Below are 128,730 nucleotides of genomic sequence, written 5' to 3' on the forward strand. Positions count from 1 at the left end.
GAACTAGACTCCCAGCTAAGCAGGGAGCCAAAGGCAGATGCTTAACCCACTGAGCCACTCAGCACCCCCTGGACTTCCAAGATTAAACTGCTTCAAAATGGATTCTGCTCTACTGTGAAGAATGAGTTAACCAGCTGCCAGTGGATTTCTCCTGAATCTTTTCTGAACTTTTTAAGATCCTCCCTAGAGAAAATTTATAAAGGGGAAAAAGTGGAGAAATACTCTCATTCCAAAGGATGTGTAGGGGAAATTATTAATTTTGTCAAAAAACAGTGCCTTGGACATAGAAGACGTTCAGTGAAGCCTGCTGTGTAGAGAATGTATCTCTCCAGAACTCATATGTTGAAAACATAATGCCCAAAATGACATTACTGGGAGATGGGGTCTTTGGGAGATGTTTAGGTCATGAGGGTCAAGCCCTCATGGGTGAGATTAGGGTCTTCATAAGAGACACCTCACAGAGATCTCTCACCTCTTCCACCACATGAGGCTACAGGGAGAAGATGGTCATCTGTGACCCAGGAAGTGGGACCCTCTAAGAGACACTGAATTTGCCAGTGCCTTGATCTTAGACTTCCCAGCCTCCAGAACTATGAGAAATAAACATCTTTTGTTTAAAGCACCCGGTCTATGGTGTTTTGTTATAGCAGTCCAAACTAAGATAAAGCTTATCTTTTATACCTACAAATAACACAAATATTAACAATAATAAGAAAAAAAAGGCACATTGTGGCCAATCACATGTAATGAACATCATCTCTCCTTTACAGAGCCAAGAGCTTAATTAGGTTTAGACAACTCAGTAAAGTATGATTAAAACAAACATCAGCAAGATGTCTAAATGCTCAAGTCCTCTGCCTGTTACCTTTCTGCTAAAACAAAAGAAAGACCCTGGGCAGGTTTTGGTTGCCACTGAGCACCAGAGGGCCAAGTCCCAAATTAGAAAGCTTTGGGGTTTAATTGTGGATGTGTGGAATTACATACAAGCTCTCTTTGATCATTCCAAAGGATGTTTCCCTGGAAGGTTGCAAATACATCTCGGTCTACCAACTAAGGCATACAAAAAAATATGCTTTTAGTGTTTTTTTTTTTTTTTTTTTTTTTTTGCTTTTAGTGTTTTTAAATGTGTCTAAATTTTCAAATTTCTGTTTCAGATCCAGTTTTGACTATTGTTATGGGCTCAGCTGAGTGCCCTCCAATTCCTATGTCGAAGTCCTAACACCCAGCACCTCCAAATGTGACTTTATTCAGAGACAGAATTTTTAAACAGGTGATTAAGGGAAAATGAGCTCACTGGGGGTGGGCCCTAATCCAATATGACTGGTGTGCTTGTGAGAAGAGGAGATTAGGACATAGACAATACACACCAAAGGGCAGTCATTTGGAGATACAGTGGAGAAGACAGCTCTCTGCAAGCCAAGGAGAGAGGCCTTTGAAGAATTGAACACCTTGATCCTGGACTTCTGGCCTCCAGAACTTTAAGAGAATAAAATTTATGTTGTCTAAACCACCCAGCTTTTGATATTTTGTTTACACCAGCCCAAGCAGAAAACCTACAATTCAGAAGTTTGAGGAACCTACCCCTGCACTTTATCCTAAAGTTCTGTTTCAGCCTGAGGGACTTGTGTGATGCTATTGTGACAGGGAAGGAAACTCATGGCACTCACCCCACTGGGTCATTGAGACATCCCACAGCTGCTCCCAGGGCTGCCTACATAATTTGCAGGCACAGTGCAAAATGAAGATATAGGGCCTTTTGTTCAAAAGCATGGACAAAGCGTTGTTAAAGGCACTAAAATAAAGAGCTCGTTTCCTCCATGATCTTTCTTTTGCTGTGTCATGGCTGCTGCTTTCTATTTGCATTTAATGTCATTCTAAGTAAATAAAAATTTAAAAATGTAATTATGAGCATGAATTTTGCCATTTATCTTTGTATGGTGCAATGCCAGTTTTAAATTATTCGCACATGGACTCCACAGCTGGTACGTGCATATGTGCCCTATTCTTATCAGAACAGTGGAAATCCTGCACAGAACCAGCTCAGTTGTCTTTACTTTACCTGGTGATACACCCACGTTCCACCAACCCTTCACCCTCAGCTTACTGACAAGTAAGGAACTTGAAATGACCAGGAGCAATGTGCTTTCTTTCCCTTCCCTTCTAAGTCACCGCTTATAAGGCTTTGCTAACAAAGGGAGGTAACATGAGTGAGAAAGGATATGACAGCATTCTGGGCTGTTCACAAGATGCCACTGCCTTCTGTCTGTGCTTAAAGCAAGCTCTGGTCCGTAGGGAAGGTGTGCTTTTGTTGACTCAGGCATAGATGTCACGTGCTCAGCAGGTTTGCTGAACCCCACGCATGGGGTGTCCACTTGAACTCTGTGCTCACCAGACAGGGTAAGCGGTATAAAAAAATGAGGAGGCCAGGAATGGTGGACACGCATCTTGGGCCATTTCCTCTGCTCATGCACATCCACTGTCCCATCCACTTTACTGGCAAAACACAAATTCACAAAATAAAATTGAAGAAATATCAGATAGTAACGTTAGAGCATTAAATTCATCTTGGGGCCCTTCTAAGGGTGGAGCCTTTGGGGGCAGGGTCTTCCGTGGGTGAGACCTTCTGGGGGAGGGGTCTCCCATCGGTGGGGCTTTTGGGGAGTCTTCTGAGTGCTGGGCCTTCTGGGATGGGGCCCTTCTGGGGGTGGGGTCTTCTGGGACTGGGGTTGGGGGGCCTGGAGGAGAGCAGTTCCTCTGCTGGCCAGGCTGTACTCAACTGCAAAGCTGGCCCTGCCTCTCCCTCCGCTCTTTCCCCAGGGACTTTCAGGCTTTGGAGACTAAAGTTAAAACTAAATATGTCTAATTGGTTTATAGCTGTGGTTGGATAGCATTTTTTCAATATTAATTGACTGGTTTTTCTCAGTATTTGTCGAACCTCTCCCAACTCAAGGCTTTCTCATAAAAAGCAATGCAAGGCTGGCCTTCCAATTGGGTCAAGCTGTTTGGTGATTCTCTGAAAAAACCCACCCTCCCTGCACTGCTCAGGAGAGTACTGCTGCATCTTAGGAAAAATATAAATAACACATCAAATGTATTTATTTATTATATTTATGTGTATACATTGAATTCTATGTTTACATATATACCTATAAAATAAAAATATTATTTGAGATGCTGTTTTGCCCTCTAGTTTGGTAAGATGGAACACGTTTCGTTCAAAATATTTTCCTTAACTCCATAACAATTTAACATCGTTTTAGTTAATCCTCACAACATCTCCACCTTTCAGATGTTAGGATTAAGGTTCAGTGAAATCCAACCACTGTGCCTGAGGTCATACACCCAGTGTGTGGCCGCCTGCCACAGTCTAGCAGCCCAAATTGCCACCACGTGGTTGGGAGGGGGTGAGTGTCTTTGGCCAGGCAGACAAAGCTGAAAGATGAAAAGAAGGAAGTCATGATTAGTCTTTCTTTTTGGCCCAAAAAAGAGGATTTAGAAAGAGTCCTGTTGCCCAAAGGAGGAGGCACCCCCATTGGTCTTGGCTGGGCAGGAATCTAAGAGCAGAAGATATGTTCCATCATCAGGGAGAATTGGCTTCTCCTTCATACAAATGTCATAGGCACCCTCTCACCTGATAAATTTCTGTCCACTAGTCATTCCCCTACTCCTGCCCCATGATTACGCTCTCAGGAAATGGCTGATAAATACATTCAACCTACAGAATCATAGCAAATGAAGTAACATATTGGTCCATCCTAGGAGCTTTTGATTATTATGAAGGGCCAAGTCATCCTAGGGCAAATTCACACATTTCAAGAACCAGTAAAATGACTCCAAGCGTAACATAAGAGCTAGTGATCATTATTGGTCCAGAAATATTTCTGGGAGTCCTTCTTAACATCCCTCCATCATTCCTTCTTATCTCCAAGTGAACGGTACTTTGGTTTTCTGAAAGAAATATGGATGACACAGTAAACTGTCTGTGACCCCTGCAGCTTAATTCATCCCTGAACAACAATTAATACTGATGGTTTGAACGATGGATACTTTCCTGGGTAGGGAAAAGAGCTGAAGCAGAATGTATGAGGCAGCCCTTTCTCCCTGGATATAAATAATTAAAGCGAGTAGCCACCCTTCATGTACAGCCACTGTGCTTTAGGTATTGCCGATTATCCCTAAATGAGAGTGAGATGGGAGGGGAAGCAGATGACAGTCAAAAAACTATGGGCCTTAACTGCCCATTAAGAGTCTACCTGACATTAGACTGAGTTTGAGTCCTGATTCCATCATATACTAGCTGTATGAACTTGGAAAACTGAACTCACCTCTTGAAGCATCAGCTTTGCCACCTTAGAGTGAGAACAGTGAGTAACACTGACCTCACAGGGCTTGTTTTGAGAATTAAATTAGATATTGTCCATTTAGCATAGTTCCTGGCATATAGAAGGCATACATAAAAGTTGATTATAATTTTTATGGACCTCCAATTTTTAGCCTTCTATAAAGAACCAAATGATATCTCTGAAAAATACCAACTACTTAACTTTGTTACGGAAAAGTGGTCTCTATGTTGACCTGATTAGAATAAGGTGGAAAATCCTTCTTGTTTAAACCTTGTTGAAAATTTTCTAAACTCCGTCAACTCTTCTGCTTTGGTAATTAGAACAAATGTTAGAGACTAATGTTTTGATAATTGAGTTGCTTGTCGTAACCAAGGGCATTTCAACATTAATGTTTATAAAAAATTACTGCAAATGAAGATACATGGTGACAGGTTGTGCTAACTTTGATGGAAGCCCTGATAATGAGTGTTTCTTCTTGTGATTCCCTATTTTTTTCTCCTGCAGATTATATTCTATTTAGGTGATGTTGGAGTTGGAGTGCAGATTACATTCTATTTATGTGATGGCTCAGGTATGTTGCGTGGTTTTTTTTGGTGCTTGGCCTTTCACAGACAATCTCGTAAGAACCATCACTGTCACTGTAAGAAAACTAGGGGACAGATGTGGCTTGACACTAAGCCTACAAGATATCAGCTCAACAATCTCCATAAAACTCAATCCTGAAAGTCTAATGGATACTTTCATTTTTGTCAGTGCCATCTACAGGTATATGAATTTAGGAACACTGAGAAGGTCCCTCTTCTAGCAGGGAACATCTCTCTGCATTTCATAGAATACCTCAGTTTCCACCACAGAGCAATCCATTCTTTTGTGTAAAGTCTTAACTGCCCGGGGCTGTTTCTCCTTTATTTTTTTTTAATTTTTAAAAACATTTTATTTATTTATTCATGAGAGACACAGAGAGAGGCAGAGACACAGGCAGAGGGAGAAGCAGGCTCCATGCAGGGAGCCCGATGCGGGACTCCATCCCAGGTCTCCAGGATCACGCCCTGGGCTGAAGACACTTAACCGCTGAGCCACCCAGGCATCCCTGTTTCTCCTTTAAATGTGAGTAAACTCAGATCCCTTTCTTTTACAGGAGAACAGTGGAGTGGGGGATTGGGCGTGCTTCAAGAGGGAGAATGTCCCCAAGGGGACAGAAAAAGGACACAAATATACAAAATCCTGTTTTCTAAGAACGTAAAAAGCTAATATTTTTTTCTTTGCTCTAAATAGCTCACAATGTTCATGTGTTGAAGGCAATTGATTGAAACCCTGGGAAGAAAAGGTAGGTTGAAGCACTAATCAGAGTTGTTTGTGCTGCTTTGCAGGGATCTGGCTGCACTAAATTATTTCAAGGAAATATTAATTATCTAAGCTACGCAGAATAAGCCATTTATTGACTTCCTTTTCAACGGCCCTTAATCCTTCTCCTGAATTCTTACATGCCTCCTTAGCTGGCACAGAGTACACTCCCATCATTACAATCACTGTCTGCTACTCTCACCTTCATCATAAGCACCTGATAAAACCCTGCCTTGGGAAAACCCAACCCTCTGTCTACTCCATGTCTGCCCCTGGCAGCTGAACATAGTTGGAGAAAAATGCAATCATACCGGCAGGTTTCATATTAAATTCTCAACCACAAATCCAAGTATGTTTCTCTAACTCACTGTGACTCTACTCTCCTCATGAAATATTTTGACTATTTCACATCTTCTTTCCTCAAACTCCTAACCCAGGGATTCTCAACTCTGGCCACACTTTTGAATCACCTGGAAGCCTTTAAAACACAGTAGTGGGGATCCCTGGGTGGCGCAGCGGTTTGGCGCCTGCCTTTGGCCCAGGGCGCGATCCTGGAGACCCGGGATCGAATCCCACGTTGGGCTCCCAGTGCATGGAGCCTGCTTCTCCCTCTGCCTGTGTCTGTCTCTGTCTCTCTCTCTCTCTCTCTCTCTGTGTGACTATCATATATATATATATATATATATATATATATATATATATAAAACACAGCAGTGCCCAGGCCCACCTCCAGAGAATCTGATTTAATTGGGTAGAACAGGGCCTGGATATGAGTGTGCTTTTAAAATTCTCCAGGTGATTCTGATGTACAACCATTTTGTTCAGAGTGAGAACTGAACCCTTCCTCAGATACAGCTGATGCCCCTACTGATGACTTCATTGAGAAAAGCAAACTGGAGGGTACCTGGTGGCTCAGTGCTTGTGTGTCTGATTCTTGGTTTCAGCTTAAGTCATGAGCTCAGGGTCAAGGAGTTGAGCGCTGAATCCTGTCAGTCTCTGCACTCAGTGGGGAGTCTGCTTAAGGTTCTCTCTCTCCCTCTCCCCTACCCCCCACACCCGTGCTCTCTCTCCCTTTAGAATAAATATACCTTAAAAAGAAAGAAAATTAAATCAGTAAGGAAAGAAGATCCACGGACTCCCCCTAAATTTATCTGCATGAACCCTTTATTCCAATCCCATCTGAGTGAGGACAAGCCCTTCCATCTGTACACTCGTATCTATTGCCATTCAAGCAACCAAGGACCTTGTTTTAGGAACTGTTTCTTCTCTGTCCAGCATCTCTCTTATACCCTCCCTACTGAATCATCCCACAAGCATTCAAACATCTCCTGATCTTCAGAAATCTCTTCCCAACCTCAAACCCATATCTGGCACTTCCCTTTTCTCTCCTCCCTTTTGTAGCAAAACTCCTCAAAATTTGTCTTGACTCAATACCCTCATTTCTTCTCCCATTTTCTTTAACTCCAATCATATTTTCATCCCCCTTTTGCCAAACTAAGTGGTTACTTCTCAGCCCTCATTGTACTAGATCTCTCAGCAGCATTCAACACAGTTACTCCCTCCTTGAAATACTTTCTTAGCCTCTAAAACTCATTGTCTCAGGTCTTCAACTTCATTTCCCTTATCTCTAAATATGAATATACTCCAGGATCCATCCTCAGACCTTTTCTCTATACTCAGTCCTTGGTGACTATCCATTTTCTACCATCTATCAGCTGATAACTTCTCCCCTCTACCTCCAGTCCAGACCTGGATCTTGAACTTTCTTCCACTGTCTGCTTTCCACATCCACCTAGATATGTTAAAGTGAACATGTTCAAAACCAAGCTCTTATTCTTCTCCAACCCTGCTGCTCTTACAGTAGCTCAAAGAGAAAACTATACAGTTATTATTGATTCATCCCTTTCTCTCACTGCCCACATTTAATTCTTTGGTAAATGCTGTGGATTCTACCTTCAAAATATATTCTAAATCTGACCAGTTCTCATCACTTCAGTTATTTCCACTCTGGTCCAAAGCACCATCTTTTATAGCCTGACTTATTGTAACAGTATCCTATCTAGTCTTCTGGATTCCATCTTTGCTCTGTTTTAGTTTACTTTCTACTCAGAGTTAAAGCAATCCATTTAAGACACAAGTCAGATTTTGTTATTTCTCTGCTCTAAGATCTCCAGTGGCTCCCTACTTCACTCAATATAAAATCCAGTCTTACAAAATTTAACACTCAGCTTCCTTCACAATTCATCTACCACTTCACTCAGCTCTCTCTGGCTCAGCTCACTAGCTTCTTTAGTGTTTATAGAAGATAGCTAGTGTGAGCCTCCCATGGGGGGTTTGCACTTGTTTCCTCTTTTTTTTTTTTTTTTTAAGATTTTATTTATTTATTCATGAGAGAGAGAGAGAGAGAGAGAGAGAGAGAGGCAGAGACACAGGCAGAGGGAGAAGCAGGCTCCATGCAGGGAGCCTGACACGGGACTCTATCCCAGGTCTCCAGGATCACACCCTGAGCTGAAGGCAGCACTAAACCTCTGAGCCACCTGGGCTGCCCTTGTTTCCTCTTCTTAAATGAACCTGTCCTGCTCTCTGAATCTACTCAAGGATCTACCAATGTCTTCTTATCAGAATAACTTCCCCTGACCATATATGCAACCAGCACCAGTACCACCACCAACAAAACCAACATAATTTCTGTCCCTCTACTTTTTACCCCTTATCAACAACTGACATCTTGCATATTTATTTTTTTTGTCTATTTTCTCTCCTCTACTTGAATGCAGATGCTATAAAAACAGTATTTGTGTTTTTTTCCTGATTTATTCTCAGTGCTCAGAAGAGAATTTGACATGTAATAGGTACTCAGTACATATTTGTTGAATGAATGAATGAATTAATCAATCAATGGAAATGTCAGGGTATCTCAAACCTAAGAAAGATTTTCCCCAAGAGTTTTCTATAGCACTACCATATTTCATTCTCTGCATCTCTATATTAACTAGTAGATAAATTCAGCATGTAAAATCATTTTGAGCAAGGTTGGGTCCTTAAGCTTCTATGTCAGATACGATTCCAAATGTCACACTGTGCCATGCACATTTGCCTCCAACCTTCTCCCCCATATGTTGGTCATGATTCAGCAGCTGTGGCTCTCCCCTCCCCCAATCTCAGTTCCAGGAGATTCTCCTTGGCTCTGGCTCCTCTTTGTGGGTAATGAAGGCAATGTGGGGAGAAGCAGCAGCTGCCCTGACTCACCTCTGCTTCTCCATTCATAGTGACCCAGCAACACAGCCTGTGCAGTATGGGGCTGGTCAGGTCAGTCTCTGCCACCTTAGCACTTTTGTTCCCTTGCAGCAACTTGTCCATTTGCAAAATCAAAAACTGTAAAAGTACCAACAGGCGGCAATACACCATATTTTATGGATTCTAAGATGCCCCGCCTCCCATTTTCTTTCACATCTCCAACATCATGAATTGTCTTATAGTTGGTGCTGAGAGGGTGAAAGTCCCTATAAAGTCACCACAGCAGGACACCTGGGTGGCTGCCTTCTGCTCAGGGCATGATTCCAGGATCCGGGATTGAGTCCCACATCGGGCTCCATGCATGGAGCCTGCTGCTCCCTCTGCCTGTGTCTCTGCCTCTCTCTCTGTGTCTGTCATGAATAAATAAATAAATATTTTAAAAAATAAAGTCACCACAGCCTGAGCCTGTACCACCTTGGTTACAATTCCTAGGGCATGCCTGACCATCTATATCCTTTGGCATGCCAGGCCACAGGCCTTTTTAGGACCATTTGAAGAAGGAAAATAAAAAGGTTATTATATGAAAATCTTGGATAATGTAAAAAAATAAATACAAAACCCCACCAGCATCAAACCATGCAGAATGGAGAGGTGGCAACTTGGATGACCTCAGAGTACTTTTATAAGAAACGTGGCATGCAAATTAATCTTGAGAAAGAAGAACAAAGCTGGAGGTATCACTATATCAGATTTCAATATATACTACAGAGCTATAGTTATCAAAACAGTAGGATGTTGGCAGAAAAATAGAGACATAAATCAATGGAAACAGAACATAGAGCCCAGAAATACATCCACAGTCAATTAATGGTCAATATGGTCAATTAATCTTTGACAAAGGAGGCAATAATATGTAATGGGAAAAACGCAGTCTTTTCAAAAACAGTGTTGGGAGAACTGGACAGCTACATGCAAAAGAATGAAACTAGACCACATTCTTTCACCATACACATAAAGAAGTTCAACATTGATTAAAGATCTAAATGTGAGGGGTGCCTGAGTGGCTCAGTGGTTGAGCGTCTGCCTTCGGCTCAGAGCATGATCCCAGGATCCAGGATCAAGTCCCACATTGGGCTCCTTGCAGGGAGCCTGCTTCTCCCTCTGCCTGTGTCTCTGCCTCTCTCTCCGTGTGTCTTTAATGAATAAATAAATAAACTCTTTAAAAAAAAAAAAAAAGATCCAAATGTGAGATCTGAGGGGTGGCAGGCTCAGTCCATACAGCATGCAACTCCTGATCTTGGGTTGTGAGTCCAAGTCCCACATTGGGCAAAGAGCTTACTTAAGAAAATAAATGTGAGACCTGAAACCATAAAACTCCTAAAAGAGAACAAGCAGTAATCTCTTGGAGATTGGCTTTAGCAACATATTTTTGGGTATGTCTGCTCAGTGAAGGACAACAAAAGCAAAATAAACCATTGGGACTACATTAAAATTAAAAACAAACAAACAAACAAAACTTTTGCACAGTAAAGGAAACCAACAACAAAACCAAAAAGGAACCTACAGAATGGGAGAAGATAGTAGTGAATGATAAATCTCATAAAAGATTAATAGTCAAAATATGTAAAGAACACCAAAAAAAAAAAAAAAAAAAGAAATCCTACAAACAATCCAATTGAAAAACTGGGCAGAGGACCTAAATAGACATTTTTCCAAAAAAATACATGCAGATGCCCAACACACACATGAAAAGATGCTCAACATCACTATCATCAGGAAAATAAAATCAGAACCACAATGAGATTTATCATCTTATACCCATCAGAATGGCTAGTATTAAAAAGACAAGAAAGAACAAGTGTTGGCCAGGAGGAAAAGAAAAAGGAACCCTTCTGCACTGTTACTGGGAATGTAAACTGGTGCAACCACTGTGGAAAACAGTATGGAGGTTCCTAAGAAAACTAAACATAGAATTACCATACGCTTCAGTAATTCTACTACTTGGTATTTATTCAAAGGAAATACAAACACTGATTCAAAAAGATATATACACTCCTAGGTTTATTGCAGCATTATTTACAATAGCCAAGATATGGAAGCAATCCAAGTGTCCATTGATGGATGAATGGGTAAAGATATGGTATATGTATGCAATGGAATATGGCCCAGCTATAAAAATGAATGAGATCTTGCTGTTTGTGACAATATGGTAGACCTAAAGGATATTATGCTAAGTGAAATAAGTCAGATAGAGAAAGGCAAATACCATATGATTTCATTTCTATGTGGAATCTAAAAAATGAAACAAATGAACAAACAAACAACAAAAAAACCAGAAACAGACTCTTGAATACAACGAACAAACTTGTGGTCGTTGGAGGGGAAGTGGATGGGAGGATGGGTGAAATAGGTGAAGGGTATTAAGTGGTACAAATTTCCTGTTATAAAATAAAATAATTTCCTGTTCTCATCGGGAGATGGAAAATAAAGCATTGGGAATATAGTCGATACTATTGTATACGTTTGTATGACAAGAGGTGATGATACGCTTAATTGTGGCGAGCACTGAGTAATAGAATTGTCAAATCACTATATTCTACACCTGAAACTAATTTAACATTGAATGTCAGCTATATGTCAATAATAAAAATTTTTTAAGTGTAGCATGACAGAAGTTCTGTGGATTGGAGGAACATATTGTGGGAAAAATCTGGGCATTGAAAACTCTCAGTTAGAAAGTAAATAAGAATAGTGAGATCCTGAATGTGAAGCTCTGGAAAAACATGAACCAGCTATCTTAACTTTTATTTTTATGTATGCACTAAGGCGATACATGATAAAAAAAAATCTGTCTAAATACTTATCAAAGAGCTTTTTCAATACATTTAAATTGAAATATTAATGAAAAGAAAACATTGTATCATAGTTTGAAAGGTAGCATTTTTTTTCCTTTCTTCTTAAAACATACCAGTAAATGAGGCCAAGACTCAATGAAATATGGCTTTAGCCCCAATTATGTAAAAGCATGAATCCCTGGCTTATCAAAACCTAAGGAATCTACTGCACAAATGGATTGCTCTTACTACTCTGGAGCCTTTTGTGCAGACTATAAACCAAAAGCTGAATATTAATAGAAAATTATTTAATTACATTACTTATAGTTATGTAAAGTTATATTACTTGGAAGATGTAAAGGACTCAAAGTTAAAAGATCTCAGTATAATACGGCTTCTATAATTATCCTCACAGATAACATTACTTATAAAAGTTAATGATGTAGAATCATGATGGTAGCATCAAGTAGGAGGTTGCCAAGCAGATGGGAATGTTCTTTGGTTTTTGTTTTCCAATTGTTTTCTTCCCTTTCCTTGTTTCCTTCCACAAGGAGAATCAGCCACCTGTCTTTAAAAGTCTGAAATATTTTTACTTTTCTTGGTTGGAAACACTTGCTTAAACAAAGTAACACTTGGTTGCTAAACACTTCATTCTAAACTGACATAGACATCTAATTTTTGTTTGGCAAGTTTTTGGATAACAATTTGATTTCCCAGTCTGTTTCTTTTGTAACCATATAATCCTCTCCCCAATGTTGCGTGCTGTGTGAGCTACAAGCACTTGTGAGCTCAATAAACACAAAGGCTCTATGGTTTCTTTGGGATTAGCACCATGCAAATGCAAATTTGGGACAATGGAAGACTGTGTCCATCCTTGTAACTGTTAATTGCTCTATTTTGTGCTTCCTCTGGGTAGCAAAGCAAGCCATTGTTTTTAAAATACACACTCACTTTAGCTGCTTTTTCATTGGCTACCTGGAGAGAGAAGGAATTCTTGCCTATAGATTTCACTGTCTAGATCCCATTCAATTATATTTTTTATAGATCACATTAGCTCTTACAGAAGTGTTACAGAATTCCCAACTGCAGAATTTGAACTTGAGCTTTGGAGTTTTACTTTGCATCTTCAATCTATGCATCATTGACCTTTTGAAGTCTGATTACCTTGTATATAATCTCTTCAAAATCTTTTGCTGGTTAGCACAGTTGATGATATGCTGGAAACCAGCTCATTTCTGTGGCATAATTCTTCCAACGGAGTTGAAATGCTTTGCAAACAATTTCACAATACATCAGCCAATCCATATAGAAAGCAATGTCATGTGAATCCCTTCCTTTTTATATATTGTCTTTCAGTAGTTATCATGAATTCATGCCCCTACATGGGCTCTGCTTCGGGAGGAGGAAACAGGGGCTTGAGAGGGGAGGGCAAGAGCAGAAGCTGGCCACCTGCTGTTAGAACTGACCTTAGTTGGTGGTCCCAGCATCTTCATCCTTTATGCATGCTCAGAAATAGCAACATGCCTTTTCCTTTTATGTAATCATTATTTAGTTAATACCCAGTAGGATTTGTAAGCCCTTCACATCTCTGTGGATTTATTTTATTTCAGAGTGCAAGTGACTTTATGGCCCAATTACCATCATTATGAATTATTGCACTATTTGTGGGAGGGAGATAGGAGCAAGAGGACCGAACCTATGCATCGCCATCAAGAGAATGAGCGCCACACACTCCTGGCCAAGGAAGACGGGTGGATGATACCTTTCTGTTCTATTGTTTATCCGAGAACTGAAGCCTGGGTGATTGTGCTATATTTTATTAGACGAGAGTATCAAACGTATGAGTAAAGATGTTGCAACAGTGGTGGTAGAGTAATGAATATTTGGGATGTAACGAATATTTTGAGTTTGAAAGGTGTCAAACGTCAAAGACGAGGGGAATGACTAAGACCAGATCCTGCCACCCTCAAATTACCGGGGTATTGAAGCAAGACTGAGTTAGCATCTGACCCCAGAAATGGACCGGCGAGGCCGGCTCCTTATTAGAGCAAGATTCCCGGAAGCCAGAGAGCCCTTGTGCTTAGAGAAGCTCGGGGCGCAGCCGGCTGTGGCCCGCCGCCAGGAGCATCCGCCGCAGCAGCGGCCGCCGCGCGCGACCCTCGGGCCCGCCGCCTACCTGGAGTCTCCGCAGCGCCTGGTTCAGAACCACCGGGGCGGACAGCTCCCCGGCGCCAGGCGCCGCCTGCCGGGGGGACGGCGCGCGGGGTTCGCGCTGGGCGAGCCGGCTCGGGCGGCAGGAAGAACTGGCCGGGTCCCCTCCCCCGCCGCCCCCCTCCGGCACCCACGCGGGTCCTCCCTTCCCCCTGCGCGTAGCGGTCCCGGGCACACGTCCCCGCAGGCGAGGGAGCCGCCGGCCGCCCTCCCCCTCCCCCTCCCCCTCCCCGCCGCCGCCGCCGCCCCTCGCCCCGCCCCGCGCCGGCCCCGCCCCCGCCCCCGCCCCCGCCCCCGCCCCGCGCCGGCCCCGCCCCGCCCCGGCTCCCCATTGGCCCGCGGGCCGGAGGTGCGAGGAGGCGGGGCCCGCCTGGCGGCTCGCGCCCGGGAAGGTCGGCCGGGGAGCGCCGGGTGCCGCGGGAGGGCGCGCGGGGACGCGGCGGGCGCCGAGGAGACGCAGCGGCGGCGGCGGCGGCGGCGGCAGCGGCGGCGGCAGCGGCGGCAGCGGCGGCAGCGGCGGCGGCGCCTGGGCCCGGCCGCAGCCCGTGTGCCTCCCGCCCGCGCGCCCCTCGTCCCGCCGCGGCCCGCAGCCTGCGGCGCCCCAGCTCCGAGGGCGCTTCCCCGGGCGCCGGGCCCGAGGCGGCCAAGACGGCGGGCCGGCCGGGCGCGGGGCGGCGGGCGCTGTGCTGCGGGCTGCGCTGGTGGGGGGCGGCGGGCCGCGGCGCGGGCCCGGGGCCCGGCGCGTGCGGCTGGGAGGCGCTGTGGGGGGCGGGCGCGCGGGCGGCGGCCGGGGCGATGGCCGAGGGCGGCGGGGGCGCGCGGAGGAGGGCGCCGGCGCTGCTCGAGGCGGCCCGCGCGCGCTACGAGAGCCTGCACATCTCGGACGACGTGTTCGGCGAGTCGGGCCCGGACAGCGGCGGGAACCCCTTCTACAGCACGTCGGCCGCCTCGCGCTCCTCCTCGGCCGCCTCGTCGGACGACGAACACGAGCGCCCCGGGCCGCCGCCGCCCGCCGCCGCCGCCGCCGCCGCCCCGGAGCCGGAGGAGGACGAGGCTGGCGCGGGCTGGACCGCCGCGCTGCGGGACCGCCCGCCCCCGCGCTTCGAGGACACGGGCGGTGAGGCGCGGCGGGGGCGGGGGCGGGGGCGGGCGGGGGCGGGCGGGGGCGGCCCGGGGACTCCCGACGCCTCCCGACGCCCGGGCGGCTGCTCCGCGGCAGCTGTGCGTGTCGGGGCGCCTCGGGGCCAGCGCGGCGGGGCTGGGGGGCCGGAGTGCAGCTGCCTGCGTAGGGCCCCGAGCTCCCGCGGCGCGCAGGACGCCCCGCCGCCGGCCAGCACCTGGAGGGGCGCCTCCCCTCACTTGCGGGGAGCGTCCGAGCCCCTAACACCTGTGGGGTCGCGCTTGAGGGCTGCGTTTGAGTTGGGCTTTACTCGTTGGAGGGACTCTGAAGACCTGACGCTGCGTGTGTGTGTGTGTGTGTGTGTGGTCACTTTGTACTGACGGCCCCAGAGCAGCCTTACCCAGGTGCCAGGGGCGGGACCGGTGCCAGTTGGAGGGAGGCGCGGTGAGAGCCTCGGGAGAGGCCCCAGGACGTCCTCACTGGCTTGTGTTTTCTCCAGTTATCCTGAAAAACTTTGTCCCTGCCTTTCAGGATCACTTGCTAAGAGCAGAGAAGAGTGAAACGACAAGTTTAGCAGCGTTAAGGTGTACGTATGCTCTTGGGCCAGAACACACCTCCATTTGTGTTCTGCCGACCACCGTCGTCTTGGTCAAGCCCCTGATACCTGGAGGTCGCAGGAGTGCTGGCAGCTGGGGCTGCTTGAGGTCCTCTTTTACTGCCTCCTTTTTCGAGAGTTGGTTTTAAAACATCTCACCCTGCAGAAGCTCTGTGGCCTCTGCCCTCTGGGAGAGGTAGAGACCAACCAGCTGTTCCCACCCGTCCCGGGATGCCTTCGTGCCTTGCTCAGCAGCCTTCTGTGGCAGAGCCTTGTTTCTGCACACCATTTTTGTGTGGAAGGGTGTGCAACCGGTGGTGTTGAGGACCAGGGAGTGGCCAGACCCGGCATGATGCGGCTTTTCTTGGGGCTCTGCCTGAGGATTGTTCAACCAGTCAGGAATACAGTGCATAGGAGGACGGACCCAAGGGACCCCTGGCCAGTGCCTGGGCTTGGATCTGGACATCATTGCTGCAGCCTGCTGCTAGGCTGGTTGGGTTGGCTGGACTCTCAGCAGGGAGTGGTGTGCAAACCTCCAGCAGGCAGGCTGCAGTGTGGACGCACTGAGCTTTGCAGGGTCCCAGTTAACTGTGCAGTGTTTTGGAATGGGTAAATTTAACAAAATGTTCTCGTTTAGGCTTTGGTTAAGAGTTTGGGCGTGTTCAAAGTCATGTCACTCTGCATAATCCTTTGAAACCCCCTACATTTTCCAGAATGTCCTAAGGGCTTGCAGCCCCAGACGCCTGTTTTCCGTTAAATTAGCTCTTTAAGAATTGTATGTACCCAGAGCTCTGGTTTGGCAGACTTGATGCTGTGAGTGCTGTGATCCAGTTTTTTGATCTTGGAACTTGAGACACATGTCCTCTTGTTTCCCTAACATCTCCAGGGGAAAACAGGGGAATTGTGTTAGGTTAGGCCTGGTTATGAAGAAGATCCGTGAGTGTGTGGGTGTGGAAAGGATGAACACACCTAAATAAATTTTAAAGCAATATCATGTTTCTTAGTAACCTATACTATAGAGAAATTCTGCATCAGAGCAATTTAATCTAGCTACTGCAGCACTTAAATGGTCCTGAAGTGCAGGATCATGTGTCATTTAGTATTAGGTTCAAACTCTGCTTCGTTTGGATGTTCACTGAACTCACACCTAGACCTGAGAATCCCAGGCAAGCGTTTTAACCAAAGACATTAGTGGTTATTTGATGGTATTTATACCCAATTTTGTTTTCCGGTTTTGTGTGGAAGCTTGCTTTTAAAATCCAGCCCTAATGAAGAATTTCCTTTCCTCCTTGAAACAGTCTTTCCCTGAGGGAAATTTGGAGTGGTGGTGGTGGAGGGGTGAGGTTGATGGTTTATTAAGCATGAGTTCAGATTGCCTGAAACAATATGATATGATTTATGGGAGCTGAAAATAGGCACTGGGCAGAGAAAACCCTTGTGCCTAGTGGCAGGGGGCGGGGGGGGGGGCGTGGAGATGGACATGTTTATTAGAGGCTGAGAGCTGCACCCTGGTCGCTCTGAGAGCAAAGAGGTTCAGGCTCTGAGGTTTATCAAAGTATAGAATCTAACTCTACTTTCTTTTTTTTTTTTTTTAATTTTTATTTATTTATTTATGATAGTCACAGAGAGAGAGAGAGAGAGAGAGAGAGGCAGAGACACAGGCAGAGGGAGAAGCAGGCTCCATGCGCCGGGAGCCCGACATGGGATTCGATCCAGGGTCTCCAGGATCGCGCCCTGGGCCAAAGGCAGGCGCCAAACCGCTGCGCCACCCAGGGATCCCTAACCCTACTTTCAAGGAATGCAGTTTGGGCCTTTCTTCCATCTTTGATCTTGGTTTGTTAACAGATCTCACTGGGCTGGTAGGGTAGGATAGGGAGGCAAGCCAGGAGGGTGGTGTTTTGATCTGTAATCAGCCCTCATAAGAAAATTTGTGGCATAAATGGCTGTTGCTGCTAGAATCAGGTGAGGAAAGCAAAGGGTTTTAGACTTAGGGAACAGGCTTGCTTACCTTCTGCTGTAAAATCGTGTTTATGTATGTAAATAGGGACGTGTGTGAACGTGTATGTGTGCAACTGTGTCTTATATGTAAATACATATTGCTGGTTTGGGCCAGTTAGGGTTTTTTCGGTTTTTGTTTTTAATTAGAAAGAGATTACAACTGCTGTCTGGGAACCCTCTGGTGGCCTAGAGTCCCTGTGCATGAGAGAGGCGTGGGCACCGGGCACCATTGAATTTTGATTTACATTTGCAGTGTACCCAGTAGGGAGACACTTGGTGCCCAGCTGAGGGGAGGAGGGGAAGGGAGGCAGAGGCATTTCTGGGGTTAAAGTGGAGACTCCGCTAGCTGCTCTTCAGAGTGTTCTAGGCTTCCCAGACTCTTCTGTTTTTTTCCACGTATTTAGCTTCCTGGATCAGGTGCTCCAGAAGTGCAGCCAGCAATTATGGGTGGAAAGGTCCCCTCCCTCCTCCCCCCCCCACCCCCTCCTCCCCAGGTTCTGATTGTGCCTGGAGATACGTGTCCCCTTGAGATGATTTAAATACAAAGACCAGGTTTTGGGAGCTGGCTGCAGGCTCTTAACCCCTGTGTGAGTGGAGGGTCAGCCTGGGAGTTGGAAATGCTTACTGGGAGCGCAAGGCCCTGAGAACCCTCTGCAAATCAGACTTGCAGTTATCTCTCTAAAATATCCCCCTCAAGCTGTCAGCCTGGCCTGCCCACTGTGCAAATAACCGACACAGCATGTGAGCTCACTCTTTGGAGACAGCATGAAATTCAGGCCCGGCTGCCTTTTGGGCTTCTGCCCTTTTGGTTTCTTATTCTGAGCAGTCTTGTGATTCCTTCTCTCTGAGGAGGCGAAGGAACAGACAGATTCACAGATGCTCTGGGGCTCCTGTGTGTGCGGCTTTGTGGGTCCTTTGTCGTGGCTGGCTGGGATCTGAGCTGTTTGCTTTTTATATTAGAGGTTGGACTTCATAGGAGCGTTTTTGCCATGTACCATGTCAGCAGCCTTCTGTAATCATTCAGTAGGGAGGTATGACCTTGAGAAGCTGGTGAGGACCACAGGGCTTTGAAAATTAACATTGTTAAATGTTTTATCCTAGGGTTTGTTGTTGGCTTGTTTGGCTTAAAATCTTTTTTTCTAACAAGTAAGAGGAGGAAAATCTCTCTCTTGAACCAGAATTAAACGGAGCCTTTCATAATGGATTTATGAGCTCAGGTACCTGGGCCCCTGTCAGTGGTGTCCAGGAGCAGCTGCTCCCACGTTCAGGTCTGTACCACATTCTGTGGCTCCGGGAGGAACTCTGAGTCTGGGTGAGCTACCAGGTACATCTTATGAGTGCTCCATAATAACCAAACATGTGCCACCACCAGGGAGAATTCAGAGAAGGAGCTGCCTGGAGAGAGGTTCTCTTCGGTAGTGGGGATGACACTGATCATCACCGGCAGTCCCCCTGATGCTTTTTCATCATCACCCTGAACCTTCCCAAGTACTCAGAGAACAAGCATCACCTCTGCTTCACAGAGAAACACAGATGGGGTGTTGTAGGCAGGGTCTGGGGCGATGAGATTACCTGGTGGAATGCTAGCCTTCTAACTAGGTAGACTTGAGCATTCAGGGATGGTTGTAGCTTTTTATTTTTTTCTTTGCAGCTTCTAAAGCCTTGTTCAGTCAGAAGTATTTACTTTCATATTTTTACACAGAATTGCTTTTAACCTTTTTTGGGTGGGGGCGATACGCAGTTCTGTGAGGTTTAATGCCTGTATGGATTTGTGTAACCAATCTCCACAGTCAGATAGGGGACAGAAAATCTGAAATTTATCTATTTAATCCCTGCTATGCCTCAGCCATTGTGATGAGAGTTTAGAGTGTTTCTGCAGGTAGCAGGGCATTGAATACATTGGCAGTCTGGGGGTTTTGTGAAGTCAGGTACTCAGTTTTAAAGTTCAAAACTCACCTTTACTTTTAAGAACTATGATTATATATTTATTAACCATATATGTACATCTTAAGGGGGGGAACGATAAAATTTTAAGAAATCCCATTATTTCTCATTACCTTAGATGATCATAGTTAAACATATTGAGTGTATCCTTCATCTATCTTAAGTTACATCTTATTGGGCAATCTGCTTTTTACTTCTAATTAATATATCGTAAATGTTCTCCATTTAAATTTTAGAATGTCAGTTTTAATGAGTCTGTAATATTACACAGTTCCCTCTGGGTGGGCATTGAATTCATTGACCCCTCCCCCTCTTATTTATTATGTGATGATAAATATTCTTGAGGCTTAAGTTTGTGTGCACATCCTTATTAGCACATTCCTTAGCACAAAATGATCAAAACAGAATTGAATTAAGGACATGTAAGGTTTTTGATATCTGGTGAAACAGCCTCCCCGAGATGCACCTACCACACTCCTGCCTGCAGTATACCAGAAAGGCTGTTAGAAGATCTTGTGTAGAGAGGACAGTACACCGGAGCGTGTTCCTGCTGGTAGGGTGCTCTTAGAGAACCATTGCATTGAGTAAGGCTTGTTGAGGTGTAACACACATACAGTGCATGAGTCGTAGTCCACAGCACAGTGTGTGTAACTATAACCTAAGTGAAGTCCAGAATGTTCCCAGCACCCCAGAGATTTCCCTGCTCCTTCCCAGTCAGTAGCCCCCTGCCTCCAGGGGTAATCATTATTCCAGCTTCTATTCTATCACCATCGATTAATTTTGCCTGTTACTTTGGTCTGGTTATTCAGTTCTTATTGTACATTGCAGTCTTTAATTTCACATTGCATGTAGTATTGCATCATATAAATAGTTTGTTTTCTGTTATCCTATTAATGGTTTTTTACATTGTATCCAGTTTGAGGCTTCTGTGGGTATAGCTGCTTCAGACATTCTTGTGTTTCTGATGGACATATAGGTCATTTCCCTTGGGCACATAAACCTTAGGAGTAGGTATGTTGGGTCACAGGTTAGATGCATATCTCAATCTCAGAACTATTGACCTTATGGGCTGGATAATTCTTTGTTGAGAAGGCCTGTCTTGTGCATTGCCAGATGTTTAGCAGCATCCCTGGCCCCTACCCACTGAAGGGCCAGTGGCACCCTTTCCACTAGTTACGACAGCCAAACATTTCTCCAGACATTGTCATATGTCTCCTGGGAAGCAAAATCACCTGTAGTTGAGAATCACTGCTTTATTTTATTTATGTATGTATGTATTTATCTTTTTAATTAATTAAAGATTTTATTTTTTTATTTGAGAGAGCGAGCGAGCACACACAGAGAGGGAGAAGCAGATTCCCTGCTAAGCAGAGAGACCAGCATGGGCTGGAGATCATGACCTGAGCTGAAGGCAGATGCCCAACCAACTGGCTGAGCCACCCAGGCACCCCCATTTGTTTAAAGATTTTATTTATTTGAGAGAGAGTAAAAACATGAGACAGGGAGACAGAGAACATGAGCAGGGGGAGGGGCAGAAGGAGAGAGTCTCTCCACTGAGTGGGGAGCTCAATGCGGGGCTCGATCCCAGGATCCAAGATCGTGACCTGAGCTGAAGGCAAAGGCTTAACTGGCTGAGCCACCCAGCCACCCAGGTGCCTTAAGAACCACTGCTTTTTTTTTTTTTTTTTTTAAAGATTTTATTTATTTATTCATGAGAGGGACAGAGAGAAAGGCAGAGACAAGACAGAGGGAGAAGCAGGCTCCATGCAGGGAGCCCAGTGTGGGACTCAATCCGGGACTGCGGGATCATGCCCTGAGCTGAAGACAGATGCTCAACCGCTGAGCCACCCAGGCACCCCAAGAACCACTGCTTTAGTACATCCTGCCAAACAGTTTTCCAGTTTATACACCCACTGGCAACCTGCAAGATGTGCCATCTATTAATTCAGCAAGCATTTTGAACCCTACTGGGATAAAATATAAATAAGACATGTCTTGGGATGCCTGGGTGGCTCAGCAGTTGAGTATCTGCCTTTAGCTCAGGGCATGATCCCGGAGTTCTGGGATCAAGTCCCACATTGGGCTTCCTGCATGGAGCTTGCTTCTTCTCTGCCTGTGTCTCTGCCTCTCTCTCTGTGTGTCTCTCATGAATAAATAAATAAAATCTTTTAAAAAAAATGACAAGACATGTCTCCTGGGGTCCAGCAAGAGAGCCAAGGTGAAGAAAAGGAGGAAGAGTTTCTGGTGAACAGTGTCATCAAGGTAAACATGGATTTAGATGGGATTTGGGAGACACACCCCCTAATTCAGTCGGTTTGGGGAAGTGGCACCTCTGATGGAGGCAGCCCCTAAGCTGCATCTTGAAGAACTGATAAAGATTAGTCAGGTGAAGAGGAAGGAAAAGAGCATCTCAAACTCTGGCAATGGCTGGGAGGGGAGAGAAGGTACGCCACTGTGCCCCTGAGCGGCCCCATCTTCTCCTAAACCGAGCATCTTGACCTGGGGCCTTCTCAGTGACTGTCCTGCAGTTTGACATTATGTAGTTGTTACCATATTGCAAGTAACTGTAGCTGGAATCTGAGCTCCCTAGTTCAGAGACCAATCTAAGTGTTACCTACAAGTGCTGGAGGGAGCCCATGGGGTGGGGGCCTGGGCAGGTTTGGTGAGAAGTCCGAACTTAGAGAGGATGGAATCTGTGGACAAGCCCTGTGATCTTCCCCCGCAGGAAGGAAGAGGGAAAGAGACCACTCAAGGTGCTGTGGTAAAGTCTGTACTGGCGGGAGGAAGTGCGGTATTATCTCGGGGTGGGAGGGATGTTCTACTAAGAGACTCCTAGGCTACCTAAAACATCCTGTAATGTGAAGATGCTGTTCTGTCTCGACGGGCACATGGTATGAAGAGCCCCTCTCTCCTTTGTTATTACAGAAGTATGAATCCCTGGCCATATTTAGCTGCATATTTAATAAATCACTGTACTAAAAAGTTTAGAACTACAAATTTTTACACTCTAACTGGGACAGCATCACTCCTTGGCCAGGATATTGGAAACTTCATCTGCTTGGATTTCCAGCTTCCAGTCTTGACACCCCACCCTCTCCCCATTCCTTCTGTGGAAGAAGAGCGCTCTTTTACAAACAAGCTCATCTACTGACTCTTCTGCTTAAACCTTCCAGTGGCTTCCAGTTGAAGCTAAAGGAAATCCCAGAATCCTTTGCAAGGCCTCCAACACCCTTAGGTGTTCCATAGCTTTCCTTTCCAGTGTCCCTTTGGTCACCTGTCCTGCCATCGACACAAAATGTACCCATCTCAGAGCCTTCATGCCTGCAGAGCCCATACCTGGAATGTTCTTCATAGTAGCCCTTGCTTGTTAGTTTGGTCTTGGTTCAGATGTCATTGTGTCCAGAATATAAAATCACTGCCTTCCTGCTGTCCCTCTTCGCAGCCTCATGTAAGCTAAAACATTGCCCACGTGTGCTGAGACCTCAGATGTCTTGGTCACATTAGAACATGGTAAGTCCTCAATGTTTGTTGAATAAAGAAATGAACAAAAGAATGAATGGACATAGAACTAGATGGTTTGGAAATCAGCACCAATGAAGAAATGTCTACAAGGAGCTAAGCATTTTCTACATCCCAAGTAGTGGAAGAGAGGTTGGGGCAGCTCTTGAGGGAATGGATTCCTTACTAGGAAGGTTCTGTAGTAGGCCTGGGATGTATTTTACAGGGTTTTATGTCTTGCATAGGAAACTGAATTTGGCTGCTGAGGAACTCATCAACACTTGGGCTTCTGCCGCCTGCCCACTTCCTAAGAGCTAGAAACCCCCATGACAGGAGTCTGTTAGAAATTTGCAGAGTCTGCAGGGGAGGGGCACCTGCAGGGGGTGGCTCAGTGGCTGAGTGTCTGCCTTTGGCTCAGGTTGTGATCCTGGGGTTCTGGGATCGAGTTCCGCATCGGGCTCCCTGCGGGAACCCTACTTCTCCCTCTGCCTATGTCTCTGCCTCTTTCTCTGTGTCTCTTATGAATAAGTAAATAAAATCTTTAAAAAAAAAAAGGAAATTTGCAGGGGAACCAGGTTCTTGTATCCCCTCATCTGTTTAACAAGTGCTTGTTCATCGCGCTCTATGTGCCAGATAGTGTTCTAAGCACTTTTCTTTTCTTTTTTCTTTTTTTTTTTTTTCTTTTTATTTTATCTATTTGTGAGGGAAAGACCCTGTACCAGCAGGGAGAAGGGCAGGGGGAGAGGGACAAGCTGACTCCTCACTGAGCACGGAGCCTGACTTAGGGCCCTATCCCAGAACCCCGAGATCATGATCTGAGCTGAAATCAGATTCTTAACTGACTGATGAGCCAACCAGATGCCCCTAAGCACTTTATAATGTATGTGATCCTCAAAACAATCTCGTGAGGCATTATCATCCCTGTTTTTAACATAAGGAAACTGAGTCACAGGTTAAGTGACCTAGTTGAACTAGTTCCCTTGATTAAGGGTCAAGGAAGCATCATATTGAGAGCATAAGTGTGGAACACAGTATATGCTGGTCCTATCAATTAATTAATGATAGTCCCTTGCAAGGGGCTCTTGAAGACCAGTGTCATTCTCCAAATCTCTCTCACCTGTTGCCTCTCTTTTCAGGCAGTGGCTGCACCCCAGTTCCCAGCATCCCTTGCAGTGAGACAGACCACTGCCTGGATTCAGGGCAGTGGAAAGTGAGCCAAAGTGTGGACCCCACTCTTAGGCCTGGCCACATGGAAGCTCTTCTGAGCCAGGCGTCAGAGATGTTGGGGGCCAGTAGATGAAAGGACCTTGTATCTAAACCACCCTTTGGAGAAAAGCCACTCACACATCAGTCATATTTGTCATGGACTAATTTATGTCGGCAAGAAATGAACTTCTTTATTGTTTGATTAATCATACATTTCATGAGGGGTTGTTACAACAGCCTGCTTAAGTAGCACAGTCCCTAAAGAAAAGAGGATTGATGGAAAAGCAGGTTCAGATTAGTAGGGCCACATGTCGACTCATTGTGTGAGGATTCACAAGGGGGAAATGATGGAAAACAACCCAGGGAATAAAAATGAATTCTTTGTCTTCTCTCTGGGAGATTCCCACAGTAACTTTGGAAGTGGACAGGTAAGATCCTGCAGGTAAGCAATGTGCATAGGCTGCTCTAGATGGAGTTGTTTAATTGGACATCGATGGTTTGAAGCTGTAGATGTTTTGAAAAGGTAGTAGGTTTATGGCTGGAGAGGACCCGGGGGCAGGAGGCCTGGGCTGTGCCATGTGCTCACCCTGTGATTTTGGGCAAGGGGCTCAGTGGAATCTGCCTTCCCTGCAGGAGCTCCTTCCCAGGGTTGTGAGAATCAGTAAGATGTGTGGGGAAGCACAGAGCTGGTGCGTCCTTGCAGGTAGCTTTATCTTTATTCCTTTAAACTCCTTTTGTCCCATGTGGCCAAAAGGCCCACAATGGATATTGTGCTACTTAGATTTTCAAAACTTTTTGGCAATCAGGAACCTTAGAGAGGAGAAACCAGGCTACATAGAAGAACCAGTGGAAAACAAGCGCTGTCTTTGAAGTTGTTAGTTGTAGGGTCCCTGAGCCCAGACCCTCCCCTCCGCTGGCAGCCCCTCAGTTCCTGAGGTGCCCTGTAAGGCATCACCAGGCACAGTCTGAGAATCTACCTCACACTCTTCTGTCAAGGCCCTCCAGCTGGGTCAGAAGGGGACAGACCCCAGAGCAGGTGACAGGGGCCTCTGAGAAGTGCCCCCATTCTTTCCGAGATGGTGAAGAGACTGGTAGGTTGATGCAATTCTGATGTTTCAAAGCTGCCAAAAAGCACCCATGGCAAAAGCAATTAAAAAGTTATTTTGGATGGAACTGGAGTGGGAGGACACCTGTTTTCTTGTTTAGGAAACTGTTAGAGAAGATCAGGGATCGGGATAAAGGATGATATTCTGAGAAGAAAAAATGTAAATAAGTGGAATTGTCTAAGGAGTGTGTTAAGAGTCTTTTTTATAGATGTTCCTCCTGCATTTGGGGAAGGTGGAGAATCCATAACATCTCAAATTTCAGTTTTTCTGAGAATCCACAGCTGAATTTGGCAGGTGGGAGAGGGGGTATACTGCGTAAAGATTCTGAGCTGCTGTGAGTGAGCAGAGCTCCACTCCACAGCCCACGTAGGAAAGTTGATACCTCCCTCCTCATTTGCCTCTAATGAAACTTGCTTTTCTTAGGTCCTAGCATTCGAGGCAAATAAATACGTTCCCTTTGGTTTGCTCTTTGAGTAGTATTTCAGCAGGATTTCCATTATGTTTTCGTTTTCTTCTGCTGGCTGGGAAACTGAACCACAATTTATGGCATCTTAGGGGACGTGCACGCAGAATTCCAGTGGGATCTTGGCACAAAACCTAATTGGGAAATTGGAGACCATCGCAGTGAGAAGCTTCTCCTTAAGATTGAAAGAGGTGGGGGATCCCTGGGTGGCGCAGCGGTTTGGCACCTGCCTTTGGCTCAGGGCGCAATCCTGGAGACCCGGGATCGAATCCCATGTCGGGCTCCCTGGTGCATGGAGCCTGCTTCTCCCTCTGCCTGTGTCTCTGCCTCTCTCTCTCTCTCTGTGACTATCATAAATAAGTAAAAAAATTAAAAAAAAAAGAATCTTTAAAAAAGAAAAAAAGATTGAAAGAGGTGCATGTTATGCAAATATTAGCAAGTGTAAGTTCATAGTATCTGTAAAAAAATTTATAGACTCATTATCTTCAAGAAGGCTGGCAGATAAGTAATAGATCCTGGAAAAGATGCAGGTAAATTCAGGGAGATGGCTGATTACTTCAGGGAAGCTGGAGTGGCTAAAGAGTATGGCCTAAACTTCTGAAGATGGTGTATGAGATACTTCGGTGGGAAGGAATGAAGATCTGCAGCTGTCTGATTCTGCTTCTCGGGAAGGCATGGTGATGTGGTTCCCAGAGCTCTGGAGACAGACACATACCCGGGTGCCCATCTCAGCCCTGTCTCTCAAGCGACACGTCCCAGAGGGCAGCTGCAGGTCCCAGGTGACTTCACACAGGGTCAGACACAGTAGGCACTCAGCAAAGTACCCCTTCCCCCATCTTGGTGAGTTCCTAAGGGCGATAGCAATGCCCTCAACATCCCTACTGCCAAAGGACCAACCAGAGTCATGTGGTCCGTGGGGTATGCCAGCATTCCTTCACCCCCCATCAGCTTACTGGCAGCAAGATTGGAAATGTTTTAAATTGCCCGGGAAATTAAAGCAAATGGCTCCAGAAAGAAGTTTCTGAATGCAGACTTCATGTTTTGAGTACATTTCATTCATTTGGCAGATACTGACAGTACTTCCGACGTGCCAGGTGCTACATTAGAAACTCTGACTTGAGAAGTAACAAGGAAAGGTTCTAGCCCTCAGCCAGCATAGAGCCTAGTGATGAGCGCAGGTGGTCCTCAGATCATCGTGATGCCAAGTAATAGGTGCTATCATAAGAAGGATGTTCTCGGAGCTAACAGGGCACCCGAGGTGGGGGGGGGGGGCGGGGAGGGTGCCAGCACCAACACTTTGCTAGAGCCTTGGTAAACATGATGGGTGCAGATGGCTCTAGGGAAAACCAAAGGACTGCTCAAATTCCTGCTCCTTATTAACAGCTCCAAGTGCCCCTGTGAGAGACTGAATCAGAGCTCAGCAAGCCAGGAGTTTGGCTTGACTTGGGGTGGCATCGCTGTGCCCGAGTTTTGACCTGCAGCTCATGCTCTGATTCACATTTTCAGTAAGGACTACGACAAAATAAATTTTAAAAATCTTTAAAAAATGGAGTGCTTGGGTGACTCCGTGCCTTCGGCTTGGGTCGTGATCCCAGAATCCTGGGGTCAAGTCCTGCGTCTGCTTCTCCCTCTGCCTATCTCTGCCTCTCTCTCTCTGTCTCTCATGAATAAATTAAAAAAAAAACTTAAAAAGGAGTACGATGAATTGTAATGTCTACAACAGAGTATCTTCCCTTGTACTCTGGTACTGGGAAAGTACGTGAAGGCTATGGGGTTGAAAACAAGAGTACCTTTTTTCTCGGTAGTGCTGATTGCATGTAGTGTTTTACAATTAGAGATGTGAATGCATCCAATCTCATTTGCATCTTATTGCATTGATATCCTACATGATTTTCCCTTCTTATCTGTTAAAAATCTCCTCTCCTCACCTCTGCTTCTGGCCCTGTTGGCAACTTGGTGCTCTCATCCAGGAACCCATTTGTACCTACCCATGCACGTGTGGAGGTTTTGTCATTGTTTTATCTGCCTCTTGATCAAGCAGCACTTCTTGTTTAATAATACTTCATGAATAACTTCCTTCTGTTCTTATCTTAATTTTTGTAAGAAATGGCTGCTAAACTTTTATCAAATGCCTTCATTTTTATCAGATGCATTTATTGCTATGGTCTTAGAGTTTTTTAGAGTTAATTTAGGGATGAGGTAAATTTTATTGATTTTTCTGGTCTTGAGCTTCCTTTAATTTCCTGGAATAAATCCAAGTTGGTCTCAGGATGTATCCCTTTGATAGATGGATGACTTCTGTTATTTGCTAACATTAGTTCAGTTTCTGTAACTAATCTGTCATAAGCCAGATTCGTTAATAGTTTCTCCTCTCATCCCTCCCAGGTTTGGGTATTAAAATCATGCTCAGCTTCATAAAGTGAATTGGCTTATTATTTTTTAATTGCCTATTGCCATTTAACAGTAGAATGATGGGTTATTCAGCAGCAAAACTGCCTGGTCTTGGTACTTTTTTTTTTTTAATTTTCCACTTCTTGAATCATTTGGATGATTTTGTTTTCTGAGGAAATCATTTCTCCTAGGTTATCAAATTTGTTACCATAAAATGTCTTGCAGTTTAATGATTCTTCTATTTGCTTTTATATTACACATTTGCTTTTATATCTCTGTTCAAATTCCTTATCTGTTTTGCATCTCTCTCTCTCTGTCTCTTCCTCTTTTCCCCCCACTCCCTGAACCCCCCCCCCCCCCCCACTCTCTGTCTTCCCTCTTATCCTTAATAGGGCATTTGAGGTCTTTTATTGTTTTATTAGTCTTTTCAAAGAACCAACTTTGAGTTTATTTGCCCCTCTTATGTTTTTTATTAGTTTAAAATTTTATCTTTATTATAATTATGTCTCTCTTTTTTTGATTTATTGAGCTGTCCTTTTCTGATGGGTTTAAATGAATACAGCGTTTCTTTTCTTAAAAACAATGTTTAAAATTGAAAGCGTTTGACACTAAAATCTCCTTAGAGTGTATCCTCCTTTCCATTGCTTTCAGGATTTTCTTTAGTCTTTTTTTTTTTTCTTGATTTTTTCTTTATTGAAGAGTATATTTAATTTCTATGTGGTTACCATTTTTTGTTACCTAATGATTTAATTCAGATTTCACTGGATTGTGATCAAAGAACTGTCCTTTAAATCTTTAATTTGGAAGGCTTGTAAAGGTTTTCTTTGTTGCCATATATGCAGTTAATCTTTATAAATGTGGCATTTTATAGGTGTAAGAAAAAATGTATGTTTTTTTGATGGAAGAAAGGGTGTCTATTTTCTGTGTCTTTTTTTAAAGATTTATTCATTCATTCATTCATTCATGAGAGACACAGAGGGAGAGGCAGAGACATAGGCAGAGGGAGAAGAAGCAGGCTGTCTGCATGGAGCCTGATGCGGGACTCAATCCTAGAACCCCAGGATCATGACCTGAGCCAAAGGCAGATGCTCAACCACTGAACCACCCAGGCACCTCTGTTTTTTTCTCTCTAGTAGGTACTCCCATTTGAAGAGCTAAAATTTTACCATGTTCTTGCATTTTTAGAGTTGTTAGGTTTCATATTGTTAGGTGTATACATACTTAGACCTTTAATATTGTCTTTCCAAACTGTACCTTTAATCATGTCATCTTAGTACCTATAACCTGATATCCAGCTTATCTGCTATTAATTTTGCCATTCCTGCTTCCTCTTCATGCCTAGTATCTCCACGCCGGGTAAATTTTTTTCAACCCTTTTTTGCCATTTTAAGTATATTTCTTGAACAGCATGAGCATGTATTTTTACCATCACCTGATGGCACTTTTGATTTAGTTGGAGAAGTCAGTCTGTATATGTTTAAAGTAATAAAAAACAGGCATGATTTATTCCTTCCATCTTTATTTTGCTTTTTTCTTTTCCCCATTTTTGATGTATTAATCAAGTTCATGCTTTTTCTACTTGATGAATGCAGAAGTTCTTTTCTTTGCATCTTTGTGATAACAGCTTAATGAAATATAATTCACAGGCTATACCAGTCACTCATTTAATGTGTACAATTTAATGGCCTTAAGTATCATTAACTATACTATTCTAACCCATTAGCACATTTTTGTTATGTCTAAAAGAAACTTAGCATCACCACCAGCCCTAGGCAACCACTAATCTACTTTCAGTCTCCCTAGATTTATCTATTCTGGAAATTCCATATAAATTAAATTATGCAACATGTGGTCTTTTGTGACTGGCTTCTTTCAATTAGCAGAATGTGTTCAAGGCTCATCTGTGTTGTGTGTATCACAATTCCATTCCTTTTTAAGGCTGAATAATATTCCATTGATTGGATAGATCATGTTTGTTTGTTTTTTTAATTTGTTCATCAGTTGATGAACATTTGGGTTGTTGTCTTTATGCTGTTATGAATAAACTAGTTTTTGTGTGGGCATAGTTTTCATTTTTCTTGGGTATATATGCAGGAGTGATATTGGTGGGTCATATGATAACTATGTGTTGAACATTTTGAGGTATTACCTGTTTCTAATGTGGTTGCACCATTTTTACAAGCCCACCAACAGTGTACAGTGGTTTCAATTTCTCCACATCCCTGCCAACACTTGTTGTTTTAGGGATTTTTGATAGTAGCCATCCACGTGGGTAGGAGATGGTATTTCATTGTGGTTTTGATTTGTATTTCCCTAATGATTAGTGATGTTGAGCATATTTTCATGTGCTTATTGGCTATATATATATATTATATATGCATATATATAATATATATATTTGCATATTAAGAAATGTGTATTTAGGTCATTTGTCCATTTCTTAATTGGGTTGTCTGTTTGAGTTGTAAGAATTCTTTATACAATCTGGATATGTGTTTCTTATAAGGTATATGATTTGCAAATATTTTTTCCCGTTTAGTGGCTCGTCTTTTGACTTTATTGATAGTGTCCTTGAAAGCACAAAACTTTGACATTTTGATGGAGTTCCATTTATATATGTATATGTATATATATTTTGTTGTTGTTGTTGTTGTTGTTGCTTGTGCTTTGGGGTCATAGCTGAGGAGGCAGTGACAAGTTCAAGACTACTAACATTTACCTCTGTTTTCTTCTAAGAACTTATCATTTTAATCTTATATTTATGTCTTTGATGTATTTTGAATTATTTTTTCTATATGGTGTGAGGTAGGGTTCCAATTTCATTTGTATGTGAATATTGAGTTGTTTCAGCACCACTTGTTGAAAATACTATTCTTTCCCCATGTAATTGTTTGATACCCTTGTTGAATATCAATTAATTATAATTTATTTCTATTTTAATAGTATTTTGTCTCATTCTCTTTCCCTCTCTCATAATTAAATGCATATTCCTCCACCATCATTTGAAAACAACACACTGTTCTCCCAGCTGTTTTCCCCAGAACAAAATCTTTTGTATCAAGAATCCTTATTTCACTTTTAAAGATTTATTACTGTGCTTTTGTTTTATACACACACAAAGCACCAAATGTAGATTTTTTCCAAATTGCTAAATGTTTGCCTAAGACTGAAGCCAGTTGTAGGGTGAACTTCTAGAATAAAGATACAGCCTGAAGTTTTTGTTCTTTTAAAAAAAGCATTTATTATTAAACATTTTAGGTGTCAGAATTCAAAAGGTTGACAATATATAGTACAGGAATAATTTCTCATACTGCTATAGGCAATATTGTACTTATAGTCACTGTACTGCACATTTATGAAGTGAGAGGTTTACTTTCAGTTGGGGTTATGGAGAAGCAAGGTATTTTTGGCTCTTGTGCCAACGTAGGAACTTATATCAGTGTTGTCTCCACCTTCTTCCTTAATAGTAGCTCTGGAAGGTCAAAACTTCCTCCATCTCTTAGACTTGAGGATTTGACTGGTATGTGAGATGGTGCAATTTTGTTGATGTAATCCCATGTGTATTGCTCACAGATGTTCTCTAAATATTTGCAGGAGTAAACTTCAGATGTTGCCCTCACTTTTTTATTTCTGATATTTCTGACTGCAGTTGCTACTACCTATAGTCACTTGAGGAAAAACTAGGAACGTGGCATTGGAACAATGTGTTTTTCTTTCAAGATAACAAAATCATTTCTTAATATATGTATGTGTCTCAGATTTTGGTATACGAACATGGATTTTGGTGTCTGCCCTGAGGAGGTGATACGTATCGTCTTTGTATCATCATAGGGAACACTTGTACTCTCATGACACATCAGCTTGGTTACCTAGAATTCTCTGGGCCCACCAGAAAGCCAGAAACACTGATGAATTCCTTATTACTCCAGCAGGCTGTCAGCCCTCAAAGGCCTTCTGGATGTGTTTGCACATCCACATGTCTGCTGTACAAGATACAGAAAGAGCATGTTAGTTCTCTTTAGGATTCACAGTGTGGGCGACTCTTGACAATTTTTCATCTGAGGATGGAAAGTGGTAATCTACAGTAATTGTTTCAACATGTATTTTGAGGGTAGCATTAGTTTCCATTGACTTAAAACTTCAAGGAATTGTCTTTCTAAAGGGCATTTTTGTAAGGCCTGTTATATTTTAAAACTTGATTAATGAAAATGAAATTTTTCTGTAATGCTTTCTTCCTAATCTATATATTAGTTTTCAGGACTGGATTGAAAGTGATTTATTGTGGATGGTGTTAGACATGATTGTGGACTTTTTTTCTGTTCCTGAAGTTTAAAGGGGACAGAGTTGACTTTCTGACTTTAGTTTATCATCACTAGATGAAGAATTCCCAAATAGGACTTTTTCTTGAAATACTCCTAGCCTGAATTAATTAAATGACTATAACATTAAATTCCTCAGGGCTGTTTGCTTTAGTATGACTTAGGCTAATACATGATATAATTCTACAAAGATTATAATTACGATGTTATCCAACCTCTGTTACTCTGCCTTGTATCGTTACTTAAATTTTCTGTCAGTTCTAACTTCTGACATTTTAATTATAACATGTCTTAATGTAGTTCTCTTTTTGGACCTCTCTAAGCTTCCTGAATCTGGATGTCTATTTCTTTTCTGAGCTTAGGGAATTGTTTAGCTATTATTTTTTTTTCAAATCAGTTTCCTGCCCCCTTTCCTTTCTCTTTTCCCTCGGGGACCCCTATTATGTGAACATTATTATTCCATGTGATGTTGCCCCATCAGTCTCTCAACCTATCTGCACTTTTTAAGATTATTTTTTATTTTTGCTGCTCTGTGGGTGAGTTCCACCGCCTGTCTTCCAGGTCACTGATCCTTCTTTCTGCTTCATCTAGTCTGCTGTTGAACATTCTTGTGTATTTTTCAGTTGACTTATTGTTTTCGTTAGTTCGTGACTTCTATTTGGTACTTTCTTGTATTTTCTATCTCCTTATTGAAGTTCTCACTGTGTTCATCCATTCTTTTTAAAGTTTTATTTATTTTAGAGAGGGAGAGAGAGAGCAGGGATGTGAACGTGGGGAGGGGAAGAAGGAGAGGGAACGGAGCAGACTCCTGCTGAATGTGGAGCCCAACATGGGCTCAATCTCATGACTCCAAGATCATGACCTGAGCTGAAACTAAGAGCTGGATGCTTAACCAACTGAACCGCCTGGGTGCCCCAGTATTATTGCTTTTTGTCTAGACAGTCTTGTGGGACTGCGATTGTAAACCCTGCTAGGCAGTCTGGAGGTTTACCAAGCATGAGCTTCTCCCTGAGGAGTAAGGGGTTTGCACCCCAAAGCAGGCATCCCAGCCCTTGGGACCTGCAAACAGACTCTGGGCAGCAGTTGCAAACATCAGGACTCCGGATGAATGTATCCGCTCCTTCTTGGGAGGTACTGGTGAACTACATAGCAAGGCCTAGGGAGAGTGCAAAGATGGTATCTCCTGGCCTCTGTTCCCTTGGAGCACTTTCATAGCCTCCAGACATGTAGCAGACCTGAAGTTGGCCTCTGAGGTTGAAGCTCTAGGACAAGGAAAAGGCTTTTTTTCACAGGAAATCTGGGGATGTGTTTAAGTCAGCGGTCTCTGCAGTGCCCTGGGGTTGGTGGCCTGCCAAGAACCATCTCTCTGATTGTTTCAGTATGGGAGGGAGTCAGGAATATAAGCCCCTGCCTGCCACTGGAGCCAAGTGATCAAGGAGAGTCCCCTGTTTGGTCTGTGCTCACTCCCTGGCTTTAGTGAAGCAGTTGGACAGTGCAGGGGTAGACATGCCCCTAGTTTTGGCAGGGCAGTAGGAGATTGCAAGAACTGTGTACACCTCTAGTTTAGTACAGCCACGGGAGATCTCAGGGGCTGAGTGCACCCCCCACTTTGGCAGGGCCGAGGGAGGTGCAGGGACTACACACACCTGCCTAAACTAGCAGCGCTAGCAGGGCAGAAGGAGAGTGTAGGAATGGTGCTCACCAGTGCCTCCTTCCAGGAGAGAGTCCCAATAGGCCCCTGCCCCTCTGGCAGACTGTAAGGTGAGCAAACATCTTTTTCACAGGGTACCTGGGTGGCTCAGTCAGTTGTACATCCACCTTTTGATTTCTGCTTAGGTCATGATCTCAGGGTCATGAGACTGAGCCCTGGGTCAGGCTCCACACTCAGCATGGAGTCTGCTTGTCCCTCTCCCTCTGCTTCTCCCCCACTTGCACACGCTTGCATGTGCTCTCGTGCTCGCTCGCTCTCAAATAATAAATAAAATATTAAAAAAAAAAATCTTTTGCACAAATAATCTAGGCACTTTTCAAACTGCTGCTTTTGTTCCAGTCCCAAGGTTGAGTGAGTCTGTGCACAAGCTATTCAAGAGTGTAGTCTCTGTCCTCTACAGCGCTTTGGGTCTCCTAGACTTAAGCCCTATTGTTTTTCAAAGCCAGACATTTTGGGGGCTCATCTCTCTGGTACAGGTGCCAAGGGAGAAAGCTCCTTTGTGAGAGGCCTTCTGATTGTGGGTTACTGCACTGGGTTAGGGTTTGGGGCAAAACCATGTCTCTGCCTCTCCTACCCATCTTCCTGTGGAAGAGCTAGTTTTCAGGTCTTTTTTGGAAGGATTTGTTTTATACCTAGCTGTAGATCCAGAGTGTCTGTGGGAGGAGATAAGTTCATGGTTGTCCTCTGAGTCCATCTTGGACTGCCTATCGCTGTCACTTTTTTTTTTAAGATTTTATTTGTTTATTCATGAGAGAGATAGAGACATAAGCAAGGGGGAGAAGCAGGCTCCCCATGGGGAGCCTGGTGCAGGACTTGATCCGGGTCTCCGGGATGATAGACCTGAGCTGAAGGCAGATGCTCAACCACTGAGTCACCCAGGCACCCCCTGCTTTTTCAGTCTTTATTGCAACATTTTACCCTTACCATAACAATTACACATTTGTATTTTAACTTATAGAATTTCAACATAGAAAGCACATGAGGTTATCTTTTCAGCCTGAGTTATGCCTAGAATACAGAATTGAATGTGCAAATGAATGCTCAGATATTCATAACAAATCTGAATTACAGGTCTTGTGCATCTATCACTTAAGGTAGTAATGCTGCTTAGGCATGGTGGGAACCTACATGATCAGCCATCATTCTGGAGCATCAGAAATGACATTGAGGTTGGCATCAGCCGTTCAGCCTTGGTCATTGGCCATCAGTTTTCTGTCCATGGGGTCTTGGTTTTGGTTTGTATTTTGATAGAGCCTTTTCTTTTTTTTTTTTTTTTTTAAGTTTGTTTGTTTGTTTGTTTGATACACAGAGAGAGGGAGAGAGAGGCGGAGACACAGGCAGAGGGAAAAGCAGGCTCCATGCAGGGAGCCTGACACGGGAGTCGATCCCAGGACTCCAGGATCACGCCCTGGGCCAAAGGCAGGCACTAAACTGCTGAGCCACCCAGGGATCCCTGGTAGAGCCTTTTCTTAATTTTCTCTGCTGTGATGTGATGTGCCTAGTAGTAGACACTGTGAATTTTCTTTTTTTCTTGGCAGCAGAATGAGATCTTGCCTGGGGAACCTGGTACCCAGAGCTCTCTCACTATCCAGGGCTGCTCCAACAGTATTGCGGTGTTGTTCTTAGCCTGTTTGTGTGCCTTTCCATCTCGGGTATGAGTTCATTCTTCCTGAAGGGCTGTCTTTCCCCCTGCCCCCTTTTATCCTTAGGTTCAGAAAGGTTACTAGCATTTGCCTCTGTGTGTCTTTTCTTATCACTTCTGTCCAGAGTAGGTGCCCTTTATTGCTCCTTCTTCATCTGGCCCATTTCTCTCAGTCTTAGGATACAGCCTTAAAGTCCCCTATCTTCTCCTTTAAGATTTCCATCTCTTCACACTTGTAATCTTGCTTTGTGCTTTCTTGACTTGATCTTCTGATTCAAAAATCACGCGTGACTACCTCCACCTTCTCTTTATGTGAAGAGGTTATTTGGAAGTCTGTGTTTTTTCTGTTTTTTGTTTGTTTGTTTGTTTGTTTTTGTTTTTTAAGAGGCAGGAAATCTTTTTTTTTTCCTGTATGTGTTGCAATTGAATCTCTGAGGACTATTATTATTTCTTCAAATTGAAGTTGTCCATAGTACTCTCTTCTTGGATGTGTGTTGTGTTTTCTAAGCCATGCCACGTTCTGCTCTGAGACCCTTGGGAAGGGGCTTATCTTTCTTTGTGGGCCCATGGGGCTGGGGAGTATTTGAGGGTGAGAGAGAGAGCGGCCCTCCCTGTGTCACCAGCTGATAACCAGCAGAACCCTTCTGGTGCTCCTCCCTGCTCATCCTCTGAGGCTCAGGGGGAGGAAATCTTCTCTCAGCTGTTTCTCTACCTCTAGAGCCTGGGAGTCTAGACAGCACACAGGTAAGCACTCACCTACCTGCTGCATCCACAGGTGGCTTCAGGCCTTCTGGTCCTGGGGCTCCAGGGCTGCTCCCTCCAGCTCCAGGCAGAAAAAGCCTGCTGTCCTTCCTGCCTAGAGCCACAGGCTGTGCACCCAGGCACCTGTGGTCCTCAGGGCTGGAGAGGCAGAGTCCAGGCAGGAGTGGACAGAAAGGCAATGCTAGGGTCACCATCTTCTTTCAAAGAGAAATGCGAAAGACTTGATCTCAAGGAAAGGAATAAAGGTTTATTGGGTAGCACATTGCTGAAATTACTTGATTTTGCACTTAAATAAGTATTGTTGTCCCCACTCTACCAGTGAAGGAGCCTGGGAGATTAAGTGATTGCCCCAGGAAGTCATAGTGGTGGAACCAGGAGGTGAACCCGCTGTGCTGTGTTTCTGCTCCCCGTATCCCTTTCTGAGGGGGAGAGGCCAGGAGGCGCCTGGCCTGCAGGAAGTGTTTAAAGTTAGCTCTTGCTGCTTTGTGGCACTCTGCTGTCCTCACAGTTATACACCTGTGGGTGCTATGGGGAAAATGCTAGAGTGAGAGGTTTCTTTCCTGTGGATTTATGTTCAGAGCTTCCATTATTCAAATTTTTTAACCAGGACTTGGTCTGGTAGTTAGTTGCTTGGATGAATACAAGAGGCCTTTGAGGGCAGAAGTCACCCTGAAGAACCTTATTCTCAGCAGATGCAAAGACCATGTAAGCAGATGCTTGGGGGAGCCCTGGTGGCCCAGTGGTTTAGTGCTACCTTCAGCCCAGGGTGTGATCCTGGAGACCCGGGATCAAGTCCCACATCCGGCTCCCTGCATGGAGCTTGCTTCTCCCTCTTCCTGTGTCTCTCCCTCTCTCTCTCTATCTCTCTCTCTTTCTCTCATGAATAAATAAATAAAATCTTAAAAAAAAAAGCAGATGCTTGAAGCTGCCATTGGCAGGGGGTTGCATGTGTTCTGCTTAGGCCGAATATTACATAATTTGGGCATATTAAAATGTTGCTATTGCTATCACGAAAGGCTTTGGTTTTGGTCTTTTAGGATAGCTTGACCTATTTTCTTCACTTTCTACCTGGAGATTAAAAGACCAGATCCTCAGAGCCAAGAGGAGGTAAGCCTGGTTTTCTGGTGCAGGCTCAGCCAGGTTCTGAGACCTTTGCCCAGCCCGTGTCAGCATCTGCCAAATAGCTTAGCTGGTGCCAGACCTAAGGGCACCTGAACAGTTTCTTATGTAATGTTGGGTTAAGTTTGAAAGTATAAAGAACAATAGACTTTTGAGTCAAAATTCCTGAATCTCCTTTGAATCCAGCCAAATCCTTGAATTCTCCTACTTCCCAGTCTCTACCGATTTCCTTGGCAAAGTAACCTGAGCCTTGGTTTTCTAATCTGTAAAATGAGGGAATAGTAGCTACCTCACTATTTTTGTATTTTTGGAAGGGATCACACGGTAAAGCATGTGTAATGTCAAGCCCGTAGCATTTCCTACATGAACATTAGTCCTTCTCTTTCACTTCGGTCTGCTGCTTGAACCCTTCTGGGCTTTTCTTGGGGTAAAGGAGAGAGATGCTGGGTCATGTAAACAGTTTGTACGGGGCTTGCTTGGTCGGTGAGCGCCCCAGGCTCACTGCCTTTGAGGTGATGGCTCATGCATATACATGGACATCAGCATCACTTAGGATCTGTTTTTACAGGGGATCCTGGGTAGCTTGGTGGTTTAGTGTCTGCCTTTGGCCCGGGGCGTGGTCCTGGGGTCTGGGGATCGAATCCTGCTTCAGGTTCCTGGCATGGAGCCTGCTTCTCCCTCTGCCTGTGTCTCTGCCTCTCTCTCTCTCTCTCTATGATGAATAAATAAATAAAATCTTAAAAAAAGATCTGTTTTTACAGACTTACAAATTTTAGAGATTTACTCCACTCTCTTTCTTGTAATCTTTTCAAGAGCATTCCACTTAGAGAAACATGTAAGAGTTATAGTATGAGAAAACAAAAAAACATTTCCGTAGCAAATGAACTCCTGTGCAATCCTATATTGTTATACTGTTGGCCTTTAGTATTTTTACTCATCTATACTGTTTTGCTATAAAAGTTTTACTATAGTTGCCTTCACGATCTTCAAGTTCTACATACTTATAAAGCACTAAAGAATTCTAAATCTTTAGAATGGTTGACTGCTAAACTCCACTAACTAATCATTATTTCTTAGTATAGTGAAAGCCTTTCCTTTCTCATCCTTGTGTGTGCTAGTTCAGTTGTTCTCTTTCTCTCTTCTTTCCCTTTCTGTGGTAAAATGAGATTTTTCTTTACTAAGAACTGGTCTATAGTATAGGAATTTTCTTATGTGCCTTGCTCAGTGTAGGCTATTTTAATGTTACTTGAATAAATGCATTCAATAACTAATTATAAATATTCAGATGAAATCTAATAGAATTATGATTTCCTCAAGTCTATCACCTATGATAGATCATTATCTATAAATGTGTTCATCCTCCCTCGTGAGGTTTTGGTTATGGAATTTGATTAGAAATGTTTGGCATTAATCATTTCTTTTTTCAAGGAAAGACTCGGGAAGTCTGAGAGATCAGAGGTTTTAGCAGGACCCAAAGGCAGATGGCCCTACCTCCATTAGCTCCTGGCAGGGGCTTTAGGGGCTGGGGTCCTGCTGTCTTATGGTGTGAGCTGGTTTGGAAGCCTGTGGGCCACCCACTTCAGCTCTCTCTGCATCATGTTCCTGTCCAGGTCTTGCTGGGGGGCTGGCAGGTGTTCAAGCCGTGCAGCAGGGGTGAATGGAGCACACCGGACCTGTGGCCCTGCACCAGCCCGCATGCAGTGGGGCCCCGGTGCAGGGGTGAGATGCTGGTGGCTAGCAGCAACAGCTGTGGCTGGAGGCCTAAGGTCTCCAGTTTGGGAGATGCCAGGCAGTGGAGATCCTGGAAGTGTGCAACCTGATGGCTTATTAATGCCAACGTGTTTTCAGTTTCTTTTACCTTCTGGAAATGAGAGGAGAGCAGTGGTTTTTCCTTGTGGATCCAGCTGCCACCTTCCAGAAGGAAGTACCTTGTGCTATCCCCGTGGGCAGCTCCCCAGCCTGACCACAGCGGGGCCCACTGGCTCTGGGTCAGTCCTTCCCGCACTGCAGCTGCGCTCCGCCCTTTGAGCTGGCCGTGTGACAGGGTCTGCTCTCCATGCACTCTTGGAGCACCCTTCAGTGTGCTGTGCTGCTCGCCTTCTCTCTTGCCCCAGTGGCCAGCCTTTGGCCCTGAGGTCCTTGGTGGAACTGTCAGGAGTTCCCTGTAAGAAGAGCCACCTCGGTGTCAACAGCAGCCACTGAGCACTTCTGCATGCTAAGTGCTATCACACGACTTCACACGCCACCACACGCCACCACACACCTTCACACACCACCACATGCCATCACACACCACCACATGCCTTCATACACCATCGCACACCTTCGCATACCTTCACATCCCCCACTGGCTATAAGCATCGCTGTTTGTAATAAGCATCATCTGCACCCCACAGTGGGTGAGGGATGGAGCCAAGATGGGCACCCACAACCAAAGGTGTTTACTACCTGGGGTGTCTGTGACCCCGGAAGCTCCTGTGATTCGGGCGGTGTCAGTGTCCTTTCCTCTGACCACACAATCTCCTTAAAAGCACAACCCATTCCCTGACAGTCTGCATAGAGCAACCTCTACTGGTAGATGCCAGGAATCGGGATGGAGGGAGAGCATATTGAAGGGGGCAGTGGTGCTTCCAAGGTAACTGTACACAGTACATATGTTTCTCAGGGTCGTGATAAAATCACCAAGGCTTTAATGGTTGTGTCAGAACCCTGACCCTGGGACCTCATAGCTGGGTGACCTCTCTGAGTCCATTTTCTCATTTATAAAGTGTAGAGATATCAACTTAACTCAGAGGATGGTTAAGAGAATTAATGTGTCTAACATATACAGAGTCCCTTTCCTAGTGCCTGGCACATACGAGGTACTCAGGGCAGGCACTTTCAGTGTTACTGTTCTGTATCCATGCAGTAGACGGTGAACTAATGTGTTCACTGAGCACTTATTCTGTTTAGGAATGGTTCTGGGCCCTTGGAATACATCAGTGAACAAAGCTGGTTATTGTCTTCTGGAGGGAGAAGCAGACAGCAAGCAATAATCAGGACAAACAGATGACATATTAGAGTGGAGGTGTTTCAGAGGAATGGAACAGTAGACAGGACTGGGCCGGGGCTTGGAGAGGATGGAGCAGGGAAGGAGGTTCAGTTATGGAATTAGAAAGGGGCAGACAAGATGGGCCCCACTGAGAAGCTAGGACCTGCGGGAAGGCTTTCAGGACTGGAGGGAGTTGGCCAAGTGGACATCTGGGAAGTGGGCATTCCTCCCGTCTGGCCGGGGGGGGCAGTGGCCAGTGGGTAAGGCCCAAGGTGGAAGTGTGCCTGAAGGGTTCGTGACAGCAGGAGCAGGTTGCTGAGGAGGAAGTGAGGGAGGGGGAGGAGGAAGAGGTCACCTGGGTAAAGGGTGGAGGTGGATCATAGGGGACCAGCCCATCTTAAGGGCATGGCTTTTCCTTTGAATGAAATGGGAGCCTCTGGAGTGTTTTTAAACAAAGATTAATGTGGCCCAGTGTAACTTTTGAGGAGCTACTCCAAGCATGCGGGGTTGAGACCAGAGTAGAGGAGGGCAAGCATGGGATCTGACCCCTGCCACAGTCTGACAGGAGGTGGTGGAGGAATGGATGCTGTGAGGTGTGCAGCTTCCGGATGTGTGGTGAGACTAGATCCGGAGGGGCACTCGCGTGGATCAGACGATTCGACCTTGGGCACCGCGTGTTGGAGGAATCTCCACCAACCTTGACAGAAGAAATATGCATGATTTTGCTAAAAGTTTGGATTAGGATCAAGTGGAGATGCTGCCAGCAGCATCTTCCTGACACCATGCAGTCTGGTACCCTCTGCCTCCTGCAGGTGATAGTGGTAGCCCTACTGACAGCGGTGTCTGGGCAGCAGAGTAGAAGGCCGGCTGGGCAGTGCGCAGTATGGCTGAGTTCCTAGGCATCGAAGAGGTGGGTCTAACCGCTTTCATCTCTAAGAGAGTGCTTGTTGGAGTCTCTGGACCAGTGCGAGGGCTCTGGAAGGGGGGGCCAGGGAGAAGGATCAGCTCTGCTGATGGACCTCTCCTGAGAAGGGCTCCCCTGGGCGCCTCCAGGCAAAACCTTCTGCTCATTGAGTAGTTGTCTCCCTGAGGAGACACCAGGTGGGCATCAGCGAGACTGGGAGGAATGTTTTTATGGGATTAGGGTTGCTAGATAGAATATAGGATGCCAATTCAATGTGAATTTGAAATAATAATAAATACCGTCTTAGTGGGCATATCCATATAAAAGGCTGTTTGTTGTTTATTGGAAATTCACTTTGAGCTAGGCATCCTGTATTTTATTTTGCTTAATCTGGCCACTTTCTCTTGGTGCATTCTTGCTAATTGATGGGCTGCACCTGAGACTGAGTCTGCCACCTTAGTAACCTGTCAGGGTTGCCAGGTAACGAGACTTGACTTTGAAAGCGGCGATTAATCTTGTGGGGAAAAGGTTGTAGTGGGTTCCCTCAGGCTCAGTCTCCATTGTCTGGGCTGAGTCAGGGCCTCATCCTGAGCTCAGTCCTGAGCTCTGAGCTCAATCAGAGGACCCTGTGCCTCCCCCCATCCTTCCTTTTCTGTTTTTCCCAAATGAGTTGCCCCAGGGGATGAAAGTGCTGGGTTCTAAGCCCTTTTGGAGGATGTGGCTGGCCTGGAGGGAGGCAGTGCTGAGAACTAGGCTAGGGGTCTTCACCCCCTGCCAACCCTGGACTGGGAGCTGCAGTGGTGGAGTCCGCTGTCAGGAGCACAGTTGCCTTGGGCTGGCTCTGTCCTCTCAGGGCTTATGGTCTGTTCTAGGGAGACCTCTGCTTCCAGTCCTATTCTGAGTAACTCCTCTGCTAGATGTCACCTCCCGTCTCTAGGAGCTGGTTATGTGCCCCTCCCCCCCCATTGGTGTGTTAAATTTCTAATTCCCAGCATTTCCAGATGCGACTGTATTTGGAGACATGGTCTTTAAAGAGATGATTCAGTTAAAATGAAGTCGTTGGGGTGGGCCCCAATCCAATACGAAGAGATCAGGATACAGATATTCATCTAAGGAAGACCATGTAAAGACACAGGGAAAAGATAACCAGCTATAGGCCAAGGAGAGGATTCAGGAGAAACTACCCCTGTGCACAGTTTGATTTCCGACTGCTGGCTTCCAGAACAGGGGGACAGACAGTACATTCCTATTTCAGCCCCCCAGTCATTGGTCCTTTGTTATGGCAGCTCCGGCGGACAGTAGACCATTCTACAAGGAAGCGTGTCAGACACAGGAATGACCATGGCAGACAGGCTGGACTCCGGGGGTTGAGGGGAGGCAGCCTCAGCTTTGCTTGCCCTTGGGGACTGTCAGGAGCTTGTGGGATTCCCCAGGACCAGATGCACCATGTCGGATGTGAAGGTGAGCTGTGGGAGGTGAGGGACTTCTATCCAGTGTGCTGGCCTGGCCTGGGAAGATCTTTAGGGCATTGCTGGCTCCTGACCACAGGGACCTGGTGCCAGGCTGGGGACTCTGCCCCCAGAGCCAGCTCTGTGTTTTCATGGCTCACAGCTTTGGAGCTGGATTCTTGCTAGCAGCATCTTCGTTTAAGCTCTACAGAAGGCAAATCACATAAGGAAAATGTCAGCCAGCTCAGAAGCTTTGAGACTATTGATCTCCCTCGAGATCTAACTTCTTTATGTGTTTTAGCTGTAACAGCCCTGCAGAAGAGTGTACGATCTTAAGTCACAGCTCGATGGATTTTTGCATATGTATATGCCCATGTGTTCCTGGAGGAGGTTTTGAAAATAATATTATCCTAGAGCTATTTTTATGGCAGTGACATCTTTGAGTAATTGTAATTCATAAATACATCCCACCCAGTCAAAAACTAGGAATTTGAGGGGTGCCTAGGTGGCTCAGTTGGTTAAGCGTCTGCCTTTGGCTCAGGTCATGATCTCAATAGTCCTGGGATTGAGCCCCAATTGGGCTCCCTGCTCAGCAGGGAGTCTGCTTCTCACCTATGTCTCTGCCTCTCTCTCTGTGTGTGTCTCATGAATAAATAAAAATTTTAAAACAAAACTAGGAATTTGAAGACTTGGATTAATTGGAGGAGGGACAGCAAAACTTGATTTTAAGTTACTGTTTTTGTTATGGTCTAGAACTTTAAATGATAGAATTTCTACTTTTTCCATGTGAGTGGTATTGGGGGGGGGGGGGTTGCTCTAAGATTCCATAGTTAGGGAAACCATCTCCTGAACTTAAATTGGAGAAGTTAGCTGGTGAGCAAAGCCAAATGGTAGCTCCACTCAACAGATCAGTGCAGCTTGAAGCCCCCTACCCCCACCCCCACCCCCACCCCAGCCTTAACAGGGGCCTGAGCCAGCATAACTGGGTGGGTGGGTGGGGGTATGTGAGCCTGCAGGCTTGTGTGTGTGTGTGTGTGTGTGTGTGTATGTGCGCATGCGTGCATGCTCAGGTGCATGCTCATGGGCTACAGAGAGCTGAGAATTTGGCATAAACCAAAATGGAACCCTGTATCCAAGAGCACTGATGTGTCTGTCTTAAGAGGACACCCCAAACATGACTCCCGACCCCTAGAAATGGTCTGTTGGTACATGAATTTTCAAGACACCCTTCTTCTGATTTACTAATTTTGAAACCTGAGTGATTGTTTTACGTAGTACCTTATAAACAGGCTTGCTACACTAATCTGCTTGATCCTCACAACAGTGCTGTGGGAAGGCTCTTTCTTGGTTTAAAATATGGAGGCTCACATAGGCCACGGGCAAGTCAGGGGCACCCTGGGTTTTGCAGCCCAGGGTCTTACGTGACACCCCTCGTGTGCTGCCCCCTGCCTCCATGGAGCTTCTTGGAGTACTTGTGGAAGGTTACCAACTCAGTGTGAATGAGGAGCGATAGTAGCTCTGTGTACTGCTGTGGGTGTCCCAGGCATGCCTTAGCTATGGAGGCTTACCACCCTCTATTTTTTTAAATGTTTATTTATTTATTTGAGACAGAGTGTTCATGAGCAGGAGGAGGGGCAGAGGGAGAGAGAGTGAGGGAAACAGACTTCCTGCTGAGCCAGGAGCCTGACCACATGGGCCTCAGGCTTGATCTCACAACCCTGAGATCATGACCTGAGCCAAAACCAAGAGTCGGATACTTAACCAGCTGAGCCACCCAGGCTCTGCTCATGACCTCCTATTGTAAAAAACAGTTCTACAAGCCCCAGGCTGGAGACCTTCATAGGAGCAGGAGTTTGGGATGTGGAGAGAAGAGGAGGAGTGAGGAGACCAGAGGAGTTGGGAAGAGGAAGCTGGGGAGGGGTGGGAAGGAGAAGAGCCAGAGCTTTGGGAGCTGAGGGATGGGGGTTGGAGCACCTGCTCTCCTGGCACTCAGAAACTTCACCCCTGAATGCAGTGGAAGGATAGGGTCTTTTGAACCCAGGGGAAGTTTTATGGGAAAGTATGTGGGGCTTGGTGAGGTTGGTTGGCAGCGTTCACTAGGCATGCTATCTCAGGTCACAGGTGCGGGATGGGAGGAGTATCTTACCTGTCCTGCTGTGGAAATAGTCCTGACCAAGGGGTTGGTGGTCTCCAGGGAGATAAAGAGACAGTAGCATATTTTGTTGAAAACCTGGATAAAGCATATGGGACTGCTTGTTTTGAGGGGCTGCAGGTAGGGTTTGAATAAGAAAAGCCTGGGGTTATGGGAAGATTTACATTCAGGGTGAGAGACTGAATGAGTAAGAGAGGAAGGAATGGGTGGAAGCCAGGAGTGTGGGGATGGGACCATGGGCAGACTCTGGGGACTGCAGGTATGGACTCTGCAGCCCGGAGCCTGTGAGGGGACAGAGCAAACCCTTTAAAGCTACCTGGGTTTCTAAGCAGAGTGTGGACTGGATGGGGCCCCAGGGAGATCCCTCCTCTTTGCTGAACTCTGTTCGTAGCCTGTCATGGGTTCCAGCATTGGGTCAGAGCCTCTCAGAGCAGGTGTGGGCCATGCCCTAGGATGGACTGACCTGCCTGGATGGAATGTCACAGAGTGGGTCCATCCTTTCCTCCTGTCCACCCCAGGGCCTCCTGAGTTCTGATGTCCCCTCTCCCAGCACTGGCCTCACATCTATCCCAGAGCACACATACCCCTCCTCCCTTTCCGTCCCCAACCCCTCGCTCATTTCTCAGCACCGAGCACCGCCCTCTTCCTAGGACTAGCGCCTTGCCTCCTCCCTCGGTTTCACCGTCACCTCCCTCTTGGCCACACACCTCCCGCCCCCCCCGCCCCCCAGCCTTCAAACTGAGAGTCCAGCTGCCTGTCATCACCCATCTGCTGCTCAGTGAAGTCTGGTGCGGTGCTCCCCGGGCCTCATGGGGTGAGTGGCAAAACTTTTGGAGGATTTCTGTGGTTGAGATCCCAAGCTGGAATGGGAACATGGTCAGGAGACAGAAGCTGCTGAGGAGCCATTCAGGCCCTGGAGACATAGTTCATGCTGGGAAAAGGAGTCATGTGGACCCAGTGGGAGGGGAGGGCCCTGGGGGCCAGAGAGCAAAGGTGTTGGTGGTAGGGAATCTAGACAAGGCTCTGGTGGACGATGGGTTTCCAAGGAGCTCTGAGAGGATGGATGAGAAGATAAAAGGCTGTGGGGTTGAGTCCTGAGGCGGATGCCCTGGGCACCATGCTGGCAGGTGCTGCCCTCCGGGGCTCCTGGGAGTGAGAGAGAGAATGACAAAGCCCTGGGTGCTTTTTAACTGAACTTTGGATGGGGGGTGGGTGTGGGGGGAGAACTGCCTGGAAGTAAAAGACATTCCAAGCTTTAACTTGAAACAGGCTCAGGTGGTGGCCTGTCATCAAAGCCTTCTGCCTCAAAGCCTAGGCTTTGGCCTTCCCCAGCCACTTGTTTTGTGGGCTAGACCACAGAGTTGTCCCAGCCGGAGACTCTGTGCCAAGCACACATGGGCCCAGGCATCCTGATACCCCAGGGCTTCCTCCTCAGGGCCAACTTGTCCATAATGTGGGGCCCTCCGCACCTCTCATTGCAGCCTCTGTATGGAAGGGGGGCCAGGAGGTCAACTGGAAGTCCAAGACCAGGTCCAACGTGAGTCTTTTCTCCTTTCTGAGTTCTCTCTTCTCTCCATCTTCCTGCAGGCAGCACACACTACAGGTGTAGACTTTCCTCAGTGATGCCTTGAGCCCTTCGATGGAAGGTCCTGGTCGAAATGTAGGTTGCAGTTACCTTCTCTGCTCCAGCTTTCAGGACCCAGGGCCTGTGAAGGGAGGCAGGAGACAGATGCAGAAACAGTGTTTGATGCTGATGCAGATATGGGTCCTCTGTGCCAGAAAGTCATCTGTTGGGTGACCCAGGCTAGAGTGCCACCCTGCCCTCCCGGGGGGGATTTGGGCACCACCAGTCAGAGCTATTGCTTGTCTTCCCGGCCTGGAATCAGGTGTCCAGCATTCATTGTGTTGAAGAAGCCCCTTATTTTACAGCTAGGAGGGAGGGAGTAGAGGCCCAGAGAGGTCAGGCTGTAGGTGTAGAGCTCCCCGCAGGGTCTGCGAGTGGGTGTGAGCTGTCCAGAAGGCCCCTCAGGGTAGCTGGAAGGGGGCGCCTGTGTGAGCATGGCTTCCTGTGGGGATTCCCAAGCATGCTGCTGCTGGTCCATCCGCTGGTCCACCTGCTGGTTGAGGGGGATGTTACTCTGGGTCCATAGTTCAGAGTTAAAATAAGGACCCTGGCGTGATGCATAAAGCTAAATGTGTTTTTGGTTGCGGTTCCATTCTTTTTACTTTTTTAATGTTAAAATGGTTAAAATCATGACCCAGGTTTGGTGGGGGAGGGGACTCACAGCCAAACAATCTTTGGAGCCCTTTGTGTTCCCTTCTGTTTTGTAAATCATCACCCATGTGTGAAATTGAGAAGCCCATGAACACGAATGCCTTCAGCAGCCTCCTGCCTCCCACTGATCAGGAAGGGTCCTCTCTTGGCCAGAATCGGGAACATGCTTGCTCACCATCTCCAGGCGGCTTAGTGCCTCCTGGCTTCATTCCACGTGGGAACTTCTCTGAAGCCTCAGGAGGGCCAACTATTTGTCTGAGATCAGCACCTTCGAAGCTCACCAGGGCAGTTTAAAAGAGAAAATTCAAAGGAAGTAAGATATTCATTTGGGTTTTGAGATCTGGGTATGAAGCTTCACAGTCCTGGTAAGCATCAATCCTGCCTTTTCCTGCAAAAAGTTCATTTCATCTCTGCTCTTTCCTAACCACATCATTAAATGAGTGAATGCCCAGCAGGATGCCTGCATCTGGCTCCCTGTGGCCCCCTTCTCTGGGCCAGGCTCAGGCTGCTGCTGGGCCTGGAAGAAAGGCCTGCAGTTAGTGGCTTCGTTTTTATCTAATGGTATAACGGAGATCAGTGCCAGGCATTTGGTGCTGCTTAGTAATTGCAAGGCCCATTTTATTTATTGGCTATTAGAAAGGTGAGGGTGAGGTTTATTTTTCTTGGAAACAGCACACTGTCTTATTTGCACCAAAAGTACCTAGGAACTGTGTTCTATGGACAACCAGATGCCACTCTTTGTACTCACAGGAGCACACAGTGTGGTCCCAGAAGCTGTTCTAGCACAAGGAGAAAAGCGTGTTGTTAACGGTGTTGACCTGGAGAAGAGGCCAACATTTATATAGGGCGTTATATAGTGACTGACACACTTGGGCCAACATTTATATAGGGCGTTATACTTTTCGCTGATGCCAGCGTCTTATGTGGGTCGCACCATGGTATATGCCATTTTATAATGCCATTCGAGAAGTCGTCTCTCGGTAAAACCTCTATTATATCCCTGTGGGAAGGACAGAGCAAACACATTTTTTCCTAGGGGGAAGAAATGAGGGGGCAAAATTGGAAAATTGCTAAATTGGAGTACCATATGCAGTTTCTTCTGAATCTTGCCTAAATGTTTTGATGACTAAATGAGAGAGTGAGTCAGGACCCCGTCTGAGACCCTCACTTTGTGTGGTTGCAAATTAACCCCCATCTGCTGCGTTCCAGATGTTTGCTGTCAGTGACTGACAGGCTGGCAATGGCTCCCCACCCCACTGCCCAACACTCACACACATGGGCAAACTCTGTCCTTGGCGATGCGCCCCAGTGCTTTCCTGGTGGATTTGTAAGCCCAGTCACTCAGACAATCCTGAGACCAATCCCTGCTCTGAGTGAGATACCCAGCCTTAGACTTGGTTCGTTCTCACTCTTGTCAAAGCCCAGCAGCAAAGACAGCCAGGAACACAACTGTTGTCAAATAAATGTGGGTTGATTGAGTTTGTTGCAGTGAGAACGTGCGCCTCACTGGATGGCTTGGTAAGAGGGGATTGGGAGGAGCTCTGTACAGGGATTTGGGCTTCTGCTGGAGTGAGTCTAAGACAGGTTTGAGGAAGACGAGGCCAGTTCTGCATTAAACATCCTGGTCATTTTATGTAGAAGGTGGCAGATTGGGGTGAGCCTGGAGTGGCCACCAGTGGTAGATGCAGCAAGAGATGGTTAGTTACTCTGATAGTTGCAGAGTGCCCTTCTGTCTGGTGTTGTTCCCCACCCCCAATATTACAGGGTGGCTTCATCTGATGATTGTTACATTCTGGGGCATCCTAAGTTCAGGTGGGAATATCCCAGCCTGGCTGTCAGCAATATTAGGGCTCTGCTTGATTTTCTCACCCTCCCACCTCCTCTGGACACCAGTTCCTTTCTTTGTAGCAGGGATGAGGCTGAATCCTTGGGCTGGTTGGAAATCCAGCTCTAGGGCACATCAGGGCCCACTGTACACCTACTGGGTCATCAGCAGCATAGTGAGGTCCCGCAGAGGTTTCTAGGCACATATGAGTTGGAGTAACACCGCTCATCATACATTTGTGTGTTCAGTGAAGGGAATGGATCTGACAAACGACAGCCCTCTTGGGCAACAGGCATGGTCTGTCCTAAATTCCTCTTGTTGCCTCTTCAAGATAATACAGCATACATAAAATAAATGAAGACTGTCTCAGCCATCCCACTGAAAGCTGGTGGTAAGTAAAATTGTATTACACTGTGAGGAAGGTAGGGTTTATGTTGGGAGCCTGGGTCCCATATTGACCTCACCCTGATGAGCTATTCCTTCTCCTTTTTCCCTACGAAAACTTGTCTTGACACTTAAGAAAGATCTAATAAAGTCATTATGCCAGGGCGTTAGTGCTAATGATTAATTTCCGTACCTGAGCGCTCTGGGGTATTTTAACTTTCAGCCAGATACCAGGGGTCTTGACCCAAAGGTGTGAAATTCTAATGATAGAATTTCTATTGGTGAGAAACTTTTCATGGTAAAGAGAAGAGTTGTAAGTGCCAGGTTTGTAGTTTACCCTCTGGGCATTTGGACAAGACTGAACAGACCTTGCTGATGATGGCCAGGTGAAGCTCTGGCTTTCATAATCCAGACCCCCCTGATCTCACGGAGTTGATTCATTCATTTATTGCCTTGAAGGTGATCGGATAACCAGCTATCCAGGTTTGTACGAGACAAAGGAGTTTTGTGGGGTGCTGGACTTGCAGCCCTAAAATCCATTCAGTCGTAGACAGAGTGGGATGGTTGGTCACCAGAGGGTGAGAGATGTGCCTATTTTGAAGACATGTGCAAGGTGTTAATGGCTCTTTAAATGTCATATGTTGGTACTACCTCACTGCAAGGATACTGGCCTTCTGTTTAAAATGTATCTGATTGGAGTATGGTGGGGTCCTATCTCGCCAGTGCTTCTGTGCTATCTCCTTGTCTCTTGGGAGCCTCACAGTGCTTGAGAGCAATGACATGGAGGCAGCGTCTGGGACTAGTGGGCCTTTGAAGAGGTCTGAGCTCTGTGGATATTTGAGAGCTCCACTGCTCAGACCCTTGCAAAGGTGTAGGCACTCAGTCATTAGCTGACTTTTCCTGGCTTTTGCCTCCATTTCCAGCTTCTCAGACAAAACATATTCTGGGGACAGGCACTCTGTCTTCCTGTCTTGTGGACAAGGGGCTTTGTGGGCTGACAGGGTGAGCAGAGATGGGAGTGGAAGCCCAGAGATGAGAGAAGCCAAGATGGAGATGGGCACAGTGGGCTCAGCCTACCTGTGAGGTGATGGAGCTTGGGGAACTGGTGGCATACCTGTCCATTCCAGGCAAAAGTACCTTTGTGTCCAATCAAGCAGTTGTAAAGGTTCCTGACTTAAAAGGAGCCAGTTTGCTTTATGAGCAGGAGATTCCTAATTTCTTTGGGGAATACTTTTTGGAAAGAGGGTTGGAGAAATGGAAATTACCACTAGCTAAGTATTGGATCACATATTTCTACCACTTAGATCCAATTTAAGATTATTACTGAATGTCATGTTAATAAAGACAAGAGGCAGAGTAGTCGAGGGAGGGAAAGTATGTTAATACTTTGGATGTTTTGACTTTGGATAGTGTGGTGAAATGTAGTTTTTTGACTCCGTGGGTGGGAAGTGGGGGAAGGAGAGGAGTTCTGAGGGATGTGTGTTTCAGAGACTTGATCAGGCTTGTACACATTGTGCAGTGAGGTTGTGTGCAGGGTCCTGGAAAGAGGTGGACCCCAGTTCAAATCCTGCCTCTGGCATGCAGATGTGGGGTCCTCAAGCAGAGTATAATCCCTCCTATTAATACTTTCCCTCTGCTGAAGACAAGTGTGCTAGCCACTCTGCCAGGAAATCACCAGATATGCCCTCAATTCAGCTTCACAGATACGGGAAATGGTTCTCTTATGTACATATTACAAATAAAGAAACAGAAACTTAGAGAATAAAAGTGACTCATCCGGCATTTTATAGGTGGTGAGGGCAGAACAAAGTCCATTGGTCATTTATCATTTTTTTGTCTTCAGAATAGAAGTAATTCATGGGGAGAAGAACCCTGAGGTTCCTTCCCCATCTCCCTTCTGTTCTTTCTAGTGCTTGCTTAGTCCTCTGAAAAACTGTTTCTAGGAGGGCAGTTCAAAATGGAGGCATAAGAAGACCCTGAACTCACCTCTTCCCATGAGTACACCAAATCTACAGCTATGTATGGAACATTCCCTCTGAAAAAGACTTGAAAGCTAGCTGAACAGCTCTTCCACAACAGAGGATAAAAGACCACATCAAAATGGCTGGGAGAGGCAAAGACACAGTCTTACCAAAAACCTCATCCCCAGCACAGTGATCCAAAGGTGGGAGGGATCTCACAGACAACAGATCGTTTCCCTGAGGAGTGAGTGAAGGGTTCAAGCCCCACATCAGGCACCCTAACCCTTTTGGCCTGCACTGGAGAGATGAGCCCCCAGAACTCCTGGCTTTGAAAAACAATGGGGCTTACACCCAGGACATCTACAGAGCTGTGTGAAACTCTGCTTTAAAGGGCTCAGGCACAGACCCCTGGGATGCAGTGCAAAAGGAGCCCATTGAAAAGTGCTTAGATCTATGTGGAGGAAATTCATTGACTAATTTTAAAGCATCTGCTAAAGGGGCAGGACTGTGATGTAAGTTCCTCCGGGGATGGGGGTGCTGGTGAGTACTACTTTTACACTCTTCTTCTATCCTGCTTATGCTGCTTGTCCTGGCCCAGGGCTTTCCTATGGCCTCACACTGCTAAACCTGTCAGGCAGGCATGCCCCAGCCCAGTGCTCCCTGCATTCCTGCCAAAGGAGCCACATCCCTGTGTGTATGCAGCCCACACAGGGGACACCCCTTGAACATGTGGCTCATGGGGCTTGTGTTTCTGGGCTCCATAGAATGGAAACAATTGGAGAGGCCATTCTTGACAGGCCATCATCCCCAGAACACTGCATAGACAGCCAGCTGAAACGTACCCTGGTCTTTCTGTGACCACCCTTTTGAACCTGGGAGAGAGAGCTCTTTCTTCTAATATATACAAACAGAGAGTGAAGCAAAATGAGGAAACAGAGGATTATGTTCCAGATGAAAGAACAAGATAAAAACCCTTAATGAAATGGAGATAATTTACTTCCTAGAGAGTTCAAAGTAATGGTTATAACTCATTGATCTTGGGAGAAGAATGGATGAACAAAGAGGAAACATAAGAAAGTACCAGACGGACGTCTGGGTGGCTCAGCGGTTGAGTGTGTCTGCCTTTGGCCCAGGGCATGATCCTGAGGTCCCCGGATGGAGTCCCACATCAGGCTTCCTGCATTACAGCCTGCTTCTCCCTCTGCCTGTGTCTCTGCCTCTCTTTCATGAGTAAATAAATAAAATCTTTTTTTTTTAATAAATAAAATCTTTAAAAAAAAGTACCAGACAAAAGCCACAGAACTGAAAAAAAAAAAAAAAATGAACTCAAAATGCACTTGAGAGGTTCAATAGCAGATTAGATGAAGCAGAAGAAAGGATCAGTGACCTGGAAGGCAGGGCAGTGGGACACACCCAAACAGAGCAGCAGAAAGAACAAAAAAAGAATTTTAGAAAGTGAGGAGAGCATAGGAACGATGATCGATCAAGTGGAACAACATTCCATTATAACTCTCCCAGAAGGAGAACAGAGAGAGAAAGGGCAGAAAACTTACTTGAAGAAATAATGGCAAAAACTTCCATAACTTGAGGAAGAAACATTCAGATCTGGGAAGCCCAGAGAATTCCAAGTAAGAGGAACCCAAAGAAGCCTACAGTAAGACACACTATCATTAAATTGTCAAAAAGTTAAAGAGGGAATCTTAAAAGCAGCAAGAACAAAACAACTTATTTCATTCAGGGGATTCTCCTTAGACTATCAGCAGACTTTTTAGAAATTTTGTAGGCCAGGAGGGAATAGCATGATATATTCAAGTTGCTGAAAGCAAAAAAAAAACAACAAAAAAAATCCAACAAAGAATACTCTACCTGGCAAGATTATCATTCAGAACTGAAGAAGAGAGAGAATTTTCTAGACAAACAAAAACTAAAGGAGATTACTACTACTAAACTGGCCTTACAAGAAATGTTAAAACGATTTCTTTAAGCTGAAAAGAAAGGGCACTAATTGGTAACAAGACAACTTATGAAAGTGAATATTTCACTGGTGAAGTTATAGTAAAGGTTATAGACTAATCACTTAAAAAGTTAGCGTGAAGGTGAAAAGACAAAAGTAATAAAAATAACTAACTGCAACAGTTAAAAGACACACAAGGTAAAAAGTAAAATGTGACATTGAAAACATAAAACATGGGAAGGAGAATAAAAATGTAGAATTTTAGGTGAGTTCAAAATTAACTTGTCAATTTGAAATAGATATCTAGGCTGATGCATGTAAGTCTTGTAGTAACCACAGAACAGAAACCTAGATACACAGAAGAGAACCAAATATAAATATAATACTAAAGAAGAGTATCAAACTACAAAGTAAAACAAGAGAAGTAGAAAGAATAACTACAAAACAGGCAGAAAGCAATGAACAAAATGGCATTAAGTACAATCCTATCAATAATTGCTTTAAATGTAAATGGACTCAGTTCTTCAAACATCATAGAGTGTCTGAATAGATAAAAAACAAAGACCCATCTGTATGCTGCATACAAGAGACCCACTTGAGATGTAAGGACACACAGACAGAAAGTGAAGGTATAGAAAAAGATATTTCATACTACTGGAAACCTATAAAGTAAAGCTAAGTCAGCTGTACTTCTATCAGACAAAACAAACTTTAAAACAAAGATTGTACTATATAAGACAAAGTTGGACAGTTTATGATAAAGGGATTAATCCAGCAAGAAGATATAACCGTTTGTAAATATTTATGTACTGAACATAATGAGCACTTAAATCTATAAAGCAAAGATTAACAGACCTAAAGGGAGAAATCAAGAGCAATACAATAATAGTAGGGGACTTTAATACCCCACTTCTCCACTTATATCAATGGATAGATTGTCCACAGAAAATCGGTAAGGAAACATTGGCATTAAATGACATATTAGACCAAATGGACTTTAATAGATATTTACACAGAAACTTCCTCTCAAAAGCAGGGTAATGTGCATTCTTCTCAAGTGCACAAGAAACATTTTCCAGGACAAATCCTATGTCAGGTCACAAAACAAGTCTCAATAAATTTAAGAAGATTGAAATCATGTCAAGTATCTTTTCAGACCACAGTGGCCTGAATCTGGAACTCAATTACAAACAAACTAGAAAAATCACAAATACGTGGAGATGAAACAACATGTTCCTAAACAGTGAACCAATGAAGAAATTGAAGGAGAAATTTAAAAAACACCTTGAGAAACATGAAAATAAAAATAAAACATTCTTAAAATCTGTGGGGTACGGCAAAAGCAGTTCTGAGAGGAAAGTTCATGGCAATACAGGCGTACCTCAAGAAATAAGAAAAATGTCAAGCAATCCAGTGTTTTACCTGAAGGAAATAAAAAAAGCATGATAAATAGAAACAAAAGTGATAGAAGACACCCATGAAACTGAGAGCAGTGTTTTTAGAAAGATAAAATTGATAAACCTTTAGTTAGTTTCACTGAGAGAAAAAGAGGGCTCAAATAAATGAAATCAGAAATGAAAGATGGAGAGTTATAGCTGCTACCAGAGAAATACAAAGGATCATAAGAAACTACTATGAGGAATGCCTGGGTGGCTCAGTTGGTTAAGCATCCAACTCTTGATCTCAGTTCATGTGTTGATCTCAGGGATGTGAGTTCAAGCCCCATGTTAAGCTCGATACTCAACGTGGAGCCCACTTAAAAAAAAAAAAAAAGAACTGTGAATAATTATAGGCCAACAAATTTAGCAGCCTAGGAAAATAAATTGATGTATTCCTAGAAGCAATCTTCAGGACTGAATTATGAAGGAATAGAGAATCTGAACACACCAATTGAATCAAAAACCTCCCAACAAACAGAAGTCCAGGACCAGACAGGTTCACTGTTCAATTCTACCAAACATTCAGAAGTTTAATACCTGTCCTTCTCAAACTTTCCCAAAAAATCAAATAGGGAATGCTTCTAAACTCATTTTACAAGGCCGGCATTACCCTGATACCAAAACCAGATGAGGGGATCCCTGGGTGGCGCAGCAGTTTGGCGCCTGCCTTTGGCCCAGGGCATGATCCTGGAGACCTGGGATCGAATCCCACGTCGGGCTCCCAGTGCATGGAGCCTGCTTCTCCCTCTGCCTGTGTCTCTGCCTCTCTCTCTCTCTCTGTGTGTGACTATCATAAATAAATAAATAATTAAAAAAAAAAACAAAAACAAAAAAAACAAAACCAGATGAGGACACGACAGCAGCAACAAAAATACAGGCCAGTATCTCTGATGCACATAAATGCAAAAGAAAAATCTTCCCCAAATATTATAAATGAATTTAGCAACAGGATCTTCTTAAAAAGATCCTATGCCATGATCAAAAGGGGTTTATTCTAGGTGTGCAAGGATGGTTCAGTATCTGCACATCCATCAACATGATATTATGCATTAACCAAATGCAGGATAGAAATCAGATGATGATCTCAATAGAATCAGAAAAAGCATATGACTTGGGGCACCTGGGTATGGCTAAGTCAGTTGAGTCCAACTCCTGATTTTGGCTCAGGTTGTGATCTCAGGGTCATGAGATCAAGCCCTGCATTGGGCTCTGTGCTAAGTGTGGAGTCTGCTTAAGATTTTTTTCCCTCTCCCTCTGGCCCCTACCCATGCTCGCTCTCTCGGGAAAAAGAAAGAGAGAGCAAGCAAGCATCTGACAAAGTTCAATATCCATCTATGATAAAAACTGTCTACAAGGCAAGTGTAGAGGGAATATACCTCAACCTAAAACAGCCATATGTGACAAGCCCACAACTAACATTACATTCAGTGGTGAAAAGCTAAAAGCTTTTCCACTAAAGTCAAGAACAAGACAAAGATGCTCACTCTTACCACTTTTATTCAACATAGTATTGGAAGTTTTAGCCACAGTATTTAGGGAAGAAAAGGAATATAAGGCATCCATTTTGGAAAGGAGGAAGTAAAACCGTTGGTATTTGTACACAACATGATTTTATTTTATTTTATTTATTTATTTTTTTTTACAACATGATTTTATATAAAGAAAACCTTAAAGACTCCACAATCTGGTAGAACTAATAAATTCAGTGAAGTTGCAGAATACAAAATCAAAAAAGCTTTTGCACTTTTGTACAATAAGAATGAACTATCAGGGAAATTAAGAAAACTATCCCATTTACAGTTGTATCAAAAAGAATAAAATACCTAGGAATAAATTTAATCAGGAAAGACCTATGCACTCCAAACCACTGGAAACTGATGAGAGAAATTGAAGTTACATATACATGGAAGAATACTCCATGCTCATGGCTTGGAGATTCATGTTGTTAAATGTCCATATTAACCCAAAGCAGTCTATACATTTGATGCAGTCCCTATCAAAATTCCAATGGCGTTCTTCACAGAAATAGAACAAACCCAAGATTTGTATGAAACTGCAAAAGATCCTGAATAGTGAAAATGACCATAAAAAACAACAGCAAAGCTGGAGACATCACACACTCTGATTTCAAACTGTAATGCAAAGGTGATAGTAATCAAAAGAGTATCATTTTGACATGAAATCAGATGTATAGATCAGTGGAACAGAAAAAAATCCAAGCATGTATGGGCAATTAATTTACAACAAAGTTGCTGAGAATGTGCACTAGGGAAAGGACAGTCCAGTCCCTTCAATAAATGGTGCTGGGAAGATAGGGCCACAATACTATCCCAAACATAAAAATTAACTACGAATGGATTAAAGACTTGAGTATAATTCTAGAAACCATAAAAATCCTAGAAGAAAACATAGACAGTAAGCTCTTTGATGGTGTTCTTGGCACTATTTTTTAGGATCTGACTCCAGAGGCAATGGCAACAAGCACAAACACTGGCCTGTATCAAACTCTAAAGTGTGTGCACAGCAAAGGGAGTCATCAACAAAACAAAAAGGCAGCTTACTGAACGGGAGGAGATATTTGAAAATCATATATCCAATAAGGGGCTAATATTTAAAATATACAAAGAGCACTTAGAAATCAATAACAAAAACAAATTTGATATAAAAATGGGCAGAGAATCTGAATGGGCACACATAAAAGACCCACAAATGGTCAACAGGCATAAGCCAAGATGTTCAACATCTCTAGTCATCAGGGAAATACCAGTCAAAACCAGTGAGGTCTCATCTCACAGTTATCAGAATGGGTATTATCAAAAGACCAGAAATAACAAATGTTGGTGAGGATGTGGAGAAAGTGGCACCGTTGTGCACTGTTAGTGGGAAGATAAATTGGTGCTACCAGTGTAGGAAACTGTATGGAGGTTTCACAAAAAACTAAAAATAACCATTACCATATAATCTAGCATTTTCACTTCCAGGTTTTTTTCTGAGGAAAATGAAACCACTAATTTAAGAAGATATATGCACTCCTATGTTCATTGCAGCATTATTTACAATACACAGGACAGGGAAGCAACCTCAGTGTGCATCGATAGATGAATGCATAAGTTGTGGTGTGTATATATGCAATGGAATACCACTCAGCCATAAAGAACAATGGAATCTTGGCATTTGCAACAACATGGATGGACCTTTAAGGTATTCTGAGTGAAATAAGTCAGAAGGACAAATACTATATGATCTCTCTTATATGTGGATTCTAATGAACAAAGTCTGCTTCCTAGATGCAGAGAACTGATTGGTGGTTGCCTGAGGGGAGGAGATATTGGGGAGAGGGTTCGCAAAATGGGAAAAGGAAGTCAAGAAGTTCAAACTTCCAGTCATAAATAAGTCATGGGGATGTAATGTATGTCATGGTGACTATGGCCGATGATACCATATTGCACATTATGTAATGATACGATATATGGTAACAGGGAAGCTAGAGTTTTGCAATGTATACAAATGTGGAATTATTATGTTATACACCTGAAACCAATTTACATGTCAGTTATACCTCAATAATAATTTTTCCAGGACTCTGGTTAAAGGACTATTGTTAAGTACATATGTTTTCAGTCACTGGACTCAATTTGGCTCTTCATAAAGGTGACACTTAAAATTGCTGCGTTTTATTTTGCCCATCAACCTAGCATTGCGAATGAAACGGGCTCTCTCTTTTCTCATGGTCTATTCATGCCCAGCTTTGGGCTTGAAATTTTAGTCTCCCACACATGGGACTTCAGGATTTGGATGCAGATTACCCCATAGCTTACTCTACCCTCCTGCTTGCTGAAATCACAGTGTCTTCTGGCTGTGGGGCCTTGACTTTGAATAGAGAGACAGATGCTTGGTAATTACAAGGTTTCCTTCCTTGTGGGGGATTGGCAAGTAATTGCTTTGTTTTTTAAGGGAGAAATTTCAGCAGCATTTTAAAGAGCCAGACCCACAGCTTTTATGTGACAGGAAAAATGAAGTGAACCCTTGAAATACTTCCACCTCTCGTCCTGAGGCCAAGGGGTTTTGGAAAAGGAAGCTTGAGTGAGATTCCATTGAAGTGAATGACAGGATGGGAAAGGTCGGAGTGGCTGTCAGAGCCATGGTGGATGGGTACCATGTGTCACAAGTATGCTGAGTCAGAGCCAGTTTCTCCCTCTGCCTCTTTAAGGGTGCAAAAGGAAGGCTCTTTTTTTGTGTGTGTGGGAAAGTTAGAAAATACAAATAAGCAAAAGGAAAAATACCCAAATTTCCCCTCACTCTGAGCTCAGCACTGTTTGCATTTTGGTAAACATATTTCTAGATGCTGTGTGTGTATGTGTGTTTAATTTAAAGATGAGCTTGTACTCTTTTTCATAAGCTGATTTTTTCCCCCATTTAATATCATATGGCAACCAAATGCTCTTCAGTAAATACACAGCTCCATCCTTACTGCTCAAAAGGTGGTCCTTGGACCAGCAGCACCACCTGGGAGCTTATAGGAAATGCAGATTCTCAGGCCCAAGAATCCGTATTTTCCACAAGATCCTAGTGATGTTTATGTTATTTTATAAATGGAATAACTCTGCACACGTAGATTTTATATGAATTTTCACTTTTATAATTAGTAATGTGATGAACATCCTTATACCAAATGTCCTTGTCTCCTTGTCTCATTATCTGGCTGGGATACATTAGTCGAAGAGGACCCCCCTCTTAAGATCTTTGATGAAAGTTGCCAGATTTCCCTCCCATCAGAAGTAAGAGTGTTCATTTTCCCGCGCTGATTCAGGCAGTTATCCTTTATAAAAAAAAGTCTTTAATAGTTTGATAGAAATAATTGGTACCTCCTCACCAGTGGTTAATTTGTCTGATGCTTGTGTGGTTGAACATGAATGCATTTACTTATTAACCTTTTGTTTATTTTTTTAAGATTTTATTTAATTTATTTATTCACAAGAGACACCAAGAGAGGCAGAGACATAGGCAGAAGGAGAAGCAGGATCCATGCAGGGAGCCTGACATGGGACTCGGTCCTGGGACTCCAGGATCATGCCCTGGGCCAAAGGCAGGTGCTCAACCACTGAGCCACCCGGGTGTCCCTAGGCTTTTGTTTTGATTTTGTAAGTTGTTTAGATCCTTTGTTTTCCTTGAGGTGGTTTGTCATTTTTCTACTTGATTCGGTAAGAACTCTTGGCATATTTAGATATTATGTCTTTGAAATGTGTTAAAAATATACTTTGCATTTCCAGCATGGTGTTTTGTCCTAGCATTTGATTATGTGGCAAGTGCAGGAAGAGATTTTGGGGAAGGAAGCCTGATATGGGAGAATGCATGCAATATAACTACAGAAGCTTTCCTCTTAAACCGATATGGACATCATGGCTTATGGAAGAAGTGAATTCAGGGTTCTGACTGAACAAACCTAAGCCAGGATGGTCTGTCCCTGCTGCTCTAGGGGCTCAGAGAACCTCACTGACCTTGACAAATTTCAGTTTCTTCTATTTCATTTTTTTTTCAGAGATTTTATTTATTTATTCATGAGAGGCAGAGCCAGAGCCAGAGGGAGAAGCAGGCTTCTCAAGGCAGCCGGATGTGGGACTCGATCTCAGGACTCTGGGACCACGCCCTGAGCCGAAGGCGGATGCTCAGCCACTGAGCCACCCAGGCGCCCTAAGTTTCTTCTATTTCATGAGGCTGGATTTTTTTTAGGACACAGAGCTGGAGGAACTTTTAATTTTTTAAATAAACCTTTTAGCCTAGCAGACAGGTGGTAGTATATGTCCGTGTCTATAGAGTGCCATTTCTATAAAATTGTAAAATTTCTAAAAGGAGAGTGGGTAGGGACATGAACCAGAAAGGTGCTCTGAAGACATTCATGTTTCTAAGTGACCTTACTTATAACCTCATTTCCAGGATTCATTATTTCTGAGCCAACAATAAATTAGCCTTACTGAAAGTACCTTTCTCTCTTGACCCTGATTGAGGTGCTTTTTAAGGAGCTGGTGTGGTTTAGATTCAGAATTAGAATAAAGGACAAAACAGGCAGAATCCAAGCTGGCCCCAGATGGCCCCTGGGCTTGGGGAGGAAGCCGTAACCTCCCAGAGCCCAGCAGGCTGGCAGTGGGCGTGCAGGGCAGCCAGAAGGCTGTGCCGGCCGGCTCGCTGGGGCTCGGCTCGCTGGGGCTCGGCTGGGGCTCGGCTGGGGCTCGGCTGGGGCTCGCTGGGCCCTTGGGTCAGGTGGCTGACGCGGGGGCTGGTGGGGAGAAAGAGGCTCACCTTTTTGGCAGGAAGGGAGGTCTGCGCCAGGTCTGCCCTCAGCGGTATTTTCCAACTGTGAACAGGCCGTGCTTCCAGCACCTTCCTGAACAACCAGAGTCCTTCTGCACCACAACATATAGGGCTGACTCAGAGCATTTCCTGGTGACATGCTGAGGATGAGGTGGGCAGGGCAGAGGCTGATACTATCCAAGCCATAAGAGCGCTTGGGAATCGGGAGGAAGGAGTGCATTTTGTTTAAAGATGAAGACAATAGGAAAAGTGTTACGCAGAGGGTCCCAGCTGAGCCATTTTTTCCAGATTTTGCAAGCAGTGGAGAAAATGGATGAGGCGGGGCGGGGGGGGGGGGGGGGGGGGGGAGTTGCAGAAGAGGCCCGAAGAGGTGTTCCAGCCAGAGGAAACAAGGCAGGGGCCTAGGGTTGGAGACCTGGGCCATTCCTCACACTGGGGTTGGAGAGGGTGAAGGTGGAGGAGAGGTGGGGAATGAGATGGTTGAGGTGGGAAGGGGTGGCTGGCGCTCCGTACTGAGGTGCCGGGCTCTGTGGGTTGGCGAGGCCCCAGGTGTAGAGGTGCAGAGGAAGGGCCTGGTCTTGAAGGGTGACTGGATTTTGGACTGGCACAGAAGGGCTCCTGGGCTCCCACAGCCAGTCAGGGTGCTGTTAATATGGAAGTAAGTGGTGGTGAAGGCACCTACCACACTCTGCTCCATCCAGGCCAGCCAGTCAGTGTGCTCATGGAGGTGTGGGCCAGTGAAGGCTGCCAGGGGCCCGGCCTCTGCTTGGAGTTCAGGGTACACAGCACATCCACTGCCAGCTCCCTGGTGTAGAGGTGCAGAGACAAGGTGTGCCCGAGACGTGCCACCCCTCTGCAGTGGCTGCCAGGAAGGTGGCAGTGACCTCCCAGCAGCACCAGGAAAGACACGGGTGGGAGCTGCTCTAGGTTCCAGGCTGGAGCAGCATGTGTGCCTTTCCCCAGGGACACCAGCAGGGAGGCTGGTGGCATCTACTGGCCCTGAGGTATATTATGAGCACTTGTGAGCAGCAGGATTATACTATGGCCGAGTGTCTTCACAGCCTGACGGGAGATGAGTTGAAATGATAGTGTGTGTGACAGCAGTTTATATAAACTGTAAAGCACTGTGCACACTGTGCACACAGAGTATTTTCCTTGTTTCTCCTCTACAAGACCACCACAGGGGCTCTTCTGGTAGGAGACACCTCCCTGCCCCTGAGCTGCCCACCTGCAGCTCTGCAGAGCCACCTGCCTCTATGGGGCCTAGTGCTCTTTCTTACTTTTCTTTCTTCTGTTCCTGGTATGATTCAGCTCTTCGCTCTCGTGGGCCACTTGAGTGCTCTCACCTTTGTTCCACTTAAACTGTCTCTCCTTCCTGACAGCTAAACCCTTTGTACAAACGGAGGCTGTGCCTCTGGGTCTTGGGTACTGGTGTGGATGCTGACCGTCACAGCCTCCCTCCCACCCTGGGTGTGCATTTGCTTACAGAATGGTCTTTGGGAACCCTAAAGCCATACCCACACTGGGCATGGACATTTCCTCTTTCTCCTTTCTGCTGATGTATAAAGTCTTCGGCAACAAGAATAAGAAGGAGGGGTGGTCCAATGTTTATAGCAGCAATGTCCACAATAGCCAAACTGTAGAAGGAGCTTCAGTGTCCAGTGAAAGATGAATGGATAAAGATGATGTATATGTATATATACACAATGGAATATTATTCAGCCATTAGAAATGACAAATACCCACCATTTGCTTCAACGTGGATAGAACTGGAGGGTATTACGCTGAGTGAAGTAAGTCAATTGGAGAAGGATGAACGTTATATGGTCTCCTTCATTTGGGGAATATAAAAAGTAGTGAAAAGGAATAAAGGAGAAAGGAGAGAAAATGAGTGGGAAATATCAGAGAGGGTGACAGAGCATGAGAGACTCCTAACTCTGGGAAATGAACAAGGGGTAATGGAAGGGGAGGTGGGCGGGGGGATGGGGTGACTGGGTGACGGGCACTGAGGGGGCACATGTCGGGATGAGCATTGGGTATTACGCTATATGCTGGCAAATCGAACTCCAATAAAAAATATGCAAAAAACAAAAAAAAAAGGAGGAGTAGGGTGGGGCTGGGTGGAGTTCCCCACCTGGACAGGTGCTGCAGGGTGCAGGCCTGGCCTCGGTGTGCCCTGACCTCAGCTATCCTGAGGGCCCAGCATAGGGAGGTGCAGCCCCTGGCCACTGCCCACGACACTGGTTTGGTCTGAATTAGGAACTTGCAACAGGAGTCTGAATTAGGAACTCGGTATAATTAAGTGAAGGAAAATGGCTTGAAAGTACTGCTCGCTTCCTCCGAATGTGCCCACATGGGGCTTTGTTTACCATGCCTTGATTACAAGGGAGGGCCATTTGGCTTAATTGACTTGGAAGGCATCAAGCACACCCACCTGTCTGGCACTGGGCTCTTGTCTGTGCTGGGACAGAGGCTCCTGGAGAAGCACTGGCTGGGCCCGGAATCTGTGTCCGGTAGCCCGTGCCCCCTGCCCTGCTGGACTGCCCAGCCCTGGTAGCAGATGAACAGGAGATCCGTAATTGCAATTAGGTGTGATAGAAGTAGTAATTAAGAACTGAGGCACGATGGAACTGGACCTTCAGGGTTCAGATCCAGCCGCTTGGACAAGTCTGGAGTTTCTTGTTTCAGTTTCTTGCATCTATAAAATGGGGACAGTAAGTTCTTAAAGGGTAAAAGGAAGACTAAGTGAGCTAATATGTATCAGTGCTTAGCACCAGCTACTATTAAGAGATGCTAAGGAACTGCTAGCTTTTTTAAAAAATGGAAGTATCATTGGCATGTACCATTAGTTTCAGGTGTACGAGATACTGATTTGATGTTTGCATATAAGTGTAATGGACATCTGCCATGCATAGTTACAATTTTTTTTTTTTTTGCCACGAGAACTTTTTTTTTTTTAATATTTTATTTATTCATGAGAGGGAGAGACACAGGCAGAGGGAGGAAAAGGAGGCTCTATGCAGGGAACCCAGTGTGGGACTGGATCCTGGGAATCCAGGATCAGGCCCTGAGCCAAAGGCAGACGCTCCCTGCTGAGCCACCCACGTGTCCCACCATGAGAACTTTTAAGATCTACTTTCTTAGCAGCTTTGCAGCATGTAATACACTGTTACTAACTATAGTCACCTTGCTGTCCATTGCATCCCCAGGACTTCTTCATTTTGTAACTGGAAGTTTGCACCTTTGATCCCCTCTGTCTGCTCTTTTGATCACAGGGGAGGAGCAGAAGGCAAATGGAGGAGTCACTGCCGTGGGGTCCTGAGGGGCAGTGGGAATACGTGGACGAGGGGAAGCCAGCAGTGCAAGAGCTCGAGGCCTGAAGTGCACAGAGCAGATAGTGTGGAGGGCTCCTGGAATAATAGGGACATAGAGTGAAGGCATCCTTTACACTGTAGGCAGTGTGAGGCCAGAGGCTTTCCAGTAGGGCTGTGGCATGACGAGGGTCATATTGTAACAGACTAATTCTGGCAATAGTGAGGGTGGAGGTGGAGAGACTGGTTGATGGCACTCAAGGGGGAGCAGTCCTTCCAGGCAGTATTTCTGGCACCCGGGAGAGTGATTCCACTGATGCCGGCTGGAGGGTGGGCAGGTTGAAAGGAGGGCCCCTGGTGCAGCTGGGATGGGGTGCTGGTCACCTGCAGGGAGAGCAGGAGCAGCAAGGGTTGAGTGTGTCATCCATGGGGTGCTCCCCAGAGGTGCACATCTTGGTGGTCAGCCCAGAAGGGCGGCTGGAGCCAGGGTGAGAGGTTGAGGTCATGGAGCGTGGACTGTGGTTGGCGGTGAGGCAACATGTGGGTCCCTTCAGGTCCTGCTCGTCCTTGGTGACTTTATGCATCAGAAAAAGGACTCCCTGGTGGCTTGGCATTCGGGTCCTTCCCATCTTGTGCGTATGTCACCAAGGAACCTGGACATCAGCTGTTGTGGGTCGATTCTCACCAGTGTCTTTATCCAGAGAGGAGGATAAAATCGGGCCTACTCACAGAGTTAGGGAGAAGGGAAAGGGGATGCGGGTGTGTGAGAGGACCCCTCATTGTCATGGATATGGTGGGCCTTGCCCAGTTCTGGGTCAGGCCAGGATCTGCTGGGCTGCAGGGGAGGCCTTATGCTCAGGGCTATGTGGCAGCTCCCAAGAGAGCTTTTACTGGGGACATTTGTCCCTGCAAGGTTTACATAGAGCAGACAAGAAGCAGGGAGGTGGTTCAAATGGGGTGAAGAGAGAAGCAGCCCCTTCATATGGAACTGTCCACGGTTGAAAGATAACCCAGTTCCACTGACTGCAGGCTGTACTCCTAATACTGTTTCTTCCTGGACTCTCAAGCATGCATGGGGGCATGTGGGTGAGCACGTAGGAACCCCATTTGGCTCCAGGTGGCTGGGAGGTTTGTGAATGCAGAGAGAAAAGGAATGGCAGGAATGACCATGGAAGCTGGGCAGTGAAGGGACACTTTATCTCCTTGGAACTCAGCATCATTGTGACAACAAATTAATGAAAGATCCACCTGGTGACCCATTTATTACAATCCTTGAATAGGAGTGGATGTGATTCCTTAGTGCTGTGTTAGATCCTGTCTACAGAAAGGTGGTGGAAGGTGGGAGCAGAGGGAAATGCCATGTCCTAGGTGGTGGTGTTAAATGATAATCAGAAGTGGGAGGTGTGGAGCAGCACCCAGGTGGCTCAGTCAGTTAAGCATCCAACTGGTGATTTCGGCTCAGGTCATGATCTCAGGGTTGTGAGGTGGAGCTCTGTCGGTTCTGCACTCAGCATGGAGTCAGCCTGGGATTCCCTCTATCCTTCTTCCTCTCCCCCTCCCCTCCGCGCGCGCTCTCTCTCTCTCTCTCTCTCCCCCCCCTCTAAAAAAAAAAAAGTTGAATATGCATGAATAATATATCTCCCAAATAATTCCGTCACTCTTGATTCCAAAAGTAAAGATGCATTTGGTGTTTATTAATCTGTGATGTGTTCTTTTGCTGAGCAGACTGTGCTCCTTGAACTTGGACTTGGGAAGAGTAGTCCTAGATCTCAAAGGACAGTCTACATTTTTTATTAGTCTCTGTAAATGTAGCTTCCCTCCTCCTCAGAGTCAGAATCAAGCCAGAGGTGTATCTTGATGTAGCCTCACTGGTCTTTAGAAAAAGGCTGCAAGTCTAATCACCATGTTTGCTTTGGGAGGCACACGGTGAGCCTGGGCGTTTGGCAGCCCTGTGAATAATGGTAACAGGTGCTGTTCCAAGTTTGGTGTGTACCTGCGCTCTGCTTTCATGCAGCATTTCATTTCATCCTCAGGATTGCTCTTTGAGGCAGGTACTGTCATCATCTCCTCTTTACAGATTACAGATGGGGCAACTAATGTTTGGGGTTGTGAACCTTGTCCCAGGCACCAGTGGGATGGGTCAGATCTGCCGGCCGTCTGCCCTGGTACTCCCCGCTCCCTGTGCAGAGCATTCTCAGAGACTTTGCCTCAGCTCAACTGAGTGCGCGGCGGGGCTCTGGGGTCAAGTGATCCGTTCCCAGGTAGACACTGGCATCATTGTCCTCACAGCTGGGCTTCTTACTGCATGCCTGGTGCCATTGGCATCAGCATGTCTTTGGAATGCCATTTTTTCTTTGTGCCTATTGCAGTCTCTGCTCTCTGATTCTGCATCGGGATCAAATCTGAGTCATCTGTGGGACTTCTGTCCCTCTTTACCTTTGGAGATAAAGCACCATTCCCACCACTACCTCAGGGGATTTGCTGCAAGGGGATCAAAACCCATCCCTCATACCTGTGCATTGAGGGTTTCGACCACTGCAGGCTGAGTGCACTCGGAGTCAAGAAGGAGTTTTCCCTTTCACATCAAGGGTGGGCAGCTCTTTGCCTCACTTAGAATTCCAGGAATGAGGCTTCCTTCCGCTAAGGGGCCTTCTCCTTCCTACCTGCTGGTCATTGTAGCTGCTATTCTTGAGCACTTCGTGGGCGCCAGGCATGGTGCTACCAAGAACTGTACAGATACCATCACAGACCTCCTCTGACTACCCTGTGAGTGGGAGAGCTTAGCCCATAAGAATATGGCAGCAGCAGCAGCAATGAATTTAGGGCTGGTTTCTTTTCTTTTCTTTCCTTTTCTTTTTTTTTTAACATTTTATTTATCCATTCATGAGAGAGGCAGGGACATAGGCAGAGGGAGAAGCAGGCTTCCCACGGGGAGCCTGATGCAGTACTCCATCCCAGGACTCCAGGATCACGACCTGAGCCAAAGGCAGACACTCAACCAATGAGCCACCCAGGTGTTGCTAGGGGTGGTTTCTTTACTGGGGACAATTGTGTGTTTTAAAGAGCTGGAAAGAGCCTTAGACAGTCTTAGTCCAGCTCCTTTATTCAGCCCACAAGGGAAAAAGTCATTTGGCCAGTGTCAGGCTGCTCATCTGTGGTGAAGCCAAGCTGGGGCCTCTCTGTCTGTCTGCTGCTGGACCCTCTGCTCTGCCCCACTGGTGTCTACGCACACCTCGGGCACCCACCTGGGCAGCGTGTAGTGGCCATGGTATCAGGCCCCACCCAGCCCTGCAGGATGTGTTCATTGTGACTCTCGGGGTTAGCATGTGAAGTCTGAGTCATGGTAATGTGAACAGAGTAAATGAGGACCATGCCAGTCCCTGGGGCATGTTCATAGAGTGCAGGGGCCATGGGATAAGAAACCAAGGGCAGAGCCTCTGTTGGCCCACTTGTCGATGGGGCTGCTGGTTTGGATGATCCCTCTGTTTTCTGTAGTCATTCTGGACCTTTCTAGAAGAACTCCAGAGAGTGGATCGAGTAGGTCAGGCAAGCAGAGTCCAGGAGGATAGGACTCCTCAGAGACACTTTGGACAAGCTCCGGGTTGGGTAGGAGACAGGGAGTGCCTCCTGAACCATTGGAATTTAATAAAATGGCATAAAACCGCTCCTCTCTGAAATACTCCTCTGGAACTGTGGCTGCATAGGAAGGAAGGAATGTGTGCATCTCAAGTTGGACTGCTCCTGGCGCTCTTCGCACTCTCTGTTGACTCCATGTCAAACCAGGAGGCTGTGCATAACAACAAAATAATAAAAGCAGCAGCAACAGGCATATCCCGTCATTCCTGAGTGCATCTGGGTATGTCCCAGCTCACTGAACCCTCCCAACCACTGTCCCAGGCAGGTAGCCTGAGGCTCAAGATCACAGAGCGCACAAGCAGCACATTCACACCCAGACTCTTGGTGCTGGAATCTGCACTCTTAACCACCAGTTGTCATGGTAGGATGGCAGGATTTAAACCAACAAAAATATAATGTGAAAGTGTCCATAGCAGCTCCCAACACAGGTACATGTTTGGGGCGGGAAGAGAGCGTCTCCTTCTTGCTATCCGACCATGTCCTCCTGGATATTTTTCTATCACTGAGGTTCTTCCCTTTATTGAGAGCGAGAGGGAGAACTGAGATGAGCTTGTGTGTTTGAAAACTCCGAGTCTGGCCTGGCCATCTATTTATCTTGCATGTAAGGGATTAGGAAGATGGGAGCTTTCTTCCTCGATACATCTCGAGCATCCAGTGAGGAAATTTCAGGTGGCCCACCTGCTCTGTGCGTTTAGGGCCAACTCACAGTTGGAACAGAGTATAGGAGGAGCTTCCCTGCCTCTATGGCTTTTAGCTGCCCCCTCCCCGCCTCTGCTGGCTCATTAGTACCCACACCCCTCCAGGCAAGGTCTCTGCTTGCATTTTTCCAATAGCTGCTAACAGCTGCTTTTCCTTCCCTGAGTCTTGACAAACAATACCTCTGGTCACAGAGTGGAATATTTATAACCAGTGGAAAGCACAAACAAGTATTTGACTGCCATATTAACATTTTTGGGATTCTTTTATTTTTTTCAGCCTCATAAAAAATTCATCTCGAGGTCTATACTGTTATCAGACTGCATAAGTTTGGGGTATTTTTGTGCATCTGCACTTATACCTTTTTAGAAATTTAAGTAGGGGGAGGAGGAAATCCCAAAGAAGAAAAAGGGTCTGGAGGCCTTTGGAATTGCCTGGAGAGATTGCACTGCAGGCCCCTCACCACTGCGAGTAGGGCAGGGGACACTCCTGGCGCGCTGCTGGGGTTGTAGGCTCTGGAACAGTCCTGGGCCTGGAGGTCCCTCCTGCTTCTCGTGGGCTCTTGTGGCCTCCTGTGTAAGAAATGGAGAGTGATGCTTGAGGCAGCGAGGCCACAGCACACCAGGATATCACTGCTAGGAAGGGATCTGGAAATCTCCTAATCCCTCTCAAGTGAAACTGCCCTTGACTTTTAAAGGAGGTTAGAAAGACATCAGGACCTCAAGTACCCCCTTCTTTACAATTTTATCCTCTGTTCTTTATCTACTTGTAGAGACTGTACATTCAATTATATCATTTGTTTCCAGAAATCATATTCAGAGAAGCATAAAGAAAACAGTGGAAATCACTTTATAACCTTACCACTCCAAGATGATCATGTGACCCCCTTGACTTAAACCTTTTAGTCATTCAGAGTTTACAGGCACACTTTTTAAAGTTTGGACCATTTGTACTGCTTTCTCATCTTTTTAAGGATGGTCTCATGAGTTTTCTTAAGCCCTTAAATGTTCCTCAAGAACATTCCTTTTTAATGTATGGAGAATTGTATGTCATGAATGTTCCCTATTTGGGGACGTTTAGTTTATCTGGACTGTTTTCCTTTACAAGACACATGTGCATCTCTGAATGTTTCCTTAGAATAACGTCAAAGCTTGTGAATGATTTGTAAAGGCATGTTTCTCCTTAGAAATTTTATGCCTTTGGGGTACTTGGGTGGCTCAGTTGGTCAGTTAAGTAGCCAACTCTTGATTTCAGCTTAGGTCATGATCTCAGGGTCCTAAGATCGAGCCCTGTGTCAGGATCCTTGCTCAGTGGGGAGTCTGCAGATTCCCTCTCCCTCTCCTCCCATCCCTGCGTGTGTGCACACACATGTGCACGCTCTCTGTCTCTCAAATAAATAAAAGAAATTTTGTGCCATTTTATACTTGCATAAACGGTATGTTTCTGTGAGTTCTAAAAGATACCAGGGGCCAGTCTCCTAAGTATGCTCAGATGTTTAGGGGAGAATGTCATCTTGTTTTGCCCTTCCCTACTGAATGTGGCAGATACATGGCCCCTTGCACCCTGGTCCCCTTCACCTACATTAGGCACTGCTCATCAGTCACAGCACCACCCTTCCCCTGGCCACAGGCTTCACAGTCCTCCTTAACCTGTATACAGGCAGCTACTGACCATTCACATTGACACCAGAGCCATAACGTGTTTGCCATCTCTGAATCAGAGATTGACACCTATTCTGAAGAGGTGCAGAGTCCTCAGTTTTATTCATTCCTGGAGAGGTGAATGTGGGGGAAATGGGGGTGGGGGGAAACATCATAGGTGAGATTTCCACAGGCATCTGAGTGAGGCCAAAACCTACCAGTCTTTGCCCTGATCACTGTCATCCTGTAGTTACTCTGTTCTCTACCACTGGAGTGATTTAGGAAATTAAAGCCTTTGATACTCCTTGCAGCCTTTATTAAAATAAAAACTCCCTTGGGAAGGGTCATATCTGAAGGCACTACCCGCTGGTACTTCAATTCTCAGTCAAGATCCTAGCAGGCCTGCAGAGCTTGGGTAATTGGGGGCAGTTGGGGATGTACCCTGGAGAAAGCCTGGGCCAGCAGAAGGTGGCCCAAGGACCAAAGCCACCTGCTCCTGGGCTCTGAAACCTCCTTACCCGCTCCTCAGTTGGCATCTTGTTTGGCCACAGTGAGACTCTCTGGAAGGGACCCACACATCACGTGTGCCGATTGGCTTCCATCCAGCAAATGTGGTCTGGTGTTAGGACAAGAGTGGGTGGGATAGTAACTCCCATCTCTACCACCGCTTAGCTAACAGTGCTTTGCAGAGAACATCCCTCTCGAAGAAAGACGTGAAATAATTAAGGTTCCTGTGGAAGCGTGCCAGCCTTTGCACATCTACCCTCATTTGAAGGGTTTCAGTTGAGAGGTGCAATCTGTGTTCTTAGCGTTTCCATGGGTTACTGTCTGGGAGCGACCTCTTTATCTAATATGAGAACATTTGTGGGCTGGTGGTGGGGAAGGGGTTTACGGCATTTGCTTGATAGGGTATAGTGTTCTGTCTTCTTACAGCTTCCACTTTTGATTAGTCAGTCTAGTTTTTTTGTCTTTATGCATGAAGGTTAGGAATGGTGATGTATGTGCTTTGCAATTGACCTTTCTAGCATGGGGTCACCCTGCCCGGGAAGGGAATCTAGAAAAACCCAAGAGCTACAAAACTGCTGTCCAAACATGGTCACTGCAATCTAATGTGGATAATTTGTCAGAAGGTGGGTGCTGAGCTGCCAAGGACCCTGCTTTTTCTATCATAAACCCCATCAGTTTATTCTTCCTGGGACTTTTGACCTTGGAAATGCCTGTGCTTCCCGGGCAGTTCTCCCCACTTGTTGGCAGTTGGCCTGTGCCTTGGCTGGCTAGGGTTGACTCCCAGTGGGAAGCAACTGGCGCTTCCCCATTCTCCATGCTTGGGCAGCTGGCGCATAGCTGTGATTGGCACTTGGGGAGCTGCATTGGGCAGTGTGTTTCCATCATAAGGAAGCCACATGGCGGGGAGGAAGCAGCTTGGGTACATACCAAGCTCTGACCTTGAACAGGTGGTCCAAGCTCTTTGCCTCTGTTTTTACATCTGCAAAACTTCCCTTAGAAATGTGGTATCAATGTCCAGAAATCCCTGGTGGTGTTATAGGTACATCATCACCTCTGAATTAAGGCTAGTGTCTCCTTCCCACACTAGACACCTCAAACTTAGGGACCTCATGGAATGAAAGAATGAACTGCAGAGGCTTCCTTCCTGAGGGAATAATCTGACTTTTGTCCAACTTAAACAAATCTGTTGTGCATAGAACAACACACTCTAGGTTTCCGCTCTTAAGCTCATTGATGCAGTGGCATTGGGGTAGGTGGCAGTCACCTCTGTGTCTTCCTAAAAGAGCAGGTGTTTTTTAAACTTGCCTGAGTTATTTAGAATTCAAGTCCCAGCCAGTTCTTCCCCTGGCCGGAAGCTGGTCCCCAGGATTGATTGAGGAAGAGCCCAGCTGTCCCAAATGAAAGCTGCCCTCTTGCCTAGAGCTAGGTCTCCTCCAAGGGTATTTTTCGCCTCTTGATGCTTGCATTTTTGTAAGAACCTCATCCCGAGGCTGTATACTTTGAAGTTTAGGAAAAATAACATTGCCACAAGGTAGGGCAATTAGAATGGCTTTCGTATTAGCAGGTATCAGGCACAGTTTAGAGGATGCACAGGTGAGCCTCAAAGTGTGAGCTACTGGAGACTACTGGAGGTCTCGCTGATCTCAGCTGCACTGTGACTCTGGACAGTGTCTGTGAGTGTCTGGTCCCCTCCAGACCAGAAGGGAAAAGAAAGTCCCTGTGACAGCAGCAAATGTGGTTCAGCTGGCCTGCATTTATGGAGCACCTCTTCTGGAATATAAGTAAAACAAGCTCCTGCATCTGTGGGGCTTGCATTCCAGCTAATATATGGGGTCAGATCACAGATGGGCAATGTAGGGGGAGGCTCTTTCACTTCCTCTGCCTCATTTCTGTAAAGGCCTCCACTGCTGTTAGCCATGTGTGTTAGGTGTGTCTTTGGGGGCATTAGAACTGGGAATGCCCGGGAAGATGTGCCACAGTCGGTGGTCAAGGGCGTGGACTCAGGCTGGCCATCGGACATGGATTCTGGTTATGCCCCTTGCTAGTTGTGTGACCTTAGGCAAGTCCCTTAACCTGTCTGTGACTCATTGGATAGGTGGGGCATTAATGATGGCACAGATCTCCCAGAGCTGTCATCTAGGAGTAAGTGAATCATTTATAAAGCAGAACACGCATAAAATCTAAGTGATGTATATGTGTATGCTAGATAAAATAAACATTCTTCATACATACTGACAAATAAATCCCTACCTCAGCAATACTTGGAGCTGGACTCCGGATGTGTGGAAAGGCTCTAGGAGCCTGGATGCCACAATTCCCCCACTCGGTCACCATAGCCTTGTTTCCTCCTGGGAAAGCAAGACCGTGGTGCCACTTGTCCTGGGGCTGCAGGTTGACTGACTGGTGAGACAGGGTCAGCCTCCAGTGCTCCTTGCACGGGCTTGACTCCGTGAATGCAGACCCTCTCTTGTGCTAACTGGCTAGCTCTGTCCTCAGCCTTTGCCCAGGCATCAGCCCTACCTTCATTTTAGGATGAGGATGCCAAGGCCTGGGCTGCATCAGCTCCCTTACCCTGGGGCAGTCATTATGGGGATGTGCTCCTTTCTTACTGTCACCCTGGAATCTGCCCATCCCACCTCCCTTTTGTCCTCCTCCTCCCATTTCGCATTCCGGCTCCCAGGGTTTGGGTGGATGTGCAAGGAATTAGAAGGATACAATTAGTGGGCGGCGTAAAGCCCCTCCAGCTTGCCTTCGTTCTTAGAGCAACTATGCCAAGCTGGGGCCTAGTACCATCTGTCCCTGCACAGGGTGCTGTGGGTGGCCCAGGGTAGTAGAAGGGTAGATGGGAACTCCCCTAGAAGCCACGCCTTTGCACTCCCTCCTCCCTCCTGACCCCTACAATCTTGCCTGATGATGAAGAGAGAGATCTTGCCTGCCTGATGAACAGAGAGAAGGAACACAGTGCCGGGTCCACAGACCTGGGCTGGGCTGTGAAAGGCAGCAGTGGGCTGCACCAGTGATGCCAAGCCAGGAGGGGAGATGCCACAACCTGTGTCCTAATAGGTTTGTATGGGGAGGGAATCTGGTACCATTCCCTGCCCCTCCGTGCATAGACCCTGCAGAACCTGACTACATTGGGAGGGGAGGCCAGGGGCCAGCAGAGGAAGAGCTGTCCCTACTTGCACCTGCCTGAAGGCCCAATTCCATGCAGTCATCTTTGATCTCCTATGCATCATTCACCTAACCACCTACCAAGGAGCTGCTTCTCTGGCCCCAGAGCAGAAGTCCGGACCCACCTTCCAATGACACTGACCAGGTTTAGGTGGCGTCGTGACCTGTACCTTTTCTTTTGGGTTGGAGAGGGCCAGGCCTCACAGAGCCTCCTGGCTTCTCCACAGACCCTGTCATTGTCTCTGGCCTGAGGCCCAGGCATTGCAGAGGTCGTCATGGGCCTGGGCCAGTTGCCTTATGTTTGTTTGCTTCCTTTGGGCTCCCGGTATTTTTTCAGTGCTAAGACTGGATTATAAAAATGACACATTTTGTATGCCCAGCTCTGTCTGTGCAACTCTGTAACTCTCTGTTTAATCTCATTTGTAGGTAAGCACAGATGCCTAAATCCGGGGTCTCAAGGGATGTGATGTGTGGGCTCATAGGTCCTGCCCACACCCCTACCCCCCTTCAGACACATGCACGTATGCACATGATGTGGTCCTGGCTATGCCTCACGCTGCCTGGAGGGGTCCGCAGACTCAGACTTGGCACAGGCATCATGAATCTGACCCTGTGTCTTCTCTTCTCTCCCTCATCATTTTTCCCATGAGCCCCTCAGTGCTCTCAACCTTTGTGAGCTGCGGGGTGCTGCTGGTGACCCTGAAATCCAAAGAACTTTTGAATACATTTCCCTTTTTGCACATTCAGTGACCTATCTGTTAAGTACCTCAGTGGGCCACACACTGCTCTAGGCAGTGAAGATACAGCAGGGAACCCAACAGACAAGAGTCTGTGTCTGGGTGGACCTCTTGTCAACCCCTTCTAGTAACCTCTCCCTAGGAATTTATCCTGAGTGATAAAATCCCTCCTGACTTCCTCCAAAATTCTCCAGGATTTCCAGTTTATACTCCTGCAGCCAGGCCCACCGGTGGTGTGTGCTCTGCTGGGCCCCAATGGTCCCCATCCCCACTCGTTTTCAGGGGGGGCTGTAGTGCCTCAACTCGCAGGTCTTTCTAAGAATTTATTTCAGGCAAGAAAACAATTCTCAAGTCTGTATGTTTTTAAATAGTCAGTTTTCAGCTTTTGTCTTCCCTCCCCAAGCCTCTTTCCACCTTCCAATGCTTCTGCTCTGCCTCACCTCGCAGCTGTTTTGATGGTCAGAACTTCATCACACACTTGGAAAATCGGAAGCAACCACAAAGGTAGAAGGACTCAGCCATCTGGGGAGTCTTTATTCCCGTGTGCGTGGGATGTACACGGCTGGGGAGAGAGGATGTGAGCTCCTTCATTTCTCAGCTAGTGTGACCTGGAGCTGGTTCTTCATGAGCCTGTGCTTCCACAGCTGCAAAGTGGGCATCCTGGCACCTCTTTGGTTGGCTGCTGTGAGAATTAAATATGGTCAGATACTTGCTCATTGTAGTGCTTGGTGCAAAGACCCTCCAACAGGCACACACACCAGAATTTTTTGTTCTGACAGGTGTATACTTGGAGTACACCTCAAAAAGCCTGGGGTAACTGCCCATCCTTCTCATGTTCATCCTCCCTGAGGGCCTGGGAAATGGTCCCTTTCTCTGTTGCATGTCTTGGAGGAAGGAGTAGGGAGGTTCTGGGGAGCATGTCCCAGGCCACAGGAAACAGGCCAGGGCTGGCAGCAAGCTGGGGTGGGACTCAGTCAGTGGGTTCAACAAAGGCCCAATCCACAGGAGGAGGTAGGTCTGGGGAAGGAGCCTGAGGAAGAAAGAGCACAGCACCCTAGATAGAAATAGGACATGAACCTAGTTTGGTTAAGGATGAAGAACTCCAGTGGGTGTGCTTGGTGCAGCAAGAAGGGAGCAAGGAAAAGCTGTGAAGTCATGGAGAAAATGAGCAAATTGTCTGTGTGGCCCATCCCCACCGGTCACTGTGCACGAAGTAGGGCCTTTGAGAGTGGACGGGCCCCAAACGGTGGCCCAGCAGCCCCCTAGCACCACGTCCCTTCCCCAGCATCTTCCCAAGAGGGAAACACGCTCCCGCTGCCCTTTCTGTATCCTAGGAGAGGCTTTAAAAATATAGCCTCCTGTGAAAAATAGACACAGTGTCTACATGAAATATAAACTGTGGTTGCTAAGGCTGCTGTTCTGTAATAGCCATCTGGTAAGTCAGCTCTGGGAAGTGGGGCAGAAGCCTGGGCTACGGGATCAGCGGATGCTGTTGGGCCTGTGATTAGATCTCATTATTGGACACCCACCTGGCAGCAGGCGCTATGTGAGGCACCTCCCACTTCATCTGCACCCCAACTGTGAACTTCAGGGTATTATGAGCTTCACTTTACAGCATGGAGACTGGGATGTAATGAGTACTCGAGCCTGGATGTGTGTGTTTCTCCAGAATTCATGTGCTCAGACCTAATCCCAAAGGTGAAGGTATTAGGAGGTGGGCCTTGGGAGGTGCTTAGATCATGAGGGTAGGGGGTCTCATGATAGGATTAGTGTCTTAGAAAAGAGACCCCTGAGATCTCCCTGGACCCTCCTCTGTGTGGAAACTCAGTGAGAAGACAGCCCTTCGTGAACCAGGGCGTGGTCTTAACCAGACACCAAGTCTATCAACACCCTGATCTTGGACTTCACCTCCAGAACCGTGGGTAATACATTTCTGCTGTTTAAGCTACTCAGCCTGTGCTGTTCCACATGCACTAAGATTAAGAGATGAAACAATTTGCCCCAGGTCACTGCCCTCTTGAGTCAAGGAGCTGGAGCCCAGTCCTGTCCTTGACTGCTGGACAGCAGTGATTTCAAAATTGTGATAGAAGACTTTCATATAATTCTCTACATTCCTCAAGATACTTACACCATTGTCTTTACTGTTTCATTAGTCTTCGAAGGGAGATGAGGCAGGTTGCCAATGAAAAACTGAAACCCAGAGAAACTGCAGTTTTGCAGAGGTTTAGTTAGACAGTGAATGAACCAGGAACAGACCAGCTCCTGCCCCCTCCCCACCCCAGCTGCAGGTAACTCTGCCTCTCATCCTTAACAGACACCTCTCTTTGCTGTGTTCTAGCTCAGCTCTAAGGAAAAGTGAAATCTGTGGTTTTAGAGAGGAAGTGTCCTAGTGGATAAGCCTGGTCCAAGGCATAGGGGATGAGAAAGGGCACAGCAGATAAGTGAAGTTCTGTGCACAGGGAATGAGTGAGGTCCAGGGCACAGGGGATGAGTGAGGTCCTGGGCACAGGAGTGGATGAGGTCATGGGGTCATGGGGCTGAGCCTGGACCAGCTCTTCTCACGGGCCTCATGGACTGAAGAAGGCCAGAGCATACTTAGCCATGGGAGGACTCACAGAGTCATGAATAGCCATGGAATAGCCCTGTCACCTGGCCTTTAGGCTTCTTTTTTGTTGTTGTTTTTAAGATTTTTTTTTTTTTTTAATTCATGAGAGAGAGAGAGGCAGAGACACAGGCAGAGGGAGAAGCAGGCTCCATGCAGGGAGCCCGATGTGGGACTAATCTAGGTTCCCAGGATCAGGCCCTGGCTGAAGGCAGCGCTAAACCTCTGAACCACCCGGGCTGCCCGGCCTTTAGGCTTCTATATCACTAAGGGAGTCAGAGTCACAATGAAGATGTGTATCTGCCAGTGTTTATTCATTCCTTTGACATCTGAGCTCGTGCTCTGTAGCCACGTCTATGCTAGGCACTCTGTTTATAACCCTTCCTGTGTTGTCACCTTGCTGCTTACATAGAAACCAGATGTGGTGGGAGGGGTAAAAGTTCCTTGTTCTGTGTGTACAAGCACATGTGACCTGATCTCTGTTCGCTAACAAAGTCCTGGCCTGGACAAAGCACAGGACCTGGAATGTAGAGTCCCACTGCTCCACATAGAGAGGACGCTGGAGCGTCCTCAGGCCCAGGCGTGTGGCAGTGAGAGCTGACCCCTTCTGTTTCAGCAGCTCCCTGTTGGCTCATTGCACATGGGGGTGGTCAGGGTCACCTCTGCCCACCAGAGCACCCCATCCCCCCAACTGCAGGTGGCAGGTACTTGAGTTGGCACGTCACACGTGAACAAAATTGTATGTTTCATGTAAGTTAGACTATTTCTTATATGTATATAGGTGCCTTGTGTGGTGAATGTTCTTGAAGGTGAGCTGTCTTGAGAAGTTTTTACATGTCAGGCTTAGGTGCATGCCGCCCCTTCTCTGTAAAGCAGCTCTTTGTCACGTGACCCTTGGTCGAGGTTGTAGATTTAATGCCTGCATTAGTCAACAAATTAGCCCTCTTCGGGAAGAACCACATATCACTGTGCTGGGGCCCATGTTCCCCCTGAACAGCATCAACTCAGGGGTCAGATTCCAGAATCATTTCTTTGTATCACCAGTTCGTTTGCCAACCACTATGCCCTGTTAGTTTGAGGAAGACCACACACGGGCATGCTCAGAGGGTACTCTTCTGCGTTGCTGCTGATAGGGAGGCCCTGCAACCAGGAAAATAACTGGTGCTGTACTTGGGGTTTTCTGGCCAAGCTTCTACATGTTTTCTAAGGGCTCTGGAGGAATGGTTAGGAGCTTCATGTGTCCTCCATGGGAAGGCACCATTTAGAGGGCTGATATTAATCTGAACCTGCGTTGGTAGGTTGGTATGCATTGCGGGTCAGGCCAAAAGAGGAGGGGTTGCTGGACGCTGCTCACAGCTGCCCAGTGAGACAGGTGTGGGCAACCCCATTGGCTACACAGAGGTGGAGGGCCCAAGCCCCAGGGGAGTCAGGAGCATGGCCAGGATGCAAGCCCGAGGCTCCCGCCCCTGGCTGCGAATCGGATTTGTTACCAGTCCTTTAGCTGGGGGCTACAAGGTTGAAGAAGGAAAGAAGAAGCCTGTGAGTTCTGGAGTGGCTGTGTGGTTGGATTCTGCAGCCGGGACCGGGGAGGGCACCACAGCTCGTCAGACGGACCACTCGTCCTGCACATCAGCCATGGGGTGGGGGTGGGAGGGGAGGAAGGAAATGGAGAGAAATGAGGATTCGTTTAGTGGAAGATAAAGCCCAGCTGCCGCCAGCACGGGGGACACAATGGCTTGACTCTATTCTACTTACTCTTTTACAGAATGCAACGTCTCTTTTTTTTTTTTTTTTATGTCTCAACTGGAGGAATATTTTTGTAATAATGCAGGATGTTCTTTTATGTTTTTATATCTGCTTGATTTTGCCTGGAGATTATTATTTCATTATTTTAAACCCTTAATTCAGAATGTTAAGTGATCCTTATCTGTGTCACAAAACTACAGACAGTTGGATGCCTGGATGGCTCAGCAGTTGAGCGTCTGCCTTTGGCTCAGAGCGTGATCCCGGAGTTCCGGGATCGAGTCCCACGTCGGGCTCCCTGCATGGAGCCTGCTTCTCCCTCTGCCTATGTCTCTGCCTCTGTGTGTGTGTCTCATGAATAAATAAATAAAATCTTTAAAAAAAATTGTAGATAATTGATGCCCCCAAATGTCACTTTATGCAAAACGCCAGTCTCCTCTCAAAACGAATGCTTTTGTCTGTAGAGGGTTGGACTTTAGGAAGCCATACTTATCTTCCAGAGAGTGTGAAGGTGGGGATCAGGGCCACAGGCTGTAGTTGTGAAGTGGGCACAGGGAAGTCAGGGTTGCTCCTGAAGGATGCTCCCTCACACCTAGTGGGACTCATGCTGGACTAGCCAGGACAGGCCGTGCATGGTCTGTGTGAAGGTCCTGTGGCTTGTGCTCACTTGATAGGTAAGGAAACCAAGGTGCAGAGAGGTGGTGTGGCCTGCCCAGGGTCACATAACCAGCAACCACAGACAGGGAAGGATGGCCAGAAAGAGATCTGAAGTGGTTTCCACCAGTTCAGGGAAGAAGGAAATTAGATAAAAACAAGACCCAGAGCCAGCCCAACTGAGCTGGGGACCTGGAAGTCACTGTGATGCCCCCACCCCACGTTCTGCCCACCGATCCAGTGTTCCAAATTCCCAGGTGGTCTTCCTCCCCAGGACTTACCATGTTGGCCCTTCTTGGCTTCCTGGACCTCACTTGTGTCCTTAGGGAGGTGTGGGCAGAGGTATGCAAGCCCCTGCTCTACCTGCCCAGGCACCCTGCCCAGCTAGCCGGGGGAGACCCACTGAACTGTACTGTACTCTCAGCCTTTCCCACCCTGGCCCTATAACCTGCTTCTTCCACACAGATGTTTCCAGCTGTCTTTTTTACTAGGCGTTAACATGGGCTGCTGTCCCAGACACCAGCTCCTTCCCATGGATCTCAGCAAAGATGTCCTTCCTTCTGAATGGGCCGTGGCATCTGCCCTACCCATTCATCCACTCTCCATGCACCTTGTCAGCAAGTGTGTCTGACATAGCGTGAGCTGGGAGCAGCATGACAGCCTTTACCTTGGCCATTGCACTTCAATTAGGTCACAGGATGAGACAGTAGACCAAAACAAGTATGTAAGCCCCTAATAAAACACCTCTGTGATAAATGCAAAGATGGAAGCCTACTTGAGAGGGAGATTGACAGGACCAGCAGTGGTGTCCGCCTGTGGTTGGGTGGGCTTTATCACTTGATGAAGCTGGAGCCCCAGGACAGCTTGCATCCTACAGATGGATCTGCATGGATGCAGGCCCCGGGATGGAAGGAGCTTGAGGCCTGGGCCTGACCCCAGGTTTGTCTGCACACCTGATTGCCTTTCCTTGGGGAATAGCCTGGGATGGGAGTAGGTAGGTCCAGGGCATGCAGACCCTTTATAAAGAATGTGCATTTGCTTTAAGTGCAGTGGGAAGTCACAGGAGTGTTTTAATTAAGCAGGGGAGTCTTGTGATCTGGTTTATATTCTTTAAAAAAAATTTTCTCGTTGCTATGAATCATTTGGGGGAGGCCGTTTTTGTCTTCTAGGCCAGAGGTGGTGGCCGCCTGGGCCAGAGCGCTACAGTGGGTGGCTGATGACGCACTCTAGAGGTGGAGTGGCAGGACGTGCTGATGGGCCGGATGTGGGGGTGCAGGGAGGAGAGGAATCCACAGCAGTTCAGGCTTCTGGCTGATGGGGAGGAGCAAAAAGGGAGAGGACAGTGAGGGATCTGGAGTTTCAGTCTTGGACACATGTGGTTTAAGATACCAGCCTCGTTCATGTCCTGGTACAGATGGAGATGATAAATGGATGAAGCCACCTGTTAGTGGAGGCCCTGGCCCCGGGCTTCGGGTCACCTGCAGTACCCGGCTCACCTGTAGTCTGTTCCCCCTGCCCAGCACACCTACAGGGAAGTGGACCGCAGTGCGGTGTGCGGAAGTGAGGGAGCCAGGACAGGAAGCAGCCATGGCCACCCCTCAGTTAGGTCCCTGCTGGGGCTCACTGGCTTCAGGAACAGTCCAGGCCCTGTGCCTGCCAGCGCCTGCAGCCAGTCTTCTCTCTTGTACAGTCTGCTAAACGCAGGGCATTTACTCTGGTCACTAGGCCTTTTTTCTGGTCACTGGGCCTTTGTGGGAGATGTTCTCACTGCCTGTGATGTTCTGTAACCTCCCTGCCCTCCCTCGACGGGGGCTGCTGACTTCACAGCCTCCTGCCTCTAAAGACATCTCATGTGGCTCTCCAGGGAGCCTCCCAGACCATACCTCCCCAGGATCTGGACTCAGGGTCCCTCTTGTAGGCACCGCCCTTCCTCCCCTCCCCAAGCCTGACCTCAGTGGGTCACTGACTGCCGCCTATTCCTGTCACTACCCGAGAACTGGGGAGAGAATATCAGGTCTTACTCCATTCTTTTCCCAGGATCAGTATGACACTCAGGCGATCACTGGATAAGTGGTTCTGCCAACTGCCCCTGTGTTACGGTCTAAACAAGACAACTGCTTTTGTAATCACTCCTGAAAAGAGTGGGTCAGTTCCTAGCTTGGGGTGGTGGGGGGGATTCTCTGGGGGATCTATTACTGAACCATTCTTTTTTTTTTTTAAAGATATATTTGTTTTTTTAGAGAGACCAGGGGTGAGGAGGGGCAGAAGGAGAGAAAATCTCAAGCAGACTCCCCACTGAGCAGAGAGCCAGAGGCAGGGCTTGTTCCCACCAGCCTGAGATCATGAACTGAGCTGAAACCAAGAGTCAGACTCAAGCAACTGAGCACCCAGGCGCCCCATTGTTAATTGGTCTTTTTGTTCATGCTACCCAGGATCTGTGGGTCTGCTGTAGTATCCTGGGACAGAGGGAGCAGGTGATCCCCTGTAGGCTCAGGGAACGAGGTGGGTGATGGTGACGGGGCCTTGAAGGCCGACATGGTGTGTAGGGAAGGGAGCGAGGAGGGAGACGATTATATGAGTTTATGACTTGGCAGTGCACCTCCGCGGGCAGAGCCCTGTACCCCAAGCCCAAACACCAAGGGCATACCTGCTTTTCCTCCTCCAGGTCCTCCCTGCCACCTTGCCCCCATCCCAACTCCCAGTCCCATGCTGCCTTTGCATTTCTTGCGATGCAGGTTCCCCCTTTCCCTTCAGAGTTCCTTCCGGCTGTGCATTATAACCCTATATCACCCACTGTGATAGGTGTGTGTGTGGCAGAGGAGGAGGGAGCTGATGGGTTTGAAGACAATGCACCTGGCTAAGTTGTGTGTACACTGCCCAGAAAAGCCACATCTCTGCTTGTCCACTTGTGAGAGCAGCAGGGATGCTGCTAAATTGTTACAGCAGGCAGTAGGTGTTCTTGGACTGGCTCTGGGCCAGGTGGGGTGAAGATCACCCTTCTGTATTAGGCGCTTAGAAGTGAGTGATCTGGGGCTGTGTCCCTATATTTCTGAGCTTCTAGTTCCCCACCTGCAGGAGGGGATGATGCCATGAGGATCTTCTGAGGTCACATGGGGTAATGTCTGGAAAAACTCCTGTAAATGAATCAAATGTAGAAGAGTCTTATCTTGGCTGGGGGTGCTGTCCACCCCCAGGGCCGTGTTATTAAATGGTCATATAACAAAGTTGGTGATGCAGACTGAATCTTCTGCGTGCCAAGCTCTCCCTCCCCTCCTCTCCTGCCTCCTTCCCAGTGGCCAGCCTGTGCCAACACTTCTCAACTAGGAAGAGTCACGACAGCTGAGAGGGGCTGTGGAGGACACTTAGAAATCCAAACTAAACAGATAACAGGGAGCCAGATACTTTCCAGTTTCTTCATGAAGCAGCTGGCCAGGGCAGAGTTTGCTGTACAAATTCATTTTGAAATAGCCTGGGAGGCAAAATTACTTTAAAGATAACTTCTGGAAGAGAAAATTTCATTCTGCTTACTCAGCATGATGTAGCAATTAAAATGCTGGTTTTCCTCCTCTTTGAGAGCTACCCCTGAATAATTTATGGCTTCACCCACTGGAGGCTCTAAGTCTTTGCTAAAATGAAATGATTTCCACTAAGAGTGGGTGTGGGGCTTCAGGCTGTTGTCGCTACCCCGGGGCCCCTCTGTCTCCTGGCCTCAGGGTCTCAGGGCCAGGGTTGCCACCTCCAGGAACAGTTAGGCGCCAGTGGCAGCAGCACCACCTGGTGCCCTTCCAAAAAATGGTTGGTGACAGGGAGTATGGTGGCAACTTGGCTCTCTGGGCCGCAGTTTTTTTTCTGTAAAAAGAGGGTAGTTAGAGCATTCTAAAGCTCTTAGGCCAAGTCAGGGGATTTCTGTTGATGATATCTCAGTTTCCACAACAGCCTTGCAAAGCAGCTCTTCCATTTTCCATGTGAAACAGATGAAGATATTTATCTAAGACTGCAGTTAGCTAGAAGTAAATTTCGGCTCCCAAATCTATCCAGTCTAAAACCTGCGCTGTCTTGTCCTTGACTTATTTTGCCATGAAAAACTTGTTTTTCAGAGACTGCTTAAATTAGTGGTAGAGAAAGGTTGGGGGTGTTTAAAATTCTGAACATGCACAGCTTTCCCTAGAAATTGCAAAGCTTTTGCAAGATACCCTGAAGGGGTATCTGGTTGGCTCAGTTGGTGGAGTGTGTGACTCTGGGTCTCGGGTCATAAGTTCGAGCCCCAAATTGGGCGTAGAGATTACATAAAAAAATTAAAAAAACAAAAAACAAAAACTTGTCTTCTACAAATCTCTACATGCTGTTAGCCTGGCTTAAGTCACTATATGGAATTTTTTTTTTAACATTTTATTTATAAGAGACACAGAGAGGCAGAGACACAGGCAAAGGGAGAAGCAGGTTCCCTGTGGGGAGCCTGATGTGGGACTCAATTCCAGGACCCCGGATCATGCCCTGAGCTGAAGTAGATGCTCAACCACTGAGCCAGCCAGGTGCCCCTTAAGAGTCGTATCTCTTAAGAGTGTGTGTGTGTGTGTGTGTGTGTGTGTCAAAAGGCTGTCCTTGCATTAGTCAAAAATTGTGAGGTTTTCATTTCCCTGGTGAAATTATCTGAACGAGCCCCTTCAGATTTATTCACCAATAAATGTCAAGTGGCCACGTGGAGAGTTCCAGGACAGAAAGACTGCGGTCTCGCCGGGGTGGGCATTTTCAGGCTCCGAGGGGTGAAAGCATTCTTACTTAGAGAACTCACCTTCCCTTCCAAGAAAGAGGAGGCGCAAAAGTGGTGCCCGTGCAGGTGGGCTGGGAATGCAGGGTGCAGGTGCAGGGAGGACCCTGGGACCCCAGCTCACGGAGGATGGGGGTGCGCAGCCGGGACCGACCACAGAGGGGGAGGGTGCCAGGGAAGGTGCACCCCACGGAGCCCAGACACCCATCTGGCTGCGTGTGGTGCTCACGGCCACGAACACCCCCCCCAACCTCTGTTGCAGGTCCAACCCGAAAGATGCCCCCCGGCGCCAGTGCCATGGACTTCTTCCAGCTTTTTGTCCCGGACAACGTGCTCAAGAACATGGTGGTGCAGACAAACATGTATGCCAAGAAGTTCCAGGAGCGCTTCGGCAGCGACGGCGCGTGGGCCGAGGTGACGCTGACGGAGATGAAGGCGTTCCTGGGCTACATGATCTCCACCAGCATCTCCCACTGCGAGTCCGTCCTCAGCATTTGGAGCGGCGGCTTCTATAGCAACAGGAGCCTCGCCCTGGTCATGAGCCAGGCCCGCTTCGAGAAGATCCTCAAGTACTTCCACGTGGTGGCCTTCCGCTCCAGCCAGACCACGCACGGCCTCTACAAGGTCCAGCCCTTCCTCGACTCCCTGCAGAACGGCTTCGACTCTGCCTTCAGGCCTTCCCAAACCCAGGTGAGGCCCGTGGGCGGGGCCTCCCTCCCTGGTGGCAGCCTCTCAGCCTGCCTTCGCCCCAGGGCACCCCTTCTTCTCCTGTACTCCCTCCCACCCCCCCAGCTCCAGACCACAGAGAAGTCAGAGCCAGGTTTAGCTCAGACACTCCGTTCCCCTCCTCCTTGCCCGACTCCTCCCTCCTCTTGATGGTGCTGTCTTTCCAAACTATGTTTTCCAGGCTAATGTAAATTTTCTTCCACTAAGAACCTCTAATATTAACTTACTGTGTTCTTCCCTGCTGGTGAGGAAAGGGCCGAAGCCTTGTAGGTGGCAGAGGGGAGGAGGCCAAAATCTACACCAGGATCACTCAGGTGCTGGGGTCCACCTGGCACATGTGACACAGGCAGGGCCTTTGGACCAGGGTCTGATAGAGCCCTACACCAGCTCTTCAGCCCCCTGACAAACCTTCCCAACGTCCCTAACTGGTTCTGGAAGGCTCCGTTTACTCTCAGCTCCTGAGCCTTCTGGTGTTGACATGTGGCCAGTACCCTTGGCTGTGGTGAGATGTGACTTTCAGAGTCGTCCTCAAAGCTACTCCACTGGTCTAGCAAACTGAGGAGGTGGCTTATTTCTGGGATGCTTCTACACAAAACTTTCGAAAGTTTTTGGCCCACATGAGCCCAATTCCATTTGACCCATTTGATGTGGAAACACAAATTGACATCATTTTTATTTGTGTGTTTAAAGAGCCACCAGTCCACCTGCTCTTCCTTGTGCTTTTCCCTTAAGGGCCTTCTTTAGGGCAGCCCTGGTGGCTCAGCGGTTTGGCGCTGCCTTCAGCCCAGGATGTGATCCTGGAGACCTGGGATCGAGTCACACATCGGGTTCCCTGCATGGAGCCTGCTTCTCCCTCTGCCTGTGTCTCTGCCTCTCTCTCTGTGTCTCTCATGAATAAATAAATAAAATCTTTTTTTTTTAAAAGGGCCTTCTTCATAAATCTCAGATTCTTTCTAATGTTTTCCCTTTCCCTGACTCTCTATCTTGCCTCTTTCCCTGCACAGCTGAAAATCACCGGATTTTTGTGGGGGAAGATATCTCCCTATTTCAGGTCTGTGGGAGCCTTAAAACAATCTCTGGAAGCGTTCCCCCTGCTGTTCTGTGAATATTCTGGGCTCATTATGATTTCCAGGTGTTTGTGATGCTCTTTCTGACTCCCAGAGCATTTCCCTCTTCTCTCTGCCTTAACAGATTTACCCGGTCTCTGGGGCCCAATGCAGGGCCAGTATTTCCGTGCTGGTCTGTGCTTTCCCGAATGTCCCCACTATTTACAGGGCAGCTGAGTATCATTCTTTCTTGTCCCCAGTCTCTTACCTTCGAGACAGGAGGTAGGATCTTTTGGGCCCTGCTTTAAACAGGATCAGGGCTGAGCATATTATTTTTTGTTTCACTGAATATTTGCTTGGTTGAAAATGAACCAAACCAGAGCCATGCTGGCTGGATGCAAGGGGAAAAGGATATTCTGACCATGGTCGGGACCAGCCGTTTGAGCAGCTACTGGAAGAGGCTGCAGGCTCGCTCTGGGTATCTCTCAAGAATCAAACAGCCAGCTGCTTGGATGATTGATACTTAACAGCATAAAGATAAGGCTTCTGATGATCCTTCTAGCCCCTAGACTAGGCCAGCCTTGTCCAGGGTTATACTCCTGTTTGTGGTGTTATGTGAGTTGGCCTTGTGCCATCAGGGCCCCAGCAGGAAATTCTAAAGCTTTCCTGGTATTCCAGCTTTTCTCTTCTGTGAAAAGTCCCTGTTTGGGCTCTGGAACATTCATTTGGGTAGAAGGGGATCAAGTAGTGGGTTTGTTTGGGAGTTGCCATCTGCCACCCCAAAGCCTCAGGGCTCCTGTGAAGGGTCTTCACTCTGCCTGCTGAGGACAGTTGGCACAGTTCTCCATCAGATGTGTGGGTGGATCTGCTCCAGGCTCCCCAGCATCACTCTATATCCCACTCCCTCACACACACACCACCCTCAAAACACACGGCACACTTGCCTCGCAAACCACACACACCCTCTGCCCTGCAGTTTCTGGAGCCTTTCTGTACCAGCAAATGTGACCCTCTGGGATGAGTTTAGAACTTTCACACAGCCTTCAGAAACCGGATGGTTCTCAGGGTCTAACAGTAACCCACGCAGCCATGTGTCATGTGTGCCCACACTCGTGTTTATACACAAATGCAAAATGAGGAGATGTTGCATTTCCTCAAAACTGGGAACCAATTAATTAGAAGAGTATTTTCGGACAGGGATTATACAAGTAAATAAATGGACGCTTTGTCTTTCCTCTACCATAACCACTGCCATGCCCCAAAATGAGCTTGTCCTGCAGGAAAGACTCAGGAAATAGAGTTGGGTAAGGTTGCTGCTGGCCAGCCAGCATCCTGGAGAAGGAAATGCTTTTCTGGCATGCATAGCTTTCATGCAGAGTTTTGCTTTGGTGAGGTGTATGACGAAATGTAAATGCACACAGACTAGAGGTACATTGGCTTTCTGGAGATGAGGGAGCGAGGGCAGTTTTATGTACTGTGGCTTCACAGGGGCCCGAGTAGGACATGCTTCTTTTCTTTTTTTAAAGATTTATTTATTTATTTATTTATGATAGACATAGAGAGAGAGAGGGGCAGAGACAGGAGGAGGGAGAAGCAGGCTCCATGCCGGGAGCCTGATGTGGGACTCGATCCCAGGACTCCAGGATCGCGCCTTGGGCCAAAGGCAGGCGCTAAACGGCTGAGCCACCCAGGGATCCCCAGGACATGCTTCTTGAGCAGGGGGAGCAGAGCAGGAACAGGCAGGCAGCCAGAGGGCTTCTTTCTATCATCTTCCCCTCAACACCCCCTCCATGTCCCCACAGTGTGTGGGACTTACCCATTTGACTACAGTGGTTCCAAATGGGGCTTTGAATGTTTTAGGAATCCACGGAGTCCGGCAGCCCCCGTGGCTTAGCGGTTTAGCGCCACCTTCAGCTCAGGGCCTGATCCTGGAGACCTGGGATCGAGTCCCATGTCGGGCTCCCTGCATGGAGCCTGCTTTGCCCTCTGTCTGTGTCTCTGCCTCTCTCTCTCTCATGAATAAATAAATTAAAAAAATTTAAAAAAAAAAAAAGGAATCCACAGAGTCAGCTAGGCATGAGGGCCAGGGAAGGCACAGTGGCTAGGCAACTTCTCCAGCCCTCCCCTTCACAAGCATCAGACGGGGGAGGCAGGTTTAAGGTCCACATGCTTGGGAACCCTGGGTGGCTCAGCGGTTTAGTGCCTGCCTTCCACCTGGGGCCTGATCCTGGAGGCCCAGAATCGAGTCCCATGTCGGGCTCCCTGCAAGGAGCCTGCTTCTCCCTCTGCCTGTGTCTCTGCCTCTCTCGCTCTCTCTGTGTCTCCCATGAATAAGTAAATAAAATCTTTTAAAAAAAAAAAAAAAGGTCCCCATGCTTCCACCAGCAGAGCAGTCTGGGGACCAGGCTGAACATTACAAGGCTGCTGCTGTTTTATTTTTATTTTTTTATTTTTTTGCTGCTGCTGTTTTAATGGAATTCAGGGTAGCATTAATGGAAGGGTGGGAGGATACTGTCTAAATCACAGCTGGTAAGTACCGTCCTTGAATCTGCCCTTGTCAGACAGTGTTCTGACATCACGTGGGAGCTTGTTGGATATGCAGAAGCTCGGGCCCTGCCCCAAACCTACTAGAGCAGAATTTACCTTTTAGTGAGATCTTGGCTGACTGGTTGGTTTGTTAGAGTTCCAAAAGCACTGGTGGAGAGCAGGGGTTGGCACACTCTTTCTGTCAGTGGCCAGCTGGTCAGTGGTAGGCTTCATAGGCCATAGGGTCTCTGTTGCATCTTGTACAATGTGCTCTTGTAGCCCAGGAGCAGCCATTGAGAATACGTGAGTGAACCTGGCAGGTCCCAGTAAAACTTTATTTACAACAGGTGGTGAGCCAGACTCTACCACAGTTTGCTGGTCCCCCATCTAGGGCATTGGGTATGGTTCTTGGAATCCTATCATTTCCCACATTCTTCATTTCAATGAAATTCAGACACACATGCCAATTTGTAATTAAGTTTGAGAAAGATTTGGGGGGAGAGGTGTAGCAGATTCCTAAATTTACCCAAAAGTCTCCCCAGAAAAGCTTTAGCTTGAAGAAACAAAATTTGACCACCACCCCCACTCCATTTTTTTATGCCAATTCTTTTTACTTTATAGTCTTGTCATTGAAAACATCTTATAACCATGTTATAAAGAAACTGAAATAGGTGAAATACCTTTACAGTTTGTCTTGGGAATCCGTGTCTGGAAGGACACAATGTGGAAGAAAGCAGAGGCTGGGTTATGGGGCACGGCCACAGGGCATCGGGTTCATTTCAGGGGTGGATTTTAAGGAGAGATCGTTCAGCCCTGGGGGACAAAGGTTGAGGACCAGTGTGAGAGCAGTCTTGAATACCTAAAGAAATAGTATGTGTTTTTCTTTGTTTCTCACAGGGACAGACATTAGATCAATAGGCTCAGATTAAATATGAGGCAAAGAACTTTTTAGCAGTTGGAGCTGTCCATCAGAAAGGTCTTTTCTGGGGCACCCGCATGGCTCAGTAGTTGAGCATCTGCCTTCGGCTCAGATCGTGATCCTCGGGTCTTGGGATCAAGTCCCACATTGGGCTCCCCACAGGAGCCTGCTTCTCCCTCTGCCTATGTCTCTTCCTCTCTATCTGTGTCTCTCATGAATAAATAAATAAAATCTTAAAAAAAAAAAGAAAAAGAAAGGTCTTTTCTGAAAACGGTGGGCATGTCCTACTAGAAGTCAGGACTCCTGGAGATCCCTCTACCAAGTGAGAGTTTGCTCTGGGGACCTTGAGCCACTAAGAATAATAATTATTATACATGTAATGAGATAACTATAAATATATTTAAAATATATAAGTATCTACATTAAATATGTATTTTATAAATGAGTAAAATAAAAATAAAATTACCTTTTAATTTTCTATTTACTGAATACCTGCTATATGTCAGGGCCCAGGCTAAGTGCCTTGCATACGGTTTCTTAATTCATTCTCCCCAAAACACTGGTATAGATATTACCCTTTATAGATGAAGAGACTCAGGATCAGAGAGGTAAGGTAACTTAGGTCACACAGCTGCTCAAAGGCAGAGACTCCATTGGAGCAGAGATCTGATGACATCCATCCCCCCAAACTCACGCTACCTTCCATGAGCATCTCTGCTTTTTCCATTCCTGGCAGGTGCTACACGAACCCCTGATTGACGAGGACCCTGTGTTCATTGCCACGTGCACGGAGCGGGAACTCCGAAAGAGGAAAAAACGGAAATTCAGCCTGTGGGTCAGGCAGTGTTCTTCCACTGGCTTCATTATCCAGGTGAGCCCCGGATGGGCCCAGGGAGGCCAAGGGAGGACAGTCCAAGGGACTCGGCTCGTTTGGTAACTGATGAGCTGGCTCACTCACCCTTTCCCTGAGCCTTCCCCAGAAGCTGCAGCAGGTGCAGGCCTGAGCTGCTCCCTCCTCATGAGGACACTGGGGCAGCTGGCCAGCCCTTCCTGTCCTGTCCAGCCCTTCTGGTTCAGTAACAACAGTAGACACCGATCAAGGCCCCGACCATGTTGGCCGAGGCTTTACCAAAAGAGTGGGTCCGAGAGGCAACTACCATGTCTCTTGAGGACATGCTGTGTGGTGGTCCCAAAAGGTCCCTCCCACCCCGACCTTCCAGGTCTCTGTCCCACCATAGTGTAGCGAGGAAGCCTTCTTCCTAGGCTGCCAACAGCCAGCTGGTTAAGTTAGCCTTCGTCAGGAGTCCAGCCCTCTGAGCCAGCTGGGCACCTGCTCACTGGCCCTGCTTTGCTCCAAGAGACACAGATGAGTATTTCAGAAGTGACCACGCTCCACTGCAGGGAAAGTGTCAGTTCAGCTGCCAGGATCAGCTGGGGTGCAGAGTGCACAAAAGGAGAAGGTGGGGGTTGGCAAACAATGTGGCACTTATGTGACAGCTCCGGGCCCCAGGCTGGTTTGTCCTGCTTTCCTCGCCGGACACCTTCTCCTGACTGTCAGGCCTGCCAGCCCTGCGGTCACAGCCGACCCTGCCTCACTGCCCTGGCCTGGCTGCTGCCTCAGATCTGAGGCACAGGGGGTTTGCACTCCCTTCTCTCTGAGCCAGAGAAGAAGTTGTGAGAAGATTTGGTTGTGCACCTCCTTGCCATAGTCAAGGAAGTGCATGTGCTCCAGGCAAACATGTCTGCTAAGAAGGACCATCCCATTCTCTCCCTGCAGGCCTGTAGGACCTTCAGCTTGGGCTTGGGCCAGGAGCTCCAGCTGGACCCCAGACCTGAGTCAGCTTGAGCACAGGCTTCAGGCAGTTGCCACAGCAGACCTTTCCCAGAGCAGGATTGACCCAGGATCAATCCTGGGTCCTGAGGCCTGGGCCCCTCTGTCCCTTCACAGCCTCCACTGTCCTTTGCAGTGACACTCACTGGAGACAGCAGGGTGAGGTTCACTTTATATGAGCCTTCCTAAGGAACATTCAGTCCTCCTTTGAATAAGTACTTTCCTAGTACCTGTTCACTGAAGCATTGTGCCAGGCACTGGAAGGCAGAAACACAGTCCTGCCTTCTCAGACATCTGCCCATGTGGCTTGTGAACAGATGTTTACACGTGGGTTCTGTGTGTGTCTATACCACTTCCTTTTACTGGAAGCACTGAGTAGCTAGAAACCATGCCCATTACCTGGCAAGGCCACAGATCTCTCCTTGGGTACAAGTTCTTCCCAACTTTGTAAAATCTGTAAAATCCCCATCTATTTTGAAACTTCCTATTGTTTGTTTGTCTAAGATTTTATTTATTTATTCATGAGAGAAACAGAGAGGCAGGGACATAGAGGGAGAAGCAGGCTCCTCACAGGGAGCCCGATGTGGGCCTTGATCTGAGGACCATAGGATCACGCCCTGAGCCAAAGGCAGATGCTCAACCACTGAGCTACCCAGGCGTCCCAGTTTTCCTTTTGTTTCTAAAACTCTGTGATTCCAGGAGGCTTTCCTGCAGCACGAGGGTCTGTATTTAGAAACCAAACCGGAGCTGGCCCGATCCAATCCAAAGTGGTTGGTCATTCCGTGGCCTGGGCAACAGCAGTGGTTACCCTTCAGCCACAGGCTCCCCCATGACAGTGTGGAGCAAGAACTTTCTCGGCTGCCCCAGTTTATCTCCTTTGTTCCTTGGTCAAAAGGAAGGGGCCTGTGGCAGGCAGCCGGGCAGGGAAGGTCACCACAGGACCTTTGTGCCTTCTTTGCAGACATTGTGTGGGCTTGTATGCCCAAGAACATGGTCTTCGTTTTAGCTTGTCAGATATATTCTTCTCCAAAGTGACTTTTTAGGAGAGAAGCCCGACTGCTGAGCCTCCAGAAGACTGTGGCCAGCCTCTGGCATGAAAGGCCCTTGGCCATTCTGGTTCTTTCTCTCTGGAGCAGTCTGCCCAGCCATCCGTTTCCAAGGTCAGCTGCATGTTTTGCTGCAGCCAGTGGGGGATGCAAGCTGATGTGATACATAAATCAGAGGGGACATGTGCGTGATTCTGCTTTGGTTCATCTGCTCTGCCCATGAGAGAGTGTCCAGGCCGGATCCCTGAGGTCTGAAAACCCGTGAGCTGTGGAACTTTTCCTCATGCCACTAAGCTTCCATGGCAGTTCATTACATGTTGACCTAGACAACCCTGGGCCTACCAGCTTGGGCCTGCAGAGCTGTCCAGACTGCTCTATTCTAGTCACTTAGGCACAGACTGAGCCGATGTCTTGAAGGAACAGTGGATTTATAGGTGGGTTTCTAGAAGAAACTGCAGTCTTGCTTCGGCTTTGCCATTTCATTCTGCCAAGACTCAGCATTTGTTGGCTGGGCTGCACGCTTCTGAAGCATGGTCAGGCTGAGGATTAGCTCCACTAGAAACATTGTAGTTAAAGGCATAAGTGAGGGGAAAAACTGATCACTGTGGTGAGTGATTTCCCTGCTGGTGCCAGGAAAGGTTAGTGGGAGAGAATCAGGAGCTCAGTGCAGCCAGCCCATCCTGTCTGGGCCTTAAATGGGGTGAGTTTCTCTCCACAGGACATCTAGGTGAGGAGGGGGAGCCGACGGCTAGACAGAAATAATAATATAGGGGCACCCAGATGGCACAGCCGGTTGACTCTTGGTTTTGGCTGAGGTTGTGATCTCAAGGTTGTGGGTTGGAGACCCACGTCAGGGTCCATGATCAGCAGACCCTCTACCCCTCCCATTTGTGGTGCACTCACTTTCTCTCTCTCTCAAATAAATAAAATCTTTAAAATAATAAATAATAATAATAATGGTGGTTGTTTAGAAGAACTCTGGTATTTTTCGTTATTTTCTCAGGAAAGGACTGTAGGGAGGGATGTGATAGGAGGGAGGTAGAAGGAGAGATTAAATTGACTCATTCTGGAAGTTCAAGGGTTAATATCACTCGTTTCTGGGTTTCTGGGCATGCAGGAGGTAGGGGTGAAAGCTTCCAGAAGAAAGCAGCTGTGGGAGCTGCTGAGAGCCAGTGGACCCTCCTGTCAGTGTCATCCCGTGCTGTGAAGTGTCTCTGCCTTGTCTGTCCTCAGAGCTCTCTTGAGAACCTTGCTGTGGCAAGCTCTTACAGAGGCTTGCCTCAGAACACTGGCCCTGGGCTCCCACTTGGCATCTGTGGATGTCCTGCATGTCCGCTTACCTTAAACATCCGTCCAAAATGTCTGTCTTGGTGTTGTGCTACGCACCAAACGGTTGACCGTAACTCCACAAGTGGAGATGCCGGCCTGCAGCGCTCGGGCCTGCAGGACAATCCGATGGGCCCGTTCACGTGGCTCTGTGATGCCAGCTGTAGGCCCCAGGCCCTTTGTCTTTGCAGTCTGGTCAACTGTAATAAGAGGAAGGTGGGTAATGGAATAAGGAGCGTATCTTTTTTTATTGTGGCAAAATATGCATAGCTTGTAAAATTTACCGTTTGAGCCATTTTTCAATGTTCAGTGGCATGAAGTTTGTGCACAGTGTTGTGCAGCCAATACCACTGTCCATTTCTAGAATTTTTTCACTGTGTCATGCATCTGGGAGCATATGTCTTAGCTGGGGGATAATACGCTATCACGTAGAAATAGTGACTTCCCCATGAGCAAAGGCACTTTGCACACACACTGCGGATACTGCTGGAGCTTGGAGGTGAGATCCCTGGCACCTTGGTTTGGTTGAGCTTTGGCACTGTCTCCAAGGTTGTCATGCTTTCCTTGGTCAGGCTTTTTTGTTTTGGGTTTTCTTTTCTTTTAGATTGATTTATTTATTTTAGAGAGTGTGCAAGCAAGCACAGGTAAAGGGAGAGGGAGAGAGAAACTTCAGCAGACTCCTTGCCAAGTTAGAAGCCCGGGGTGAGGCTTGATCTCAAGACTCTGAGATCATGACCTGAACTGAAACCAAGAGCCAGTGCTCAACCAACTGCACCACCCAGGTGCCACTCCCTCCACCCCCCCCCCCCCCCATCACTGTCAGGTTTACCCCAGTCTCCAGCCATGGGCCTTTGGAATCCCAGTTACAGACAGTTGAGTGACCAGGATGTTGGTGTGCTTCGCAGTCCTCAGTCCCATGGCCATCTGTTCGTACTCCATGCAGGGACAGCAGTGTCAGTCACTTGTGTTGTCCTTGGGGCACTCTGTCATCAGGCAGCTCTGCAGAATGTGAGGTGCCAGAGAGTGCCTCCTCCACTTGACTCCCTTCCTGACTTGGCCTTTCTGGTTTCACCCCTCCGACATCAGCAAGGCTCCGAGATAGCGATAATTAATTTTGTTTATTGGTTTGGCTGGACCACAGGACCCAGATATTTGGTCAAATGCAATTCTTTTTTTTTTTTTTAAGATTTATTTATTTATTCATGATAGAGAGAGAGGCAGAGAGGCAGAGACACAGGCAGAGGGAGGAGCAGGCTCCATGCCAGGAGCCTGACGTGGGTCTCGATCCCGGGACTCCAGGATTACTCCCTGGGCCAAAGGCAGGCGCTAAACCACTGAGCCACCCAGGGATCCCGATCAAATGCAATTCTTGATGTTTCTATGAAGGTGTTTTTTGGGGGGGATGAGATTAACAAACCCGTAGACTTTGAGTAAAGCAGGTGAGGGATGGGCCTCATCTAATCAGTTGAAGACCTTAATAGGAAAAAAACTGATGAACCTGGAAGAAGACAGAAATCTGTCAGAAAAATGCCTTTGGATTTGACCTGTAACTCTTTCCTGGGCCTCTAACCCACCAGCCTGTCCTGTTAGACTTACTGAGCCTCCATAATCATGTGAGCCAATTTCTTAAAATAAATGTCTATCCTTCCAGATAGAAGTGATTTTGTGTATGTGTGTGTGTGTGTGTGTGTGTGTACACACACCTCCTGTTGGTTCTATGCAGAGGTTTTCCTGCACTCCACCTGGCTTAGAGGTAAATGTTCTTGTAGGAGAGACAGATATATTAAAAACCATTCATAAATACAGTATGACAGGTGCAGCATTAGAAATGCATGTACAGTGTTATGAGGCCACAGGAGGGCACCTGGGGCTAAGAAAGGCTCCCCAAGACGTGCCGAATAGGGCATGTGGTGCACCCCTGCAGAAAGCGTCTGTGGCAGCAGGCACTGAAACGGGAGCTAGCATCTCCCTCCCCACTCTCCTGGGCGCACCCACTGAGCCTGGTATAATCCTTTAAGCAGTACACAAGGGAAAAACCAAAGCTCCCAGAGAGTAAGTCATTTATCCAAGACTCATGGCTGAGAGGCCGTGGAGCAGAAGCAGTGGCCAAAGGGCTGGCAGGCTCCTTGTCCTGTGGTCTGTGTGTAGCCTGCGTCCCGCTCCCTGGGGCCCTCTCAGGAAGGGAGGAAGAAATAACCACGCAGCTCGGGGTGTTCTCTCTGACTTGGACATGTACGTGGAAAGTATTTCTGTGACTCACCTTTCAAATGTCCATTTAAGAAGAATCGGGGATCGTGGCATATTTATATCTGCAGTAGAAAATCCTCAAGGCTAATGGAGGCCTATTTATCCCTCCGTGCCCACACCCTGCCATGGACTCCCAGCAGTCTCCCAACAGTCTCATGGAAGATCTTGAGGCTTTGGGCTTTTTGAGCCCAGGCTCTCATAGCGGTGGAATAAGCAGGCAGGGAGTCATATTAAGTGAGGCTCTGAAAATTCTGAGATGTAGTCACTTCTTGGGTTCTAAATGCTCTGTACCCTGTGAGACCACAGCTCATGCCTTCTTTTGGTAGAACCACTGCCATTTGTAGATTAGAGGCTTATGGTGTGCTCAAGAGCATATACTGTGTCCTGTGTCCCAGGTCTGCCAAGAACTGTCTCCAGCCCCAACATACTCTCTAGCTCATGCCATTTGCAGAGGGCCTCTGAGAAAGGGGGCCAGCCAAGGGGACCGGATCCACCTCTGCCTTTTGTGGTCTCCCTTGTCAGCTGGAGAAGACTGAAAGGAGAGATTTATACTGAAGATGTGACTTCCACTTTCTGGGGAAAGTCCTGTTGTTGACAGGTTGGGAATCCTTAGTCTGAGACATTAGCTTTGCTCATTTTGGAAGCCTTGTGATATTTCTGTGGGGTCAGAGAGAGACTGTCTCTATAGAGACTTACTGTTCTGCCTCTACTATGTCAGAAAGATTGAGAATCTGGTGGGAAAAAAATGGCCAGCAGTTTAGTTGATGTTATATTGACCCATGGTGACCATAGAGCCCTGAGATTCTTTGGGGGGTGGAGGGAGGGTCTGCTAATTAAAAAAAATATATCCTAACCTAGTCAAAAGGAGCAGATCTCTCCTATTTGAATGTGTTGAACTAGGCCACCTGCCTCTATAGTGTGAGACCTGCGGTTCCCAGCGAGGAGTGTTGGCAGGCGGGAGAGCCCCAAGGAGGGCTTGGTTTCCTGCTCAGTGAACTGACCTTCACTTGGAGGTGGTTGGGCTTCGGGAACCAGAATTCAGGATGGAAACTCCCCAGCCAAAAGGACCCCCGGCTCCCACCCCCTGCACATCGCTCAGTGTGTCCAGGCAGAGCCCAGGTGTGCATCTGTGAGGGGTTCTGTAAATGGGGTCCCTGCACCCCATGTTTTTGGGGGAGGACCTGATCTAAAAGCACCTCACTTCCTTTCAGCCTGACTTGTGGATTCACGACAGCTTTGTCTGGGGTTCAGAACAGGGAGATTGGCATCGGTGGAGAGCCTGCTATGTGCCAGGCTCCATGCTTGGGCATTTCCCATGCGTTACTCGTTTTCTCCTCACTGCAGTGTTAGGATGGAGGCAATGCTCCTGCCCTTTCCACTGCGAGGACCTGAGGCACAGAGAGGGGAGCCGCCTGGCCAGAGTGCCAGCCGTAAAGTGACATGACAGAGCTGGGATGAAATGCAGCCTTTCTCACCCTACAGCCCACCCTCCTAACCACCGGGCTGTGTGAGCAAATTTTCCTCACTGTAGACAAACCACGTATCCATTTCTTACCCATCATGGTTGGTGTTTGATTGATGTTTTAGCACCAGTTGTCACAGTCTCCCTTATCTGAGACCTACTTTTTATGTTGGAAAGAACTTGAGGAATTGGCACTGGTGTTTGTCCTTATTTGATTTTTAATCTTTTTTAAATTCTAAGTGAATGAAATCTTTTGCTCCTGACCTAGAACTAACTGGATTAGCTTGAAATGTGAGGATCAGAGTGGGATTAATTAACTAGAGTGGATTTTGCTTATGGAGTCAAAACCTGGGCAGGACGGGGGGCCTTCGTCCATCTGTTTAATTGTACATGGTGGGGACGCAGGCATCCATCCTGGTATGTTGGATGTGGTTATGTCACAGGATAGAGTTGGCTGGGGTACAAGACATCTGTCACATCATCTCTGAGTGTCTTGGAGCAAGTAGCTGAGAACTAATTCTGTCCGCAGTCTGTAGAGTGGAAGTGTCCAGCCCTCCTTACCACGGAGGGATTCAGAGGGGACAGTAAAGTATTAAGTGAGTCAGGCACTGACTGGACCAGATGGAACCCTGGCCTTCTCCCCAGGGAACTAAGAATCTACAACGGCTGTGATGCGAGTGGATGCCAAGAGCCCGCACAATGCTGCCACCCATCCCTCTGCCGCGCCTCACCAAGATTGGAACTTTGGAATGCAAAAAAGCAAGGTTCTTGCCAGGGTCAGTCCTGCTGAAGGTTTAGCTAGAGATGAGAAGAGCCATGGCACATGAGCCTGCCCTGGCCCATGGGCAAGGTAAGAGGCAACGTGAAAGAAGATTGGCGGCAGGAGTCGGCATGGCGATGAGATGGTGGTTTGCAGACTTTGCTGGAAAATAATTGGGTTCATAAGCCAAGGATGGCATAAAGCAGTGGTGTCCAGAACTTTCCATTACCACTAGCCCATGTGACTGCTAAGTGTTGAAATATAACTGGTATGACTGACGATTTGAATTTTTCATTTTACTTAATTTTGATTAAATTAAAACAGCCACATGTGTGTCTAGAGGCTACAGCCTAGGCATAGAGCTTTGCTATTAAAAGAAAATCACCTTTACATGCACAGGTGTCACAGACAATGGCCTTGTGAGGTACATAGAGTATAATGATCCTTGCAAATGAGGAAACCACAGCCCAGAGCAATTAAGTAACTTGCCCCAAATCTCACTGGCTAGTGAACAGCAGAGCCCACGCGCACCAAGCCCAGCACAATGTGATGCCTTCACCATCTCCTTGTGGCATACTCCGTTCCTCTTGTGGCAGGTGAACGTTGCTTACACATTACAGCTCTCACAAGTGGCCGCCCCTGAGACGCCCTAGCAGACAGCCTCCCACATCACCATGGGCTCACCTGCCTAATTTCAGGGAGCTCAGACCCTGCACTCCCGCATTGCTTCCCCACTGCGAGGATGCCACCGTCCACTTGCTTCCTGCACTGTCCACCTGCTTCGAGTTGAGGATCACAGGTCCTGATGATGAGTGACTTCCCCGTCCCCAGAGGTGCCCTGCTCAGACGGGCACAACAGAAACAGGGAAATTAAAAAAAAGAGAAAAAAAGAAACAGGGAAATTCTCTGTTCCATTCTGCTCTGAAAGAGAAGTAGGTCCAGTGGTCTAGACCTGCATCTCTGAACCTGATTTTCCTCGAGACAGGAAGAGTGCCAAAACCCTAGTGACAGCTTGAGACAGCTTTGTCGGTGCATTTTTTTTTTTTTTAAGATTTTATTTATTTGTTCATGAGAGACACACAGAGAGAGGCAGAGACACAGGCAGACAGAGAAGCAGGCTCCATGCAGGGAGCCTGACGTGGGAGTTGATCCCGGGACTCCAGGATCATGCCCTGGGCCAAAGGCAGTCGCTAAACTGCTGAGCCACCCAGGGATCCCCTGTCGGTGCATTTAAAGAGTTCTTCATCTGGCCGTTACTGCAGCTGTCACCAATGTTCTTTCCAGAAGGTGGGTGGGGCGGGGCAGGTGAGCTAGGTCCCACCTCTCCAGGTCTTGGGAGCATTGCAGAAATGGGCTTTAATAGTCGTGTGTTGCCTAGGTCCCCCCAAGGATTACTATTATAATCTGTATTTCCTAAGATACGTTCTGTTGTCATGTCAGTATAAAATATGCAACATGGGGCACCTGGGGGGCTCAGTGGTTGAGGGTCTGCCATTGGCTCAGGTCATGATTCCAGAGTCCTGGGATCAAGTCCCATATCGGGCTCCCCGCAGGGAGCCTGCTTCTCCCTCTCTGCTTGTGTCTCTGCCTCTCTCTGTGTCTCTCATGAATAAATAAATAAGAAATCTTTAAGCAAAAAATATGCAACATTAATTGTAATGTTCTGGGGCAAAGTGTAATGCTGTATATTAATTTTCCTTCCTATTCTTCCAAATCTACATATTTAAAAGTTAATAAATCATAGGAGCAAGAAAAACTTTTTTTAAGGAAAAGTGTAAAGCTTGGCAATGAAAAGATACATTTTTCTGCCCTACAGACACTTGTCAGACAAGCTTGTGGCTCAGATAGTAAAGTTTTCTGCAGCAAATTCCATATTCCCCAGGGGTGGATGATGCCCTGTGGGACTGTTTTAGTGCAAGGATGCTCTCTCTAGATATGTGTAAGGTGAGACAGGACTTTTTGGAAGGCACACCAGCCAGCAATTACACATCTAAGGGAAGGGTGTTTCCTTCAGCACTGTCTTCCTGAGGCTCTTACAGAGCACCCGGCACAGAGTGTGAGCGGCACAGAGTGTGAGCGTGTGTGTGAATGTCCAGCAATGCTGCCTTTCTCGGATTACTGATCCCTAGGGCAGGCTTTCAAAATTCGTTTGTGTGTCTGCTGTAGTTGTAGCAATGGTAGAGTTGGGATAAGATTCTATTGGAGGCTATGATTTTTTCATAGATTCATAGATTCATAGATTTATTCATTTAGCTAAGGGGTACAAATTGACAACTTTGACCAGCTGAACTAATTCAGTCAAAGCCAACCCAGACCAGTGGGATATTAGACCAAGGCGACCATCAGCACCTGGCAGGCTGAGCCCTCCTTGGCCAGGTTCTGACTGCCCGGCTAACAGTTCCTCCTAAATTGTGCCCCTTGTTGTGGACTTTTTTTTTTTTTTTTTTTGATGTTGTGGACTCTTGAAGTAATTTTTTATGTTACTTATTTAAATGTAGATCCTATTTTATATTCACTTTAAAAATAAACTCACACCAGAGGGGAGGGGGCTGGGGGGATAGGAGAAATAGGTGAGGGGGATTAAAAGATACAAACCTGAGACGCCTGGGTGGCTCAGTGGTTGAGCATCTGCCTTCAGCGCAGGGCATGAACCCGGGGTCCTGGAATCAAGTCCCACATCGGGCTCCCTGCAGGGAGCCTGCTTCTCCCTCTGCCTGTGTCTCTCTTCCTCTCTCTCTCTGTCTCTCATGAATAAATAAAATCTTTTTAAAAATAAAAAATAAAGGGTATAAACTTCCAGTTATAAAATAAATCATGGGGATGAAAAAAGTACAGCATAGGGAATATAGTTAGAAATATTACAATAACTTTTTGTGGTGACAGATGGTGACTACACCATCTTGTTGGGATGATTATTACACCTGAAACTAATATATATAGTATGTTACATATAATATTATAGTAGTATTATATGTTAGTTGTACTTTAAATATCTTAAGAAATTGCATATAGCAAAAGAGTAAAATAAACTCATTATTTTATAGCAACAAGTGCCCCAAATTTGGACCGCCCTTGGACTTTGATGACTGTCACTTGTGGCCTCGGTCTTCCTCCAGATTTCCTAATAAGAATGTGAAGACCTTTGATTCCATACCTCTCCCCCGCTCCTGTGCTGGAATGACCCAAGTGCCTTCTCCTTGGGAGGAGACTGGACAAAATGTGGGGAAACGCCAGTGCCCAGACAGGCCCATGTGCACACACAGACTCAGCAACTCCAGGGTGGCTCCGTAAGGACTGCATGTCACTGGCTTGGAGGGAACCATATATCCCCCAGGAGAGTGAGAGGCTGGCCCCTCCTGAGAGTGATCATCCTCTGCACACGTGTTCCCAACACAGCATCTCTTAACAGCCACTTACATAGATCGGGGTTGTCTTGGGAAAGAAATACTGCAAGTTCCAAATGTACCTGTGCTGGAGTACTCCTGATAAGGAAGGTCGTTTGTAATTATGTTTAGTCATTTTGTGATGAAATTGTATTATGTTTAGCATCTGAAAGCAAACATTTCAAAACATCTGTAATTCCAATGTAGAGAGATAGCTACTTGAGGAATAGAGTCAACATATCTATCTATATAAACACACACACACACACACACACACACCATTTTATAATCCAGTTATTTTGGGGATCCCTGGATGGCTCAGCGGTTTAGCTCCTGCCTTCGGCCTAGGGTATGATCCTGGAGTCCCGGGATTGAGTCCCACATTGGGCTCTGCATGCATTAGCATGGATGGAGCCTGCTTCTCCCTCTGCCTGTATATCTGTCTCTCTGTGTCTCTCATAAATAAATAAATAAAATCTTTAAAAAATATGTATATATATATATAATCCAGTTATTGCACTTAGGATATTGTGAACCTTTTACTATATTCTTAAATAATTTTTCTAGATCATGATCTTTTAAAAAATTGCACTACTTAAAAGTAGGTAGGTATGATGGAATTTTAATCAGCCTCCTTTTCATGTGAGGTAATTAGGTTGCTGCTATATATATATATATATTTTTTTTTTTTTTTTTAAGATTTATTTGAAAGAGAGTGAGAGAACACAGGGAGGGGCAGAGAGAGGAGAAAAGCAGAGTCTGCCAAGTGCGGACCCTGATACGGGGTTGTCTCATGACCCTGAGATCATGACCTGAGCCAAAATCAAAAGTCGGACGCCTAACCAGCTGAGCCACCCAGGAGCCCCAGGTGGTTGTTAATTTTTTTTGCCATTATAAAAGAACCTCTGAGATACATGGTTATATAAATATGAGGTCTTAAGTGCATTTCTGATTGTTCCCTTAGGTTTAATCCCTAAAAGTGGAATTCATCAGTGCAATAGCATACACGTGTTTAAGATTTCCATCATGCTACAGAATTGCCCTATAGAAAGCACCGTACCAGGGCAGCCCCTGTGGCACAGCAGTTTAGCGCCACCTGCAGCCCAGGGTGTGATCCTGGAGACCCAGGATCGAGTCCCACATCAGGCTTTTTGCATGGAACCTGCTTCTCCCTCTGCCTGTGTCTCTGTCTCTCTCTCTGTCTCTCTCATGAATAAATAAATAAAATATTAAACAAACAAAAAAAAAGGACCATACCAGCTTACTACTTTCACCAATATGGGAGGTTGGGGTGGAGGGAAGATGGTGTTGCTATTGGTCCACACACATTGTACATTGAAAACAGTCTGTTTTCCGAGTAACAAGCTGACATCATCACCAGCACTCCACCTATCAGCTATGGTGTTAGAATTCTTCAGATCCATAGAAATGCTGTTGTTGAAGCGATATGCAGGCAGTAGGCACGGCTCTAGGACGCTCACAAGGTTCCTGCCCCTGGTATGCACACACCTTCTCCCACTTACTCACTCAAACACGAATCCAGGCATTGCCGCAAAGGAATTTTGATTTCGTGGGTAAAATTATGGTCCTAAATCCATTGATCTTAGAAAGGAAATTTTCCTGGGTGGGTCTGACATAATTAGGCAAGCCTTTAAAAGGAACAGGCCCTTCATGGCAAAGAGACTATAGAAGGGAGGGATTCAACCTGAGGGAGGGTTTCCACTTCAGACTTTGGAGGTGGAGGGGCCATACTATAAGGGACGCAGGTGGCCTCTTGGAGCTGAGGACAGTCCCTGCCCAGTCCTGCAGCCAGAAGGGAACAACTTGAATGAGCCCGAAAGGATCCCGAGCGCCAGCTGACACATGGCCTGCCGACACTTTGCAGCCTTGGGAAACTCACCCATGCCGTTTCTGCACTTCCAGCCACAGAACTGGAAGCTAATAAATGGGTCTTGTTTAACCCACTAAGCTCGTGGTGACTGACATGCAGCAAAAACAGATCTGAGTTTGATTTGTTTTAAGATTTTATTTATTCATGAGAGACACAGAGAGAGGCAGAGACATAGGCAGAGGGGAGCCTGATGCAGTACTCGATCCTGGGACCCTGGGATCACTACCTGAGCCAAAAGCAGACACTCAACCACTGAGCCACCTAGGTACCCCACATCTAGGGTTTTTTCAGCCAGATTGTGTGACTTTCTGGATCATTTACACATTTTACTCTTTACCTCTCTCTTCACATTCTCTTCCTACCTCCCTGACCCTTCCTTTCCATATTTCCCTGGGAGTTCCTTGTCTGGCCACGCTCCAGATGCTGGTGACCCCCAGGAATCCATCTCAGCCACTCTGGGGATTGCACTGCACCTGTGTACAGTTGACTGTTACCCAGGTGTCCTCATCCCTGACCTCTGCCGACATAGGTCTTCCTCTGTGGCTTCTGCTTGTGTGTCTCTCAGGCACCCTAGACTCAGCCTGGCCCCAGCTGGATTTGTGTCTTCTCCACACCACCCCCTCCCAGTACCACCTCCTCACTGCCTTTTCTTGTCCCTCTTTCCAAATTAGAACCCGTTTCTTGCCTTACTGCCTGAATCTGACCTCTCCCTTAAAAGTAGGAACAGTGTTGAAAACCAACTTCACTTTCAGGGAAATTGTGAAAACGATTTTGTTTCCTTTAAATCAGAAGAGAAGAAAACCAAACACTTTTCAAGTTGAAGAAAGTGCTTTAATATATCATGTTAATGTATTTGTCTTTATGACAGTGCAGTTGGTAGAATGCAATTTAAGAGGGGTCCACAGAAGCAGACGACCCATGAGAGTCCCACATAGCCCTGACCCCACCTAGTTTCTAGGGATGTGGACATTTGTACTGATGGTGGCATGCGTCACCTTACCTGCGGCCCTGAAAGTGGGGTAGGTGCTTTTTGAGGTGATCTCAATGGATGGAGCTTTGGTTCCTGGGAAGGGTTGCAAATCGCTGGTGATTGGGAGCTGCTGTGTTGGCCATGTCTGCCCTGGCAGGGGTCGTCTGAGCTGGGAAGTTCTCTCTTGCCTTCAGCTACTTGCCTCTGTGCTTCGGTACTTGTCTCACAATGAATAGAAGTGGCCAGTTCCTCCAGCAGGTGTGAGGGATTCTCTGTCCCCTGGTCAGGCACTCTAGTTCCATTCTGAGTGTCACCCCAGGGGGACTGTGACAGGTCCATGCAGCCCCTGCGTGCCACCCCATGGCCCACCCCACCGATGTGCGCACTTCCAGAGAGCAAAGGGAGAGCACATTGGTCAGAGCAACTGAATCTAGTCTGGGAATCAAAGAGATGACATTTTGAAGGTGCGTCATGCTTTGAAGCCTGTTAGCCAGGAACCCAGGCAATCCACCTTCCAGAGGGCTAACTTTAGTGCTGAAAATGCATAGATGAGTCTTTGGCTCACGCAGTGCTCCAGCCAGGAAGCCACTCTGGCAAGAACCTGTTAGAAACATGTGATCCTCTCTAGGCTATTATAAGATCCAGGAGAGAGTCAGTGTTTTCTGAACCCTTTGCTGTCAGAACTGCAGCAGGGCAGTGTTGTTCTGACATAGGATCAGACCTGCTCACGCCAGTCTCATCCCATCACGAATAGAGGGCTGCACGCTGGGGATCCCTGGGTGGCTCAGCAGTTTAGCACCTGCCTTTGGCCCGGGGAGTGATCCTGGAGTCCCAGGATTGAGTCCCACATTGGGCTCCCTGCGTGGAGCCTGCTTCTCCCTCTGCCTATGTCTCTGCCTGTCTGTCTGTCTGTCTGTCTGTCTCTCTCACTCTGTCTCTGTCTCTGATGAATAAATAAATAAATCTTTAAAAAAAAAAAAAAGAGGGCTGCACGCTTTTCAGGAGAGGGCCTTGCCTACTGTGCAGCTTTGTTGGGGCATCTGAGGTTGGCGTGTGTGCAGCTCTGTTCTCTCTGATGCCAACATGTTTCCCCTGCATCTGAAGCTCAGACCCAGCTAAACACTAAAGTGCGTTGAGGAACTCTCAGAATCCTAGCATTGACAGGGACTTTGGTGGCTGTTGAGCCCTCATTAGCTGTGCAGACCTTCAACCTGGCCTTGCATCTCTCTGAGCCACCCATTCAGTTGTGGGTAGTGCTGAGGGCTAGTGGGGGTTCTGATGCTTGAACGCAGTGTTTCTAGCCATTTGTATGTAGTCACTATGCTTCTGCCTTAGGAAGATCTTAATGATCATTTTACAAGACACCTCTCTTGCCAAAAGAAGAGGTTCTTGGACTCCTTCCATGCTCCTTCCCCAGGCTTAGTGCCACTCCCTCTGTTAGGGGCCAAATTGTGCCCCTTAAATTCTTGTGTTTTAGTCTTAACCTCCAGTACTACAGGATAGGGCCTTTAAAGATATAATTAATTAAGGTTAAAAAGATGTCATTGGGGTCAGCCCTAATCTAACATGACTGGTGTCCTTCCAAGAAGAGGAGATTAGGACACAGACACACACAGAGGGACAGCCATCTATAGGTCAAGGAGAGAGGCCTCAGGGGAAACCAGCCCTGGCAGCATCTTGATCTCAGACTTCCAGCCTCCAGAACTGGGAGCAAGTACCTTTCTGTTTGTGATGGCCACCCAGCAGACTGCTCCACCAACCCAGCACACCTCTCCTTGTGCCTTGTAAAGAGTAGCATCCAGAAGAACTGATCATGGTTTGGCCAAAGAAGCATAACATGGTCACCACTCAGATTATTATTATTTTTTAAAGGTTTCATTTATTTATTTATTTGACAGAGAGAGAGAGAACAAGCACATAGAGGGAGAAACCGGGTTCCTACCAAGCAGGGAGCCCGATGTGTGGCTCGATCCCAGGACCCCAGGATCAAGATCTGAGCCAGAGGCAGACGCCCAACCAACTGAGCCACCCAGGTGTCCTACCACCCATATTATTAACAAGCCAGGATCCTATTAACTTGGCTGGTCGTGGCATCCAGTGACCATCTCCAAAGGCTTTCATGTTTGTTTTCTAGAACTATTCTTGCTCAATCCCATTTCTTGCATCTTATACCAGACGCAGTTACTTTTTGAACTTGGTTGTGGGATTTTACATGTGGTCCTGTTAAATTTTGCCTGCTTTGGGCTGAGTGTGCCAGTGACTGCCCCCATACCTCAGGGAAGACTTTGGAAACCACCTGGGGTGTCATCAAGGTTTGGGGCCTGAGGGGTTCCCACAACACACACCCCATTCCCCGGTGAGAACCCGGGGTTTGGATGGAGGATTTCCTTTTGAATGACACATGGGACAAAACTAACTGTCTCTAAGGTGGATATCAGGCTGCACAGTGCCCAGCATGGGTACGATGGGGTTTCAGGTAGGTATGAATCTCAGCCTTAGGTGCGAAACCCATGGTAGTGGCCACAAGAATTGGGCTTTGCTGAAGGAGAGAAGACAGGTTCTGAGAAATGTCCTGGCTCAGCCAAAATCACGTGTGATGTGTGACACAGGCAAAGCTTGGCTTCTCTATCCCTGTCAAAGAGATTTCTTCTGAGAATTGAGGTGAGAAAGGTACAGAGATCCCAAAACGAAGTGGAGTCCTGCCACGTTATGTAAAAGATGTTCTATATCATTAAGCCATTGCCTGCCAGGCTGCAAGAAAGTAGGGTCCTCCCTGAGGACATCTCAGGTGAGTGTTTGGGACAGGATTAGCCCTCAGAAGATGAGCTGCTTTTGGAATTAGACCCATTCACTGATTCTTCATCTGCCTCAGGAACATCAGACACGGTATTTAGCATGTGATTGAAGTAATCTGACCAAGGACGGGTATTGTGGACAGGCCTGGGTCCTCTCCGGGGCCATGTTGGTTTTTCACAGCAGAGCATCATTGGCTGTCTGCATGGACAGGCCTGCAGTTCTGTGTCTCAGAGGACAGTCAGGGGTAGCCTCATGGCCGACCCAGTGTCTGTTGTCCCTGGGGCATCTGACAGGCACAGGCGAGCACTATTAGCTTGCGACATGCTGCCGTAAAGGCACCTAAAACATTCCACAAGAAGAACTCCAATCCCTTAAGGAGAACAGTAGTTAGTACCCATATGACAAATTCTTCACGACTTGGTCAGTCATTGGGTGGACCGGACTCTTCTCAAATCCATTCCCATTTCCGGTGATTTCCCTTTTGGTGATGTTCCTGGAAGGTGTTCCTGGGACAAAGAGTGTAAAACTTGCTTGCTAATCCCAGTACAACCTCTTTGCTGGTCCTAGCAACTCAGGGGAGTTTTGAATCCCTGCTCCTGACTTCTCTTCTGCCTGTATGGTGGCTACTCTGAATAATAAAGGGCAACAGTAAATACAGATGCACTTTGTGTGTTAGAAAGCTGTGTTCAGGGGTGTCTGGGTGGCTCAGTTGGTTAAATGCCCAACTCTTGGTTTCAGTTCAGGTCATGATCTCGTAGTCATGGGATCGAGCCCCATGTCAGGCTCTGTGCTGAGCTTATAGCCTGGTTAAGATTCTCTCCCTCTGCTCCTCCCACTCCCATCCCCCCAAAAACCAACAACTGTATTCAAATGGAAAGGACATGGACAAGCTTACAGGTGAGGTGGCCTTAAACTTTTATTTAATGTAAATTAAAGCTCCAGACTGGGGGATGTGTTTGCGTTGACCTTAGCTGCCAGATTCGCTACTTGTAATAGTTTGACCCTTTTCTTCTCTACCTTGACGTTTCTAAACCGAAAAGTTCTGCCAAGCCACCAGCTGCCTGGGCTCCATGGTGGCCTTGGGAGTTCCCCATGGCCTCTACAGGCTGAGGAGGCAATGGGGTGGGAGGGCTGCAGAACCAGCAGCTCATGGGAGAGGTGGCTTTTGCACCCAGTATTGGCCCAGCGAGGGCAGCCTGTGCTTTCTGAAACCTCGGGCCCCAGCCTGACATTCCATGAGCTCATGTGATTCCTTTGTATTTCTGTTCAAGATTTATGTCCACCTGAAGGAAGGCGGGGGTCCTGATGGGCTAGATGCACTGAAGAATAAGCCTCAGCTCCACAGCATGGTGGCCCGAAGCCTGTGCCGGAACGCAGCTGGCAAGAACTACATCATCTTCACGGGGCCCAGCATTACCAGCCTGACCTTGTTTGAGGAGCTGGAAAAGCAAGGTTTGTTGTGTGGTGAGCCGGTCCTGAGTGTGGCCCCTGCCCCCTGGAGAAGTTGATGGCAGGGGAGCCTGGGGGGTGCAGGTGCATCGCAACCAGCACACACTATAGGCTGCTTGGCCAGGGGGGAACATGATGGTTTCATCCTGCCACATGCCTGGACCCTGCTGGGCACTGGAGATCAGAAGGGACACCTGCCACCGGCTTGAGCTCTGGGGGGCATGCGTGGCATGTTGGTGCAAAGCTCTACCCAGGGCACGGTTGAGAGACCATGGCCATTGAAGGGGCCTTCTAGTGGCTAAGTCCATTCGGGCTGTTCTAACAAAATACCATAGCCTGGGCAGCTTATAATCAGCAGCAGACATTTATTCCTCAGAGCTCTGGAGGCTGGGAGTCAAGATCAGGGCGCCAGGTAGGTCAGGTGAGGGCCTCTTCCAGGTTGCAGACCTGAAATGCCAGAAGCTACAGGGAGCTCTCTGGGGTCCCTGTCCATAAGGGCTCTGCTCCCATTCATGAGGGCTCCACCCTTATGACCCAGGCCCCTCCCAGAGGCCCCACCTCCTCATCCCATGGTCTTGGGCATTAGGCTTTCAGCAGAGGAATTTGAGGGGAACACAGACATTTGCTCTGTAGCACCTAGACACTCCTCCTGCTAAGGCTCTGAAGTCTTCAGACCTATAATGTGACCTCTCCAGTTGACATGGATGTCACGGAGAATTACGTAGATGAATACAGGCTGCAGTGCAGCGGGCCTCAGAAAATTCTTAGTATCCCTTGGTGCTGAGGTGCTTTGTTCATCAGTTGAAAGATTGGGAAGCCTGGCTAAGACAGAAATGGGGGCTCTAGAAGATGTGGACTGAGTCAGGGAGCCCGAGAGCAAGCTGCATATCCTTTGCTTTGTCCTACATTTTGGGGATTTATATCTTGTCCACTCGGGAGAAACATAAAAAGCTTCTGGTCTGCTATGTCAGCCACTGGAATTGCAGACCTATTGCTTAGCAACGGATCAGACATCTGGCCTTAAAACAGAATCCTCTCAAGTAATGGGGAGCCAAGGGCTTCTGACCTTGACCTCAGCCACAGTGATGAGGAAGCAGCCCCTGGACTCTGTGCTCTGCTGGCTCTGCTGTGTCTTACTCATCTGCAAGGTCCAGTGCCCCATTGGGCTTGGTGTTTAATTATGGGGAGAACTCAGGGTGGAGAGAGAACACTATATGAAGAGGGGCTGTAGAAGTCAAGTTGGAAAAAAATTGGCGCTAATGTGTGTTAACCAGCCACTTTGGGAGAATGATGGGTTCCCATGTTAGGGGGTGTGGTGAGAGCCAGGGCTCCCTTCCCCACTCGCCTGCTCATTCAAGTCCCGGTGTGGGTGCAGAGCCATGGTTCTCAATTGTCCCTACACTGTTTGCACCAGCCCCTAGGGACTCTGGCTGCGCTGGTGTGGGCTGATGCCCCCCAGGGGATTCCCATGGGCAGCCAGGATTGAGGAAGGGCATCGTAGCGGAGAGTCTGGCTCTCCCTCCGTGGGTGTACAGAGACTACTTTGTAAGACATCCAGAAAAGACATTTATATAAGAAGTGCTGTTTTCATGAAGGGGCAGATTCATGAAGTTTGGATGCTATTTGAATTTTCTTTTTCCCCCTTATAAAAATGTACCTGCTCTTTGGCTGGTCATGTGTATTGATGGCTGAGCCCTGGGTGGATGACTTAAAACATACTTTACCTTGTTCGCCTAATCCTCTCCACTGTTTTAAAAATAGTTTCTTTTTTTTTTTTTTTAAGATTTATTTATTTATTTATTTATGATAGACATAGAGAGAAAGAGAGGCAGAGATATAGGAGGAGGGAGAAGCAGGCTCCATGTGGGAGCCCGACGCGGGACTCGATCCTGGGACTCCAGGATCACGCCCCGGGCCAAAGGCAGGCGCCAAACCGCTGAGCCACCCAGGGATCCCCTAAAAATAGTTTCTTATTTTTAAATAACAAGACTGGAGTGGCTGGAGGAGTTCCTGCAGAGGTGTGAGTGGCCAAGAGTGCTCTTATTTTGAGCAGCAAGACTGGACTGTGCCACCCAGGGGGTCCTGCTCTGCACCATTTGAGCAGCAAGGGGAACCTCCTGAGGGAGGCAGCTCCTCAGGGTGTCTGGGGGGGGTGGAGATGCAGGGATGAGGGAAGCATGTGCACAGGTTACATGATGAATCAGTGTCAGTCTCCAGTGAGCTTTAGTCTTTGACCCAAGACCCTGGGGATGAGACCGTCCCCAGCCACTTCAGGCAGAAGTGCCGCTCCGCGTCTCCTCCAGGCATCCAGACCAGACCTGGCTACAGGGAGGAACAGACTCCCCGTGGCCCACTCAGTGGGGCAGGCCCATGCTGGGGAGGACCAGGAAAGGCCTTGAGCCCAGGGTGGAATTTGCTGAGCCCTCCTTGTCCACACTGTGCTCACCATCCCTCCTGCCCGCCTTGGAACCTTCCTGTGCATCAAAGGCCACACTGTTGCTCCTCCCTCGGGAGGCTTTATGTTCAAAGGCAGGACACTGGCTGGATGCATATTGCTTAATGATTATTGCCTCTGCATTTAACTTACCTCCAAGGGGACAGGGGCTCCGTCTTGCACACTGCCTCTGGGTGCTCCTGGGTGCAAGCAGAGGGCTGGACCCGTGGCTGGTTGAATCTTGGCAAGAGTGTTAAGGGGTCATGGTGTGGTCAGACTTGGATAACAGACAGACCTGTGCTTAATCCCTGCCTTTGCCCTTCCAGCCGTGAGCTTGGGGGCCTATTGGAGCTGCACTTCCTCTCCTATAATGTGGGTAGGATGACCTGAATGCAGAAGTATCTAGAAGCAGATAGAAGGATGGGTACCCATGCTGAGCACTGTGCCTGGCACATAGTGGGTGCTCTAAGGACGAGACCCCTGTTGGTACTGCTGATGGCTCACGTGATGGTCTCACGTGTAATTGTAAAGATACATATGGAAGTACTGGGAGGGAGAGACGGCACGTCTGGGATCCAGGTCCCCAAACTGCCACAGTCTCTTCTACAGGGACTTCAGAGGACCCATCCCCCAAGCATCAGCACCCTTTCAGCACGGGGCCTCCCCGCCGGTGTGGCCGCAGCTTTGTGTCCCTCTCCCCGCAGAGATTTACTGCTGCGGCCTGCTCAGCTCCAGGAAGAGTGACTGCACCGGCCTGCCCCCGTCCATGCTGAGCAACCCGGCCACCGCCCCGGCGCGGGGCCAGCACCGCATCAAGATGAAGGGGAACATGTCTCTGATCTGCTGGTACAACAAAGGGCACTTCCGCTTCCTGACCAATGCCTACTCGCCCGTGCAGCAAGGTGGGGCCCCGCGGGGTGTCGGTGGGGCCGTGGGGTTTGTGCGGCTCTCCTCTCGGGTAGCCCCCAATCCTCAGCCGAGGCCGCGACCACGGGATTGGCAGGTGCCCCGGCTTGTGCGTGGCCGCCGAGAGTGGCGTGTACTCGATCACTTGATCACCCAGGATTCCCTGAAGAGTCTGTTCTGACAAGACAGGAAAATATCACCTGTTTTATCAGTTCAGTGTCTTCCTCAGAGGTTAACCATTGGTTTTTTTTTTTTGGATGTTCAGGTGATTCTGTCTTTAATTTTCCTTGGGGTTTAAAATCCACTCCTAAGAAAGGGATTTACTTAGCCAGCAGTCTATAGTTAAAGCAACTACAGCTGAAACATTTTTAAACTGCTGAAAAGGGAGCTGGAAATGACCATGGGGCACTTTACAAAAATATTTACGGTTACATAGTGTATTTGAAAATCCCTGCTATTCCTTTATATTAGGACATCCTTCCTCTTTACTTCTGAAGGAACATTGCAAGGGGCTCAGTTGTGTGGGAGTGGTGTGGGGGGCATGTATGTGGGGCATGGGCTGTGTGTGTGTGGTGTGTACATGCATAATGTGTGTGCATATACGTGTGTGTGTGTGTGTGTGGTGTCTGTGGTGCATGTGGTATGTGATGTATATATATGTGGTGTGTGTGTGTGTCTGGGGTGTGTGGTGTGTATCTGTGAGGTGTATGTATGGGGGGAATGTGTGCTTAATTAATGTCTGCCATTCATTTATTCCCATCCCTGACCCCCTGCACACACACTGAAGTTATGTTACATGTCAGTAGAGATGACAATCCAGGGATGCAAGCCTATGGGACCTAGGTTTACAGAGTTACAGAAAGCTGCCAGTTTCTCAAGGAAGGGCTGTGTGAAGGGCACTTAGAGGAAATGTTTGGAATTGACCTTGCAAGCTGAAGGCAAGAGTTTGAAATGAACTTCTAGACTCTTGTGACTGGGCAAGCATTCACAGGAGAATGTTCGGGAAGAGCTGTTCGGGTAGGAGCTGCCTCCCACTAAATTGTGCATGACAAATTGTAAATTATGCAATACAGTTTAAGATGGCAAAACCTTAAAACCCCAATCTCTAGGGTTGGGAGCCTTAAATCCATCACCAAGGGAACCAGCAAGGAGGCTATTGATGAGAAAGAAGAGAAAATAGGTAGGGTTGATTTTTTAAATAGGCCAAAATTTGGTATTTGTGTTTCCTTCGGTTATAGTTTCCATTTCTAAAGTACTCTATTATAAACCACAAAGTCCTGGGGCGCCTGGGTGGCTCAGTCTGTTAGCATCTGCCTTCGGCTCAGGTCACTATTTCAGGGTCCTGGAATCGAGCCCCATATTGGGTTCCCTGCTTAGCAGTCAGTCTACTTCTACCTCTGCCCCCCTACACCCCTGCTCATGCTCATTCTCTCCCTGTCTCTCAAATAAATAAAATATTTTTTTAAAAATCACAAAGTCTCAAATCTTAGACTCCCTTAAAAACCCCAGGGAGTATGCCCTGGCCCCTCTGGCAGCACCTCTGGAAAGTACCCCCAGGGTGGATGGTATGGGCACCCATGAGCCAGACCTGCTCTGGAGCAGGAGCAGCACCTGGAGGCAGGGAGGCAGTGTGGAGAGCCCAGGCTGGGTGGTCCACCTCTCATCCCTATGGGAAATCCTTTTACTAGTCCACATCTCAGAGTATTTTTTTTTTAATGAAGGGGAAGATATTTGCTTTTCAATGTATTTCAAAACCATGATTTTTAAAAACCCCTTATTAGTATTTCATTTTTCTTTAAATGTCATAATTTTTCTGCCTCCACCCCCCATTAATGATCCATTTTTTCATAATATGAATAATGATGTAGTGAATATTTCCATACTTTTGGGTACATCTTTGATCACTTCCTGAAAATAAATCTGAGAGTGGAACGGCTGGCCCGGAGGGTCTGAACACTTTGAAGGCTTTCAGTGACATGTTGCCAAAAGACCGTCCTTACCACTATGACAGGCTAGGAGGGGACTGTTACTCCTCCTGTGTTTATCAACACAGATGTTGTTGTTGTTGTTTTTTTTTTTTTTCTAAATTTGTCAATCTGGTGGGTGAAAATGCTACAAAATTTTAAATCTGAATTGCATGACTATTGATGAGGTTGAGTGTCTCCTTGTGTATCTGTTGGCCAACTTTCCGTGATTTCTTCTTGTTCACCTTGTCCTTTGAGGCACTTGTCTTATTGAAAGCAAATTTTATGCCTATAGCAAGTATTTTTCTGTATTTGTTTTTCTTTTGTGCTTTTATTTATTTAACAAGTTGGTTTTCATTCTGCATGGGAAGATCTGCCGATCATATTCTTTGTTCTTACAAGAGCTTTGAAAGTGCCTGCTCTGTCCAAGGGGCTGGATGAGTGTTAGATCACCTGGTTGGTTGTCTTACAGTGTGATTTTTGTGCTCTTTACAGTACCCCCCAGCCATCAGTTGGATTTTTACTTTTTTTTAAGTGGCAAGAGTTGCTTGACCAAGCAGCCCTGTCTCTGTGCCTGAACCCTTTATAGAAAAATTCTTTCTTTTTCTTGTATTTTAAATATCACCCAGAGGATGAAGTCTCAAATACTATAAAGAATGCCTTTGAGCTTGATACTCTCTCCTGCTGTGAATACACACACACACACACACACACACACACACTTCTAAAAGATGAACAGAATTTCCAATTTTAGAAAATATATAACTGGTGAGGAACATTTTAGGAATGGGCTTATTATTTCTTCTGGATTCTAAGGAAAGATGCCCCTTCTTTCAGAGAGTGTGAGCATGTGCACAGTCTTCTGAAAAGTTACCTGCTATCACATAGCCAGGGACATCTGTGTGCAGAACCAAACCCTGCTGCTTTTCTTCAGAAATCCATCTTGGATCTGTCATCTCCCTACCAGAGTCTTTGCCCAATTGGGGTGCATACTCCCTGAGACTGATGGGCGTCAGAATGTGTGTGTAGGACTGGGTCAGGTCTTGGCTCATTCATTCAGACTCACAGGATGGCAGAAAGAATGTCAGCCGTGCCGCACGTAGCCTGGGGAGGCGGTCGGCGGAACTGCCACTGCTGCGTGAGTGCATGTGTTTCTCCTACCAGGTCAGATAGTTTTCATGGCGCCACAGAGGTATGTACATAGAGTACATCTATGCACGGAGATTTGCATGGCTGTAAATGTGCAGGGTCCTTCCAGGGCGCCTGTGGGCCATGTCCTGGTGAAGTCAGCAAAGCCAGTAAAGCTCAGACAAACTCTTGTCAACACGTCCAGTGCCCGAGCTTTTTGGTCCTCAGAAAAGGATATTCTAGGGCAGCAACCTTACTCTTTCTAGCTGGAATAGTATCTCAAAATCCAAAATATCACCAGGGAGGAGGGTGATCTGGTTTATAAAATCGGGGTAATGCTCAAGCAGGTGAGTGCACACCCAGGTTTGGAAGCCACTCTGCTGAGATGTCCAGCAGAAAGCCTCATTGTAAGTTAAAGACTATAAGAATGGTGGGAAGGAAATGAAGGGCTAGGGTAGGACCCCCACAGTTGGGGAGACGGGACACAGCAGTTGAGGAACTGTGGCCTTGGCAGTGCTGGGGCCAGGAGGCCAGAGCTGCAGGTTATGGGAGCACCAGGGACATGGTTGACTCTGAGGTCCTTGACACGTGAGCCCGACTCACTGGAGACTGGGTGACTCAGAGCGAGTCACACTCTGCATCTGGGAACTCTATTTCTGTATAGGGATGATCTGATGTGCCCATATCCACCATGGCTTCCATGGAGCCCTAATAGGGCCTGAGCCTCTTTAGACTCTGAGAAAGCTGTAATTTTGGATAAATTTAAGCAGAGCCAAGAAACCTGCCCAGGCCTGGGCTCATTTGAGACTAGGATGTTTCCCTGATTGGTCTTAGACTGGGGTAGGGGTGGCTGAGATAAGGGACTGGAAACATGCATGCTCAGGGGTTCTGTTGAAGAGGAACAGCCCTCCTTGGAGACTGTAGGATGGGCCCACCCTGCCTGTATGGCTGGATCCCCAGACAGTAGAGCATCTTTCATGGAGAGGGGATTCGCAAACAAGCAGAGTCCCAGAACCCTCTGGACAGGAGGAAGCCCCCAGCCTGGGCATCAAGGTCCTCTGACTCTCAAAGAGCTTTAGGAAATGCATCACCTGGGGCCCTGCCAATCTCAAGTTCTCAGGGTATTTCTTTGTGTGAAAACCCAATATCTGGGGGGATGACTGGGGACAGGGACCAAAAGAAAGAGAAAGATCCCAGTTCAGGGCTCAGTCTGTGCAGATGGATCCCTGCACTCCTGTCTCTTGCAGGTCCCTCGGTGAAAGGGTGGGAGACACTGTAGGTGAGCCCCTTGTGCTTGCAGGGGACATGCCACAGCGCTTCAGCTGTATCCATTCAAGTAGTGCCAACTTCACAATTCTTTAGATTGATGCTTCTAAAACAAAACAAAACAAATCAAAAAATGGTGGTGCTCTCGTAATCACATCATGCTGCAGGGGGAGGCTGGTGAGAGATGGTAGTAAATCCCAACTACACCTGAGCACACAAGGCTTCTTGGAAGAACACATTCTTCCAAGTCTTCTGTGTCGTCTCTGGAAGGCAGCTCTTGGTCTCTGAGGCAGGTCTTGGAAAACAGGTTGTCCCGCAGTGGTTTGGGCAGCAGGGTGAGGAGGGCTGGTTCATCACTTTCTGTTCCTCACACCCGTCAGTAGGCAGTGCCCTGGACGCATTCCCGTTTGCGTTTAGTAGAGGAAAAGCATGGGGTGGCAGGGGGCAGAGCTTCAGGGGTGGCCCAGTGCAAAAGGCTCCTTCCATCCCTTGGTCCTCAGAGCCCCCCAGAAGTCCTGGGAAGCATGAAAGTGGCTCCTCGCTCTTCTGCATCTGTAACTCCACCCTTGGGCTGTGATGGAGACAGGCAAAGGAGGCCGAAAGGACTCCCTGCACTCCCTGAGCGGCAGCCTTCCTGTGGGGAGGGAGGAGAAGGGGAGAATGAGTCCCATGTCTCCCCTTTGCTCTCCGAAGGCCTGACCAGTCCAACACTCTCCCCAGTGCCACTTAAAGCCACCTTTGGGCCTGTCGTCGCCCCGCGTGCCCGCAGTGCCCCTGCGCCCTGGGCACTCATCTATATGTTCTCCTCAAGTCCTCTGAAGCTTTTAGGGACCGGTGTCTACCTTCTGCGTCCCCACTCCCCACCCCCCGCTCCCCGTTTTATGGCAGGACGGCCAAGCAGGGTGGAGATAGGCACCTTCGTTCAGAACAGGGTGTGATCTTCTGTCTTCTCCGCAGGAGTGATCATCAAGAGGAAGAGTGGGGAGATCCCCTGCCCCTTGGCCGTGGAGGCGTTCGCTGCTCACCTCAGCTACATCTGCAAATACGATGACAAGTACAGCAAGTAAGTGCACAGGCAGTTCGCAGCCACAGGAGGGCGCCTGCAGTCTCACCAGTGCGGACTACAGGCTGCTACAGGCTGCTGGGTGGGGTGGTCGCGTCCCCCAGTCACAGAAGGGACAGAGCAAGCCCCTGGGAGACAAAATCTGGGCGCTCGCCCATGCAGCCCCCTCCCCGCTGGGCGCCCTGCCTCCTTCCCTGCCAGCCTTGCCCTGAGGTGCCCTTCCTTCCACTCACTGGGCTCTGAGCCTGCACCCTCTGTCTCCCGGCCAGACCAGCCTCCCCTTTGTCCCCCCACTGTGGCAGAGCATGCAGCGTCAGTCCCAGGCGGCGTCACACGGAGCCCAGTTTTCCAGCACAGGTTACATAATCCTTTGCACTGTGGATGCCTGCAGCGGCTGTGGCCTCCGCAGTGTGCACACGTCCATGTGCACCCGAACTCACCGTGGCAGGAACTCAAGAAGCGACTGCTAGTAACATTGAGTGTGACCAATAACAGCTAGGGTTGAGCCTTAGGACCTAGAACAAGGTTGGAGTAACCCCAAAGACAGGTGGGCATTTATTCAGCCCACCTGGAGGGGAATTTGCTGGGCTTCTTCATGGCAGAGAGAAAACCAAGGACCCGGTTCTTCCTGGAGTGCTCAGCCTGGGTCCGCAGGGGAGCCCCATGCCACAGGGAGTCCTTGAGCAAATGTTCATTGCCTGCCAGCTGTGTGCTCAGCACCTGCGGCTCTATGCGGTTGCTATAAAGAAATCTGCATTTATTTAGTAGACACATTAGAGTCCACCCTGTGCAGGTGGCAGTGAGGATACTGATCCTCAAACAGTCCTCAGTGGGTGCAGAGACGAAGATGCAGGTGGAGGACACAATGCAGGGGTTGGCCCTAGAGGGGTACCATCCTCAGTCTCAGGACAGAGGCCTCCCTGAGGTGACATCTGTCCCGGATCTAAAGGGAAGGAGGGGTGGCGAGGAGGCGGACGCATTGCAGAGGCCTGCAGCTGCAGGTGCGCTTGCCCTTGGGAAGTGGAAGCAGTTCAGTGTGCGGGACGCAGCATCTGAGGAGGGCCCTTGGTGAGGAGGGTGGGCGGCCCTTCAGGCCCTATACCCTGGAGCTTCTGAACCTCGCCATGGCGGGCCCGGCCCCTGGTTCCAGCAGTGACCCACCTCCCACCTGATCCTCTGATAGGAATCGTTTTCGTCATCTTAGTCTTAAGTAAAGTTCACCGTGAGAGGGCCTCAGCGGGAGCCGGCCCGCAGCCCAATTCCTACCCCCCAGGGCTCCTCTGCAGCAGCACCGACCATGAGGTGGCCTTGGGGACCGTCTCCCCTGACCCGGGCTCCCATGAACCACCTGCATCAGCCTTTCTTATTCCTCTGCCCTCCTAGGTATTTCATTTCTCACAAACCAAACAAGACCTGGCAGCAGGTGTTCTGGTTCGCCATCAGCATCGCAATCAACAACGCGTACATCCTGTACAAAATGTCAGATGCCTACCACGTGAAGAGGTACAGCCGGGCGCAGTTTGGCGAGAGACTGGTGAGGGAGCTGCTGGGTCTGGAGGAAGCCTCCCCAGCCCACTGACGCCGAGGCGGCCAGGCTTAGGTGAGGCCCGGGTCCGGGAGGCCGGAGGAGGGAGAGAGCCTGCCGTTCGGACCTGCCCAGCCAGAGCCCTGGGGCTCCCCGGGGGTGGGCCCAGCCCGAGGGGTGCCCAAGGCCTCCACAGGGACCAGGGTGGGCCTGGTCAGAGGATGGCTGCTGTCCCGGTTCCCCTTCAAAGAAGAGCACGTCCTCTGTCCAGAAGCAGCCACCCACCCAGTGCCAGGACGGGTGCTGCACCCAGACTCCACATGCAGGCCAGAGTGCTGCATCCTCATGACACCCATGGAGCTCACCTCGGCGCAGGGGACCTGGGAAGGCTGTCGCCGCCAGAGGCGCCGGGGAGAGGATGAGCCAGGCCATGTTCTGCTAGGAATGTCTGCTCTGTAAAGACACAAAGACATTTGTAACCTGGTTCGATCTCGTACCATGTCTAGAGGTGACCAGAAGCAAGCAGGTAGCGCTACGGTGGTCCAGGTGTGCACAGGAGACCAGAGCGCGCTCCGGCACTTGCCTCTCGTGAGCAGCTTAGAACGGGTCTCCTGGGAACAAGAGACACAAACTGGGTGCCAGTAGAATGCAGGGATGAAACGGGAGAGCGGTTGCCATCCTGCTTAGTAACCGAGGCGTCCTACTCGTTTCATCTCTCTGGCTGGTGGCCGGGGTGGGGGCAAGGGAAGATGCCAACAGAACCGCAGTGATGTGTGATGCTATTTTTTATTTTTAAATATATCTTCAGGTTATTTTCTTACTGTTGCTTAAGATCTTCTGTAAAAGGAAAATGTGCCCCTTCTCTTCCATCCCCCCCCAATCCCCTCCACCCCCATCCGTGACTTTTTGCATGAGCACCGTTCGGTGTGCCTGTGACTGTGCCAGGACCCGAGAGGGCAGCTCGCTTCCAGGACAAACGCGGTTCCACCCCATCAAGGATCGAGGGGGGGCCTGTGGGCCTTTGGCTTCATCACAGGCATCACCATTGGCAGAATTACTGTTTTGAAAAACCTGTAGCGTGGCTGGAGCAGACCGCGAAAGGTCTGGGGCCGGCACTTGCTGAGTCTCTCCTGCCCGTGTGTGGTGGCCCGGCAGTGTCTGTCCGAGCGCCCCCAGACCCTGGGAGCCCTGCGAGGGGCCGGTGGCGGGGATCTGCCATGGGGCTGGGGGCTCGCTCCCCCGGGGACTGAGGACCGCACGCCACGTGCTCACTTCCCACAACATCGGGGGCCCCTTGTGAACGCCCGTCCGCCTGTGTCCATGGGAGGCCTCGGCCCGGGTGGCCCACTGCTCTGACCATCCCCCACTGACGCGAAACCGTGATTTCCGGAGTTACACCATCCCCCCCCACACACCCCAATTTATGTAGCCCCCTCATATTTTTTTTTTTCCACAAAGGCAAAATCTATTCTACTCAGGCTTTGGGACTTTCTTCCTTGTTCCTACTCAGTGAATTCCAAGTGTTGCTGGCCGCATGCTCCGAACTCCATGTCATTTCTGTATCCTAGGTTCATGATGATCCCACCTCGCCCTGTGGTTTGAATTCGATGCCACGGATTGTAGGCCACATTTTCAATTGTGTTTCAGAACACCTTTGCCTGTCCTTTAATTGGATTGAAAGCACTTTTACCACATGGAGAAATATATTTTTAATTTGTGATGCTTTTCTACAAGGTCCACTCTTTCTGAGTCTAATGTGTTTCCAACACTTAGGGAGACTCTGATGAAAGCTGATGAATTTTCTTTTCTGTCTAAATAAGTAAAAAAAATAAATAAAAGTCTATTTAGATGCTGATTCTTTGTTAGTATGTGAGTTTCTTTACAATGACAGGGACAACAGTACGGGCCACTCTTTTAAGACTCAACTTCTTGTTAGATCATTTGGTGTGTATGATCTTAAACTGTCCTTAGCATCCTGTGCTTCTGAGCAGTTTAAAAAAGAAATTCAGTCAAGTCTCCCTTTTTTTAAAGATTTTATTTATTTATTTATTTATTTGACAGAGAGAGAGAAAGCACACCAACAGGGGCAGAGGCAGAGGGAAAAAGCAGACTCCCTGCTCAGCAAGAAGCCAGACCTGGGGCTCGATCCCAGGACCTTGGGATCATGACCTGAACCAAAGGCCGATGCTTAACTGACTTGAGCCACCCAGGCGCCCTGAAATTCAGTTAAGTCCCAACTACTAGAAATAGATACTGATCCCCTGGCCCTGTAAAGCACAGTCATTCTAGGTGGCTCTGCCCCGGAACACAGTCCAGCCTGCCTTCCAAATGGGATTCCTTCCCATTTCTCCCAGTTGGCCTTATCATCCACATTCACACACACAGCCACTGTGGGATGGTGGGTGGGTGACTTCGCGTGACCAAGTAATTAGAGGGACTTAGCCCATTTCAACGCTCTGGGTTTTAAGTAGTAACCAACTGTTTTCAGATAAATGCTCAACAGATAGGACTTTCTAGGGAAGCCCCTGCAAAGGTTGGGAAGAGTTTCTGTCCTTCCAAAAGGAGGACAAAGTGAGGACAAAGTGACCCGGAGTACTAAATAGGAAAACCTGCAACTGGTGAGACCTTGTTGCACAGATGTGAGGCCAAGGGCCTTGTGGAGAGCTCCAGTTAAAATCCACCTGGCTCCAGTAGCCCTGTGGGCTTGAAGGCCCTCAGGTTGGCCCTAGATTGGCTCCTGTAGTATCTGGCTGCTGATGGTGCCTGGCGGGGGGGGAGGGGCAAGAAGTGGCTCTCAGCAGAGGCTGGGAGGCAGGTGGGCAACTCTGCATGGCATGGCCAGTGAGACCTTTCCACCGGGGCCTGTTGCCATGGTGCACCACTGCCCTGTGGGATGGTTCTGCCGCAGGGTCTAAATGGCAAAAACAGAACAAGGAGTTTCCCGACCCTTGTGAAAAATAAAACACCAACAAAAATCTAGAAGTTTTTCCAAAGAAAGCTCTATTTGACCAAATGTACTGAGCTTCATGTGGTTTAGGTCACCAGAGACTGGTGATATTCAGAAGGTCAGGTTAAGCCTTCAGAGGAGGGAACTTGGGTGAGTTTTTGTTTGTATAGGCTGCTGCCTTCTTAGGAGTTTCTTTCTTCCTTTCTTTCTTTTTTAAGATTTTATTTATTCATGATAGAAGTAGAGAGAGAGAGGCAGAGACACAGGCAGAGGGAGAAGCAGGCTCCATGCAGGGAGCCCGAGCGGGACTCGATCCCGGGACTCCAGGATCACGCCCTGGACCAAAGGCAGGCGCTAAACCACTGAGCCACCCAGGGATCCCCTTACCAGTTTCTTTATGTCAGTCACGTTGTCTCCTCACACCACACAGCCTCAATTTTTAACAAGGTCTAACTATACTCAATGGAACATTATAATACTAAGGTCATATAACGCAGATGAGTTACGTTGGAAAACTTTGGCATTTGGATCATTCTGGTTAAAGACATCCGGTTTATTGGTTCCATTAGACAAGGCCTGGCCTCCGGAATCGAATGAACTCTACGGTTGTTGCAGAGATGATGGCAGATGCCAGGACAGGGACTGGAAGGCCTGGCTCATTGTGCATGGCTGTGCAGTGGTCCTCAGGAAGCAGGCCTCCGCATCGAGCCATGAAGGAGGAAGGACCCACCCGTGAGATGGAGGTGGCAGTTGGCATGGGAGGGCGCTTACCTGGCAGGCAGGCACCAGACATGCCTGGCTTAGCATACTCCAGAAAAGACAGAATCAGCCTCCTCAGAAGGCCGGAACCAGCCTGTATCTGACCAAAATTGCCAATTTGCCATACAACCGACTTCATATGTCTGGAAGACACTTTCCTGGGAACCAGTTCTCCATTAGTATTTCTGGAAAGCGTGGCACTACATGTGAGCAACAAGTCAAAAAGTGATTCTAGCTCTTGAAGAAGTCATAACCAAGCAGAAAGAAAGTTTCTTACCTCATAAATACCCATATGCAGTTAAAATTTCTGTTCCTTCCATTCTGTCTCTGGCTTACACTTGGTTCTGTTTTCTTTTCTTTTCTTTCTTTCTTTTTTTTTTTCTTGGTTCTGTTTTCTCCAAGGAAATAGGGTACTGACCCCTTTCTCCAGCCTGACAACTAGTGTGAGGGTTTGCTTGTCCCCAGTTAACTTCTAATGTCCCACATCATTCAAGAAGGTCACAACTTCAGCAAAAGTAGTGATAGGAAAAAATCATTTACTGGGAAGAGATTTTTAGCTATTGAAGAGATTTTTAGCTATTTTAACTAGCTCTTTCCCTAGCCTTGGTGTCTTTAAAATGCATCTGTTCCTCAAAATATTAAAAAATAGTACTACCAGGGGTGCAAGGAGTAAAGCATGCTACTCTTGGTCTCAGGGCCATGAGTTCAAGCCCTGTGTTGGGCATAGAGATTACTTTTAAGACGTGGTACTCCCATATGATCCAGCAATTCTGCTTCCGGTATTTATCTGAAGAGAATGAAAACACTAGTTTGAGAAGGTATGTGCAGCCCTGTGATCACTGCAACATTATTTACAATAGCCAAGATATAGAAGCCACCTATGTGTCCATCAATGAATGAATGGGTAATAAAAGATATGGAGATACACACACACACACACACACACACGTATACATATATATACATAATATATATAAGTATATCTCCATGCAGTAGAATATTCTTTAGCCTTCAAGAAGAATGAAATCTTTCTGTTTGTGGCAACATGGATCGACTTTGAGGGAATTATGCTAAATGAAATAAGACAAAAATAAATATTATCTCTCTTATATGTGGAATCCAGAAAATATAAATATATATTTATATGTATATAAAATTAAGCTCATAAATCTAGAGAACCGGATTGGTAGTTGCCAGAGGTAGGGGACAGGGAGTGAGAGAAATGAGTGACTGCTTTTTTTTTTAAAGTTAGATTTATGCCAAAAAAATTAAAATGCATCTAGTTTCATAATTGAGAGCTTCCTCAGTGAATAGGATGTAGAAAGAAGAACAAAAGAAGGAAGAAGGGGATGTGTGATGTGTATTATTTCAGTAGATCAAAAAGAATGGGATGGTTACATATATTTTTTAGGTGTAGATTTAAGGTCTGGAGTTGTGAGATTGTGGGGTTTTTCTACTGAGGCATTTTGGAGTCACTTTTATCTGTGTCAACACAATGCCGTACGTAGCTGATTGTGGCTTTTTAAAGTGTGTGCCTCATCAGTATCTACCAGTATTTAATCAATGGAAGGACGATATCCAAAGTGGGACCAGCACTCTACCAGATGCTGTACAGTTAAGGCATGAGTCCCATCCTGGCCACCATCCTACAAGAAGAGACGACGATGACCAGTTAGGAGGTCCTGGCAGCCAGGACAGTGGGTCCACATAGAAACAAAATGATAGGGGCAGTTGGGAAAACGGAGTGATTAGCCTGGTTGGTGAGGCGCAGACTCCAGAGGGAAGGTAACGTTGTCTCCGACTTCCCAGTCTCCTAGGCACCTCGTGGTGCCTATCAGTAGGAATCGGACGTCAGCTCACTGGGGGGAGTAGGTTCCAGTGTCTAGAGATGCTGGGCCCTGGGACAGGACACGTCAGAAAGCAGGGAACACTCTGCCCATGACTGAAGGTCTTCCACCAGAGGCAGCTCCCGACATGGGAAGGTCCCAGAGGGCCTTGTGTGGGCAGGAGGTGGCCTTGAGCCCGGGCTGTGGGCTTGAGCAGGACGCACCTGCTGGCAGCCCTGGTCTTAACTGAGGAGAAGCAGAAGACAGATGAGGCAAAGGCCTGGCTCCTGGGCTCCTGGGCTCCTGGGCTCCTGGGCAGAGGCTGCTGGGGATGGAGAAGGAACCAGCGTACGAAGACGAAGACAATTGCCTCTCCAGAGGATGCCCCGGCCCCAGCTGCTCACCTTCCTCTGCCCCAGCTGGAGGTTCCCACTTCTCTGAGTTCAGGGGTAGCCGCCACCAGCAACAGGAAAAAACGTGTCAAGGAATCTAGAAAGACTGCTGCTTTATTTGAAACCCTCTTTGCACCCTTACATTATCTGGCTTTTCCTTACGGTTTCCAGTTAAGATTCATTAGGAGGAAGATTTTAATCTTATCATAAACTGCACTTCTGTAGCCGCCCTCAGGGGATATCACACAACTACATCCCCATCCCTTTTGTGAAGATAAAGTGAACCCTTCTGTCAGGATTTTAATTTCACACCAACCCTTGCAGTAAATTTTTACACATTTTGTATATCATGTGCTACATTTTGAATTCTAAAATGTGAGGTATTTCATATACAGACGTACATACACAAATGTATGTGATTTAACCCTGGTATCGCGTGTGGTTTTTATCTCTTCAGCAAAGTCTGTCTACAGTCAGCAACTTTGAAATACAATCAGATATATTGCGTTTGCTTCTCTCTGGGGAGGGAGGAGATGATGAAGGAAATCCATGAAAAGCATCACAGGATCTGTTGCCAGATTACATAATAGCAGAGGTTGGGGAAAGCCTGGCGAACCCACCCTACGGATTCTCCCAAAGTAAAGCGTGATGGATGGCAGGTAAGGGAGCCCCAGGGGCCACAGGCATGTCAGGACACCTGAGCCTTCCCAATTCTGCTGCTAATGCTGGGGGAGGTCGGGATGGGGGGTTCCCATGGGTGCCCTCCTCTATCTCGCCCTCCCATCCTGTTCATGTCGAGGAGGGGGCAGGTGGGAACGAACAGGGGACAGGGTAACTGGGTGACCGGTCTTCACCCTCGGAGGCCAGATTGTGCTGCCTGCTGCTCCCTCAGCTGCTGCCATCACCACTGCCGGTCATCCTCCCCCTTTTCAGAAGCTTCTGGAATTGGAAGCATGGAACTGGGGTGAGCATCTGCTTGTCAGAAGGTAGTTCCTTGTGAGCAAAGTGAGAGATGCAAGGAAAAGCGGTTACGTGTGAGAGCTGGGACGTGCGGGGGCATCAGCAAAGCACAGGGGCCGTCCGTGACTTCGCCGTCGGTGGTTGTCGCCTAAGAGGCCAAAAGGCGGGGGCACTGTTGTCATTAACATAGAACATCTTTGCGTATAACGAAATGTCAGATCCCACTTTCCAGGGTTCTTTTCACACTTCATTACAGGAGAATAAAAAGATTTGGAGAAGCGTGTGCTTTTCAACTTAAAATCCAAATTAAAACATCCTCACAGCACATACTGGCAATGTTTTAAGTTCTCCTGTGAGCCAAAAATAATTTTCTTCTATTATTAGTTTCAGAGGTAAAATTCAGTGATTCATCGGTTGCCTATAACATCCGGGGCTTGTGACATCACGTGCCGCCTCAGTGCCGGTCACCCAGTTACCCCGTCCCCCCACTGCCCCCCCCCCCAGCGACCCTCAGTTTGTCCCCAGAGTTGAGCGTCTCTTATGGTTTGTCTCCCTCTCTGATTTGGTCCAAAAATAATTTTCAAACACTCTTTTAAAGTTTTAAAGACTTCAGATCTTTGCTTGCCCAACTTTCCAGCAAGCGACGCGTTGGTCTTTCCTTCATTATGTGCTGACCCCGACGTGGTCCGTTTCTGTAGCTGACTCCCCTCCACCGCGGTCCATCTGTCTCTCCATCTCTCCATCTCTCCATCTCTCCATCTCTCCATCTCTCTCCCTCCGACTCCTCTCTCTGCAAATGTCTCCCCTTCTCCGCTTTTCCCCCCCTCACTTCCCCCCACCTTCCTCTGCCCCCCCTCTACCTCTGCCGTCCCTCCCCTCCTCCCTGGGCCCCACAGGACCCTGGTGAGCCAGGACTCATGCCCGACTCTCCTCTCTGGATGGGGACGGGAGTCGGATGTGCCTCCTGTTACCTGGGCTCTTCCGTCCTGTTCTCTGGCATCCTGGTTCCCAGGGCTCACTGCCCCGCACGGACTCCCCTCAAGTAGGGGTGGGGGACGTGATGTAGCACGTATCAGAGATATCACAAGAGGGGCACCTGGGTGGCTCAGTGGCGCTCGCCTGCCTTTGGCTCAGGGTGTGATCCCAGGGTCCCAGGATCGAGTCCCACGTCAGGTCCCCCGCAAGGAGCCTGCTTCTCCCTCTGCCTGTGTCTCTGCCTCTCTCTGTGTCCCTCTTGAAGAAATAAATAAAATCTTTAAAAAAAAAATGATATCCCAAGAACAGAGATGCCCCCAGAAAGAGGTGAGACTTCAACAGGGAGACAGAAGGAATGAATGACGAGATTACTGATCCTGGGGGCCCAGCCTTCTAGACCATCTCTCGGGGCCCAGGGGAATACTCAGAAAATCGAACAGCTGCTTTCTGGTTTCAGAGAGAGGACGGCAGAGGGAAAGTAGACCAAAGATCATTTATTAAAGAAACTCTCGGGGCAGCCCGGGTGGCTCAGCGGTTTAGCGCCTGCCTTCAGCCCAGGGTGTGATCCCGGGGTCCCGGGATTGAGTCCCATGTCGGGCTCCCTGCGTGGAGCCTGCTTCTCCCTCTGCCTGTGTCTCTGCCTCTCTCTCTGTCTTTCATGAATAAATAAATAAAATCTTTTTTTTTTTTTTTTTTTTTTAAGAAACTTTTGTTGAACTCTTCTAAACCACTAGATACTGGGGAGGGACAAGAACAGTCTTTTCCATCAAGGACTGTCAAGTAGTGGGAGGCACGCACACGAATACCTCACGTAACTAGAGTAATAACACTATGTGGAAAACTAACCAAGGAACGGTGACCATACTTTCCCAGCCACAAGGGGGGGTGCGCTGGCTGGCCCGTGTTCTGTCACTGGGGCAGAACATTATTAAAGGCACTGTTTGGGGAGATCTGTGTGGGCCAGGGAGAGGTCAAGTGTGAATGTTATGTCACAAAATGAATGTGCTCGTTTCATGGAGCAAACCTGTGTGCCCCTGCTTCATCTTGGGCCAAAGGCTCTGGGATCTGCTGCGGGCAGCGTCTTGGGCCAACAGGCACGAGCCCCACAACTGTGCCCCAGTCTAATCCCCCCGATGCCACAGGGCAAGGGAATGTGGGGTCCATCCATGTTAAAATGTGTGCTTTAAAGGCGAACTGATCCATCTGGAGGAAGGACC

At 47.5% G+C, this 128,730-nt stretch overlaps 1 protein-coding gene across 2 annotated transcripts; it reads left to right on the forward strand.

Annotated features, from left to right (window-relative positions):
• The first annotated feature begins 14,761 nt into the window (after nucleotides 1-14,761).
• Nucleotides 14,762-121,509, forward strand: PGBD5 (piggyBac transposable element derived 5). Of its 2 annotated transcripts, XM_038533938.1 has the most exons (8): nucleotides 14,762-15,086; nucleotides 85,253-85,680; nucleotides 90,944-91,078; nucleotides 109,191-109,371; nucleotides 112,507-112,704; nucleotides 118,024-118,129; nucleotides 119,513-119,729; nucleotides 119,926-121,509. In XM_038533938.1, the coding sequence occupies exons 1-7, from the start codon at nucleotides 14,765-14,767 to the stop codon at nucleotides 119,706-119,708; spliced, it is 1,566 nt and encodes a 521-aa protein (XP_038389866.1). In that variant the 5' UTR covers nucleotides 14,762-14,764; the 3' UTR covers nucleotides 119,709-119,729; nucleotides 119,926-121,509. The 2 variants fall into 2 exon arrangements, with proteins under 2 accessions (XP_038389866.1, XP_038389865.1); XM_038533937.1 differs by having other exon boundaries at nucleotides 119,513-121,509.
• Nucleotides 121,510-128,730: the final 7,221 nt, after the last annotated feature.

The sequence above is a fragment of the Canis lupus genome, chromosome 4 (assembly GCF_011100685.1).
Source record: "Canis lupus familiaris isolate Mischka breed German Shepherd chromosome 4, alternate assembly UU_Cfam_GSD_1.0, whole genome shotgun sequence".
Taxonomy (NCBI): Eukaryota; Metazoa; Chordata; class Mammalia; order Carnivora; family Canidae; genus Canis; species Canis lupus.

Coding starts and splice junctions, on each gene's coding strand:
- PGBD5 (XM_038533937.1), top strand. CDS start 14,765: ATGGCCGAGGGCGGCGGGGGCGCGCGGAGGAGGGCGCCGGCGCTGCTC. Junction 109,372..112,506: donor TGAGGAGCTGGAAAAGCAAG/GTTTGTTGTGTG, acceptor CTCTCCCCGCAG/AGATTTACTGCTGCGGCCTG. Junction 112,705..118,023: donor CTACTCGCCCGTGCAGCAAG/GTGGGGCCCCGC, acceptor TCTTCTCCGCAG/GAGTGATCATCAAGAGGAAG.